Source organism: Rhinatrema bivittatum, chromosome 7 (genome assembly GCF_901001135.1).
Source record: "Rhinatrema bivittatum chromosome 7, aRhiBiv1.1, whole genome shotgun sequence".
Taxonomy (NCBI): Eukaryota; Metazoa; Chordata; class Amphibia; order Gymnophiona; family Rhinatrematidae; genus Rhinatrema; species Rhinatrema bivittatum.
Window position 1 is genome coordinate 301,782,541 of NC_042621.1, and position 144,179 is coordinate 301,926,719.

At 48.3% G+C, this 144,179-nt stretch overlaps 1 protein-coding gene across 1 annotated transcript; it reads left to right on the plus strand.

The window, feature by feature from the left end:
- The first annotated feature begins 69,795 nt into the window (after positions 1–69,795).
- KCNK18 (potassium two pore domain channel subfamily K member 18) lies at positions 69,796–118,308 on the plus strand. The gene is made up of 3 exons (XM_029610747.1): positions 69,796–70,039; positions 92,794–92,937; positions 117,485–118,308. The coding sequence occupies exons 1-3, from the start codon at positions 69,796–69,798 to the stop codon at positions 118,306–118,308; spliced, it is 1,212 nt and encodes a 403-aa protein (XP_029466607.1).
- The last annotated feature ends 25,871 nt before the right edge of the window (positions 118,309–144,179 follow it).

A 144,179-nucleotide genomic window follows, 5' to 3' on the forward strand; every position in this document is an offset into this window, starting at 1 on the left:
GAACTCCCAAGGTTCTCATCGCTCTCCCCTGGTTTTTATCCCAGTCGTCGTTGCGGGCAGCTGACGTCACAGGGGTGTGTGACAGGTCGCTCCTCACGGGCAAGTCCTTTTAGCTGTTACCAGTCTCCCGGCAATTCTTCTGACCGCTTCCCCTAACGAAAGGGGAGTCCCTCCAGTTGCACTCCCCGTATTGTGGGTTTCGTGGTTGTGTTGAGACTTTATGGTAGATAGGATGGTATCACTGTATTCTTTGAGTAATATTAGGTGGGAGTCTGTTGGTGTTGTTGGTTGAGAGTGTCTGAGTAGGCTCTATTGAAAAGGCAGGTTTTTAAGTCTTTTTTAAAGGTTTTGGTGTTTGGTTGAATTCTTAGATTGATTGGTAAAGAGTTCCATAGTGAAGGGCTGGCGATAGATATAGCTCTCTCATGGGTTGTTAATAGATGCATAGTTTTTACGTGGGGGATTTTGAGGAGGCCTTTATTCATTGAGCGAAGGTTCCTTTTTGGAGCATGTAGTTCGATGTGTTTGGTTAGACAGTAGTTTTGTTGACCAGTAATTATTTTGTGGAGATTTGTTAACACTTTGTAGTCTATTCTGTATTTTATTGGGAGCCAGTGTAATGAGATGAGGGTTGGAGTAATATGTTCTTGTTTCTTAGTTCCTGTTAGAATTCTGGCAGCTGCGTTTTGTAGTATTTGGAGTGGACGGATGGTAGCAAGAGGTAGGCCAAGGAGAAGGGTATTACAGTAGTCTAAGTTTGAAAATAAGAGTAGTTGTAAGACTGTTCTGAAATCATTCTGAGTGAGGAAAGGAAAGCCTTAAGATGTCTGAGTGTCAATAATTTGTGATAACCTTCTTTGATTTTATTTGTTAGGTGGGTTTTGAATGATAATTCTTTGTCTATGGTGATTCCTAGGTTTCTAGCATGGTGAACAGGAGAGATTATAGATTTTGGGTTTTCTGTTTTGAGTGGTCGTATGGGAGCGTCATTGACTTTATTGTCAAGGATGATTAATTCGGTTTTCTCAATGTTTATTATGAGTTTTAGGGTGGAAAGACATTGTTTGATTTCTGTGAGATAGATGGTTATTCTTTCGTAGGTTTCTTCAATTGAATTCTGTATTGGAACCAGTATTTGTATGTCATCTCCATATAGGAAATGAGTCAGACCTAGGCGATCCAGTGTGTGACATATTGGTAGGAGATATATGTTGAAAAGTGTAGCTGACAGGGCAGATCCTAGTGGGACTCCTGTATTTAAGATCACTTTATCTGATAGGTTGTTGTTAAATATTACTTGGAAACATCTTTGAGATAAATAGGAGGTAAGAACATAAGAACATAAGAAAATGCCATACTGGGTCAGACCAAAGGTCCATCAAGCCCAGCATCCTGTTTCCAACAGTGGCCAATCCAGGCCAAAAGAACCTGGCAAGTACCCAAAAACTAAGTCTATTTCATGTTACCATTGCTAATGGCAGTGGCTATTCTCTAAGAGAACTTAATAGCAGGTAATGTACTTCTCCTCCAAGAACTTATCCAATCCTTTTTTAAACACAGCTATACTAACTGCACTAACCACATCCTCTAGCAACAAATTCCAGAGTTTAATTGTGCGTTGAGTAAAAAAGAACTTTCTCCGATTAGTTTTAAATGTGCCCCATGCTAACTTCATGGAGTGCCCCCTAGTCTTTCTACTATCCGAAAGAGTAAATATCCAATTCACATCTACCCGTTCTAGACCTCTCATGATTTTAACACCTCTATCATATCCCCCCTCAGTCGTCTCTTCTCCAAGCTGAAAAGTCCTAACCTCTTTAGTCTTTCCTCATAGGGGAGTTGTTCCATTCCCCTTATCATTTTGGTAGCTCTTCTCTGTACCTTCTCCATCGCAATTATATCTTTTTTGAGATGCGGCGACCAGAATTGTACACAGAATTCAAGGTGCGGTCTCACCATGGAGCGATACAGAGGCATTATGACATTTTCCGTTTTATTCACCATTCCCTTTCTAATAATTCCCAACATTCTGTTTGCTTTTTTGACTGCCGCTGCACACTGAACCGACGATTTCAATGTGTTATCCACTATGACACCTAGATCTCTTTCTTGGGTTGTAGCACCTAATATGGAACCCAACATTGTGTAATTATAGCATGGGTTGTTTTTCCCTATATGCATCACCTTGCACTTATCCACATTAAATTTCATCTGCCATTTCGATGCCCAATTTTCCAGTCTCTCAAGGTCTTCCTGCAATTTATCACAATCTGCTTGTGATTTAACTACTCTGAACAATTTTGTGTCATTTGCAAATTTGATTATCTCACTCGTATTTCTTTCCAGATTGTTTATAAATATATTAAAAAGTAAGGGTCCCAATACAGATCCCTGAGGCACTCCACTGCCCACTCCCTTCCACTGAGAAAACTGTCCATTTAATCCTACTCTCTGTTTCCTGTCTTTTAGCCAGTTTGCAATCCACGAAAGGATATCACCACCTATCCCATGACTTTTTACTTTTCCTAGAAGCCTCTCATGAGGAACTTTGTCAAACGCCTTCTGAAAATCCAAGTATACTACTTGGATTTGACCTCCTTGACCGGTGCTTCAGATCTTCTATTTTAGAGTCTTGTACCGCCATTGTTTTTTCCAAAGTCGCCATCTTGACTTGCAGGGCTAAGGTATCGTCCTCCACGATGCTCACCCGTTCTTCCACAATGTCCATGTGAGAGTTGTAGTCCATGAGCGAACTTTTGACTTCAGATAGCTGCAACGAAATTTCGTTGAAATGAGAGTTCAACACTGCTACCACTATGGTGGTAATCACTGCTACCGTTGAGTCGTTCCAGGCCCCGTCCAGTGAAATTGGTTGTATGATGGCCATTTTGACTTCAGGTTTGCACAGCTTATCTTTTTCTTTTCTAGTTGGGCGTGTAGACATACCGTCTTTTAAACAGGTAAAATATTGCCCGATGCAACTCTTTATTCGTTCTTGCTTGAAATCATCATCATTCTTGCTTGATATCATCAGTGACATCATTGCAAAGCGCCTGCCCTTTTAAAAGAAAACCCGCGCTACCTAACAGACCTCCCGGCACAGCGACGCACCAGCAAACACCGGGCCCCTCAGCCCAGCGAGACGCATCGGATCAATCACTGGGCCCTGTCAGCGCATCTCAGTAACATCATTGCGAGGCGCCCACCCTTTTAAAAGAAAACCCGTGCTACCTAACGCACCTCCCGGCTCAGAGACGTGCCGGCACAAACACTGGGCCCTCAGCTCAACGAGACACGTCGGATCAATCACTGGGCCCTGTCAGCACATCTCAGTGACATCATCACAAGGTGCCTACCCTTCAAAAAACACATGATACTCAGGCGTCGCGCGCTGAAAGTGCGCGACAAAGGGGCACTCCCCTTTGTGCACCCCTTAGTGCAAACCTTAGTACTTGCACCAAACCAAAAATATTACCTTTGGTGGTGTAACTCTTGGGTTTACCAGAACCCAAGAGTTACACCACCAAACATGACTGCACTCCTCATCTCAACCAAAGAATGAACCAAAATGGAAACCACCAAGCTTCAACCTAAAAAAACATTGAATGAAGAATGCAGAAAACACAAGAAAAAAGTGAATACAACCGCTCAAACATAACATAGAGGAATATAAAGACATTTAACAAATGCATGTTCCTATCTTTCATTCTTATTAATGCACAATCCATAGTAAAAAAAAAAATGCCCATTCTCAATGACTTACTCATTGATACCAAACCAGATTTCATAACAATTACAGAAACCTGGATAAATGACTATGACAATGTGTTACTCAACCAAATAGAAGACCCATCATACAAATCATTCTCTATCCCCAGATCAAAGAAAAAAGGCGGAGGCCTAATGCTAATCATAAAAAAAAGCATGCAGATGAAACTTACCACAACGAAGATATGCTCCCCTTTTGAAATAGTACTTTTTGACTCCCCAAAGTTACAAATCTGTCTAATATACTGTCCTCCAGCAGCCTTAGAACAAAACTGCTCCCCAGTCATAGAATTCATGATCGCCAACCTATCTCTCAATAAGTCAATCATTATCCTGGGCGATTTTAACTTACACATGGACACACGTCCTCTATCATCCACATGCAAAACAATCACAGATGCACTCGCAACAATGGGCCTTATTTTCCAAGGCTATCGCAGGCTTGTGCTAATAGCGCAAGCCTGCGATAGCTTGCGAAGGTAGCACACGCCTGCACTACCTAAATCGGGGCGGAGTTGGCCCCGGAAGAGGAGGAGTCGGGGTGTCACTGGGACCAACTCTGCGAAGACACTGCGGATGGCAAAAGGTAAGGGCCTTTTCGCGTCCTACTTTGCGCCCAATAGCTACACCTATGGTGGCGCTATTGGGTGCGAAACTGGCAGCGATCGCACCGCGGTGGTGTGATCACTGCCGACTAGTGCAGGACCACTACCCCTGCTTCGACCCCCCCCCCCCCCGCCCCCCATTAGTGCAATTTTCTAAAGTATCGCAGGTCTGCGATACTTTAGAAAATGAGGCCCAATGGGAGCAGAACAAATAGTCAACGGACCAACATACAATTGAAAGCAGGACACACCCTTGACCTAGTTTTTATCAACACCGACACCTGGAACTCATACCACACAAAAATCACCGAAATCCCATAGTCAGACCACTCCCTCATCCATGCCACCCTGACTCACAACGATATACCCACCAGAATGAAATATAACATAAGAACCATTTCATACCGCCCTCCCTTTGATAGTGAAACTCTACAACAAAATCTCCAAGAAGAACTCATGATCATTGACTTCACAAACGCAGGATCAGCCACAACCTCATGGATCAACATTACCAAAGCCATAGCTGATAAAATCAACCCAATCATCATAAAAACAATAAAAAAATCCAAAACACCACAATCAATGGTATAATGACAGCATAAGATCAGCTAAACGAGAACTCAGGAAAAAGGAGAGATTCTGGCAAAAAACCAAAACTACCCCATTACTCAATGCATACCGATCGCAATTAACAAATTACAAAAAACTTATCCACAATGCAAAGAAAGAGTTCTACTCGACCAAAATAATTAAATACCAACAGAACCCCAGAATGCTTTTCAGCATCGTAAAAAACCTCACCAAATCACCTAATGAAACAAGAACACCCAGTACAAGCAAAAGCAACGACTTTGCTGAATACTTCATCGAAAAAAATCAGAAAATTAAAAAACAACTCCAACAACAGCAACATCACACACACCCAGACTCTAATATCATCTCTAGAAATAACAACAACTTGGCATGAATTCGACTCCGCATCCTCACTGCAAATCCAAAAAATAATCAAAAATATGAATCCAGCTAATCAACCCATTGACAGCATCCCTATACAAACTATCAAACTGCTCGACAACCCAGTAACTAAAACAATAACGGACATAGTTAACCTCTCCCTCACCAAAGGAAAATACCCTGAATGCCGAAAATCAGCAAACATTCAACTTTAATAAAAAAGAACAACCTAGACCCGGAAAACATTCAAAACTACAGACCCATATCAAACTTGCCTTTCATCGCAAAAATCATAGAAAAAATCGTTCACTCCCAACTCTCAGACTACTTAGAAATGAACAACATACTTCACCCCGCCCAATTTGGATTCAGGAAAAATGTAAGCACAGAAGCATTACTCCTGTCACTAAATGACACAATTCTTCGAGGATTCGACAAAGGACTAAGTTACATTTTATTACTCCTGGATTTATCAGCTGCCTTCGACACAGTCAACCATTCCATCTTACTTGACAGACTATCTGAAATAGGGACAACGGGCACTATACTAAAATGGACCCTTACTTTTCAATATATTTATAAATGATCTGGAAAGAAATACGACGAGTAAGATAATCAAATTTGCAGATGACACAAAATTGTTCAGAGTAGTTAAATCACAAGCAGATTGTGATAAATTGCAGGAAGACCTTGTGAGACTGGAAAATTAGGCGACGTCGGCCCGTATGACATAGTGAGGGCAAAGGTAGCGCCGGCGCCATTTTGAATATTGGCAATACGGCCCGCGTGCAGGAGGTCGCTCCCGGACCCCCGCTGGACTTTTGGCAAGTCTTGTGGAGGTCAGGAGGCCCCCCCAAGCTGGCCAAAAGTCCCTGGGGGTCCAGCGGGGGTCCGGGAGCGATCTCCTGCACTCGTGACGTCGGGTGCCAGGAACCAAAATGGCGCCGGTGCTACCTTTGCCCTGTCACATGGTAAGGGCAAAGGGCCACCGGCGCCATTTCTATTAAGGCAGCCGTGGCCCGAGAGCGGGAGATCACGCCGGGACCCCCCCCACTGGACCCCAGGTAATTTAAAACATTTTGGGGGGTTCGGGAGGGTGGGGGATTTGTTTTAAAGGGTCGGGGTGGGTTTTAGGGTTGTTTTGGTGTGCCGGTTTTCCCGCCCTCCCCCGATAAAATGATTTTTTAACAAAAAAACCCATGACGATCAGATTTCCCCCCCCCTCAGCCAAAATCGATCGTTAAGACGATCGATCACATGATTCACATCCCTACTTACTATGTCCTCTCCTCTGCTCTCTCTCCCAGTCTCTCCGATCTGCGGACCGTCTGAATTTCACACTCTTGCCCTGGAGGATTCAGGGGCAGGAGGCAACTTTATACTTCGACTCCTAGTGAAACATTTGAGGATTCCCCTCGTCACTTTGAAGGTTCCACTGCTCTTATCATCTATCCATGGAGAGCCTTTGCCGGGTGACATGACCAGTTGCACCGAACCAGTAACCCTTTGTACCGGAGCCCTCCATACTGAGTCAATCCCCTTCTTTGTGTTAGAGAAGGCCATGCACCCTATCGTTCTGGTGTTATCTTGGTTGCAGATGCAGCAGCCTCAATTTGACTGGTCCTCCTTGGAACTCTCCCGCTGGGGCCAAGGTTGTCATTGCAGATGCCTCAAGGAAGTCTCTCCTGTTCCCTGCATGCCTACAACTCCAGTGATGGCAGGACTGCCGCCTCAGTACGCATCATTCAGTGATGTGTTTTCCAAAGAAGCTGCTGACATCCTCCCTCCACACAGATCTTAAGACTGAGCCATTCGGCTGAAACCAAATACTGAGCCTCCTAAAGGACATGTCTATCCTCTCTCTGCAATAGAGAACAAGGTTATGTCCGAGTACATTGAGGAGAATTTACAGAAAGGTTTCATTAGACCTTCAAAGTCACCAGCCGACGCAGGATTCTTCTTTGTGGGGAAGAAGGACGGAACTTTATGTCCTCGTATCGATTATCGAGGTCTGAACGAGATTACAATTAAAGACCGAAATCCCCTGCCTCTAATCTCAGAGCTGTTTGACTGTCTTCAAGGGGCCAAGATATTTTCGAAACTTGACCTGAAGGGGGCCTACAACTTAGTCCGGATTCGCAGTGGCGATGAGTGGAAAATGGCTTTCAACACTCGAGATGGTCATTTTGAGTACTTAGTAATGCTCTTAGGCCATGTTCCAGAACATGATAAATGACATTCTGCGGGATTTGTTATACAAGAGTGTCATGGTGTACCTAGATGACATCCTGATATTTTCTCAGAATTTGTCTACGCATCTAGAAGACGTCAAGCAATTTCTACTAAGACTCCGAGAACATCGACTCTATGCCAAACCAAGTGCGAATTCCATAAAGACTCCGTGCCTTTTCTTGGCTACATTGTGTCTAAAGATGGCTTCCAGATGGATCCCCCAAAATTAGAAAGTATCAAGAATTGGTCCCAACCTACCAGCCTGAAGGCCCTGAGACGATTTCTGGGGTTCACCAACTATTATAGAAGCTTCATAAAGAACTACTCTTCTTTAACCGTGCCCTTGACTGCCATGACCCGGAAAGGGGCCAATGCTTCTAAATGGTCTGCGGAGGCCATTTCCGCGTTCGAAGATTTAAAGACTGCCTTTTCCACGGAACCATGCCTACGTCATCCAGACCCCCAACAAGCCATTCATCGTAGAAGTCGACACCTCTGACATCAGTGTGGGGGTTGTTCTGAGCCAGACTGGAGATTCAAAGTCTTTATGTCCCTGCTCTTTCTTCTCATGACGTTTCTCTCCAGCAGAGAAGAATTATGGGATCGGTGACAAAGAGCTCCTGGCTATTAAGTTGGCATTCGAGGAATGGTGGCCTTGGCTCGAAGGCGCTCAACATCAAATAAGAATCTAGAGTATCTCCGCCATGCGCACCGTCTTAATCACAGACAAGCTAGATGGTCCTTATTTTTCAACCGCTTTGACTTTGTGCTCAAATATCGCCCCGGAGACAAGAACACCAGTGCTGATGCCCTTTCACGTTCCTTTCTCTCGGAGGATATTCCAGAGGAGCCGCAGCACATAATCGACCCAAAGAAAGTCATCTTGGCGGCTACTCATTCTGTGCCCACTGGTAAAACTATCGTGCCAAAGCATCTCAGAAAGAAAGTGCTCCATTGGGCGCATGATTCCAAGCTGGTTGGCCATCCTGGTCAATGCCGTACCCTGCTAAAGCTACAGAAGTATTATTGGTGGCTAACTATTAAGGAAGACACTCTCTCCTATGTGGCATCATGTACCAACTGTGCCAAGCACAAACCTACTTCTGGCCAACCTTGGGGATTGCTGTAACCGCTTCCAGCTCCAGAACAGCCCTGGATGCATATCGCTACTGATTTTGTAGTTGATCTTCCCCTTTCTGGGGGTATGAATACCATCTGGGTCACAGTCGACCGCTTCAGCAAGATGGCCCACTTTGTGGCACTACCTAGCTTGCCCTCAGCCTTGGAACTTGCGAAGCTCTTCATAATTCATATCTTTTGACTCCACGGCCTACTGAAGCGCATAGTCTCGGATCGAGGATCACAGTTCACGGCAAGATTCTGGAAGGCCTTGTGCAAACTCTTCGATATCTCTCTAGATTATACATCTGCCTATCATCCTCAATCTAATGGCCAAACAGAATGGATGAATAGGACCCAGAAACAGTTTATTCGGGCCTATGTGAGTTGTCGTCAAAATAATTGGGCTGAACTGTTACCATGGGCTGAATTCGTCATTAACTGTCATCCAACAAAATCAACTGGATTAACGCCATTTGAAGTGGTATATGGATGTTCTCCCTCTCTGCCACGTCCACTGAAGCTCTCAGTGACGTCCCCAGCAGCTCAATCCACTGCTGAAGAAATCCATCAATTATGGACTCAGACGAAAGCAATGCTACTCAAAGCGAGTGATCGAGCCAAAAGGTTTTACGGCGCTCATCATTCCAAAGCGCCTGTCTTTCAACCTGGTGACAAAGTCTGGCTATCCACTAAGCACCTTAGACTGAAGTTACCCTCCTCTCGATTTGCTCCTCGCTACGTTGGACCATTCTTTCTTCTCCGACGTCTTGGCAATGTTACCTACAGTCTGAAGTTACCACCTGGATTGAACATCCATAACGCTTTTCATGTTTCACTTCTGAAACCACTCATCATCAGTGAATTCTCTTCCAAAACTCAGGAACCATCTCCTATTAATGCAGAAGATGACCTAGAATACAAGGTCGAAGCCTTTCTTGATGTCCGCAAACGAGGCAAAACCTGGAAATACCTTCTCTCTTGGGAAGGTTTCGGCCCCAAAGATAATTCTTGGGAGCCGCTGGCTAATATCCTTGACAAAGAGATGCTCCATCAGTTTCATCTCTTGCATCCTTGGAAACCAAAACCTGGTACCTGCAGAGGAGACCGCCCTTTGAAGGGGGGTACTGTTGGAACCGCCCCTTTCCAACGGCTTCACTCCACCTACCTCTCTTTGTTTGCTCCTCCTCATACTACGGATGGACGCCTAGCTACCGTGGCATCTGCCTGCCGTCCTCTCCGGCGTCCCTGGACCGGCTTGGGTGCTGTCTCCCACCATGCTCTGCTTGTACCATAGGGTGTACACGCTGCACAGCCCTTCTTCTTATTTCCTACTTGGCACGAACCTCCGTGGCGTCCCCCCATGATGACGTCATGATGCCCGGATATTTAAAGCCTACAATGTTTGCTAGCCTTTGAGTTAGCAAGGGGGTAATCCTACGGGAATCCTACGGATGGGATTCGCTCTCCGTACCCAGCTACTCTGCCCCTACAATCTCTATTGGACTCTCTAACGCTAAAGGGTACCTGCTCCTCGGAGGCCTCACTTGCTTTCCAGGTCGCTATCAGGAAACCGGTACTCGCTCCTCGAGGGCCCATGTTTCCTGACTCGCTGCCTACTCCTACCTTCTCTTCTGCCTGGAACGATTCGCTAATCTTCAACATCAGTGAGTACTACCATCTTCACCTCAGAGCTGTTCCCCGGAACCAGGCACTCGCTCCTCGAGGGCCTGCCTCCGTTCCAGCCCCAGTGTCATCTCCGTGGAACCGCTGCGTGAGTACATCATTTGCAAGCCTCCCGGTTCTCAGGGTTCAGATACTCGCTCCGCGAGGGTCTGCTCTTTGTGACTTAGCATTTTAATCACAGCAGGCTCTATACCTGGTATAGGCACTAAATTGCATGAATCCTTTTCCCACCTAAATAAAAGTTGATACCATTAAAGTTGATTAGCAGAATGAATAACTTTCCACCTTTTCCCTGTAACACAGAAACTCCAAATTACTAACAGTCCAAGGCATATCTTCATGGCTGGAGGCCATATTGTGAAGCAGGACCCCCAGTCCTACTGTCAATTTCCAAAGAAAGGGGATTCAACCTGTTATTCCTTATCAAATGTAATCCACCACTCTGTGCAATGGCCACTAACCATCCATGACATAGTTTAAAGAATAGACAGCCACCAATTAAATAGATGGACAATGATAAAAAAAAAAATGCATTAATTCAAAGCACACTCATTGCTAAGCTATGGAAGGGTTCTGCCACAATCCGGTTGTATCACGATATTCTCACCATCCTATGAAATAAATCAAATACACCGAGATATCACTCAGACGAATTACACCCAGACTAATTCACTTGGTAACCTGAACCAGGAAGCAGAGATCAGTAATTACTGCATGACAAAATCCATCTTCTCTCTTCAGAACTTCTCCACCTATAAATTCAATTCTCAGATACACAAGGTTATAGAATAGCTCCCATTGTGGCCATCAATAGAAATACTCCATTCCTGAAACATAAAAGAAAACCCACCACTTCTGTCTTGTAGGAGAAAGTCTATCTAAACACTGAGCACAAAGAATCTCATTTCACCCAGAAATACCTTTATGTTACTATGGTCAATAATTGCATGAACACACCAATGAATGAGGCATGAACAATAAAATATCACCATCAATATACTCTCTTTAATATACATCTCAGTTCCATAAACATTTCACCTCGCGGGACTATCAAACTCCTATACTCCAAATCTTCTCTGCATCCAAAAAAGGTCACAGTCTCCTTAATACACCTCTAGTTCCTAAAGAAAAAATGTAATAATTAAGTATAAATGTTAGAAAAATATTAATTAGTACTGGTTATAGTTGCATCCACTTATCCCATATATCTGAAATATATTAACAAGTTAACAGCATGTAAGTCAATAAGAAGCAGAGAAAATGGAGTGGAGGAGTAGCCAAGTGGTGAAAGCAGCATGCTACAAACCCAGGGAAACCAGTGTTTAAATCCCACTGTCATTCTGTGTGACCTTGGGTAAGTCACTTTACTCTCTGTTGTCTCAGGTACAAAATTTGATTATAAATCCACTGGGGGTAGGGAAATACCTATAGTACCTAAATGTAATCTGATTTAAAGTACCAAATGAAAAGAAAAATCATAGAAACCATTTTTCAAAGGTTTTATAAACTTTTATAGTAAGGGTTTTTTTTCTCTATTTTTTTTCCAAAAACACACCCCCAACAGCAAGCTCATACATCTTGCAATCAGTTCACCCCACCAAATATTTTTATTATTCTCCCCAATAAACATCATCATTAATAATCAAACTAAAATATAGAAAATTATTTTCCTTCCTGTCTGAAAATAGTAAACTAACGGCCGAATTTTAAAATGGCATCGCGCGTAAAAAAATGGGGGTTATGCACATGGCCGGGCCTTGCGCACCCTTGTTGTAAAATCAGCATGTCCATGTGTGCGCACCGGGAAGTGTGTGTACCTTTTAAAATCTACCCTTAATTGGAGAAATTACTTACCTGATCATTTCGTTTTTCTTAGTGTAGACAGATGGACTCAGGACCAATGGGTATAGTGTACGCCTGATAGCAGTTGGAGACGGATCAGATTTCAATCTGACGTCAGCCCTAGTACATAAACCCCTGCAGGAAGTGCAGCTCTTCAGTATTCTCCTCGAAAAGCATTGTGGATATATGTATGACTGAATAATTTGAATAACTTGATTAACTTTATAACTTGGATAACTTGATTCACTTTATAACTTGGTTAAATTGATTAACTTGAACTGGTTGAGTTGGCTATAGCTGGAGACCGCCAATGCCCTCAACCGAAAAACGTTGACACCTGGTAGGGTGGGTGTCCTAGATGAAGGAAAGCATGGCTTACCCATGAATCACTCGCTCCCAGGGATGTCCCCTGAGAATTCCATGAGTAATGGCAGCCAAGGGTGGGTTGCTGAGTCCATCTGTCTACACTAAGGAAAACAAAATTATCAGGTAAGTAATTTCTCCATTTCCTAGCATGTAGCAGATGGACTCAGGACCAATGAGATGTATAAAAGCTACTCCCGAACCAGGTGGGAGGCTGCCCGTGACCCACTTAGTACTGCCCTTGCAAATGCTGTGTCCTCCCGAACCTGAACATCCAGGCAGTAAAACTTGGAGAAGGTGTGGATGGAGGACCATGTCGCCGCCCTGCAGATCTCGGCGGGTGACAGCATCTTGGTTTCCACCCAGGACACTGTCTGGGCTCTAGTAGAATGGGCCTTGACTTGTAAAGGCGGTGGCTTGCCTGCTTCTACATAGGCTGCCTTGATGACTTTTTTGATCCAGCAGGCTATGGTTGCTCGCGAGGCCACTTCCCCTTACTTCTTCCCGCTGTGAAGGACGAATAGATGGTCCGTCTTTCGTATGGAATCCGACCTTTCCAGGTATCAGACTAGGAGCCTGCTGACATTGAGATGGTGTAGGCTTCGAGCCTCTTCCAAATTCTTATGCTCATCCGGCGATGGTAGCGAGATCGTTTGGTTGAGATGAAAGTGAGACACCACTTTGGGGAGGAACGATGGAACTGTGCGTAACTGGATGGTTCCCGGGGTGAGTCTGAGAAACGGCTCCCAGAAGGACAGTGCTTGTAGCTCGGATATACGATGGGCTGAACAGACTGCCAGCAGGAAGGCTGTCTTCAATTTAATAGTCGGAGAGACAGGCCATGGAGAGGTCTGAAGGAGGTTCCTGCTAGGAAATCTAGGACCAAGTTGAGGTTCCAAAGAGGCACCAGCCATTTTAGGAGTGGTTGGATGTGCTTGACTCCTTTCAGGAAGAGGGAGACATCCAGGTGAGAGGCTATGCTGCTGCTCTCGCTCTTGGTTCCGTAGCATGACAATGTGGCCACCTGTACCTTGATGGAGTTGAGGGACAATCCCTTCTGTAGGCCATTCTGTAGGAATTCCAAAATCGCAGGAATTTTGACTGAGTGTGGTATGATGTCATGGTCCTCGCACCAGGCTTCAAATACTCTCCAAATCCTTATGTATGTTAGGGATGTGGAGAACTTGCGTGCTTGGAGTAGGGTGTCAATTACTGCCCCCAAGTATCCTCTCCTCCTTAGGCGAGTCCTCTCAATGGCCAGACTGTAAGAAAGAATTGAGTTGGATCCTCGTGGAGGTTCGGTCCCTGTTGGAGTAGGTCTCTGTGTGGAGGTAGCGGCAGGGGGTTCCCTGACAGCAGACTTCGCATGTCTGTGTACCACGGTCTTCTTGGCCAGTCCGGGCCACTAGAAGTACTGGTCCCCTGTGGTGTTCTATCTTGTGGATGATCGCGCCCAAAAGGGGCCACGGCGGGAAGGCATATAACAGAGTCTCTTGTGGCCAGGTCTGTACCAGGGTATTGTTTCCCTGGGACTGGGGTTCCCGCCTGCGGCTGAAGAAACTGGGTACTTGGGCATTGGACCGGTTTGCCAGGAGGTCCATGGTTGGTGTTCCCCAACGGTTTACTATCAATTGGAATGCTGTGGTTGATAGTTTCCATTGTCCTGGATCCAGACTTTCTCTGCTGAGGTAGTCCGCAGCGACGTTGTCTTTCCTGACAATGTGGACGGCCGAGATCTCTTGAAGATTCACTTCCGCCCATGACATTAGGGGGTCTATTTCCAGAGACACCTGTTGGCTTCGGGTTCCTTCCTATTGGTTGATGTAGGCCACTGTTGTGACGCTGTCCGACATTACTCTGAGCACTTTGCCTCGGAGTCTGTGACCGAACTTTAGGCAGGCTAGTCTGACTGCCCTGGCTTCTAGGTGATTGATGTTCTATCCCGACTCCATTGCCCTTGGGCGGTTAGCTCCTGGCAGTGTGCTCCCCATCCTCGTAGGCTGGCATCCGTGGTGAGTAGGATCCAGATTGGGGAGGATAGTCTCGTTCCCTGGCTCAGATGGGCTTCTTGTAGCCACCATCGTAGTTGGGCCCGAACTCTGTCCGGGAGTTGAAGCCGTATGGTGTAGTTCTGGGACAATGGATTCCATCATAATAGTAGTGAGCGTTGTAGGGGTCTCTTGTGAGCTCATGCCCATGGGACTACTTCCAGTGTGGATGCCATGAGGCCGCGCACTTGAGGGTAATTCCATGCTGTGGGGCGAAGTTCGCTCAACAGGGTTTTTAACTGGGTCATCAGTTTTGATCTCCTTGTCGGTGTCAGGATGACCTTGTCTTGTTTGGTGTCGAACCGGACTCCCAAGTATTCTAGAGATTGGGAAGGCTGCAGGCAGCTCTTGTTTGTGTTGACCACCCACCTGAGGCTCTCTAGTAGAGTTTTGACTCTGTTGGTTGCCTGGTGGCTTTCCTCTGAGGATTTCGCTCTGATCAGCCAATCATCTAGATAAGGGTGCACTCGGATTCCTTCCTTCCTCAGTGTTGCTGCCACCATCACTATGATCTTGGTGAACTTCCAGGGTGCAGTGGCTAACCCGAAAGGTAGTGCCCGGAACTGGTAGTGACGGTCCAGGATTGAGAAGCATAGAAAACGCTGATGCTCTTGATAGATCGGAATATGTAGGTAGGCTTCCGACAGATCCAGAGAGGTAAGAAACTCTCCCGGTTGTATCGCCCTTATTACCGAGCGTAGGGTTTCCATGTGGAAGCGAGGAATCTTCAGGTGACGGTTGACTGCCTTGAGATCCAGGATAGGTCTGAACGTTCCTTCCTTCTTGGGAATGATAAAATAGATGGAATAATGGCCAGTATTTATTTGTTGTGGAGGCACCGGTGTTATAGCCTCTAAGGCTAGTAATCTGGTCAGTGTAGCTTCCACTGCCATTCTCTTGGAAGGGTCGTGGCAGGGAGATTCCACAAACTTGTCCGGAAGGAGGTGGTGGAAATCCAGGTAATATCCCTCTCGAATAATGGATAGGACTCACTTGTCCGAAGTTATTTCGACCCATCTTTGGTAGAATAGGGCCAGTCTGCCCCCTATGGCTTCTTCCTTTGGATGGGTCGGCTGATTTTCATTGTGGGGTGCGGCTGGGGCCTGGGCCCGAGCTGACTCCCCTTTTATTGTGCTTGTTCCGAAAGGACTGGTTCTGGCCTGCGGGGTGGGCCGCTTGATATGAGCTTCTATATGGGTTGAAGCGCTGTGATCCTCTGCCCCTGGAGGTCCTGGGGAAGGATCGCTGGCTTCTCTTATTCCTGTCCTCCGGTAGCCGTGGCAGTGGGGACTCGCCCCATTTGTTGGCTAGTTTCTCTAGTTCACTTCCGAACAAGAGTGTTCCCTTGAAAGGCATCCTTGTGAGTCTCGTTTTGGAGGATGCGTCGGCTGATCAGTTTCGGAGCCAGATTTATCTTCTGGCTGCCAGGGCAGATGAGACTCCTCTAGCTGCTTTGCGTACCAGATCAGAAGTGGCATCCGTGAGGAATGACACAACTGGTTCCAGGGCTTCCCCAGGAGTGTTATTCCTGGTCTGTGCCAAGCAGGCGCGTGTCACCAAGGCACAGCAGGCCGCGATCTGTAAAGACATAGCGGAGACGTCAAAGGACTGCTTGAGGATAGATTCCAGATGTCTGTCTTGAGCATCCTTGAGTGCTGCTCCTCCCTCCACCAGGATAGTAGTGCGCATCGAGACCACACAGACCATGGAATCCACTTTCGGACATGCCAGGAGATCTTTGGTGGCTGGGTCCAGAGGGTACATGGCTGCCAGAGTCCAGCCCCCTTTGAATATGGTTTCTGGGGCATCCCATTCCAGGTCAATTAGTTGCTGGACGGCTTGTAATAGTGGGAAATGGTGGGAGGTCTGACGGAGTCCCTCCAAAAGCAGGTTCGTCTTAGGTTCCCTCGAGGCACTTGTGCCCGGGATGGCAAGCTCTTTTAAGCTGTGTGTGACCAGGTCTGGAAGCTCGTCCTTGGTGAAGAAGCGTCTCATGGTTCGATGGGGTTCTGTCCCCAGAGGGAGTTCCCCTTCCTCCAGGGGTTCTGATTCCTCATCTGAGATGTCTGTCCCCGAAGATGGGGCTTCTGGGCGGTGGGATCACTTCCCTGGGCATAGAGGGTCCCGGCATGTTGAGGTCCTCTGGTGGAGCCTGAGGCCGCATTATAGGAGGCCCTGGTTGCATGTGGACGAAGGTATGCAGACCTTTGAAGAATTCCACCCAGGAGATAGATGCTGGGTCTAGGCTAGGGGGCGCCGTGTCCCTGGGGAGCCCCATTTGAGGGCGGGTCCTGCTGTGTAATGCTAGGTCCAGCGTACTGCTCGAGAGGCTGTGGTCCGGTACCTGCTAGGGAGGGCCATGAGTTGGGTCCCCTAGGGCCTCTTCGCACTGTATACACAGGGCCGTGGCCTCCTCATGCTGTGCAGCTCTAATGTGGCATGCTGGGCAAAGGCCCTGAGCTTTGAGTTTATTTTCCGGTGGTGACATGGCTTGTGCGCATACAATACAGTTGTGCGCTCTGGTGTGCGTCGAAGTTGCGCACTTAGGTTTGGTGCGCACGTGCAGGGAGATGAGCGCACTGTTGTGTGCACTAGGGGTGTGCATTCGTTTGCAATGTATTGGTAATCTGCAACGTATAGGGCCATATTCGTTGTATTTTTGGGGAAGCGAAACGTATCGCGATTCCCCACGAATACAACAAATCTTCACCAAATTATTCGGCCGTCTAAAGGAGCAAATTTAAACAAAACCCCCACCCTCCTGACCCCCGCAAGACTTACCAAAACTCCCTAGTGGTCCAGAGGGGGGTCTGGGCCCCATCTACTGCACTCACACCGTCGGCTGCCGGTATTCAAAATGGCGCCGATAGCCTTTGACCTTACTATGTCACAGGGGCTACCGGTGCCATTGGTCGGCCCCTGTCACATGGTAGGAGCAATGGATGGCCGGTGCCATCTTATGCTCCTACCATGTGACAGGGCTGACCAATGGCACCGGTAGCCCCTGTGACATAGCAAGGGCAAAGGCTATCGGTGCCATTTTGAATACCGGCAGCCGACGGCCCGAGTGCAGGAGGTCACTCCTGGACCCCCACTAGACCACCAGGGAGACTTACTATGTCACAGGGGCTACTGGTGCCATTGGTCAGCCCCTGTCACATGGTTGGAGCACAAGATGGCGCCGGTCGTCCATTGCTCCTAAGCAATGGACGGCTGGCGCCATGGCCGGCGCGTGGCTAAGCACGTCGCTTGTGCACCCAGTACTTGTGCGTGCGACGTTGTGCGCACAAGGTATTTGTGCGCACGGCTCACCTCTGTGCGCACGGATCGAAACGGCGGACAGGGCAGCAAACAGAGCCAAAATGGTGACAGCGACCATGCGGTTAATATGGCAACCACCTCGGAGGGTCTCCACGTGGGAGGGCCCTCAGATCTGACCGGGGTCTAGCCCTGCTAGGGCCGATCAACCCAGTGGCACTGGACCCAGCTGGCGACCTGTGCATCTCCTCGAGCTTCGGAGACCGGAGACTTTTAAATAGATTTCTACCTTACCTTGTCTTGGCGCTTCCCGGTTTCGTTCCGGGCGGTCTCCGGCTGCGGGGGGAGAGGGAAAATACCTTCACTGCCGCGCTCGAGGTTGCACCCGCTGCCTCTCAGCTTCACCCGATGTCGGGGGCTAGGTTCCCGCCGAGTGTCGGCCGCCGGACCGAGGCTCACCTCCGAGGGATCGCGGAAATCACCTTGGGAAATCTCACCTGAGGAAGGGACCCAACGGGTGTCATCGCAGGAGAGCGGGGCTCGTCTGTAGAGGTAAGATTTCTTCATAATTTGGTTTTCTTTGGTAAGATTACTCTAACGCTGTGCGAGCGTGCATTGAGTCCCTAACTGCTATGGAGACGGAAAATACTGAGGAGCTGCACTTCCTGCAGGGGTTTATGTACTAGGGCTGACGTCAGATTGAAATCTGATCAGTCTCCAACTGCTATCAGGAGCACACTATACCCATTGGTCCTGAGTCCATCTGCTGCAAGCTAGGAAAGTCCAGGTGTATGACAAGTCCCAGATTCTTGGTAACATTTTGACCAGTCCAGTAGTCAGTAGCATTACTGTCACTGTCCCCTTTATGCAGGATCTCTGAAACTTCTTGATCTTGAAATGGTCTCCCCTTTTGGGACCTGCAATAAAACAACTGAAAACCGACAAGCAAAACAGTAAACATGACATTATAAATTTGTTTGTTTAAAGTCCATTTCTTGTAAGGTAGGAACTTCTTAACTCATTATGTCCCACATTTTTTAAGAAGCTGTGCTCTAAATAGGACACTCAACGCCCAATTAAGCTCTAAAATTCATTGACAGAGGGTGTGGTTAGTGCAGTTAGTGTAGCTGGTTCAAAAAAGGTTTGGATAAGTTCTTGGAGGAGAAGTCCATTAATGGCTATTAATCAATTTTACTTAGGGAATAGCCACTGCTATTAATTGCATCAGTAGCATGGGATCTTCTTAGTGTTTGGTACTTGCCAGGTTCTTGTGGCCTGGTTTGGCCTCTGTTGGAAACAGGATGCTGGGCTTGATGGACCCTTGGTCTGACCCAGTATTTATTTATTTTAAAGCTTTTTTAGACCGGTATTCGTGGGTACATCATATCGGTTTACAGAGAACTTGAAACATTATACAAAGAACAGGGTGTGAAAAACTTGGAGGGGTAAAAACTTAATATATTACAATGCGTATATTTGAGGTAAAGGGTGAGGAAAGAAACTTGGAGAAACATGATTGATTACAATGCCATATGCAAGGGAGAGGATATACAAGGTGATGTGAGAGCAGATAAAGTAAATGAGTAGAGAACGGGACATTATAGGGGCTTAGGTTGGGGGTGGGGGGTGTTATTCTGGGAAGGCTTGTTTAAAAAGCCAAGTTTTTAGCTTTTTTTTGAATTTTTGGGAGGAGGGCTCTAGTCGAAGGTCTGCTGGCATGCTGTTCCAGAGGTTGGGTCTAGCAATCGAGAAGGCCCGTTCTTTTGTAGTGTTCAAGTGGACCGTTTTTGTGTGTGGGGGGGGTGTATATGGTTCCAGGATAAGCTGTCCTGGTGGGGCGGTTAGGAATGGAAAAGTGAAGGCTGTTGTCTAGCCATTGTATATTACTGTTGTGTAGAGTTTTGTGTATAATTGAGTGTTTTGTAAAGGATTCAGGAGGCCATAGGGAGCCAATGGAGTTCTTTGAGGACTGGGGTAATGTGTTCTGTTTTACGGGCGTTGGTTAGAATTCTAGCTGCGGTGTTTTGCAGAATTTGGAGGGGTTTAAGGGTTGATGCGGGGAGGCCTAGGAGTAGAGAATCACAGTAGTCGATTTTTGAGAAGATTGTGGCTTGAAGGACTGTGCGGAAATCATGGAGATGAAGGAGGGGTTTTAGTATGGCAATTTCTTATGTTCTTATATACATAGGGGTAGATTTTCAAAGGGCTACGCGCGTAACCCTGAAAACCTGCCCCTACGCGCGCAAGCCCCAGGATGCGGGTATGTCCCGGGGCTTTGAAAAAAGGGCAGGGTCATGGGCGTGGCGCCGATCCGGGGGGCGGTGCCGAGTCCTCCAGCCGGCTGGCTGCCGGCGCACGCAAGTTACGCCTGTCTTGGGCAGGCGTAACTTACAGAACAAAAGTGTGTGTGTGTGGGGGGGGGGGGGGGGAAATTAGGTAGGGCTGGGGGGTGGGTTAGATAGGGGAAGGTGGGGGTAGAAGAGAGGCGCGGACGCGCCCCTAGGAGGAGCAGGAAGCTGGCTGTGCAGGACCGTGGACAGCGGCCTGCACAGCGTCGACGTCAGAAGGAAGCAAGCTGGCCTGAGAAGAGGGCTCGAAGACGGCAGCAGCTGCAGCCACTGCAGGAGGCCCCGGCTGCAGCCGCTGCAGGAGGCCCTGGGGGCAGCTCCAGCCGCTATTTATTTATTTATTTATTTAACACTTTTCTATACCGACCTTCATGAAGAAATTCACATCAGATCGGTTTACATATTGAGCCTGGGGCTTGCAGCCTCCGTGCCGCGAGGAGGAGAAGACATCGGCGGCAGCTCCATGCCACAAAGATGGACAGGAAAGTCCGCGGCTCCGGCTGCGGTGAAGACTGCTGCCAGGGGCGGCCTCCGGGCCGTGGGAGGAACTTCAGTCCGCAGCTCCAGCCGCGTAGGCAGGCCCGACGTCGGCATCCATGCCGCGTCGGGTGAAGGCAGCGTGGGGTGAGTGCCTGCTCGCGGGGGAACCCGGGGGAAGGGTTTCATAACAATCATATCTTCCCTTTCCTCCAGAGTATACATGTTTAGATCTTTAAGTCTCTCCCCCTATGCTTTAGAAGGAAGACCACTGACCATTTCAGTAGCCCCCTCTGGAGCGACTCCATCCTGTTTCTATCCCTTTGAAGGTGGGGTCTCCAGAACTGTGCTCACCAGGGTCCTATACAGGGGCAATATCACCTCCCTATTTCTGCTGACCATTCCTCTCCCTGTGCATCCAAGTATCTTTCTGGCTTTTACCCTCGCTTTATCCACCTGTTTGACCACCGTAAGATCATCAGGTACAATCACCCCCAGATCCCGCTCTTTCTTTGTGCTTAGAAGAATTTCACCTCCAATACTGTACCTTTCCCTTGGGTTTTTGCATCCTAAATGCATTACTCTGCATTTTTAGTATTAAATCTTAGCTGCCAGACCTCTCTAACCATTCCTTGAGGTTCATTAGAGCCCTCCTCATGTTTTATTTATTTATTTGTATGTTTTCATATAACCGAAGTTTAGCCCTGGCCTTCACGCCGGTTTACGGGAATAACAACAGTTTGCATGAACAGTCAAACGGTTTACATTAAATAAGTGAGGGAGGCGGCACAGGCCATCACTCCGAAATACAATTATAACAACGGTTTCCATGAACAGTCAAACGGTTTACATTAATAACTGTAGGAGAGGGTATAACAAGAGTTTATATGAACAGTCTTACTATGTACATTAATACCGATGGGGGTATGGCTTAGTGATTATGTCAGCTAGTTTTAGGGGTTTCACAGCGAGGGGCTGCCTCGTATTGAGTATAGTTTCCAAGTGAGGAGAAGCAATTGGATACAATATGACCAACCGGTTAAGATGCTAGGTATAAAGGAAAGTATATCAGGTGATAAAGTGCTTAGCGGTGATTACTTTTCTCGGGTAGGGCAGGGTAACAGGTTTTCCACTCCTTCCTGGTTGTCCACTCTCCTACAGATGTTGGTATCATTGGCACTAAGACAAACCTTTCCCGACAACCCTTCTGTTATGTTGCTCACAAAAATGTTTAAAAAAATGGTTCAAGGTCCAATCCCTGAGGCACACTGCTAATAACACCCCACCTCCTCAGAGAAAACTCCATCACTTCCCTTTCTTGCCTCTCACTCAGCCAGTTTCTAAGCCAGTCAGTCAATCTAGGATCCATACCAAGGGCACACAATTTATTTATAAGTCTTCTGGGTGGAACCATGTCAAAGCTAGCATTACATAAGAACATAAGAAATTGCCATGCTGGGTCAGACCAAGGGTCCATCAAGTCCAGCATCCTGTTTCCAACAGAGGCCAAACCAGGCCACAAGAACCTGGCAATTATCCAAACACTAAGAAGATCCCACGCAACTGATGCAATTAATAGCAGCGGCTATTCCCTAAGTAAGCTTGATTAATAGCCGTTAATGGACTTCTCCTCCTGGAACTTATCCAAACTTTTTTGAACCCAGCTACACTAACTGCACTAACCACATCCTCTGGCAACAAATTCCAGCATTTTATTGTGCGTTGAGTGAAAAAGAATTTTCTCCGATTAGTCTTAAATGTGCTACTTGCTATCCTCACCAACCTTCAGCTTGCACTCAACACGAACAAAACGGAACTCCTCCACATCTCCTCGCATCCCCCCGACCTCCTGCCTAACGACCCTAAACTCAACCTCCTCACAGCCCAACCTTCTGTTAGGGACCTCGGAGTACTTCTTGATCCCAATCTTAGTATGAAACCTCACATCAATTCCATCCTAAAAACTGGCTTCTTCAAACTCAATGTACTAAAGAAACTCAGACCCCTGCTCTACACCCATGACCTCCGTACAGTGATTCAAGCCACTCTCACCTCCAAACTAGATTACTGTAATGCTCTCCTCTTAGGGCTCCCACTGTCTTCGATAAAACCCCTTCAACTACTGCAAAATGCTACAGCAAGACTCATTACCAACGCACGCAAACACGACCATATTACCCCCATCCTCAAGGACTTACATTGGCTCCCCATCCTGTCCGGTATACATTACAAAACCTTGACCATAATACACAAGTCCATCCACTCCCACAATTCCAACTGGCTCGACCTCCCTTTCACTGCCCCCCAGTCCACCCGAGCCACCAGATCTACCAACAAAGGCACCCTACATGTCCAATCCCTGAAAATGGCTCATCTCTCCTCTACCCGCGACCGTGCTATCTCTATTGCCGGTCCGGCTCTATGGAACTCTCTACCTGACCACATGCACATTGAACCGTGTGCAATTAAATTCAAAAAGAAACTAAAAACACTTCTGTTCAACCATGCTTACCCAGAATAACTCTTCCATCTCCCCGTAGTCCCCCCCCCCTCCAGGGGACTGCCCTCTCCTTATATTAAGGAGACTACCATTGTAAATTATAAATTGTATTCTCTGGTTATGACTTTCTTGTTTTATCCATCCTTCCTACTGCCTATTTATTTTACCCCCCCCGCCCAGTTACATTCTCCTTGTTGAAATGTATTTTCCAAGCTTTAAGTTATTATGTGAACCGGTATGATGTACCCACTAATGCCGGTATATAAAAGTTTCTAAATAAATAATGCCCTCTAGTCCTTCTATTATTCGAAAGTGTAAATAACCGAGTCACATCTACTCGTTCAAGACCTCTCATGATCTTAAAGACCTCTATCATATCCCTCCTCAGCTGTCTCTTCTCCAAGCTGAACAGCCTTAACCTCTTCAGCCTTTCCTCATAGGGGAGCTGTTCCATCCCCTTTATCATTTTGGTTGCCCTTCTCTGTACCTTCTCCATCGCAACTATATCTTTTTTGAGATGCGGCGACCAGAATTGTACACAGTATTCAAGGTGTGGTCTCACCATGGAGCGATATAGAGACATTATGACATTTTCCATTTTATTAACCATTCCCTTCCTAATAATTCCTAACATTCTGTTTGCTTTTTTGACTGCTGCAGCCCACTGAGCTGATGATTTTAAAGTATTATCCACTATGATGCCTAGATCTTTTTCCTGGGTGGTAGCTCCTAATATGGAACGTAACATCGTGTAACTACAGCAAGGGTTATTTTTCCCTATATGCAACTCCTTGCACTTGTCCACATTAAATTTCATCTGCCATTTGGATGCCCAATCTTCCAGTCTTGCAAGGTCCTCCTGTAATGTATCACAGTCTGTTTGTGATTTAACTACTCTGAATAATTTTGTATCATCTGCAAATTTGATAACCTCACTCGTCGTATTCCTTTCCAGATCATTTATAAATATATTGAAAAGCACCGGTCCAAGTACAGATCCCTGAGGCACTCCACTGTTTACCCTTTTCCACTGAGAAAATTGACCATTTAGTCCTACTCTCTGTTTCCTGTCTTTTAGCCAGTTTGTAATCCACGAAAGGACATCGCCACCTATCCCATGACTTTTTAGTTTTCGTAGAAGCCTCTCATGAGGGACTTTGTCAAACGCCTTCTGAAAATCCAAATACACTACATCTACCGGTTCACCTTTATCCACATGTTTATTAACCCCTTCAAAAAAATGAAGCAGATTTGTTAGGCAAGACTTCCTTTGGATAAATCCATGTTGACTGTGTTCCATTAAATCATGTCTTTCTATATGCTCTACAATTTTGATCTTGAGAATAGTTTCCACTATTTTTCCCGGTACTGAAGTTAGGCTCACCTATTTTGACTCTGATACTGTCACATCCTGTGAAAGACGCATCAGTGAATAGAAGATGTCCAATATAATAACCCCGATATACAAAAAGAGCTCCAGACGTAATCTGGTAAACTACAGACAGGTGAGCCTGACTTCAGCGCCGAGAAAAATTATGGAGACTGTTATAAAGAATAAACTCACAGAACATATAAATAGACATGAATTAATGGGACACAGCCAGCATGGATTTACGCAATGGAAGTCTTGCCTTGGAAATCTGCTTAATATTTTTGAAAGGGTCAATAAAATGTGATTAAAGGTGAACCAGAAGATGAAAATTTAATGTGGATAAGTGCAAGGTGATGCATATAGGGAAAAATAACCCATGCTATAATTACACAATGTTGGGTTCCATATTAGGTGCTACAACCCAAGAAAGAGATCTAGGTGTCATAGTGGATAACACATTGAAATCGTCGGCTCAGTGTGCTGCGGCAGTCAAAGAAGCAAACAGAATGTTGGGAATTATTAGGAAGGGAATGGTGAATAAAACGGAAAATGTCATAATGCCTCTGTATCGCTCCATGGTGAGACCGCACCTTGAATACTGTGTACAATTCTGGTCGCCGCATCTCAAAAAAGATATAGTTGTGATGGAGAAGGTACAGAGAAGGGCAACCAAAATGATAAAGGGGATGGAACAGCTCCCCTATGAGGAAAGGCTGAAGAGGTTAGGGCTGTTCAGCTTGGAGAAGAGACGGCTGAGGGGGATATGATAGAGGTGTTTAAAATCATGAGATGTCTAGAACGGGTAAATGTGAATCGGTTATTTACTCTTTCGGATAATAGAAAGACTAGGGGGCACTCCATGAAGTTAGCATGGGGCACATTTAAAACTAATCGGAGAAAGTTCTTTTTTACTCAACGCACAATTAAACTCTGGAATTTGTTGCCAGAGGATGTGGTTAGTGCAGTTAGTGTAACTGGGTTAAAAAAAGGATTGGATAAGTTCTTGGAGAAGAAGTCCATTACCTGCTATTAATCAAGTTTACTTAGGGAATAGCCACTGCTATTAATTGCATCAGTAGCATGGGATCTTCTTAGTGTTTGGGTAATTGCCAGGTTCTTATGACCTGGATTGGCCACTGTTGGAAACAGGATGCTGGGCTTGATGGACCCTTGCTCTGACCCCAGCATGGCAATTTCTTATGTTCTTATCCCTGAAATTAAAATATGAACTGAAAAATACATCTCAGGATTTCAAACCCCATTCTAGGAGTCCAAAGGTTTCACTGTAATTAGCCGGGGGCAGGGAATCTCCCATTGTTTGTTTGTTTAATTCCCAATGAATTGCAAGTGCTGGAGCGGTTTCCCTCCTCCTCACGGGGCGGCTTCTCTGGGAAAGTGCACATTTTCCGTGGCTGTGGTTCACCTGGGATGAAGAGAGAGCAGGTTAGGCCCCCGGGAGCCCCTCCGCCTTCGGGCAGGTGGAGAGGGTCCTTAGCCTGTGCAGTGCCCGGGGGAATGAGGAGGGAGGGAGCTGGAGCGGCCCGAAAGGGTTAATCTGCCGGGAGATTGCTGCCTTTCACTCACCTCTCAAGAGCTGGAAAAGGCACCGTCTGTGCATTCAGCGGAAATTAGATGTCAGCTCCCTTTAGCACAATCATTACCTTGGAGCTTTACAATGAAGGCGCCTATAACGAGGCCTTATTGATGGTCTGAAATTACATAAGAGTTGTTTATAAGTGTTGTATTGTTTGCTTTCCAGAAAACAATTTTAAAGTCTGAATAACCTGAAAGGGAGGGGGGGGGGAGCAATCTGCGGCGCTTCCCCCTCCGAGCAGGGACTGGCAGCGTCTTTCTCTGGCCCATTGGGAAGGATTTCAGGAGGGGGAGGCTGGGCCCAGGGCGGAGGAGAAACAAATGATCCCGGCTGAGCAAGCTCCCCGGGCAGGAAGGGAACGGCTCTGTGCCGGCCCTAGGCGAGGGCTTTTCCACGGAAGGCGCTTTTCCCGGCCAGGGATCTGGGGATGAGTCGGTGCCAAGGTGTTTTCTGCTCCGGCTCCCCCCCTGTTCCGCTTATAAGCACAGAGGAGGGGGGCCCCCATTCCCCCCCAGAGCTGCAGGGATGGGGCTCCTTCCCGGCCAGGGATTTGGGAATGACGCCCGGGTCTCCCTGACTCGGGATGAGTTTTCTGCTCCGGCTCCCTCCCCGGGCTCCTTCCGCTTGTAAGCACAGTGGGGGGGGGGGGGGGGGGCTCCCATTTCCCCCCAGAGCTGCAGGGATGGGGCTCCTTCCCGGCCAGGGATTTGGGAATGACGCCCGGGTCTCCCTGACTCGGGATGAGTTTTCTGCTCCGGCTCCCTCCCCGGGCTCCTTCCGCTTGTAAGCACAGTGGGGGGGGGGCTCTCATTCCCCCCCAGAGCTGCAGGGATGGGGCTCCTTCCCGGCCAGGGATTTGGGAATGACGCCCGGGTCTCCCTGACTCGGGATGAGTTTTCTGCTCCGGCTCCCTCCCCGGGCTCCTTCCGCTTGTAAGCACAGTGGGGGGGGGGGGGGGGGCTCCCATTTCCCCCCAGAGCTGGCTAAGCTCCGTGGTCTCCGGGATCCTTCCTGATGCCCAGGGCCGAGCGGTCTCTGAAAGATGCATCACCCGCTCCATCCTGGCAGGCGTCTGCTTCAGCAGTCCTGGCAGGGCCCGGCTCCGTGCAATGCCAGGAACTCTGCTTCCAGCTCTGCCCTGCTTCCTGCACCGCCCCGGCGCCTCTGCTGTCTACCCCCATGGCTGCAGGTTTGCAAGATTTCCCTCTATCAGGTCCCTTCTGCGCGGAGTCCCCGAGGCACAGGTTTACAAGAAGATATTTCAGGGCTGGGGAGGGAATGAATTCGGCCCCCCCCATTCTTGGCTTTGTGTTGCCACAGTAGAAGGGTTGAGGGAAATATTGCAAACTGCTGATAACTCAAGGTCCAGCTTAGGGAAAGGGTCTCGGGGTTCAGGTCATGCATTTTACTGGTGAAGGAGCCGCAGCTCTCCCCCCCCCCCCCCCCCCCCCGCTCCATTCCTGGTCCCTGAGCAGGGCTGTGGCTGGACAGGTCTGGAAGATTAGGGCACAGCTTTCCCTGGGTGGACTCTGTGCGCTCTGACCGGGGAGGGGGATGCGGTCCCAGGACCGAGTCGGGTTTGAGGCCACTCCTGAGAGAAGCAGCCTCCCCCGGGGTGGGATTCTTCCCTTAGAAATCTCACACGGGCCGCCTGCTGCTCAAAATTAACCCTAATTACACCTTGGGGCCCGACTCCTCTTCCCAGCACAGCGGGGCCTGCCAGAAGCAAAAAACTTCCTCAAACTCCTGCAAACTCCCCCTCCCTAATTATAACTTCGGGAAGCAAAGGAAGCTTTCCGGCTTTGAGAGAAGAGGCTGGGCTTCGGGGCAGCTGAGGAGGGCTGGGGGTGACCTGCTTCCTACCCCGCCCTGGCGCTTCCGTGGGTCACCAGGATTCCCCCTGCACTCCCGGCAGATGTGATCCGGGGGGGGGGGCTCTGTGCAGAAAGCAATTATTTTACATGCCTGCTACTTGGGAGAAATAATCCGTCTTTAACAGAGGCAGAAATCAGGAGCTGAGAACTGCGACCTCTGGGTAAGAAACAATCCTCCCCCAGTCTCCCCCCATCCTTAGGGCCACTTCTAACTGCCAATTGAATTATTTCTTTCAACCTGGAGTTTGTGTCCTTTTGTGTGTTCAGCGCCGTCCTTGTAGCCTTCTGATCAGGATGAGCTGCTCGCCAGGCCAGGCCTCCACTGAGAACGATTGGCAGTTCAGAACCAGCCTCCAAGCTTGGCCTCCACTCCAGGCCAGGCCTCCACTGAGAACGATTGGCAGTTCAGAACCAGCCTCCAAGCTTGGCCTCCACTCCAGGCCAGGCCTCCACTGAGAACGATTGGCAGTTCAGAACCAGCCTCCAAGCTTGGCCTCCACTCCAGGCCAGGCCTCCACTGAGAATGATTTCCAGTTCAGACTCAGCCTCAGGTGAGGATGACTGGGACTCCAAGCCTGGCCTCCACTGAGAATGATTGGCAGTTCAGACTCAGCCTCAGGTGAGGATGACTCGCACTCCAGGCCTGGCCTCCACTGAGAATGATTGCCAGTTCAGACTCAGCCTCAGGTGAGGATGACTCGCACTGCAGGCCTGGCCTCCACTGAGAATGATTGCCAGTTCAGACTCAGCCTCAGGTGAGGATGACTCGCACTCCAGGCCTGGCCTCCACTGAGAATGATTGGCAGTTCAGACTCAGCCTCAGGTGAGGATGACTCGCACTGCAGGCCTGGCCTCCACTGAGAATGATTGGCAGTTCAGACTCAGGCTCAGGTGAGGATGACTCGCACTCCAGGCCTGGCCTCCACTCAGAATGATTGGCAGTTCAGACTCAGCCTCAGGTGAGGATGACTCGCACTCCAGGCCTGGCCTCCACTGAGAATGATTGCCAGTTCAGACTCAGCCTCAGGTGAGGATGACTCGCACTCCAGGCCTGGCCTCCACTGAGAATGATTGCCAGTTCAGACTCAGCCTCAGGTGAGGATGACTCGCACTCCAGGCCTGGCCTCCACTGAGAATGATTGGCAGTTCAGACTCAGCCTCAGGTGAGGATGACTCGCACTCCAGGCCTGGCCTCCACTGAGAATGATTGGCAGTTCAGTCTCAGCCTCAGGTGAGGATGACTCGCACTCCAGGCCTGGCCTCCACTGAGAATGATTGGCAGTTCAGACTCAGCCTCAGGTGAGGATGACTCGCACTCCAAGCCTGGCCTCCACTGAGAATGATTGCCAGTTCAGACTCAGCCTCAGGTGAGGATGACTCGCACTCCAGGCCTGGCCTCCACTGAGAATGATTGGCAGTTCAGTCTCAGCCTCAGGTGAGGATGACTCGCACTCCAGGCCTGGCCTCCACTGAGAATGATTGGCAGTTCAGACTCAGCCTCAGGTGAGGATGACTCGCACTCCAAGCCTGGCCTCCACTGAGAATGATTGCCAGTTCAGACTCAGCCTCAGGTGAGGATGACTCGCACTCCAGGCCTGGCCTCCACTGAGAATGATTGGCAGTTCAGTCTCAGCCTCAGGTGAGGATGACTCGCACTCCAGGCCTGGCCTCCACTGAGAATGATTGGCAGTTCAGTCTCAGCCTCAGGTGAGGATGACTCGCACTCCAAGCCTGGCCTCCACTGAGAATGATTGGCAGTTCAGACTCAGCCTCAGGTGAGGATGACTCGCACTCCAGGCCAGGCCCCCACTGAGAATGATTGGCAGTTCAGACTCAGCCTCAGGTGAGGATGACTCGCACTCCAAGCCTGGCCCCCACTGAGAATGATTGGCAGTTCAGACTCAGCCTCATGTGAGGATGACTCGCACTCCAAGCCTGGCCCCCACTGAGAATGATTGGCAGTTCAGACTCAGCCTCATGTGAGGATGACTCGCACTCCAAGCCTGGCCTCCACTGAGAATGATTGGCAGTTCAGTCTCAGCCTCAGGTGAGGATGACTCGCACTCCAGGCCTGGCCTCCACTGAGAATGATTGCCAGTTCAGACTCAGCCTCAGGTGAGGATGACTCGCACTCCAAGCCTGGCCTCCACTGAGAATGATTGCCAGTTCAGACTCAGCCTCAGGTGAGGATGACTCGCACTACAGGCCTGGCCTCCACTGAGAATGATTGCCAGTTCAGACTCAGCCTCAGGTGAGGATGACTCGCACTCCAGGCCTGGCCTCCACTGAGAATGATTGCCAGTTCAGACTCAGCCTCAGGTGAGGATGACTCGCACTCCAGGCCTGGCCTCCACTGAGAATGATTTCCAGTTCAGACTCAGCCTCAGGTGAGGATGACTCGCACTCCAAGCCTGGCCTCCACTGAGAATGATTGCCAGTTCAGACTCAGCCTCAGGTGAGGATGACTCGCACTCCAGGCCAGGCCCCCACTGAGAATGATTGGCAGTTCAGACTCAGCCTCAGGTGAGGATGACTCGCACTCCAAGCCTGGCCTCCACTGAGAATGATTGCCAGTTCAGACTCAGCCTCAGGTGAGGATGACTCGCACTCCAGGCCTGGCCTCCACTGAGAATGATTGCCAGTTCAGACTCAGCCTCAGGTGAGGATGACTCGCACTCCAGGCCTGGCCTCCACTGAGAATGATTGCCAGTTCAGACTCAGCCTCAGGTGAGGATGACTCGCACTCCAGGCCTGGCCTCCACTGAGAATGATTGCCAGTTCAGACTCAGCCTCATGTGAGGATGACTGGCACTCCAGGCCTGGCCTCCACTGAGGATGATTGGCAGTTCAGACTCAGCCTCAGGTGAGGATGACTCGCACTCCAAGCCTGGCCTCCACTGAGAATGATTGGCAGTTCAGACTCAGCCTCATGTGAGGATGACTCGCACTCCAAGCCTGGCCTCCACTGAGGATGATTGCCAGTTCAGACTCAGCCTCAGGTGAGGATGACTCGCACTCCAGGCCTGGCCTCCACTGAGAATGATTGTCAGTTCAGTCTCAGCCTCAGGTGAGGATGACTCGCACTCCAGGCCTGGCCTCCACTGAGAATGATTGGCAGTTCAGTCTCAGCCTCAGGTGAGGATGACTCGCACTCCAGGCCTGGCCTCCACTGAGAATGATTGGCAGTTCAGACTCAGCCTCAGGTGAGGATGACTCGCACTCCAGGCCTGGCCTCCACTGAGAATGATTGCCAGTTCAGTCTCAGCCTCAGGTGAGGATGACTCGCACTCCAGGCCTGGCCCCCACTGAGAATGATTGCCATTTCAGACTCAGCCTCATGTGAGGATGACTCGCACTCCAAGCCTGGCCTCCACTGAGAATGATTGGCAGTTCAGACTCAGCCTCAGGTGAGGATGACTCGCACTCCAGGCCTGGCCTCCACTGAGAATGATTGCCAGTTCAGACTCAGCCTCATGTGAGGATGACTCGCACTCCAAGCCTGGCCTCCACTGAGAATGATTGGCAGTTCAGACTCAGCCTCATGTGAGGATGACTCGCACTCCAGGCCTGGCCTCCACTGAGAATGATTGGCAGTTCAGACTCAGCCTCAGGTGAGGATGACTGGGACTCCAAGCCTGGCCTCCACTGAGAATGATTGCCAGTTCAGACTCAGCCTCAGGTGAGGATGACTCGCACTCCAAGCCTGGCCTCCACTGAGAATGATTGGCAGTTCAGACTCAGCCTCAGGTGAGGATGACTCGCACTCCAGCCCTGGCCTCCACTGAGGATGATTGGCAGTTCAGACTCAGCCTCAGGTGAGGATGACTCGCACTCCAAGCCTGGCCTCCACTGAGAATGATTGCCAGTTCAGACTCAGCCTCAGGTGAGGATGACTCGCACTCCAAGCCTGGCCTCCACTGAGAATGATTGGCAGTTCAGACTCAGCCTCAGGTGAGGATGACTCGCACTCCAAGCCTGGCCTCCACTGAGAATGATTGCCAGTTCAGACTCAGCCTCAGGTGAGGATGACTCGCACTCCAGGCCTGGCCTCCACTGAGAATGATTGGCAGTTCAGACTCAGCCTCAGGTGAGGATGACTCGCACTCCAGGCCTGGCCTCCACTGAGAATGATTGCCAGTTCAGACTCAGCCTCAGGTGAGGATGACTCGCACTCCAGGCCTGGCCTCCACTGAGAATGATTGGCAGATCAGTCTCAGCCTCAGGTGAGGATGACTCGCACTCCAGGCCTGGCCTCCACTGAGAATGATTGGCAGTTCAGACTCAGCCTCAGGTGAGGATGACTCGCACTCCAGGCCTGGCCTCCACTGAGAATGATTGGCAGTTCAGAACCAGCCTCAGGTGAGGATGACTCGCACTCCAGGCCTGGCCTCCACTGAGAATGATTGGCAGTTCAGACTCAGCCTCAGGTGAGGATGACTCGCACTCCAGGCCTGGCCTCCACTGAGAATGATTGCCAGTTCAGACTCAGCCTCAGGTGAGGATGACTCGCACTCCAGGCCTGGCCTCCACTGAGAATGATTGCCAGTTCAGACTCAGCCTCAGGTGAGGATGACTCGCACTCCAAGCCTGGCCTCCACTGAGAATGATTGGCAGTTCAGACTCAGCCTCAGGTGAGGATGACTCGCACTCCAGGCCTGGCCTCCACTGAGAACGATTGCCAGTTCAGACTCAGCCTCAGGTGAGGATGACTCGCACTCCAGGCCTGGCCTCCACTGAGAATGATTGGCAGTTCAGAACCAGCCTTTAAGCTTTGCCTCCACTCCAGGCCTGGCCTTTAGAGAGGATGACTGGGACTCCAGGCCTGGCTCTGGAGAGGAGGACTGCACTTCTTGGGTGGTTGAACAAGTGAGGGTGGCTTCACCTGAGCCAGTAATAATCCCCACATATGGCCCACAATCTTGCATTTCTTAATTATATGAGAGAGCCGAGGTCTTACTGTGAGGGCCTTTGAAAGGGCAGATTTTGGCTGCTGGCTAGAGATCCATTCATCCTGGTCTCATGCTGAGAGATTTTACTTTGCCAAATAATTGCTTCTGTGCAGCCGTGCACCCTTTTATAGAGTATGAGCGGTGAAATTAGCACTTATCTATTGACCTCTGACTCACAGCATTTCTTTCTGTCCTGTTCCATTTTACACCTTAAAATATGAAAAAATCTTTTGGGTGGATCTGTGCAAATGAAATCTACTACAAACCGGGCAAAAAAAAGCCTTTCCAAGATAAAGCCCTGTGTGGATGATGTCTACAAAGAAATACCCCTGGCAAAGAATCCATCCCACTCCAGCAGAATATATGCACCCACCTGCACTTAAAAACATTCCCCCACCCCCCTATAACAACAAAGAATCCTGCATTCTCCAACAGGACTCTGCGCTGCACATACACACATAGTCACACACAGGAAACATCTCCCCTCCTCATACACACATGCATGCAGCAAAGAATCCTGCATTCTCCAACAGGACTCTGCGCTGCACATACACACATAGTCACACACAGGAAACATTTCCCCTCCTCATACACACACTCACAACATGCAGCCAGCAAAGAATCCTGCATCCTCCAACAGGACTCTGACTGCACATACACACATAGCCACAAACAGGAAACATCTCCCCTCCTCATACACACATGCAGCCAGCAAAGGATCCTGCATTCTCCAACAGGACTCTGCGCTGCACATACACACATAGCCACACACAGGAAACATCTCCCCTCCTCATACACACACTCACAACATGCAGCCAGCAAAGAATCCTGCATCCTCCAACAGGACTCTGACTGCACATACACACATAGTCACACACAGGAAACATCTCCCCTCCTCATAGACACATGCAGCCAGCAAAGAATCCTGCATCCTCCAACAGGACTCTGACTGCACATACACACATAGCCACACACAGGAAACATCTCCCCTCCTCATACACACATGCAGCCAGCAAAGGATCCTGCATTCTCCAACAGGACTCTGCGCTGCACATACACACATAGCCACACACAGGAAACATCTCCCCTGCTCATACACACATGCAGCCAGCAAAGAATCCTGCATTCTCCAACAGGACTCTGCGCTGCACATACACACATAGTCACACACAGGAAACATCTCCCCTCCTCATAAACACATGCAGCCAGCAAAGGATCCTGCATTCTCCAACAGGACTCTGCGCTGCACATAAACACATAGCCACACACAGGAAACATCTCCCCTCCTCATACACACACTCACAACATGCAGCCAGCAAAGGATCCTGCATTCTCCAACAGGACTCTGCGCTGCACATACACACATAGCCACACACAGGAAACATCTCCCCTCCTCATACACACATGCAGCCAGCAAAGAATCCTGCATCCTCCAACAGGACTCTGACTGCACATACACACATAGTCACACACAGGAAACATCTCCCCTCCTCATACAGACATGCAGCCAGCAAAGAATCCTGCATCCTCCAACAGGACTCTGACTGCACATACACACATAGTCACACACAGGAAACATCTCCCCTCCTCATACACACATGCATGCAACAAAGAATCCAGTGTTCTCCAACAGGACTCTGCACTGCACATACACACATAGCCACACACAGGAAACATCTCCCCTCCTCATACACACACTCACAACATGCAGCCAGCAAAGAATCCTGCATCCTCCAACAGGACTCTGACTGCACATACACACATAGTCACACACAGGAAACATCTCCCCTCCTCATACACACATGCAGCCAGCAAAGAATCCTGCATCCAAGGACATAATCCATTAACCTTGCCATTTGTACATAGTATTTAACTTAATTTGTATATTGTCTAACCATTTATTCTTTCCTTTCTCTTCCTTCTTCTCCAAGTTCTGCGACCCTTGTTAATTGTAACTATCTCCTTCGGTCACCACAGTTTTGAGTTTGATGTTTATTAATGCACCCCCGTTTCATGTAAACCAGCAAGATATGTGCTCATGATTGCCGGTATATAAAAACCTTAAATAAATAAAATAAAATAAAATCCTCCAACAGGACTCTGACTGCACATACACACATAGTCACACACAGGAAACATCTCCCCTCCTCACACACACATGCATGCAGCAAAGAATCCTGCATTCTCCAACAGGACTCTGCGCTGCACATACACACATAGCCACACACAGGAAACATCTCCCCTCCTCACACACACATGCATGCAGCAAAGAATCCTGCATCCTCCAACAGGACTCTGCACTGCCCATACACACATAGTCACACACAGGAAACATCTCCCCTCCTCATACACACATGCATGCAGCAAAGAATCCTGCATTCTCCAACAGGACTCTGCGCTGCACATACACACATAGCCACACACAGGAAACATCTCCCCTCCTCATACACACATGCATGCAGCAAAGAATCCTGCATTCTCCAACAGGACTCTGCGCTGCACATACACACATAGCCACACACAGGAAACATCTCCCCTCCTCATACACACACTCACAACATGCAGCCAGCAAAGAATCCTGCATTCTCCAACAGGACTCTGCACTGCACATACACACATAGCCACACACAGGAAACATCTCCCCATCTCACACACACATGCAGCCAGCAAAGAATCCTGCATTCTCCAACAGGACTCTGTCTGCACATACACACATAGTCACACACAGGAAACATCTCCCCTCCTCATACACACACTCACAACATGCAGCCAGCAAAGAATCCTGCATTCTCCAACAGGACTCTGACTGCACATACACACATAGTCACACACAGGAAACATCTCCCCTCCTCATACACACATGCAGCCAGCAAAGGATCCTGCATTCTCCAACAGGACTCTGACTGCACATACACACATAGCCACACACAGGAAACATCTCCCCTCCTCATACACACACTCACAACATGCAGCCAGCAAAGGATCCTGCATTCTCCAACAGGACTCTGACTGCACATACACACATAGTCACACACAGGAAACATCTCCCCTCCTCATACACACATGCAGCCAGCAAAGAATCCTGCATTCTCCAACAGGACTCTGTCTGCACATACACACATAGCCACACACAGGAAACATCTCCCCTCCTCATACACACACTCACAACATGCAGCCAGCAAAGAATCCTGCATTCTCCAACAGGACTCTGCGCTGCACATACACACATAGTCACACACAGGAAACATCTCCCCTCCTCATACACACATGCAGCCAGCAAAGGATCCTGCATTCTCCAACAGGACTCTGACTGCACATACACACATAGCCACACACAGGAAACATCTCCCCATCTCACACACACATGCATGCAGCAAAGAATCCTGCATTCTCCAACAGGACTCTGCACTGCCCATACACACATAGCCACACACAGGAAACATCTCCCCATCTCACACACACATGCATGCAGCAAAGAATCCTGCATTCTCCAACAGGACTCTGACTGCACATACACATATAGTCGCACACAGGACTATGAATTAGGGGGTGGATTAGTGCCTATTTAACCCACGTCCGACTGCGGGTGTTAAACAGTTAGCTCCTTACAATAAGTGGCAGAAAGCAGAGAGAGCACAGGCTGAGGGAACGGCTTCGCTAAAGACGGCTCAGTTGGGCAGGGAAGGGTAAGGCTCCCTCTACGTCAGTGCCCGCAGACGAACTGTCTGACGTTTGTCAGCCTGCACCCTGATTGGATGGCTGAATGGCTCGAAGCCTGTCCACCAGACACAAATCCCATTGCATGATGGTTAGGGAATGGTTTTAGCACTAAAGAAAGCGACGGGAGCTCACGGGAAACTTTCCAGCCAATGGAGAACCTTTCCTAGTGCCCCTGCCGACAAGAACCAGGTTTTCTGGGGCCGATTTACTGAAGTTGTTCTGTGTCTACAGGGAAAGGCCTTGATGAATCAGGCCCAAAGCAACAGAGTAGATGATGGCAGACAAGGCCTAATGGGCCCTTCCAGTCTGCCCAGTTGCCTTCCTCTCTGGTTCTCTACGGCTTTGGGTGGATGAGCTCTCAATGTTTTTCACCTGGGCCTCGTTACCCTGCTCTACCACTGGGCCTCCACCTCCCCCACTAGGGGGCACTTCCAGGCCTTGGCGTCTTCCGTTTTGGTTCTTACAAGAGCCAGAATTAGTCCAACTCCCAGGCCCTCTCCCATGCTTCAAGCTTTGCAATAATTCCCACAGCCACCAAAAAAAGCGAGGCTGTGATCTAAATGTCTCACAGATGTTAAAGAGCCAGCAAAACGGTATCCAAAGGAATAGAGCGCCCTCATGTGGCGATCGCTCGTGCAACAGGGCTCTTGGAAAGTTATCCTCAAGGGTCCCATTTAAAGGAATTCAGCATAAACCTTGACAGCAAATCTGTTAGTTCAATAAAATCCTTATCAGCTTGATTTGAAAAGAATTCAGAGGTTGTGTAGAGAAAATCTCCCACGCAGGAGAAGAACCTCAACAGGATGGAGGCCAACAAACCCCAAACAGCTTCGGAAGTTTGCAGCCTGGAGTCCAGAAAGGATGAAAGCGCTCCAAGCATGCGCGTATAGAGCTAGGAGTTCAACCCACACCCCGAGCGGCCGCGTTCCGGGACACGAGTGCGGGCGCGGTCCACCCAGATGTGTAGAACCCACCAGGGTCAGAAAGATATCTGTTTCCTAGAAAGGTCTCATTGGCTACCGTTCACTGGGAAATGCACGCCAAGCCTTCACCGAACACAAGGGTCAACCCAAAATGCGGCCTCCTTCTTCACTCGTCAGGCCTCTCAGCACTCCAAGGCACCCCGCAGATGTTGGATGTTTGAGCGAGAGAGAAGCACGGGCTACGGCAGTGCTGAGTGCAGGAAGCCCTCTCCCCCCCAGGAGGTGGGCGTAGGGAGGAGGGCGAGGCATTCAGCACCAGCTGCAGTAAAGGGGGCACCGAAGCCAGTCTCAGGCAGGCACCCCGACTTACTTCTAGTGCAGAGCTCCCTCCTACCGGTGGCAGTGGCTCCGGCACAGCGCTCCCTCCTACCGGTGGCAGTGGCTCCGGCACAGCGCTCCCTCCTACCGGCGGCAGTGACTCCGGTACAGCGCTCCCTCCTACCGGTGACAGTGGCTCCGGCACAGAGCTCCCTCCTACCGGTGGCAGTGGCTCCGGCACAGTGCTCCCTCCTACCGGTGGCAGTGGCTCCGGCACAGCGCTCCCTCCTACCGGCGGCAGTGACTCCGGTACAGCGCTCCCTCCTACCGGTGGCGGTGGCTCCGGCACAGCGCTCCCTCCTACCGGTGGCGGTGGCTCCAGCACAGCACTCCCTCCTACCAGCGGCAGTGACCAGCACAGTGCTCCCTCCTACCGGTGGCAGTGGCTCCAGCACAGCGCTCCCTCCTACCGGTGGCAGTGGCTCCGGCACAGCGCTCCCTCCTACCGGTTGGCAGTGGCTCCGGCACAGTGCTCCCTCTTAGCGGCAGCAGTGGCTCCGGCACAGCGCTCCCTCCTACCGGTGGCGGTGGCTCCGGCACACAGCTCCCTCCTACCGGCGGCAGTGGCTCCGGCACAGCGCTCCCTCCTACCGGCGGCAGTGGCTCCGGCACAAGAGCTCCCTCCTACCGGCGGCAGTGGCTCCGGCACAGAGCTCCCTCCTACCGGCAGCAGTGGCTCCGGCACAGAGCTGCCTTCTACCGGTGGCAGTGGCTCCGGCACAGCGCACCCTCCTACCGGCGGCAGTGACTCCAGTACAGCGCACCCTCCTACCGGTGGCGCACCCTCCTACCGGCGGCAGTGGCTCCGGCACAGAGCTCCCTCCTACCGGCGGCAGTGGCTCCGGCACAGAGCTCCCTCCTACCGGCGGCAGTGGCTCCGGCACAGAGCTCCCTTCTACCGGTGGCAGTGGCTCTGGCACAGCGCTCCCTCCTACCGGCGGCAGTGACTCCAGTACAGCGCACCCTCCTACCGGTGGCGCACCCTCCTACCGGTGGCAGTGGCTCTGGCACAGCGCTCCCTCCTACCGGTGGCAGTGGCTCCAGTTTGCCACCCCCATATCTTTGGCGCTCTAGGCAAGCACCTAGTTTGCCTAATGGAAGCACCGGCCCAAGTCCCGGAACCCGCATGGAACCCGAAGGGCGTGGAACCCAGCCGCCCCCACCCTCGTGGCTCTCGTGGGAGCCAGAGATTGAAGGAGCGTGGCTCAGGCGGCATCACCCTACCCTCTGGGAAACGAAGAGCGTTCCAGAGTGCCGGCCGTAGCAGCTTCTTCCCTCCCTCTGGGGGAACATTTTTATCAAAGCCCCAGGAACCGTCCCTTCCCGAGGGGGCTGAAACCTTTCACTCATAGGTAAGCCAACAGCACTTGGGTATTAAAACGATGGTTAACTACCCTCCAAGACGTGGAGAAAGATCGATGCTGTAGGTTTCCAGCAGGCCTCTGCGAGTCACCCTCCCGACCACGCCTGCCTGAAATATTCCTTTCCAAGCCCCTTCAGGAGCCCCTCACCCAGGAAAACAGCCTGGCTGGCAACCTGCCCTTCTTGTACATGGGGATCCCAGTGCATGCTGGGGGATGTAGTCCCCGTTGCTCCCCAGTCACCCCATTTTTGTCTGGAAGAGCCGTGGTTTCTAACCTAAGCCTTTCAGTTTGGATGGGGCGTTTGCCCTAGAATTTTCCTTTGGCCGTTTCCTGTAACCCTGCCGTGTTTCCTATATTCGTATTATCATTTTTGCACCTTCACACTTCTGAAAAGAAAAATTGTTGTCTTGTATTTTTTTTTCCTGTTTCATAAAATTTGTTGTAATTCCTAGAGGGTGGAATTGTTTACAGGCCCCAGCAGGAGAGAACAGCAGGGGCTGCCCTGCCGCTCATAGCACCCGGTGGAAGCTTATCAAGAAGCATTTCCCCCCTTCTTAGCACTGAGATCCTTTAGGGCTGCTTCTCTCGTATTTCCCACGGAAGATCTGGGGGTGGTTATGATCCAGAACTATTTAAAAACAAGCGCAGGATGCCCTGGCAGCTTGGAGTGTGTTTAACGTTTCCCTGGTGGTTTGGGGGTGGGGGGTGTGTATGCAGTACAGTGGTGTGGGGGACATGAGGGGGGCTGTGTGTGTGTGTGTGTGTGTGGGGGTTCCCTCACCTCTTCTCTGCCTTTCCCCCTTCCACCTCCTCCCTTTCTCTCCCCCGGGCAGACGGCCGAAGGCGTGACACAGGAGCAGCTTGGTGCAGTCTGGGTCTGCGGGGCCGCGGGGGTGGCTCGGCAGGATGAGTTCAGCGGGGGCTGATCCACCGTCGCTCTTCAGTGGCCCCGGCAGCGTGGGTCTGCGGGGGCCCCTGCTGCAGTGGTCCTGGGCCCTCACCCCCTGAACGCTTCCCTGCCTGTGATGTCAGCGTCCTACAGGGCAGGACGGACGAGCAGAAAACAGAAACAACTGTTCAGGAAACCCTGCCAAAAAAAAAGGAGGCAGAAAATCCTTTTCTCGTTCGCCTGTTGCCAAACCGCACACGGCTGTATCCCATCAGGAATGTTCTTTGCAATATTGTTAGATCAGCCTCCTCTTTGTGCAGGGAAATAAGCAAATACAATAACAGATGTCCTTCTCTCTGTCTGAAAGCATGGGGTGGGAGTCTTGGGGAAGTGGGAAACGGGTTGGGATAGGGGGAAGGGGTCGTGGTGTTGCTGCTGCCGCCGCTGTACAGCAATGAAAAGTCTTTTTTTTTTTTTTCCTTTATTGCTGAGGGCAATAAAATGTGCAATAAAGCAATGTTGCCTTTTTTTTTTTTTTCTTTGACCTTCGACGCTGACCCCATAGAAAGTCTGTGGTCTTTTAGCGACATCTAGTGGTGAATGCCACAAGGTGCGGTTTCAAAAGGCTGGGAGGTGAATTCTAGCCAGAGGCCCCTTTCTTCCGAAGGCGTTGAATGGGCAGCGCTTCCTTTTTGGAAAACAGCCCTTGCTTCCTGGCATCAACGTTCTGAAGGGAAATAAAGAATCTATCATTTTTATTGAAAAAAAAAACCCCAACAATTCTGCACCAAAGATGCTTTAGAATGGGTCTTTTTTTTTCTTTTTGTACACAGGTGGATTGGACATTTGACAACTCCTTAAGAGGAAGTTTCCATTTATTTGGCTTTATTTTAAAAGATATCTCACATTCTACAATGGTCAAAGTGGATTACAATAAAAAAAAAAAAACATAAGAGATGGGATGAATGGGAGGGACGTGGTAATTCCATCTGGCTGAGGTGCGTTGGTGTCCTTGTGCTTGTAGGAGTGAAATGGCGTGAAATGGGGAGCTTGCAGCACCCGGTCAGAGCGGCTGTCGCTCCCGCCATCCGAGAGAGAGAGAGACAGACAGACGGACAGACACACAAGAGCAACAAAAACTCTGCCTACCACCAGGCACTCCCTGGAGAAGGCAGACAGGAGAGCTAAGATTCAGAGTTTGACAAGTAACCTGAGCAAAGCAGAACAGACAAAAGCGAAGATCAAATGATAGTCTCCAAAACCACGACTTAACCCAGAGCAAACAGATTCAAATGGGGGGAATGGCGCATTCGTAACCAGCAAAGTGCCGGAGTCCCATGAAACACCAGACAAGTTCATCTGATTCGATACCTGTATTGAGAACGTCGGTATATAAAAAAAAAAAAAAAAAATCCGAAATAAATAAATAAATAAATAAATTTTATATTCCACAATTTCCTATATTCAGTGCCGATCACAGCGTTTAAAAACATATCAACATAAAATACAGCATAAACCTTATACAAAATAAAACAACCATAAAAATACAATTACAATAACAATGAAATAAAATATCAGCCTATAATAAACTCTCTGCACTATTACAAATCAAGCACTTTAACGAAAGGTTACACCCGCTAGTTTATAAACGCCTGGGTAACAAGAAAGGCCTTCGCTTTCTTTCTAGAACATGAATAATCCTGCTCCTACTGCCCATGTAACGGTCAAGAATGTACATAGCTGGAACAGGCAAGGAGAAAGCTCGGTGAGCGGTGCTTTGCAGACAAAAAGCAGTCGCTGAGGGAAGAGCAAGAAAACTCTGAGCTTGCTGAGCGTGCGGCAGGTCACGCATATGGGGCATGAAACGTAAATCTACTAAAAAGGCGGCGTTCTTCCGATGGAAGGGCCCGATTCTCTGAGGAATTTCTCGCATTCTGTGCCTATGGGAAAATGCCTTGATGAATCAGGCCGAAAGAGCCTTATCTGCCGCGGGTAAAAGTCGGACTGAATTCTTTCAGTCATGGGCAAGCAATGCAGCTCCTTCCTACGTATAAAGATGCCAGACGAGTTCCCCCTGGTGAGCTGCAGATCGTGCGAACGGCGGCAGCCTGCACCCAATCTGAGAGCTCCCACAATCCCAAATAAAGGGAATTCCGGGGATCCAAATGACTCCCCCGCAGGGGCCCTTACCGGAGCGTTCGGAAGCCTTCAGCAGACGACAGCTGCCGCGGTGCTAGTCTGAGCTTTGAAAGGCAAATTTGAATCTAGCACGACCCCCCCAAACGGCGTGCACTGCTACTCAACCCCACCGCACGATCGCCCGGACGAAAATCAGCAGATAGTGAAGGTGCTGCACGTGTACCCAACCACAGAATTGTTTTTTGTTTTTCTTAATTACGATTTGAAAGTAATCCAGAAGCACTCGCCCAGTGCAAATCGTTTCCCCATCATTTGTCACAGGCAAGAATTACTGGAGCTTTGCGCTGCCGGTTCATGGGGAACCAGGACTGGGATCTGCCTCCTTCCGCCTTCCTTCGCAGCCACCCGGGGGGGGGGGGGGGGACTTTTCACCTGCTTCCTATCCTCCTACCCCCATGGGGGTCTGATCAGGGGCAGTGACGGTCCTGCGCGGGGACCACGCACCTGGAACCCTTCAGTCGGGGGGGGGGGCCTGAATCCACCCCTGCGCAATGACCACGACTCCACACCTCAGGGGCTGTGAGTGCTGCCTCTGCAGCAGCCCCGGCCAGCCTGCGGAGCAGAAAGCCTGAGCCACTGGACCAGTTTGAGGTTCTTTGCAATATTTGTTGTGAACCTGCCGCTCATCACCAACTTCATATTGATTTAAACTCTGCAAAAACCACACTCAGCACCCGTGAGGCAACCTGCCTTACAGAAGCCACTGAGAAAGGAAACGCCAGACGTCCCACGAAGGAAGGGGCGAGGAAGATGCCACGTAATCCTGGAGGAAAGAGGAGGAACAGCGGCTAGAGCAGCCAAAAGTGGGCATGGACCTTTGGCATTTTTTTAGTTTCTATTTAATTTTTCCTGGGAATTTCAATATTATAACAAAAAAAAAAAATCAGTGGAAAAGTGACCTTTCCACCAATTTTTCTCCTGTGTCTTATAACTGGGGACCTTCGCTTTCAGTTTTGATTTTATTTTGCCTGGGACTTTCAATGTTAGAACAAAAAAGAAATCAGTGGAAAGCTGACTTTTTCGATGATTTTTCTCTTGTGTTATATCAAAGTCATTTTTTCCACTGGTTTATTTTTTGCTCTAACATTGAAATTCCCAGGTAAAAAAATAAAATAAAAACTGATAACGAAGGTCCCTAAATCTGAGGTATCCTGCCACCAGGCCAGAAATGTAATCCAACCAGGGACAATACGGGGGGACCAGCACCAGAACCTGGGAATGGACCGTGCTATTGTCCTTTTTGTGCCCTGGAATTTTATCTTACTATTGTTTCACTATTATGCATGGATCTTTTTTAGTTGCCTTTTCTTTTCTCAATCACTTTGACAATGCATGTGCAAAGTGTCAAGCCACTACAGTAATCTGAGTCAGAATCTGAGAATTGGGGAGAGGGAACGGGGAGAGAGAGGGAAGGAGAGACAGAGAGAGAGAGAGAGAGAGGCGTTGTTGCGCACGAGGTTCTTTCTGACTGGCAGGGGCAGATACGGTTTTACCTCTATGTGGGGAGGAGGAATGGTCTCAAAGCTGATTACAGTGGAATTAGTGAAGAATTATAGGTTCATTGGTAATAACGTTAGTTGCAGGGTGGGGAGCAGTCATCGATGAATCAGTGTCTAGGCGCAGAGGATGTTGGTTCTTTGCTAATGAAAGGCTGGGGGGAGGCCGGAAAGGGAGGTGAAGGGGTAGTGGTGTCTCGGCTCCAGATTATGGGTGCGTAGCAGTTGAAAGCGCGCAGTCTTAGGCAGGCTGGTTTCACGGGGTCCAGGGAGGGCCTTTTCGAGTTCTCTTGTGCGGGTCTCGGAGGCAAAAGGAAGGGGCAGGTACTCTGGGGCCTGTTTATTTACATTGAAAGATGAAGCAGAGGGTTTTGAATTTTATCCTGGATTCTACTGGGATCCCGTGCCATTTGAGTAGAATGGGCTTTAATATTAATGGTTGTTGCTTTGGCCCCTGCCAGGATTACTGCTGCACAATTAGAACATAAGAACATAAGAAATTGCCATGCTGGGTCAGACCAAGGGTCCATCAAGCCCAGCATCCTGTTTCCAACAGAGGCCAAACCAGGCCACAAGAACCTGGCAGTTACCCAAACACTAAGAAGATCCCATGCTACTGATGCAATTAATAGCAGTGGCTATTCCCTAAGTAAACTTGATTAATAGCTGTTAATGGACTTCTCCTCCAAGAACTTATCCAAACCTTTTTTGAACCCATATACACTAACTGCACTAACCACATCCTCTGGCAACAAATTCCAGAGCTTTATTGTACGTTGAGTGAAAAAGAATTTTCTCCGATTAGTCTTAAATGTGTTACTTGTTAACTTCATGGAATGCCCCCTAGTCCTTCTATTATTCGAAAGTGAAAATAACCGAGTCACATCAACTCGTTCAAGACCTCTCATGATCTTAAAGACCTCTATCATATCCTCCCTCAGCCATCTCTTCTCCAAGCTGAACAGCCCTAACCTCTTCAGCCTTTCCTCATAGGGAAGCTGTTCCATCCCCTTTATCATACCAATTTTGCAAGAGTTGGAGGCATTTCATGCTATGCTGAGAGATGCCATTAGCAGTGAGTTACAGAAGTCAATTTGTCTGGTGATTAGTATATGAATTATGGTGGCTAGGTTGTGTTGGTCAAGGTAGTTGCATAACTGGTGAGTCTTGTATAAGTACATAAAGTAGGCTCTTACTACATTTGAAGTGTGAGATTCCATCATGAGATTTTGGTCAAGTTGAACACAGAGGCTTTGTAGCGAGTCCTTGAGATGAAGGGGGTGCCTAACATAGTGGGGAATGACCTTAGCGGCTTAGTCAAAGGAGTTCTGATTTAGAAGGGTTCAGTTTGAGTTCGCGGTTACTGAGCCAATGGGCTACTGCAGTAACACAGCTACTGAGATTAACAATGGAAGAGACTTGATTGCATCCTACTTTGATGAAAAGTTGGAGCCATCCAGGAATAGGTGATATTCAATGTTGAAGGACTGAATAAGACTGCAGATTGAACAAATGTAAATACTGGAGAGTCTAGGGGAGGGAAAAGAGCCCTTTGGCATATCACAAGTGATGTCCTTAGGGCTGGATGATTTATTGGCCCACATTGGCCCTTCTGGTATAGAAAAGATTCAGACCATTTAATGGCAGTGCTTTCAATGCCAATCTTTCCTAAGTGCAGAATCAGGAGTTGGTGATCGATATGTAAAAGGCAGCAGAGAGCCCTAATAGGACTAGGATGGAGTCTCCCCTTTGATATGCATTTAAGTTAGTACTGTTCATCATGATTAAGAGGATTCAGTTCCACGGCATTTCCTGAAGCTGGACTGATGTGGATGCAAAATGTAGTCTTCTTCAAAGAGGAAGAGGAGTTGGAACTAGACTAAAGGGATGTGCATTTCTTTGAAACGAATGGGTCAACTACAAATAATGAAACCATTTTCATTTCATTTTTGGACCCTCAAAATGAATAGAAGGTGTCCATGAATGAAATGGACATTTTAATTTCATTTGTTTATGTTTCTATTCAAGCCTATGCCCATTAAGACTAGTAAATATAGCAACAAGTATGGCAGTGAGACTGGTAAGTATAGCAACCAAGAAATTCCTAAGTAAGGATAGAACTGAGGTGGGGAAAGAGGGCAAGTAGATAGAACGGAGGAGCATAAGAACATAAGAACATAAGAACCTGCCATACTGGGTCAGACCAAGGGTCCATCAAGCCCAGCATCCTGTTTCCAACAGTGACCAATCCAGGCCATAAGAACCTGGCAAGTACCCTTGCCAGGTTCTTTTCTGATCTCTTATTATATACTCTAGTCTGAGACCTTTCCCTTTGGTTCACCTATTTACCCCCATACATCTATTTTGAGTACCGACATGGGCTCACCACTGGTTAGTCTGTCAATCATAATCACATGACCACCTTCCCGTGCATGTTTGTCCTGAAGCCAGCCCTTTTAAACGCTCAATCTTCCGTCGGTATCTCTTCTCGGGACATCGCGATAACGCTTTCTATGAGTAAGTTGGTTCTATAGAATTCCCTAGTAGGTCGTTCCTTTAGCCTTTTTAGCATTTGTGTTTCCACCGCTTCTTATGGTTTCTGATTTTTTCTACTTTACAGCTCTCCAATATGTCGGGTCTAGGCATGTAAAAATTCTCCGTGATCGCCTATTGCCAACCGCATACTCACCTTGAAAAGCTACAAGGTAACTTTCTGTCCTTTGACCGTTTTTTTAAATCTTATATCATCATCTGTGGATACCGAATTTGTTTAGCTACATCCTCGCTCGATTTTTTATTTGCCTCTTCTTTTTCTTCTTTTTTTCAGTTTACAGTATTAGAGACCTTCGGGTCCGGCTCCTGCATTTGTTTGCCCTTCCTTCGCGATAGTCCTGGGGGTTGAAACCCATTCTCTTTATGCTCTGTCAAACACGTAAGAGAGTCCGTTCAGGATTCCTTGTCTTGAAGATATTCCTTGTCTGTTTGTTAAGGTTGTTCTTAGTAGCTTTGATACTTTGGTATATGCGTTTTTCTAATTTTTCTAATTTTCTAATACTCTGGTGTTCGTTTCTAGCTTCACTGTCATACAATTAAGGTTTCGCCGCGACTTGAGCTGCAGATTTAGTCTTCACTAAGATATTACCCGGGCTTTTGGGTCTTTGAGACTTGTCGGCTTTTCAGGCAATCTTTTTATTTTCTTTCTTTTTTTCATTCCTTACTATCCCTCGCTTCAGCAACTTAGCCCAGGTATATAAGCTTGCTGGGCAGACTAGATGGGCCATTTGGTCTTCTTCTGCCGTCATTTCTATGTTTCTATGTTTCTATGTTTCTATGTATTGTTTCTAACGCCTCCCACTCCTTCTCTCCTCCACCTTTCCCAACCTTCCCCCTTCCTCCCCTTCGCCCCCTCTTCCCTTGTCCCCCTTCCCCCCTTTTGCTTCTCCTCCCCCTCCCTCCCCTTTTGTCTCCACCCTTCCTCCCTCCCTTCCCCCTTCCCACCTCCTTCTTTTCCCTCCTTCCCCCCTATCTCCCCCCTCCCCCTCCCTCCCCCCTACCTACCCCCACCCCCCTCCCCTTCCCCCAACCGTTTTAACCCCACCACCACCCCCATCCCTCAAACCCCCCCCCTTTCCCTTCCCAGGATTTACAGGTTTAATCCCTTACCGGATGAATGAATTTTTTACTGTATTTCCACAGAATTAGACTGTCCCGTGTGTCCTTGTATTCTTGTGTCTCCTGCTTTGTTGTCACATCTACTCTACCAGTGCTGCCCTGGTTCCTCTCGATCTCATGTTGTTAAAAAACTGTTCCTTGTGTCCGCCGCCCTGTACAATAACTGTTTGTATCTTGTCTTTTAGAAATTTTTGGAACTGGTCCCCCTGACGCGAAACCCGGCCGTGTCGGGGCTCTGTGTGATTAGTCATTATTACTCTTTGGTGGAAACCTTTGTGCACAATTGTTGTGAGCACATGTTAAATTAAAATACCAGTGTTTTGGTTAAAGAGGTATTGTCCAGTTTAATTTATTGCCGCACATTATTCTGCCGATGTTAAGTACCCAAAGACTAACAGGCTGATACAGTACAGTGCGCTCTGACAGAGCGCACTGTTAACCGGCATTTGGACGCGCATTTTTGAGGCACTAGCTTTACCCCTTATTCAGTAAGGGGTAATAGTGCGTCCAAAATGCGCGTCCAACCCCCCCGAACCTAATAGCACCCGCAACATGCAAATTTATTTTATTTATTTATTTAACATTTTTCTATACCGACATTCGCACGAGACATCACATCGGTTTCCAGACAACAGCAAATTCAGCCAACAGGGCTTTACATTGTAACTGACGATATAACTGGGGGAGGAGGGGAGGGAAGGGGCAGGGATATGCATGCTGATGGCCCTATTAGGTATTCCCGCGCGATTCAGAAAGGAAAATGTGCAGCCAAGCCGCACATTTTAGTTTCAGAAATTAGCGCCTACCCAAAGGTAGGCGTTAATTTCTGCCGGCACCAGGAAAGTGTTCAGAAAAGCAGTAAAAACTGCTTTTCTGTGCACCCTCCGACTTAATATCATGGCGATATTAAGTCGGAGGTCCCAAAAGTAAAAAAAAAAGTAAAAAAAAAAAAAAAAAATTTTAAATGGGCCTGCGGCTCGCGGGTTGAAAACCAGACGCTCAATTTTGCCGGCGTCCGGTTTCCGAACCCGTGGCTGTCAGCGGGCTCGAGAACCGATGCCGGCAAAATTGAGTGTCGGCTGTCAAACCCGCTGACAGCCGCCACTCCTGTCAAAAAAGAGGCGTTAGGGACGCGCTAGTGTTCCTAACGCCTCTTTTTCCCGCCGGGCCTAATTTAAATAAATTCATTTACTGTAGCGCGCGCACAGGAGAGTGGGCGCTCGCCCGCGATTTTTACTGTATCGGCCTGTATGTGAGCAATTAGGTGAAGCTGCCCTGCTCCTGACAATACATCTTGGGGGTCTTGCTGCCATACCCCCGATTCTACACATTTGATGCCTCCCTACCTTGTTGCTATACCTGGGGGGGGGGAGGGGGGTCTTTCTGACACTCGGCCGTGAAGTCACACCACAGGTTTTACACTTTGGGAGTCTTTCTAGCTCTCTGACTTGCTGCCACTCCCCAGACTCTAAACCTTGGCGTGTTCTTGCCACCTTGGGTGGCTGCTTTGCACCTTTCATGGTGCTTTGGGGTCTTCATGCCACTTTTTTGTGTTACTTTGTCCCTTTCTCAGTGTCTGGGGGTTTTTTTCTGCACCTTTGCTGCTTTGTTCATTAAAGCCTTTCAGGTATCTGAAGGTCTGTACCATATCCCCCCTGCACCTCCTCTCCCCCAGGGGGTCCATATTCAGGTCCTTCAGCCTCTCCTCATAAGTCATTTGATGGAGACCCCCCATCTTTTTGGTCGCCCTTCTCTGGACCGCCTCCATCCTGTCTCTGTCCCTTTTGAGATTCGGTCTCCAGAACTGAACACAATACTCCAGGTGAGGCCTCACTAAGGACCTGTACAAGGGCATCATCACCTCCTTTCTCTTACTGGTTCTTCCTCTCTCTGTGCAGCCCAGCATCCTTCTGGCTTTAGCTATCGCCTTGTCACATTGCTTCACCATCTTCAGATCGCTTTTTATTTATTTAAAAGATTTTATATACCGTCATTCATAGTTACATCATAACGGTGTACAATATGTTTACATCTAAAAAAGATATTCACATACTCAAATATACAATAAAATATAAAACAACCTTAAAACATCTACAAATACAAATCACATAGCATACAACTTTAAATCATATTGAAAAAACTATTCTACGGGCTGGCTGCACTATCACCCCAAGCCCTCTCTCTTGCTCCGTGCACATCAGTCTTTCACCCCCCATCACATACAGCTCTTTTGGATTACCGCACCCCAGATGCAGGACTCTGACCTTCTTGGCATTGAATCCCAGCTTCAACCAAAAAATACACACCTCAAAAATATAATTTCCCTCTTCTTGAACAAACAACAAACAAAATACAGGGAAAATGCAAATCCTTATGGGTAGATTTTAATTGCATTCAGAAGAATTTATGTATTTTTTAGAATATTTCTTTTTCATATGTCATGGCCTTATTTTGTTTACTGATGTATTGAGCACTTGAATGACAATCCATTCGTACCTGAAAGAGAACTACAGCACAACCTCTCCAGCACAAGTTGGACCTTAAAGGGAACTGCAACACAATTTCTCTGGTGTAAGTACCTGAAAGAGAACTACAACACAACTTATCCAGTGCAAGTTGGACCTAAAAGAGAACTGCAACCCAATTTCTCTGGCATAAGTTGGACGTGATAGGAAACTTCCTTGCTTAAAAGCTAGGAGAGTTTGCCTCTCAGTCAAAGGCGAGACTTTGGCCCTACCAAAATCCATTGCTCCTTTAGGAGCAATGGATTTCCATTTTACCCCTAAGCCCAGAATAAGAGCCTCCTGACTGCTCTGTTTATTCTAATAATTTCTCCGCTATCTCTAGCCTTTCCTTCCTTCCAGCAGTCTATGCCTCCAAGTTTAATTTCCCTGTTAAATGTAACTTTGCTTTTTCATGTTCAACCTTTTGTTTTTGGTTACTGTTCTTGGTTCAGTTCCCCTATTCGATGTGAACCGACCTGATATGGTCTCCACCATGAAGGTCGGTATAGAAAAGTGTTAAATAAATAAATAAATACCAGGGTTTTCATTGGTCCAGGGTCTTTTTTAATGCACAGGAGGATAATATGGCTGCCATCTGGCAAGAAGCAGTGGTGTCCATGTTCTGGCTTGAATCCACAGTAAGTTTATACTACTATATGGGCTAGAGACTTTATTGTCATCATTATAATTTAAAACTTATTTTCCTATTCTCTTTTTCACACATATACACATACACACTCTCTCTCACATACATAAGCTCTCTCTTGCCCCCTCACAAATACATGCACACAGGCTGTCATGCACACCTTCTCTTTTACTCACACATATGCAGGCTCTCACACAAACTCTGACACACACACTCATACAGGCTCTCTCGCATACACACACATAGGCTCTCAAGCACACCCTGGAGAAATGGGAGCTGGGTGAATGGTGGGGAGTCTGTGCGTGGCGCACTCTCTCCAGTTTGGTGCATGGGTATTAAGCACCCTAGATATTTAACCTTGTGCCCCCTCCCTTCCAGCCCTCACCAAACACAATTAAAAACTATGCATTTAAAATAACATATTTTACATGAAAAAGGACATCCCTAGTCTTCTGAAATAAAAATAGCGCAACACAATCCTATCTATGGAAAGGCAACACTGTAAATATTACACCAGGCCCTAAAACACCAATACTCCTCCTATTAGGAAAGCAGATCAAGCCAGGCTGCTATAAATTCCTACACAGAAACTATAGACTAGCAGAATACCTCACCTCAGTTACACATGCAGAACATTCTAACTGTTATTATTGTATGTTTTTAAATGAATTTGATTTTCATGTATTGAACTGCTTATTGTGAATGTTGTATTGTTACCCGCTGAGATTTGTAGATCAGCGGGCTAAGTTTGTTTTAAATACATACAACAAAACACAGATGGATCCTCAAATACAGAATAAAGACACCATAAAGTATAAATAGACACATGCAGACATAAACTGAACTGGAAACTGCAATGAGCCAGACTCTGTATGCAGTGCATCAATTAAAAAACAGAAACACCATCATTCCTCATAAAACAATAACAAAATTAAGAAATATAACACATCAATCATAATAGTAAAGCTATGCTAATAGAAAGAATAAATATTTTAGAACAGATGACGAACAGAACATCATTCGATAATTAAACTCAAACATTTTTAAAAGTTCTTAAAAAACAATAACATATTTCAAAACAACATACACAAACACCCAACAATTAAAACTAAGAATAAAAAAAATTCCTCGTTCTACATACCTGGGATCTTTTGATTTTCCAGTCAACTTTAGACGTTGTAGATTGGGAGAGAGGGACTGTATAAACTATTCTCTTTTTCACACATATACACATACACACTCTCTCTCACATACATAAGCTCTCTCTTGCCCCCTCACAAATACATGCACACAGGCTGTCATGCACACCTTCTCTTTTACTCACACATATGCAGGCTCTCACACAAACTCTGTCACACACACTCATACAGGCTCTCTCGCATACACACACATAGGCTCTCAAGCACACCCTTTCTCTCTCATACAGACACACACACACATGCATAAAGGCTCTCTCACACACAAACATGTACCCATATTTTCATACAGGCTCTCTCTCACACACACATTCACATATTCATACAGGCTCTCTCACACACCTTCTCTTCCACACACACATACTTACACATGTATACAGACTCTCTCACATGCACTCAATCACATCCTCTTTCTCTCTCTCACACACACACACACGCATACATACACGCACATGCACACAGGTTCTCGCTCACATCCTCTCTCTCATGCATACACACACACACACACACACATACACACAGGCTCTCACCATCTTTCTTATACATACAAAACTCACACAAGCATTCAAGATCTCATATAAATACACATAGGCTCTCTTACTTACAGAGTCTTATTTAACTTACACATATACACACAGGCTGTCTCTTTCTCTCATACACAAGTACACACTCAAGATCTCTCACCCCCTCCCCTCTTCTCTCTTGGGACATGGCCACCCCGCTCTTCAGACCCTGCAAGGCCTCTCTTCTGCCTCACACCCCTTTCCTTTCCTTTCCTCCCCTCCCACTTTCCCTCCTTTCTCATTCTGCCCCTTTCTCTTCTCTCTCTTCTACTCTCCTCTCACTCATGCCCCTCCCCCAATGCACCACCTCCCTCCACTCTCTCCTCTCCTCCCCTTATGCTTCTCCCTCTCCTCATCCCTTCTCTTCTTTCTCTCTCACCCCTCCTTCTCATCCCTTGACTCCATCGCACTCACCTCCCCTTTTCCTTCACTCACGCCGCCTTGCCTTGCTCACATAACTCCCCTTCCTCTTTTCTTCCTGCCGGTGGGGTGTAGAAACTCCACCGGTGCAAGGCCATCGTTCTTCTGCCCGGCGGGCGCGTCATTTCCTGGCACTGGTGCCGCAGAGGTTCCAGCCCGCGGGGAACGGGAACGCCATGGGCGCATCTCTCTCTGGCGCCACTGCCGCGGGGCCCTGCTGTCACTTTCCCGTGCCGCCGCGGCTCTTTCATCCCTCTCCGCTCGTCTGGTGGCAGGGTGAGAGGCGGCCGCCGCAGGAGTATGTTGGAGGGGTACTTTTTTGCTGCCTCACTGTAGAACTGCCCCTGCCCCTCTCCCCCCATCGGAAGCAGACGTCCGGCGGGAGCCTCCTCCTTCAGCCCCCGTGGCAGATGGGACTCTTCCTTTTAATTCGGGCCGCAGGGGCTGATGCTGCACTGTTTCCTGCACTGGGGGGGGGGGATGGGGCACTGTTGCTGCTGCTGCTGCTGCTGCTGCTCCTCCTGAGCTCTTAATACCGTGGGGGCCCGGGGCAGATGCTGCCTCTTTCTACGAAGGCCCGGGGGTAGGTGCTGTTTTTTTTTTCTGTTTCTGGCCGTGACTGCATGGCCTTTCCTTATTCCTTTCTACTCCGTGTCGCGAGGGTGGGAAGGAGAGGCCGTGCCATCGCTGCCCCCCCAGACCGCCTAGTCCCGATGCACATGTATGAGGTCCTGAGAATGGACTTGCCAGTTTGGGTCTAGTGCCCCCTACTGCTTGCTGCAGGTCACGCTAAGGTCGGGTGATCTTTGCCCCTGAGACTTTTCACGACGCTCAGGCTAAGCTTTGAGACCGGGCTCCTGGCCGATCTCATCCTTGCCTAAGCCCGAGCAAGCCGAGCCCCGTTCCGCGTCTGTAAATCCTGGGTCTGCTCTCGTCTGCCCGCCCTCTGTGCTCAGGCAGGACCCTGATTCTCCAGAAGCACCGCCGAGGGCAGTGGAGCCAGCGTAAGATGACCGGCTGAATTACTACTTTAAAGTTTAAGAGGCAATGTGTTTGAGAAGTGCAAGTTGGCTTTGAGCTATACACAGGGGTTTTCATAATCTTTGTAACAAGAGTGATTTACTCTCTTAAACCACAAACTTAAAAACAATATCTACTGTATCTATTGTAAAACCATTGTGCTGCTGTAATAAACTCTTTATTATCAATCCTCAAGAAAGACGTAAGCGTTCTGCTCTCTTTATATGAACATGGACCTAATTTTATCTGATTTAAAATGTCAGATAAGCCAAATAAGTGTTATGTTTGCCGCCAGCACACTCGCCCCAGGACCATGCCGACACCGAACGCCACCACCATGGCACGCACCTATTCTTAAAGGCCCCACAGCGGGAACCTTCGCTACCCACTCTCAGAGATGACGTCACGAACAGACGCTTCAGCAGCGGGTCACCTGCATCGTGTGTGTAGTGTGAGTGGCTGCTTCTTCCTGCTTCCTGTTCCTGTGCCTGCCTCATTTCTCCAATCCAGCCTGTCCTGTCTTATCCAGCCCTTGCCTTCCTTCCTGTGCTGGTCCTTCTCCTCGTCTCCTCCGCCTGCTCTCGGACTGACTTCTGGATCTGAACTTCACCTGGACTTCGACCATTCTTGCCCGTCGCCCACCACTGACCCTCGAGTGCACACTGACCCTTGCAGTCTGCTGCCTTCCTCTGACCCTAGCCTGATACTGGACCTTCGCTCTTGCCGCCTCCTTAGAGAGTTTCGCCTAAGATCTGCCGGCCCCCGGAACCCAAGGGCTCAACCTGAGAGGAAAGGAGCAGGTATAGGTGAAGCTCCTGATCCGTCTCTCCCCAGCGAAGGTCCACCAGCTGTCGGAGAGGAGAAACGAGGCCTCCCCTGTAGGTTGAGCCAACCGTACCACAGCACCAGGTCCACGAATCTTACAATAAGACTATTCCTTACAAGCCCCTCCTACACAAAGCACAGCCAGGGGCTTTGCATGCAGATCCTTGTCTCCAGATGAACAGAGATATGTGCAGGTTAATAAAGAGTCTCTAGTAATTGCATTTGCTTGTGAGAAATTTGACCAATACATCCGAGAACAAAAATGCAGCCATGTACAGACTGATTACAAACCTCCTGAGGTCATTAAAAAAACAAAAAAACAACAACTACTACTGTCAGCTGCAAAATGTTTGCGCCTGTGGCTGCAGCACTACCCTCTAGATGTTGCCCACAAAAGGGGAACAGAAATGTGTAGTGTGGCCTTCTTATCCAGTGACACACTGGAACCGGACCAGACTATGATGTCCTCATCCTGCTGGAGCAAAATACAGCATGAACAGCTGATTATGCTCCCGTCTAAAAGCAAGCACTGCAGAGAGTCTGAGAGCAGGCGCTACAAATCTTGACACCTGTGGTCTTGCACGGATGGCCGGACATCTGTGAGAAGGCCCCTGGGGGGTCATAGGATGAGCTTAGTGTGCAGGACAGCATTATATTCAAGGGCAACTGAACCATCACACCTGAAGCCATGGGGAGCGAGGCCTTACTTAATTCTTTATTTATTAACATTAATAATCCTTATCATGGATAAGGGAGAGAAGCTTTCTTATGAAAAATGAGGGCTGCGATATGCTGGCCAAATATGAATAATAAGATGAAAGACCTCACCAGGAGCTGTGAGGCGTGCGCAGAGGCTCAAACAAGGCTAAGGTAGGACATTTTGAAAATACACAATCTCCCCAACAGTCCTTGGAGCAAGACAGGAATTGATCTTTTTGTCATAAATAATATTTACTCCCTTATCAGAGCCTTCTGAGAGAAGGACAAGCTCTCAGAGCCAGTAATACGGAAACTAATGCAGCACTTCAGCAGGTAATAGGACCACGGCTCACAAACAAGAAGCTGCACAGCTGGGAGCTTTGCCACATCCAAGCATCGCCATGCAACATTCAGCCGATAACATGGCAAACCCAAAGAACAAAACAAAAAACAGGCGAGCAAGCCATCCTGGAATGGAGAAATAGTCCTGCTCATGGCATAGCATGTCCACTCCGGCGTTTGGTGTCCAGGCGCACATGCACCACTCGGCTACCAAAACCAGGATTGAAAGAGCCACACACCAGATAGACCAGAAGCGTAAAACGTGCTGTGCCACTAGCAATAATCCCTTAGAGAAGTTCCTGGAGGAGAATCTCTTAACCTCTGCTGTGAGTTTTGGGGAACTTGGTGGTGACGGGATTTGAAGGGTTCCTCTGGGGACAGCAGGACAGCTTAGTGTTTGCTGGGCTGTTCCAGTAGCTCTCCTTTAAGATCAGCCAAGCATTTCAAAGCACCCAAGAGTGATATCGCGAGTGTGGGAATGGGAGTTGTGCTTTTCTTTGTGTAAACTTTTTTATTTATTGGATTTTAAGTTCCAAAAACAAGCATCAAAGAAAAATGACTCATTTTGTAAAAAAAAAAGCAAAAAGCAAAAAGCAAAAACCTCTGACTACAAATAAATGCTATAAATATTACAGAAGGCAAAAAAAAAAAAAGTATAATAGCAAAGAAAAAGTTTAAAAGAAATCTATTCCAAGAGAAGCTACCCTGACCCCTGCCGAAATATATACAGATGAGCGGTACCCCAAACCCACCTTCCTCCCACAACCGAAAACAAGAGTCCCAGCATTCCTGGCTTTCTTAGACTCTATGAAAAGTGGGTTCGAAAAATATGAATAAACATTTACACGGAGAACAGAGCAGAAAACTTGCGTCAACTGCTTTGGCGCATAGCCAGACATTTTTGTCTACAGTCCTGTAGACCTACACAAGTCCAGAAATATCCGTATTTTATGTCCCATAAATGAAGATGCAGAGCCTTCCAGAAATAAAAACACAGGATTGAACCCCGATCTTGTGAGAACACAAAAATCACAAGAACAGTAGCCCTATGGGATTCATCCACCACCGATGTCTCGAGCACCCCAGAGAAATCTAGACCGTCTATGGACTGGCTGGCCTGGTCTTTCCCATCTCCCAGCCCCCATGGCCTCTTGTCCCCTTCCCAGAGTGGAGAAGGAAGGCCCTTGCTAATTGGGGATATCACTTCTTGCAAAATTTAAACATTTTGCACATTGTAATGTCTTGAAAAGCTCAACTGGAGAAAACAATGATATCTTAGGAAAATTTAGTACACGCAAGTTCAAGTGTCTCACAGTATTTTCTAGATTCTCATCTACTTTGAATAGCCACCTTATTTTGAACAAAAGCCAACTGTACTGAATAGTATGCCATTACAGGTTTCCTATCTTCTCTTTCTGTACAGATAAAGTAGCCTCCTGCATATGAGTCTGGCTATGAGTAACAGTTGTAATGGCTACCAAGAGAGAACAGATTGTTCCAGGGTAGTCAGGACAGTCCAAATGCTTTTCAACATGATAGGGGAGGGCTTAGATACAGGGGGACCTGCTAGTCAGAGACTCCATAGCAGCAGAATCTTTCAGGCGAGGGACCAACGTTATCCTCAAGAGGGAGAAAATCAACTTGACCACTCACCAATCCCTTCCTTGAAGTTCTGGCCCCCCTTTACCTTTGTTCTCCACAAACTGTGCACTCTGCTCCTTCTCCGGTGACAATCCCTCATAGCTAGAAAGACTAGACACCAATGGGCCCCTTACACCCTCAGCCTCATCTCCAGATAGACACCCCCCCCCCTGCTCAAAACCGGCACTGCCGCTGCAGATAATGGAGAAGGAAGAATGATGAGGCTTAACGAAATTCCCACATCTGTGTCCACCTTTTCAGCCATTCCCTCAACATCGGCAGAAACGGACCACTCCATCTACTGAATAACAGGGGTTGGCTGAAAGATCGAACACTGAAACAATGTGGGCATCCCCAGGTGAGTAAGGGAATATTCCAGCATCTCACCCTTCTGTTTAACCATAATCCAAGAAAGCACCACCCACATTCCCCACCCCATGTCCTCTCGTTAGATCATCATCTTGGTGTTCCTGCTTCTCTTTCATGAAGGGTCTCCAGTTCTACTTGGATTGTATTGCTCGTATTGGTCTCTCAGATCGGCAGCAATGGTTTCCAGTCTGGTGATGTCCCAGGTTTTAGCGAGCTAGATCAGTGGTATTGAGCCTTCTTTTGTATTTTGGGTTTTTTAGATATTGATATTCCGGCTGCCAGCTTGGGGGTGATTGTTTAGGGCAGGGGTTCTCATCCCAGTCCTTGAGGCACCAGTCAAGTTTTCAGGATTTCCATAATGAATATGTATGAGATAGATTTGCATACAAGGGAGGCAGTGCATGTAACTCTATCTCAAGCATATTCATCCTGAAAACCCAACTGGCAGGGTGTGCCCCAAGGATTGGGTTGACAACCACTGGTCTAGGGTTACACTTGCGCTGGTCTAGCCTAATGGGAACAGTTTGGCTTCTAATTCCAGGGTTAGGCCTGTGACCCCCGCCCCCCCCTATTGATCCAGCTTCTTACCCTCTCCCAGCAGGTTTGGATTACTAGGGTACTCTCACCACATGTTATATAATAAAAAGGAAAATAAAAATAATAGGAATACTCCGTGTCCCAGGTCCACTTTCCAGAGGCAGTAGAGGGTGATATTCAGTCACTGGCCAATCCATCAGACTTTGGCAGGATAGTCAGCAGCACAGCCACACCACTAGATATACCTGACTATCTTACAGTTAATTTATTTTATTTATAAAATTCAAATACCACATAATCTGTAAAAACAATAAAAGTGGGTATGCAATAATACATTCATAAATAAAACATAACGACAAAAACAAACCTTTAAAAAACATCAACATCACTACCCCTTTTATCTAAAAAAATATGTCAGAGATCCAACCCACGCTCCCAAGATCTTACTCCCAGGCCAGACATGTTATCTGGCTAAATTAAGACCTGCCCTTGGACGCCCCCAGAAAAACAATATGTTATTTGGCAGAATCTTAACTGGATAATGGGTTATCCGGCTTAGCCAGATAAGTGGTGAGAATATTCCAGAGTTGGAATTTTGCCAGATACCAGAAGTTATCCAGCTAAATCCTGCTGAGTACAGCCGAATAAAGCACACACACAAAGGCAGGCACTCATATAATAAGAAGGTTTTATTACATAGGACAGAAGCTTGTTACAAGCCTGTAGGTTACAGAAAGTGGAGAGAGGGATAGAGAGAGGATGTGTGTGTGTGTGTGTGTGTGTCTCTTCACACCTGTGACTTCCTGGTGTGCGCAGGGCATTTTGCTGGTGTGAGCCCTTATAACTGAGGGGTGTGAATTTGTTTTTATTCAGTTCGGCCCAGGGCTTCACTGAGCCATTGGTTCCACTTCTGGGCATGGCCAGGGGTTTTGTTATTGTAGCAGTCTGATAGGACATGATACGGCCCTGCGCTAGGCCTTTATATCAGGGGGATGGGAAGAGCGCTGCCTCCCATCCCCGCTAAGGAATTCACGAATGCTGGAGGCAGGGCTCTTCCCATCCTAGCACTAGGCGAGGGCGCGCCCAGCCCAAACGCGGGATCCATTTGAAGGTTCGGGGGGGGGGGGGGGGGGAGGATGACAGCCGGCACCCTAATTTTAGTATTTTCTGGCTTCTGACCGGGGGAGGGTATGGGTATGGGCAGGTGGGGCCTGGACACAGTCACTTGGGGGGGGGGGGTGGCCTGTACCTGTTTTGGGTTTTTTTGGGGGGGGGGGGGTGGGAGGGGAGCTTGATGGTTTGACTTGGGGGCTGGGGATGGGCAGGAGGGCTGGACTGGGTAGTGTGGGGGGGGGGGGGGAGTTGCCGCAAGCCTTCATTGATTCTATTTTCTCACTCTGGGGGGGAGTCGGGGCTGCCTCGACTGGGGGCCCTGGGTTGAGATGGCTGTCAGCAGTGAGCCCGGCTCACCCTCCCCGTTTGCTGCAGTTTTGATTTTCCCGGGACAGCGGCCCTTTAAGGGAAGGGTGGTCCCTTGAGGTCGGGGGCTGCCATCGCGTTACAGGGGCCGCCTGCCGCGTTATTTTGTGCCGCGGTGTTTGGCTGTGACACAAAAGAACGCGCCATACAGCCGTGATGCTTTTTCGGGGGAGGGGCCCCTCTATCGCGGCGACACCCCCCCCCCCTCCCCCAGCAACAGTGGGACCCCCCTCCTGCGATAAAACATCGTGGATTAGTGCGTCCAGGGGTAAGACAGAAAAGTACCAGAGGGATGCCGGAGGCCCAATTACTCCCACAGTGATAGAACAGATCCTGAGCGACGTCTCCCAGAGAGGGGCACCGTGTCCGGACACAGCAGATGAAGAGGTGACGGGCAAGCCTTGGGTAGCTATGAGGGGAGGATAGAAAAGTGAATATTTTATGTTATGCATCACGTACGAATGTGCAGGGAAAAGTCATTCATTTTCATTCTTCGGTTCGTTTTCGGGCAGTTTCTTTCCCACGAATTTCGGTTCGTGGAACTTTTGATTTGTTTCACTTGTGTGGGGAAAAAAAAACCTGAATCAAATATTAACCCCCTCCAAAAATGGCCCATAAAACAACCACGGGGCCAGGAAAAATGCTGGGGCCCGGATGCCCCCCGGCCCCCCCTTAACCCGGTCCGGTAGGGGATCCGCCGGTGAGGCCCGGCCTGGCCATCGGATACTCGACGAATCAGGTAAGAGCTTATTCAGGGTTCGGGTCTTGGGCCGAGGCCCTGGCTTTGAGTCAGAGGAGCAGGCGGATGACGGTGAAGATCAGGACCTTGTAAATAATATCCTCTGCAGTGCCTCCACCCCTTCAGGTATTCCAGATAATCAGCGTCAGGCCGGCAGTCTCGGCTTTTCCCCGATCTCGATATCTCTGACAATTTGATTCTTTCTGTGGAGTTCCCCGGGTCTGTTTGGGACTTTGCTTCTTTCATTCTCCTCGTGCAAGGCTTGAGGTTGTTTTCCGACCCATCCTTTCGGCTTTCTGGATGATGACCAGTTTTGCATCCTCTCGTTTCCGACGACAGTGGAAGGAGGTCGATCTCCATGTCACACACTGCGAGCGTGGTGGTGGGGGGGGGGGGGGGGCACCGGGATGCTGGGGGGCTGTCGGCTCTGGATTTACCTCTGAGGGAGCCCGGCGGTCTTTTTTTGCTGGCCGCGGTCTGGTAGCCCCTTTTCATTTCGTCGTTTCGCGGGTCTCGGCGTGAGGAATCTCACGTTTGCGAGCGTTTCAGCTGGGGGGAGGCAGGGTGAGGGGGCAAACCCCGAAGCCCGTCTCGCCGCCATGTCGGGAAGCTCCCCGAGTCCGACTCGTTTTAAAGGAAAGAGTTTGCATAAGTTACTGAGAAAGAAATGATGTCACCAGGCATCGTTATCCATTATTACTAAGTGCCTCTCAGAGTTGTGCTGTTTGCATCAGCGCATCCAGTAATGGCCTTGGGGATGCTCTCTGATCGCTGACCCTTTCATTCTTTAAACGGCATCTGGAAGGCAGAGAAACTTATCGCCGAGCTCCTGGCCTAGCCCGGCAGGAAGCCTGAAGAGGGAGGGTACGGCGGAGGGCGGGTGAAGGGTGGGAAGGCGAGAGGGGCTCAGTGACATTCACCCATCCCCAGGGCTCCGTCCCCTGCCGTACGAAGCTCCTCTCGTTTCACTAAAAAAGCGCTTCGTCTCCGAGTGAAGGAGATGGCGAGGAGAAAGCACCGGAGGTAAAAAAAAAAAAAGAGTACACCGACCGCGCCCGCAGGTTCCGAGGCGGCCGGTCAGCTGCGGCGCCCCCTCCGGGAGGTTTAACGTACAGGGAGACGGCTTTACCCGCGCCCGTGTGTCCACTAACCCCGGCACGCTGGCTGCTCGAAGACTGCGCCACTCCCAGCAGGCCGAGAAAGCGCGCGGAGATCAACAGCGCTCACGCTCGCGGCCGGCTGCAAAGCTGGTGGGTTCGGCGGGGGGGGGGAATAGCGTGCTCGGATTTCATTTTCAAACCCGTGCACGCTATTTCCAAAGGGGCCCATTTTCCAAGGAAAAGGATGCCCTACTTTCCCTTTGAAAATTGGGGGCAGATTTGAAAATCGCCACCTAATAATGGTGCTGGGGATTTGGGGACCCTCCCATCACAGAAGGGAAACGCCCTCTCATCTGGTCCTTATCTTTTTTTTTTTTTTTTTGCGCTTCCCGTTTCCATGAGTGGGGGGGGGGGGGGGACGGTCATCATCACTAGCTCCGTCTTCTCGCTGCACGCTTGGTGGGGAAGCTGGGGGAGGGAGGGAGGGAAAGCAGCGGTGCCTGCATTTATCCTTTGGCAATGGCGCATGCCGAAGATTTCAAAGGGGCAAGGGGTAAACACTGAGGATCCCTAAAGACTACTAGAGGATGGAAGTGAAGAGAAGAGGGCATGGGGGTAACTTGCTGGTGTGGCCGTTACTTCCCTTAACCAAGAAGCCTTCATAGTGTTGATGCAACTCCATCGTTGATCTCTGCTTCAACAGCAAGGGGTGACGGGGAATGGACTCAGCCAGCAACCAACAAGGCCCCTGCCTTTGACGTCGTGGGAAGCTGCCGGTAAGTATAGGGGGTGGGTGACCCGCCCGGCGCGGCAGACTGCATGGACCGTTTGGTCCTTTCCTGCCGTCATTTTCCGCGTTTCTATGTCCCTGCTGGGCTCGGAGTGATGCGCACGGTGGGATGCGTCGGCCACACCGGCCTGGAACGGAGGATGACGCCATCCTGCCAGTGAGGGGGGGGGTGTCGGCTCCGCCTAACAGGGCAAAGAAAAGATCAAAAGCAGGCACCGCCCAGAATGGTAGCCACAATATTTCCATGGGAGCGCGGCAGATGTTAGCAGATGTTTTCCCCGGCCTTAGGGTTTCATCTCCCAGGCTTCTCTCTCCCCCCGGTATCCTCCCGTTTCTACCCTCTCTGTCCTGAGCATTCCCCCCTCGCCTCAGCTTCCCTCCCCGCCTCCAGTACAAACTTCCTGATCTCACCTTGCTTTTCCCACTCTCTTCTCCTCCAAAGCTTTCAGGTGCCGGCACCTCTGATCGATGTGATCTCCCGTCCCTCCCGCCGGGCCTCGTGGTCCTTACCCTGTGACGTCCGTTGCTCTGCCGCCATTATCATAGGTTAAGTGCCTTTGGGTTTCTCCACTCCAGCTGAGAAAGCCACGGCACAGCATCTTCCTGCTGCTAATTTATCGGTGATTGCCTGCTTACCGGATGTGGCCACTTACTCCGACCTCTGCCTCCTTGCTGTGACGGATGAGCTCCCCCGTGGCTGGATTCTGCCGCAGAGACACGTGGCCAGCTCTCGCCGTCGCCGAGCGAGGGCAGGAGCCACCTGCAGCCGGCTGGGTTTATTTCCCTGCTTCCCGTCCCGTCCCGGCGGAAGGGAGCTCGGGATCTTTGTGCAACAGGGCTGTCACCGGCTGCCGCCATGGACATTGCTGCTGGAGGGCAGAGGGGCTTCCCAAACCTATCCTGGTAGGGGTTGCCACCTACGCGCCCCCCCCCCCCCGCTCCTCCCTCAACCCGCTCCCCTTACCCCTCCCCCCTCTATAACCAAAAACTGCCGTCCCAAACAGGATCCATCATCCCCAGAGCCCCTCCCCCCCCTAAACAAGGGTAGTGAAACAGGGTGACAGGGTAGTGGCTAGAGCCAGAGGGATGCTAGGATGCATAAGGAGAGGCCTAACCAGCGAGAAAATCAAGGGATCAGGCCACTGTACAGGTCCCCAATTTAACAACTCAATATATCTATACGAAAACCAGGAGAGACCTCAAAAGGGGAATCGCATCCTGAATCCCTTACACTCATTCACTCTCTCTCTCTCTCTCACACACTCACACATCTCACACTCACACATACACACATCTCACACACACACTCACACATACACACATCTCACACTCATAAACATGCCCCCCCCCATTTTCCCCCTCCCACATAGCTGCCTCCCCACACCCTCTCTCATCCCTAGCCGATCCCCCCGCGTCTCCCAGCTCCTTGCGGCAGTGTCCTGCACGGTTCAACATGCCGGCTGAGCCCGGAGACGCAGGGAAGGATGCATTCGAGAAAGATGAGAAGGGCCACACTGCGTCAGACCAAAGTCCATCGAACCTCCAGCAGTGGCCACCCCAGATCACAAGAACCCGGCAGAGACTCCAAAAAGCAGTTAAGCCCGAGGCACTGCCGCTTCCTTTTCTTTTGCCGCCCCCCCAGACTGGTGAGAGAAGAGATATTGGCAGGGGACTGGGGAGAACAACTGCTCTCAGGATTTCCTATCCAGTAGGACCACAGCGGAATTAAGGAGGTCACCCCTCCTCTGCAATCTAGGGCTGGCAACTGGCTTCACGTTCACCCAACAGACTTATCCCCTACAGGTCCCTACATGGGGTAAATCCAGGCTTGGACCAGCCCTATAGGGTGAATCTGGTGTCAACTGGCAATCCTACTCCAATGCTAGTTGGTCATCAACCTCCCCCCCCCCCCGCCCCCCAGCTGTATTTATCTTCCAGCATCTCTCATCCTAGACCTCCGGGGAAAGGGGAGGGCCCATAGCAATCAATGGAGGACACTCTTTTCTTCCACTTTAGCAGCTTGCTCTTATTTGGACTGATGAGAGGGTGAGGTGGGGTGGGCCGAACCAACACCAGCAGCCCGGACCTGCTCTCCTCCTCGTGAGGGACCTGATTGACTTGTGGCTGTGTTGCCCTGGTGGTGGTGGGGCTATTTGTCCTGCCTGTGCTTCTGACAGAGCCTCTGAGAGGGGCTGGTGGAGCAGTCTGACCCATTCAACTGTTCTCTCCTCTGGCTGGGGGGTGGGCGGGGGAATGGTCAGTGGGCTGGGCAGCTGCTCTCTCTTGTGGCCCAGGATCAGCCTGCATATCTCGCTCTCCTCCTCTGGTGTCTGGGGCTGAATTGACACGCCCCAGTTACTGCCGCGGGACCTGGCCTACTCTGCCCCTACACTTCTCTTCTCTCCTCGTGGGCCTGTTTTTGTGGGGTGGTCTACGAGATCACAGCAGAGCCTGCTGTCTGCTATGGCCCTGGAGGAAGGGATGGCGGCAGAATCAACTCGCTCTTTTCTCCCCTCTGGCAGTGGCGGGGGGGCAAAATGAAGCACTTACGGCTCCACTGGGGCAGGTCCGGATGACGGTTGGGCTTGCAAGGAGCACCTTTGGGGGAGCACGCCTGCAGCTGAATCACCTTCTGAAAAGCACGTTGGGACAAGCAAGGTCAGCGTGCTCTCCTCTTCCTGGCCCGCATCTCGCCAAGAGTGGGTCTGGAAGAGGAGCTGGGTCTGGAAGAGGAGCATGTGCTGACTCCATCTTATCCCTGCACGACTTCAGGAGCTGATTGTGCTGTGGACTGAAGGCTCCACTGCTGCAATCGGGTTCAGAGTGACCCTGAAATAGAAATAAGGTCTGGGCAGAGGAGAGAAAGCAGAAACCTAGCACTTACATTCACCAGTTTTCTGGTCTCCTTTTAAAAGAAATGGCCAGACTTAGCTGAATCTGGCCAGTTGGCAACCCTTTGTCCTGGTGACCCTAGAGTAGGTCGGGTTTTCAAGATATCAGACTTTGGTTTACCTGGGCCCATTTCTTCCATCGTGAACACCTTCTTATCATCAGGAGTCTTCCCAGAGCAACTTAAAATTGCCAGGGTTCAACCACTATTTAAGAAAGATTCTCTAGACCCAAATATTTCATCCCTTCTAGAACTATCTCCAACCGCTCTGTCACTTCTAAAATCATTGAGTGTGTAGTGTTTGACCAGCTCAAGGACTTCATCAGGAAGACCAATGTACTAGACCATTGCCAGTCTGGATTCCGCAGGGGCCACAGGACTCCTTGTGCTGACGAATGACTTCAAACGCCACGCGGATGAAGTGGAGACGCTCTTGCTGAGCTCCGCCTTCGATACCGCCTACCATTCCCTGCTTCTCAAACAAGTTAGGGGAATGGGTCTGGCTGGCGGGGGCTTGACCTGGTTCAGGTCCTATCTCTTGGGTTAGTCCGGGACGATGCCTCTCAGTTGCCACTCCTATGCCTTTCGGTGTTCCAGAAGGCTCCGTTCTTGCTCCTGTTTTATTTACCATCTTCCAAGATGGTAAATAAAAGTCCGGATCACCACCTTTATCCATCCCAAAGACTAAGTCAAATCTTACTAGTCTGAGTAATTGTCTTGACGAAGAGTCAAAAGGGTCTTCTACATTTCCCACCACCTTCAGTTATCCAACCCCTGCCCTCTGGAATTCTCTTCCCTCAGGTATCTGTGCCGAATCAAATTTTCTGAAATTTAGGAAGGTGCTTTAAACTTGGTCTTTCAATCAAACTTTTAACTCTTAGACCTCACTGCTCATAGTTTAGCTGCCAATGCCTACCTTCCCTACTGATGCCTTGCATGCTACTCTCTGGCTGCACTGCCAGTTTATTTATGTGACTGTGCATTTATCTGAGAAGAGGAAATGGAACATCTCTTTATATTGATGTAATGTACAGACCTCCATCACAGACAGAGGAGATGGAGAGAGATTTAATGGAGGGTATTCTCAAAACTGGTTTGAAAGGGGAGGTGCTATTAAGGGATTTCAATCTGCCGGATATTGATTGGGACATCCCAGCTGCGGCGTCTCCTAGAAGCAGGGAAATCCTGGATCCTCTGCAGGGAGGACGGCGCTGTCAACTGGTAACTGAGCCCACATGGGAGGGGGCGATACCGGGCCTGGTGCTCACCAGCGGGGACATTATCTCTGATGATGTAATGGACGATCATCTGGGAACCAGTGACCAGCGGATGGCGTGGTTCAGTATTAGGGCAAATTCTAAGGCGAGGGTCCCAGGCTTCAGGAAAACGAACTTTCTCAGGGAGTCGTTAGCTGGATGGGGGAAATCTAGGGGAAGTAGAAGGGCCGTGGGCAAAACTAAAAGGAGATATCATGAGGGCAACTCATCTTTTTGTTAGGAAAGTAAATAAAGGGAAGAGGAAAGAGACCGTTGGGGTTTTCTAAAGAAGCAGCTGAAAAGATCAGGGCGAAGACGTTAGCGTTCATAAAGTACAAGAGATCGCAGAAAGAGGAAGGCAGGTGACGATGTCTGGGAAAGCTAAGAAAAGCTGGGAAAGTGGTCAGGAATGCAAAAATTCAAATAGAAGAAAAAAGGCAAATATGGTAAAACAAGGTGACAAGACTTGTTTAGATCTGTTAGTGACAGAAGGAAGTGCAAAAGTCTCATTGTGAGACACGGAGGTGAAGGGGAGGAATATGCAGAGGCTGAGGAGGAAAAAGCAGGATTGCTTAACAAATATTTCTGTTCGGTGTTCACTGTGGAAGGGCCTGGAGCAGGACCACATGAAACAAACACAAATAAGACTGGAAGTGAGGTAAACCTCAATCAGTTTTCACAACAGTGTTTTCCTGAGGAGCTAAATTAGATAAGGCGATGGGGCCGGATGGGATACTCTCGAGGGTACTAAGGGAACTTAGAGAAGCCCTGGCAGCACCGCTGGTGACCTTTTCAGTGCTTCCTTAGAGTCTGGAGTAGGCCCGGAGGACTGGAGAGGGGCGGATGTGGTTCCTGTACATAAAAGTAGAAGTAAGGAGGAGCCAGTTAGTCTGACCTCTGTGGTGAGGAAACTAATGGAATCGCTGCTGAAACAGAGGATAGCATGGTTTCTGGACCCCAATGGATTGCAAGATCTGAGGAAATCTTGTAGGACGAATCTGATCAACTTCTTTGACTGGGTGAGCAGAGAGTTGGCTGGAGGAGCGCGCTAGACGTCGTGCACTTGGATTTCAGCAAGGCCTTTGACACGGTTCCACACAGGAGATGTATAGATATATGGGCAGCGGTTTGCCTTTCTGGTTGGGGGACTCAGACCAACTAAACCATCTCTGCCCTTCCCTCCCCCTCCCCATTTACCAAATTAGTAAAACGTTGCTCGCGGTACAAAGCCCACGTACACAATTATATGGGCCGCACGGGAGCGACGCGAATTTATGCCCGCACGAGTAAAATAAAAAGGGCGGGACTGGGGGCGGGGCCTGTCCATTCCGGGGCGGGGCCAACAGTAACACGCCTAATGCCGTATTTTAAGACGAGAGGCGGCGGCGGCGCGCGGCGGCACGCGAGCCGCGTATATTTCCTGACGAGGAGTAAGTCTGCAGAAATCGCGTTTTAGGGCTTACACGACAGGGCGAGGAGGGTGAGGGCAGGACGAAGAACCAGAGGGGTTTGCATGACCTTGAGGTAGACTGGGCAAACTGGTGAAGTAAATGGAAAAACCGGGACCGACCCTCACGCGAGCAATGTTTCAAAATCCGCCGACGTGCGCGCATTAAAGCCGACGATCGCCGAAGGGAAAGGCGCAAAGTACGTTTCCTCGGCTAACGGCTTAAATGCAGGGCACGCGTAGAAGCGCGCTGGGCGTATTTTAAGCCTTATCTTCACTCGCATGCCCGTACGGGCGCCTGCACGCTTGTATTAAGAGTAGCCTGTAACATTTTTCTGCGCGACACTTCCTAGAAGAATAATGCCAGGGGGTTACAGCAGCCCCAAGCTAACGTGAAACCCCCCCCCTGCAAAAACGCAGCAGCCCCCCCCCGCCCCCGGAAAATGACAAGGCCTCTCTTCTCTCCCCCTCAGCCCTCTCCTCTTTCCCTCCTGCCCCCCAGTCCCTCCTCTGCTCCCAACCCTCTCCCCTCCCCCCCCCCCCCCCACCGTTTTCTCTTTTCAGCCCCCAAAGCCACTGCAGTGACATTTCCTAAAAAGAAGCAGGAAACCGGAGGTCAGGTCAGCAGCGCAAGGCCCGATTCCCCTTCCGCTTGCGGCAGTGCGGGCCCAGCTCCATCTCCCGGCGCGGCCCCCCTCACTTCTCCACCGCTCTGGGGTTTGCCCCACGCTTGAATCCTCTTATCCTAGGCCTGGGGGGGGCAAGCTTGCAGGCTGCCTTGGTGAGAGACCCCCCCGAAAGGGTCGCTGCGGCGGCTCCCTTGACCCCCCCGAGGTCCCGCGAGGCAGGCCTGGCGCACAGAGTCTGCCACGCGGGGAGAAAGATGCGCTGCTCTCAGCTTCCCGCCTGCAACCTGGCTCTCCCCCCCCCCCCCCCCCAGCACTTTGCAAATTATAATCGCACCAAGAGGCCATGGCTGGAGCGAGTGCTTCACTTACCAGAGGGCACCAGGTGGCACGAAAGCTGTGAACGCGCAATTAATAATCATCTGGGAGGCAGAATACTTTGTAGGGAAAGGAAAAGTAGTGCAATCTCCTCCTCCACACGCACACACATAGCTGTAGCCTTAAGCTAATGGGCTTCTAGGAGGAAGTTCTTCCTGCTGTCCTGGGGGAATGACCATTAGAAGCTGCTGCAGCCCTTTTTCCGATGGGTTAGGAGTGTCCTTTCAATTGCTCGGGATGCCCTGGCGCCTACACAAGAGCAACGCCGTAGCCTTCCCCCCCTGGCCACTGCTAGAAGCAGAGCGCACACAGAGTGGTAGGGATTTTAAAAGCCCGGCTGCCTGGGCTGGAGAGTGGCAGTGTGGGGGTCGGGGGTCGGGGGTGGGGGTCGGCTCTGAGCGCCGCCGCGCCGCCGGCCGAGGAACGCAGGAGCCCTCCCGGTCCACCAAACCCGCCGCCGGAGTCTCTTCTGGAACCTTCTGGGGTCAGGCAAGGCATGGTCCTTCTCTCGCCTGCAGTGACCCCTCCCCCGCTCCGCAGTGGGATAAGAGCGCGTGTCCTGCCGCGGCTCGCTGCTCCCCGACGGCCCTGCCGCCCCCTCCGTGCTGATCCCTGCGGTTTGGCTCCTCGCCAGCCCATGCAGGCTCCTGCCGCCCAGTGAGTGCCCCCCCGAGTCTGAGGGCCAGGCACTCAGGACGATGGTGAAGCCAGGTCGGCAGCGGCAGCCTCCTCCTCCTGGGAAGAAGACGATGTGGACTTGCCGGAGCGTCTTCTGGCTCGCCTTCCCTCACGTCTGCCTCATCCTCTCTCTGGTGCTCTACAGCATTTTGGGGGCGCTGATGTTTTACTACCTGGAGGGCAGTGCGAAGGAGAGGGATGAGGGCATGCAGCTGCTCCTCCAGAAGCTGTGGAACAACTCCCAGAGTCTGTGCGACGCCGCAGGTAGGTGACTGGGGGAGGATCCAGCCCCCCCCTGAGCCCGATCGCTCGCCCAAAGCAGTGGCCCCGGTTTCACTTATTCATTACCACCCTTGGGTTTCTGTCACCTGTCCCTCCTCTCCCCTGCATTAAGTGCTCTCCTTCCTCCCACTGCTGGGACACTGCACAGGGTAACAGGCCTTCTGCACACCGGGTCTGCTGGGATTCGGGTCGGACTCATGCAAATTAACGTTGCAGTCAGGCAGAAAAGGATCCGAGGGGGGTGTCAGTAACCGTCTGCCAAGTCTCCTCATGGGCTTTGGCTCAGGAATATCTTTCGCAGCTTAATTCCTCAGCTTCAGCAATGGCTTATCCTATCTGCTTTTGCTCTTATTCGGCAAACCCCTTTTCTTTTCTGACCTAAAATACTTTATTTTGTAAATTCTTATACTTATTCATGGAAAACACAACTTTCATAATGGTCCCATTTTTAAAAAAAAATCTCCTTGCTGAGACAACTCTTCAGCTGTCCGTGCTGTATTCATGCTTTACGTGTATCAGGATGATGCCTGCATGGGGCTCTGATGAAGCTCCGATCTTCAGCTGTCTGTGCTGTACTCATGCTTTACATATATCAGTGTGACACCTGCAAGGGGGCTCTGATGAAGCTCCAATTTTCAGCTGTCCATGCTGTATTCACGCCTACAAGGGAGTTCTGATGAAGCTCCGCTGTCTGTGCTCTTCTCATGCTTTACATCTATCAGTGCTGTGCTTGCAAGGGGCTCTGATCTTCAGCTGTCCGTGCTGTACTCATGCTTTACACGTATCAGTGCTATGCTTGCATGGGGTTCTGATCTTCAGCTGTCCGTGCTGTACTCATGCTTTACCTGTATCAGTGTGACACCTGCACCTGCAGGGGGGCTCTTATGAAGCTCTGTTTTTCAGCTGTCTGTGCTGTATTCATGCTTTATGTGTATTAGTGTGATGCCTACATGGGGCTCTGATGAAGCTCCGATCTTCAGCTGTCTGTGCTGTATTCATGCTTTACGTGTATTAGTGTGATGCCCACATGGGGCTCTGATGAAGCTCCGATCTTCAGCTGTCTGTGCTGTACTCATGCTTTACATGTATCAGTGTGACACCTGCAGGGGGGCTCTGATGAAGCTCCGATCTTCAGCTGTCCGTGCTGTACGCATGTTTTACATGTATCAGTGTGATGCTTGCATGGGGCTCTGATGAAAAGCAGCACAGCAACACCCCCATGGCCTTACATTTATATTGGTAGGAGCGGGGAAGTTGAAGGAGCTTTGAAAAGCTTTCAGTGCTCAAACCTCCTTAGGAAGGAAGATCTTGTAAATCAGAAAGCCGAGGGGGCGAGGAACGATGTAGTGCACCTGCTCCCTGCATCATTCTGTCAGTCCTGCTCCATTAACTCCACTTACAACCTGTGAGCGTTCCTACGGAATCTGCCGTGTAATATTCTTGTGAAAGAGCAGACGATAAGTGTTTAATAAATGCAAATCGCAGTGCAGCGCTGCGCGCGGATTCCACGTTGTTCTGCGACTTTGAACTCCTTCGTCCCTTCTCCGAGAATGGCCGGCAGGAGACTTTTCCCTATCCCGGGCAGGGTTTTTCAGGTCTGGACTTGCCAATGGGCACCCAAGCTCTGTTTCCAGGGCTGCAAACGTTGGGGGGGTGCAGCAGGCCAGCTGTGCTGAATCTCACTCAGCCCTAGACCCAACCTCTGCTCCCTGCCGAGAACGGGAGCGGAGGGCGAGGCTGGAAGAGACAAAAACTGCTCTGCTCCCTAGGGCAGCCCCTCCTCTCCCAGAGCAGGAGGGCTGTGCCTCAGACCTCTTCCCGGACAGCGTCCTAACCCCAGCACTGTGAGCTCGCTCCTAGGAGAGCCCAGCCCGGCCTGCTCTCTGCAGTCTTAGGCGAATGCCATCATTTCCAGCCGCAGCCCCGGTCCCCTCAGCCCTCTGCCGCGGGGTCAGGGGCGGCCTCCGGGCCCCCCCCCCCCCCGAGTCCTGCAGCAGCAACCTAAGCTCCCCGAAAGAAAACGGAAGCGGAGACAGGCTCGGCGCTTTGCATTAGTTGGGCCGTAAACTTTCTTTGGCTTTTTAAAGCTCCTGCTTGTCTGAGCTTTCTGTTCCGCGCCGGCGCGCAGCCGCTTGCGCGCTACGGTTAGGCGGGCGCGGAGTCTCGCTTTTCCAGGGTTTGCGCTCTCCTTTGTCCTCTCTCGGGCCGGAGCCGCGCGCGTTTGGGTTTTCCCATTGATTATCTCGCTCTGAGGTTCCCGTCCCTGTGAAGAGGGGTGAGATTCCCCCTCTATAATTATTCATTGCCAGTCCCCAGCCGCCAGGCGTGGTAAAGTAGAGGCTGCACACTGAAAACGGTACTAATATATCCAGGCAGGAGAAAAAAAATAGACAGAACTCTACGTTGGATAACGCGAGAATTTCTCTTATTCCCTTGTCTTGCCTTCCAATCTGCTTCCAGGGAGGTTTCCACATCAACTCCTCCCAAGGCAGCTTCTCCTGCTAAGTGTCCCTGTGGGCATGTGGCATGTAGGGGACTGGCACTGCCCAAAAAAGAAGATCTGAGGTTTACAGTTATGGAGCAAAAGACTCCTTTTAGCGCATGATTTTTGCCTACCAAGCAGCCACTCCTCCTATTGCCTCCACAGTAACAGTGTTTGCCTGGTAGCCACCAGATGGCCACACTAAGTCTAGCTGGTCACATTTTTAGCAAAAAAATAGTGAGAGGCCTGTAGTTTGCTCAAAACCATGAATCCAATATCATGCAGGTTTTACTCTCAGGGTACCTTAGATCTGTTAGGGTAATAATCTCCTCCCGGGTGGCTCACTTGCCAGCACGGCCACAAGCCGGACCATACTGAGGAGGAAGCCGTCCCAAACCTGTTCTTCTCCTGAAAATCAAATTAGAAGGAATAGGCTGCATGCTGGACCTTATTAATGCACTATTAAAAAGACTGAGCAATTATCTCATTATCCTTAATTGCCCGCTTTACTGATGGAAGAAAAAATATTTTCTGCACTGCAGATTTCTGAGAGAGCCTTTAATCTGAAGAACAATTAATAGACAGTAATAATATCTTCTTCATACAAGATATATTTCAAATGAAGGTTAGGCTTCTAAAAAGTGCTTCACAACTCCAGAAAATGAAATTATTAGCAAAAAAACCATCTGCAACAGCAATGTAAGCTTCACATACACAATGCCCCCACCACAGAACATGTACAGCGCAGGCAGCAGCAGTGCAAGCTTCCCTCACACACACACACTGCCCCACCACAGAACAGGTACAGCACGGGCAGCAGCAGTGCAAGCTTCCCTCACACACACACACTGCCCCACCTCAGGACAGGTACAGCACGGGCAGCAGCAGTGCAAGCTTCCCTCACACACACACACTGCCCCACCTCAGGACAGGTACAGCACGGGCAGCAGCAGTGCAAGCTTCCCTCACACACACACACTGCCCCACCTCAGGACAGGTACAGCACGGGCAGCAGCAGTGCAAGCTTCCCTCACACACACACTGCCCCACTACAGAACAGGTACAGTACAGGCAGCAGCAGTGCAAGCTTCCCTCACACACTGCCCCACCACAGGACAGGTAGAGCACGGGCAGCAGCAGTGCAAGCTTCCCTCACACACTACCCCACTACAGGACAGGTAGAGCACGGGCAGCAGCAGTGCAAGCTTCCCTCACACACACACTGCCCCACCACAGAACAGGTACAGCACAGGCAGCAGCAGTGCAAGCTTCCCTCACACACTGTCCCACCACAGAACAGGTACAGCACAGGCAGCAGCAGTGCAAGCTTCCCTCACACACACACTGCCCCACCACAGAACAGGTACCGCACAGGCAGCAGCAGTGCAAGCTTCCCTCACACACACACTGCCCCACCACAGAACAGGTACAGCACAGGCAGCAGCAGTGCAAGCTTCCCTCACACACACTGCCCCACCACAGAACAGGTACAGCACAGGCAGCAGCAGTGCCAGCTTCCCTCACACTCACACTGCCCCAACACAGAACAGGTACAGCACAGGCAGCAGCAGTGCAAGCTTCCCTCACTCACACTGCCTCACCACAGAACAGGTACGGCACGGGCAGCAGCAGTGCAAGCTTCCCTCACACACACACTGCCTCACCACAGAACAGGTACAGCACAGGCAGCAGCAGTGCAAGCTTCCCTCACACACACACACTGCCCCACCACAGAACAGGTACAGCACAGGCAGCAGCAGTGCAAGCTTCCCTCACACGCACACAAACCCCACAGAGCAGAAACAGCACAGGCAGCAGCAGTGCAAGCTTCCCTCACACTCACACTGCCCCACTACAGAACAGGTACGGCACAGGCAGCAGCAGTGCAAGCTTCCCTCACATACACATATACTGGGCCCTGTGCAAACGATTATTGTGCTACCCCCTCGCCTTGGCTCCACAATGGATTCAAACAGATCCCTTTCCATGCTTCTCTATTTCGCAGCATTAATTTCATAGGGTGTGTCTGAACAGCGAACAGCGTGTGCAGGTGCGCTGTGGTCATCTGGGACTCTACTTCCCCGAGGTGCCAGGAGGTTATTGTAATCTTCTCTCACTCTGCATGAAAACCCCCATTCTGTAAATTCTATTACCACAAAGCGTTTCAAACCCATCTCAGGGTGGTGGGTGTGTCCCCCCCATGGAAGAAACGTAATGGTGCAGCTTCATCAGTCGGCTGCGGGTTCTGGGTCCCAGGGCATCTGACCCCGATCCGTTATTAATGTGCAACTTGTGGGGTCCCTGGCTCGCTTCTCTGACGCTGCCTCTGTTCTCTGCTTCCTTCTCTCTTTCTGGCTCCTCCTGCTTTCTTCTTTCCTTTTTCAGTTCTCCCTCCCTTCAATATGTTCTCCCTCTTCCTTCTCTCTTTCTCCTCTCCTCTCCTCTCCTCCATTATTCCAGTCCTCATTCCTCATCTTTCTGCCTGCTCACCTTCCTCCATTTCTCCTCCTGTCCTGAGCTCTCTCCTCCATTCCTCATCCCACATCCTCCTGGATCTCCCGCTCAGATGCACACACATACAGGGTCCCCACTTTCTCACCCTCCACCCCATCTTCTCCCCTCTCCCTCTCTCCTCATTCTTTTCTCCCTCACTCTTCCTCCTGTTCAGGCTGCCCTCTCTCCCCTCTCCCTGTTCCTCATCCCCAGTCCTCTTTCTCTCTTCCTCTTCCTGCACCCTTCCCTCCCATTCCCCTTCATCCCCTGCTCCCCCTCTATCCCCCATGCCAGGTTTGATCTTCCCATCCCTCAAGACCCAGAAAGCTCCTGCCCCATCCAGCACCCACACCTGGAACGCTCTCCCTGCATCCTCTTCCACATAGAGCTTTTCCCACCTCCCTTCTCCTCCCCAGGAGGCTCTTCCCACACACCCCTCCCCTCCTACTCTTGGAAGGCTGTCTGCATCTCTCCCCCACTGTGACCCCTCACCCATTCAGTGCATGCAAGAATAGCTTGGGATCTACAAGTCCCTGTGCATGCACATGCAGCAGAATAACAGCCCTGGGACCCTCAGCACGAGCAGACAGCAGGAGAAAAATGCCTCTTCTGGCTCTTCTCTTTCTTTGGAGGAGGACTCAATGTTGTGGCCGCTGATAGCCCACGCCTGCTGCTCTGGCTCAGCCTCTCCATTGGCTGTGCAGCAGTGAGCTGGGAAGCCACGGCACAAGAGAAGTCATGCTCTGCTACTATTCTCCCTTCCAATTTTAGGTGGCGTCAAAGGAAGGACATCGCTGCTCTCTTCTGCTAACCCAATTTTCATCACAGTCACGTCTGAATTGTTATGGTTTCGAGGTGTTTGGGTGGATTCTCGGGTACTGTGGCAGATGACCACGCCCAGGGGGAGGAGCCCCGTGGGGAGCCACGGTACTGGGATAGACTCAGGACGCACAAACACTGAGTTTTGTCTTTTATTGTGCAGCTGATGTGTTCCACCAGAGGTGGCAGTGGTGAGGTGATCCAGAGGTAGCAGTCCAGGGACCCTCGGCAGAGGGAACCCATCTCACCAAGATGATACAGGGAGATCCAGGTGAAGGTTTCCCAGCACGGCAGAGCTGTAGATGAGACAGACAGAGAGTTAGGTTACTCACTAGATGGCAGCTGTAAGGTTGACGATTCCACCAGGCAGAAGCAGATGGTAACAGGCACCGAGGCAGGGAGAGCGGGCCCTCGAGGAGCGAGTACCTGATCCCAGTAAGGCACCTGAAATAAAGCAGAGGGTCCCTGAGGAGTGGGTACCCAGGTTAGAGAATACCCCGAAGGGCAGAGAGAGAGCTTCCAGCGGCAGCACAGAGGCAGCAGAGTAGCTTAGACTGGACAAGTCCAATCCTTGCTAACTCAACGAGCTAGCAAACAAGCGTAGGCTAAATACCCGGATGGCGTGACGTCACTTGAGGAGGACGCCCCCGAGGTTCCCGCCATGACCTTAGGAGAAACATGGCGTGAGGCTTTGCCATAGCCGTTCCGGGGACGCCGGAGAATGCGGCTTGCAGACGCGGCGGTAGCCATCTTCCCAAGGCTGGCAGGGAGAGCAGAGAAAAAGGTGAGGCACAAGGGTGGAAGCCGTCTGAGACCGAGAGACGCAACATGAATATAGGGCCCCCCTGACTATCTGTTCAATTCAATCTCTGTCCACGTCCTGTGCCGTGATTGCCCCCTTCCTCACAGCTTTAAGTAGGACAGGCTGTAGATGGGATGCACAGTGAGGGAGCTTTTCCCCAGGCCTCTGCATGGTAGTTTTGAAGTGGATAAAGCAATCCTCTTTGTCTTCTGTACTACCATAGATGCCTTCTAAAATGTCCAAGCAATCCTGGGCAGTAGCATCAGGCTTGGAACGGGTCAGAGACATTACTGGGTCAAGGCCAGGGGCACGCAAACTCTCTACCACCCTCACCTTTTTCTCCAACTCAGTGCATTGCCATCCTTGTAGCATCTGAAGGGCCGAGACCATCCCGTGGTCAAGTTCCTCCTCTCCTGCTGGGGTGGGCTCAACTCCTGGGAACACTCTCAACCTCTTGTCTGGGCTGGTATCATGATGGGGCTGCAGGCACTTCTCTAGCACCTTCCCCGTGGCACCAATCAGTGTCTCGGGGGGATAGCCTGGCTGTCCCGCCTGCGGCAGAATCCCTGCTGCATCCTGCAGAGCTTTTCCTTCACTTCTTAATAGGGCTCGTCATTTTTCTTACCAATCACCAGGAGGCTGGGACAGAACATCCACCCTCCCACTGTGGCTAAGGGGAACAGACACGTTACTCCTCATAGTGACTAAGGGGACAGATACCCCTTCACCCAGCAAAACTGTAAGGGGCGATTTGTTAGGATCTAAATCCACAGAGCGAGTGCAGAAAACTTTCACCTTCCCCTGTGCATCATCATAAATCTCCCCCTAACCTTTACCTGCCCCAACACCTGGAGATCTACTAGGGTCTGCTCAATAGCAGCTGACCCCATGTCCTCAGGGACACCATTCACTGATATGGCCCATGACACGTTAACCCCTTCACCTCTACACCAATTTTTCAACACAAGTAGATCCTTAGCATCCATTTTCCCCCAATCTGCCAGTCCTGGTCAAAGTAAGAAAAATAAAAATTAATCAAGTTGATCCCAGCAGTTGCCTCCAAAAATGTATGTCATGCCCCCTTGACCACTTACCTCACTGTGCATTCCTGAGTCCGGGACTGACCTGGCGGGAGCCACCCTAGAGCAGACTCCGTCGGTCCTCGCGTTCTTCGCGCCTGGTGCCTCCACCTGGGGACGAAGGTGTTAGTGGGTGAGATTTCCCTCCCTTCATCCCAGGAAAACAAATGGGACTGTGAGCGAGGCTGGCAGTATGTACAGATATATACAGGTTTATTAGTCTATACATGGGACTGTGAGGGAGGCTGGCAGTATGTACAGATATATACAGGTTTATTAGTCTATACATGGGACTGTGAGGGAGGCTGGCAGTATGTACAGATATATACAGGGTTATTAGTCTATACATGGGACTGTGAGGGAGGCTGGCAGTATGTACAGATATATACAGGTTTATTAGTCTATACATGGGACTGTGAGCGAGGCTGGCAGTATGTACAGATATATACAGGGTTATTAGTCTATACATGGGACTGTGAGGGAGGCTGGCAGTATGTACAGATATATACAGGGTTATTAGTCTATACATGGGACTGTGAGCGAGGCTGGCAGTATGTACACATATATACAGGTTTATTAGTCTATACATGGGACTGTGAGGGAGGCTGGCAGTATGTACAGATATATACAGGTTTATTAGACTATACATGGGACTGTGAGCGAGGCTGGCAGTATGTACAGATATATACAGGGTTATTAGTCTATACATGGGACTGTGAGGGAGGCTGGCAGTATGTACAGATATATACAGGTTTATTAGTCTATACATGGGACTGTGAGGGAGGCTGGCAGTATGTACACATATATACAGGTTTATTAGTCTATACATGGGACTGTGAGCGAGGCTGGCAGTATGTACAGATATATAGAGGTTTATTAGTCTATACATGGGACTGTGAGCGAGGCTGGCAGTATGTACAAATATATACAGATTTATTAGTCTATACATGGGACTGTGAGCGAGGCTGGCAGTATGTACAGATATATACAGGTTTATTAGACTATACATGGGACTGTCAGCGAGGCTGGCAGTATGTACAGATATATACAGGTTTATTAGACTATACATGGGACTGTGAGCGAGGCTGGCAGTATGTACAGATATATACAGGTTTATTAGATTATACATGGGACTGTGAGCGAGGCTGGCAGTATGTACAGATATATACAGGTTTATTAGACCAGTGGTTCTCAACCGGTGTGTCGCGACACACCAGTGTGTCGCCAAGCTCCGGCAGGTGTGTCGCGGCTCCCGGTGTTCCACTGCCCCGCTTGTGCTTCCCTTCTCCCTAGGGGCGGGGCCGAAGAATGAAGAGACGCTGCGCGCCAACGCCAGCGCGGCCGAAGAATGAAGAGACGCTGAGCGCCGACGTCAGCGGGGCCGAAGAAGGAAGAGACGCTGCGCGCCGACGCCAGCGGGGCCGAAGAAGGAAGAGACGCTGCGCACCGACGCCAGCGGGGCCGAAGAACGAAAAGACCTGCGCGCCGACGCCAGCGGGGCGAAGAACGAAGAGACACTGCGCGCCGACGCCAGCGGGGCCGAAGAAGGAAGAGACGCTGCGCGCCGACGCCAGCGGGGCCGAAGAAGGAAGAGATGCTGTGCACCGCTGCCGGCGGCTGAAGAGCGAAGAGACCCTGCACATTGCGGGAGGCGGCTGGAGAGACGTTGCGTACCGCGGGAGGTCAGGCCAGAGGTGGCTGAGAAGTGGAGGCCAAACAATGAGAAGAGGCTCCATGTGAGCTTGTGTGCTTGTGGTAGAATGGGTGTCTGTGTGCATGAGTGAGAGCTTGTGTGCGTGTGTGTGTGTGGTAGAATGGGTGCCTGTGTGCATGAGTGAGAGCTTGTGTGCGTGTGTGGTAGAATGGGTGCCTGGGTGCATGAGTGAGAGCTTGTGTGTGTGTGGTAGAATGGGTGCCTGGGTGCATGAGTAAGAGCTTGTGTGTGTGGTAGAATGGGTGCCTGGGTGCATGAGGGAGAGCTTGTGTGCCTGTGGTAGAATGGGTGCCTGGGTGCGTGAGTGAGAGCTTGTGTGTGTGTGGTAGAATGGGTGCCTGGGTGCATGAGTGACAGCTTGTGTGCCTGTTGTAGAATGGGTGCATGAGTGAGAGCTTGTGTGCCTGTTGTAGAATGGGTGCATGAGTGAGAGCTTGTGTGTGTGTGGTAGAATGGGTGCCTGGGTGCATGAGTAAGAGCTTGTGTGTGTGTGGTAGAATGGGTGCCTGGGTAAGAGCTTGTGTGTGTGTGGTAGAATGAGTGCCTGGGTGCATGAGTGAGAGCTTGTGTGTGTGGTAGAATGGGTGCCTGGGTGCATGAGTGAGAGCTTGTGTGTGTGTGTGTGGTAGAATGGGTGCCTGGGTGCATGAGTGAGAGCTTGTGTGCCTGTTGTAGAATGGGTGCATGAGTGAGAGCTTGTGTGCCTGTTGTAGAATGGGTGCATGAGTGAGAGCTTGTGTGTGTGTGGTAGAATGGGTGCCTGGGTGCATGAGTGAGAGCTTGTGTGCCTGTGGTAGAATGGGTGCCTGGGTGTTTGAGTGGGAGCTTTGTGTGTGTGTGTTAGAATGCATGCCTGGGTGCGTGAGTGGCAGCTTTATGTATGTGTGTGTTGGAATGCATGCCTGGGTGCGTGAGTGGCAGCTTTGTGTGTGTGTGTTAGAATGCATGCCTGATTGCATGAGTGAGAGCTTGTGTGCCTGAGGTAGAATGGGTGCATGGGTGGTGAGTGGCAGCTTTGTGTGTGTGTGTGTGTTGGAATGCATGCCTGGGTGCGTGAGTGGCAGCTTTGTGTGTGTGTTAGAATGCATGCCTGGTTGCATGAGTGGCAGTGTGTGTGTGTATGTGGTAGAATGGGTGCATGAGTGAGAGCTTGTGTGTGTGGTACAATGGGTGCATAAGTGGCAGTGTGTGTGGTTGTAAGTGACAGAGTATGTGTGAGCTTGTATGTAAGTGACAGCATGTGTGTGATTGAGAGAGACTGGTCAGGGAGGTGACTGGTGTGTGCGTGAGGAAGAGATACTAGTTAGGGAAGTTACTGGTCTGTGTGAGACAGAGACTGGTTGTGACTGGTTGTGGGCCCTAAGGAAGAGGACTGTGAGGACATAGTTTCAGCAGCCACTGCTGCTTCTGGTGAGTGCTATTGGTCTGCAAGGGAAAGGAGTAGGAGAGTTGCTAGAGAGGGTAAGTAAAGGTGGCTTTTTAAGTTTATTTTTCTTGATTGATTGCCATTTTAATTATTGGGTGTTATGTGATGTGTCTGCTGTTTTGAAATATTTTGATATTTAGACAATTTTTAATAATTTTTATGAGTTTTTAATTGTTGGATGTTATTCTGTTCATCAGCTGTTTTGTAACATTTATTAGTATAGTTTTACAATTATTTCTAAGTGGGTATCTATAGCAGCTTGGCTTGCTCTGTTTTCCCAATAGGAGGTGTATTAGTGTTTAGGGCCTGGTTAATTACTGTCTTTTCATAAGGAGGGGTATTGTGCTTGCCAGTAAAGAGAGTTTGCTTTGCTTTTACTGAGATGTCATCAGATCCAGAATATCTTTTTTTTGTATGGTGAGCCGTACGGGTAATGCCCTAGTTCTGCTCTGCACCCATTTTTGGGGGTTGACGTGGTTCCTGAGGATGCAGAATGTATATTTACATTTTGTCCCGTGATGGTCACATGTTCAGTGTGTCACGCATGTGAGAACCATCTGTCAGGTGTGTCCCGGCCGAAAAAAGGTTGAGAACCACTGTATTAGACTATACATGGGACTGTGAGCGAGGCTGGCAGTATGTACAGATATATACAGGTTTATTAGATTATACATGGGACTGTGAGCGAGGCTGGCAGTATGTACAGATATATACAGGTTTATTAGATTATACATGGGACTGTGAGCGAGGCTGGCAGTATGTACAGATATATACAGGTTTATTAGACTATACATGGGACTGTGAGTGAGGCTGGCAGTATGTACAGATATATACAGGTTTATTAGTCTATACATGGGACTGTGAGGGAGGCTGGCAGTATGTACACATATATACAGGTTTATTAGTCTACACATGGGACTGTGAGCGAGGCTGGCAGTATGTATAGATATATATATGGAATATATATATATATATATATATATATATATATAGATATATAGATATATATATATATATATATATATAGATATATATATGGAATAGCCAGAGTCTTCATCTAATTCTACAGAGAAAGTTCACTAATTTGATTCTATAAAAGAAAAGTTTTATTTACATTCACCCAGCTTTTTCTTCTATCTGCATTCTACCTGGATTGTCCAGCTTTCTTTTAATTTACAACATCCCCAGCTTCTAATCTCTACAACCAATCTCATGCATACCTATAATATCCCAATCATTCAATACCAAAGGAGAAGCTCCATAATTATCTCCACCCACAACATACAAAAAAGAATTATTCCAATCATGACCTCACCTCTAAATCAACTACTAGGCCTCACACTACTTTCAGTAACCCTTTTCAATGCTCAATCCTTAACAAAAAAATCACACATCCTCAACGATTATCTCCAAGATTCAAATCCAGATATCTGTGCTATTACAGAGACCTGGCTAAAAGATACTGATACTGCTCTAATCAATCAACTTCCTACTCATAGCTATGACATCTTCTCCTTCTACAGACACAAAAAAAGAGGAGGTGGCCTTCTCTTAGCCACCAAAAAAGAACTCAAACTATCCACTCATTCCATCAAGTCTGAGTCTAAATTAGAATTGGGACTAGTCAAATCAAAACATCTACAAATTCTACTAGTCTACGCTCCTCCTGGAGTTTTAGAAATGAACCCTTCATCACTTATAGAATCCATTGTGAAACATTTCAATTTAGACCTCCCATCTATTATCTTAGGCGACTTCAATCTTCATACTGATGTTATACCTCGCTCCTCAAACTGCGAAGCGCTCCTCACCTCTCTCAGTGCTATGGGATTCACGCAGATCATTAATAGCCCTACGCATAAAGCAGGTCACACTCTGGACTTAATTTTCATTAATTCTAATTTCTCCTGCACTTCAGTACCATCTTGTACACCAATCCCCTGGTCAGACCATTTCTTGATAGAATCCTCCTTTTCCATAGATAAAAAGATTCACACTTCTCATCTCCTTTCTACTATTCAATTCAGGAAACCTTGCCCTTCGGAAATACTTAGTGATCAGCTGTCTAAGGAACTCACCAACCTAGACCTTTCGAATCCTGACTCAGCCCTAACTTCCTGGCACAAGATCACTGAGACGGTTGCTAACAAATGGTGTCCAACAGTCTCTAAAACAATCAATCCTACAAAAAAAGGTAATCAACCCTGGTTTACCACTAAACTAAAACAGATGAAACAGGAGCTTCGCCACAGAGAAAATATTTGGCGAAAAACACCCAACTCAACTACCTTATCTAAGTACAAAGGCTTTCTACATCATTACAGGACCTCTATTCTTCTAACAAAAAGAGAATTCTACGCCAATAAAATTCATCATTTTCAATACGATGCCCAAGCCCTGTTCGCATACGTCACTCAAATCACAAAATCAAATCCTCCTTCCATTCCAGATGATCAAGCTCTATCTAAGGCTAATGAACTTGCTTTATTCTTTCAACAAAAGATCCTGAATACGCTCGCCCTTCTTCCACCAAATACTCTACCTCTTACCTCAGACAAGAATCTTCAATCAAGCAAGGGAGCCAAACTAGAAAGCTTCGAATCAATTTCTATTAAAGAGACTGAATCCCTTCTAAAAAGACAAAAACCATCTAGCCATCCTGCAGATAATATTCCTTCAAAGCTCCTACTTCTCATTCCAAACACGATCGCAAAACCTTTAACAAGTATCATAAATTGCTTTTTAACCCAAGGAAGTTACCCTGACAGCCTAAAAACTGCCTCACTCAAACCCCTTCTCAAGAAACACAATCTTGACCCTAATTTACCTGCCAATTTTAGACCCATCTCTAATTTGCCATTTTTAGCCAAAATAACAGAAAAGCTGGTAAACACCCAGCTTTCAGAATACCTGGAAGATCAAAATATTCTACACCCCTCACAATATGGCTTCCGCAAAGCACGCAGCACGGAGACCCTCCTTATCTCACTTACAGATCATATTATAATGGGTCTTGACAAAGGCTACTCCTTTTTATTAATCCTGTTAGACATCTCCGCGGCGTTTGACACAGTCAACCATTCCATTCTTCTGGATCGCCTAACAGACATTGGTATCTCAGGATCTGCCCATAATTGGTTCAAATCGTTCCTTTATAATAGATCCTTCAAAGTTAAAATCAACAACAAAGAATCGCCATTAACAAAATCCAATCTAGGAGTACCTCAAGGATCTTCCCTTTCCCCAACCCTTTTTAATATTTACCTCCTACCCCTTTGCCAATTGCTATCCGACCTTAATTTAATTCATTATCTGTATGCAGACGATGTACAGATTCTTATTCCTATTACAGAATCTATTTCAAAAGCACTTTCCCATTGGAATAACTGCCTTACATCTATCACTAACCTCCTCAATAGATTAAATCTGGTCTTTAACTCTTCAAAGACGGAGCTCTTCCTCATCTCTGCAAATGAAGAAAATACTCCCATACCATACCCTCACAACGCATTCATCACTCATAAGCAGGTGAGAGATCTAGGAGTAATTCTGGATAATAGACTAAACCTTAAAAAAATGGTCAATACCACATCCAAAGACTGTTTTTACAGACTCCAGGTTTTGAAACGACTCAAGCCACTTCTTTTTTTCAAAGATTTCAGAACAGTACTCCAGGCGTTGTTATTCTCTAAGATAGACTATTGCAGTGCTCTTCTCCTTGGCCTACCCAAAGCGACCACTAAGCCACTTCAGATGATTCAAAACGCTGCAGCAAGATTACTGACTAACACCAGCCGAGGAAATCACATCTCACCCATCCTCAGAAACCTACATTGGCTACCAGTAAATTTTAGAATCCTTTATAAAGCAATCACCTTAATACATAAGTCCATCCATCATCAACTCCAACTCGACCTTGAAATCCCCTTCAAAATTCATTCCTCCAATAGGCCTATTAGAGACAATCATAAAGGTACTTTGAATTACCCCCCAACCAAAGCCTCACGACTTTCCTCGACCAAAGACCGAGCTTTTTCTATAGCAGGTCCATCTATTTGGAACAACATTCCTTCAAGCCTCCGACTGGAACCCTGTCTCATTACGTTCAGAAAAAAACTTAAGACGTGGCTATTCCACCAAGCCTTTGATGAGCCTCCAGACAACCCTTAGTCTTCTTTTTCCTCACTTGGATTTTTAGAAGATGAAAGCCCTACAACCTTTCAGACGAAGAACTCTGGCACTCACCGATTAAAGCATCTTTTTGCTCTATTCCAAATTCCTTTGGATAATGCTTCTTCAATTATTTTTGACCTTTAACTTCCTTCCAGCTCTTAAGCTTCCCAAGTTTTTACTCCTTGTTAAATGTAACTTTTATCTTATTCTCTTCTCTTGTTAATTACTTTTATTTATTGCTTCTGTTATACCCTTGTTTTATGTAAACCGATCCGATATGGTTTAATTTACTATGAAGGTCGGTATAAAAAACTGTTAAATAAATAAATAAAAAAATATACAGGTTTATTAGATTATACATGGGACTGTGAGCGAGGCTGGCAGTATGTACACATATATACAGGTTTATTAGACTATACATGGGACTGTGAGCGAGGCTGGCAGTATGTACAGATATATACAGGTTTATTAGACTATACATGGGACTGTGAGGGAGGCTGGCAGTATGTACAGATATATACAGGTTTATTAGACTATACATGGGACTGTGAGCGAGGCTGGCAGTATGTACAGATATATACAGGTTTATTAGACTATACATGGGACTGTGAGCGAGGCTGGCAGTATGTACAAATATATACAGGTTTATTAGACTATACATAGAACTGTGAGCGAGGCTGGCAGTATGTACACATATATACAGGTTTATTAGTCTATACATGGGACTGTGAGGGAGGCTGGCAGTATGTACAGATATATACAGGTTTATTAGACTATACATGGGACTGTGAGCGAGGCTGGCAGTATGTACACATATATACAGGTTTATTAGACTATACATGGGACTGTGAGCGAGGCTGGCAGTATGTACACATATATACAGGTTTATTAGACTATACATGGGACTGTGAGCGATGCTGGCAGTATGTACAAATATATACAGGTTTATTAGACTATACATGGGACTGTGAGGGAGGCTGGCAGTATGTACAGATATATACAGGTTTATTAGATTATACATGGGACTGTGAGCGAGGCTGGCAGTATGTACAGATATATACAGGTTTATTAGACTATACATGGGACTGTGAGCGAGGCTGGCAGTATGTACACATATATACAGGTTTATTAGACTATACATGGGACTGTGAGCGAGGCTGGCAGTATGTACAGATATATACAGGTTTATTAGACTATACATGGGACTGTGAGCGAGGCTGGCAGTATGTACAGATATATACAGGTTTATTAGACTATACATGGGACTGTGAGGGAGGCTAGCAGTATGTACAGATATATACAGGTTTATTAGACTATACATGGGACTGTGAGCGAGGCTGGCAGTATGTACAGATATATACAGGTTTATTAGACTATACATGGGACTGTGAGCGAGGCTGGCAGTATGTACAGATATATACAGGTTTATTAGACTATACATGGGACTGTGAGCGAGGCTGGCAGTATGTACAGATATATACAGGTTTATTAGATTATACATGGACTGTGAGCGAGGCTGGCAGTATGTACAGATATATACAGGTTTATTAGACTATACATGGACTGTGAGCGAGGCTGGCAGTATGTACAGATATATACAGGTTTATTAGACTATACATGGGACTGTGAGCGAGGCTGGCAGTATGTATAGATATATACAGGTTTATTAGTCTATACATGGGACTGTGAGCGAGGCTGGCAGTATGTACAGATATATACAGGTTTATTAGTCTATACATGGGACTGTGAGCGAGGCTGGCAGTATGTACAGATATATACAGGTTTATTAGTCTATACATGGGACTGTGAGCGAGGCTGGCAGTATGTACAGATATATACAGGTTTATTAGACTATACATGGGACTGTGAGCGAGGCTGGCAGTATGTACAGATATATACAGGTTTATTAGACTATACATGGGACTGTGAGCGAGGCTGGCAGTATGTACAAATATATACAGGTTTATTAGACTATACATGGGACTGTGAGCGAGGCTGGCAGTATGTACAGATATATACAGTTTTATTAGACTATACATGGGACTGTGTGCGAGGCTGCCAGTATGTACAAATATATACAGGTTTATTAAACTATACATGGGACTGTGAGCGAGGCTGTCAGTATGTACAAATATATACAGGTTTATTAGACTATACATGGGACTGTGAGCGAGGCTGTCAGTATGTACAAATATATACAGGTTTATTAGACTATACATGGGAGTGTGAGCGAGGCTGGCAGTATGTACAGATATATACAGGTTTATTAGATTATACATGGGACTGTGAGGGAGGCTGGCAGTATGTACAGATATATACAGGTTTATTAGATTATACATGGGACTGTGAGCGAGGATGGCAGTATGTACAGATATATACAGGTTTATTAGATTATACATGGGACTGTGAGCAAGGCTGGCAGTATGTACAAATATATACAGGTTTATTAGACTATACATGGGACTGTGAGCGAGGCTGGCAGTATGTACAGATATATACAGTTTTATTAGACTATACATGGGACTGTGTGCGAGGCTGCCAGTATGTACAAATATATACAGGTTTATTAAACTATACATGGGACTGTGAGCGAGGCTGTCAGTATGTACAAATATATACAGGTTTATTAGACTATACATGGGACTGTGAGCGAGGCTGGCAGTATGTACAAATATATACAGGTTTATTAGACTATACATGGGAGTGTGAGCGAGGCTGGCAGTATGTACAGATATATACAGGTTTATTAGATTATACATGGGACTGTGAGGGAGGCTGGCAGTATGTACAGATATATACAGGTTTATTAGATTATACATGGGACTGTGAGCGAGGATGGCAGTATGTACAGATATATACAGGTTTATTAGATTATACATGGGACTGTGAGCGAGGCTGGCAGTATGTACAAATATATACAGGTTTATTAGATTATACATGGGACTGTGAGGGAGGCTGGCAGTATGTACAGATATATACAGGTTTATTAGATTATACATGGGACTGTGAGGGAGGCTGGCAGTATGTACAGATATATACAGGTTTATTAGATTATACATGGGACTGTGAGGGAGGCTGGCAGTATGTACACATATATATAGAAACATAGAAATGATGGCAGAAGAAGACCAAACGGCCCATCCAGTCTGCCCAGCAAGCTTCACACACTTTTTTGTCTCATACTTATCTGTTTCTCTTAGCTCTTGGTTCTATTTCCCTTCCACCCCCACCTTTAATGTAGAAAGCAGTGATGGAGCTGCATCCAAGTGAAATATCTAGCTTGATAAGTTAGGGGTAGTAGCGGTAGTAACCGCCGCAATAAGCAAGCTACACCCATGCTTATTTGTTTTACTCAGACTATGTTATACAGCCCTTATTGGTTGTTTTTCTTCTCCCCTGCCGTTGAAGCAGGGAGCTATGCTGGATATGCGTGAGGTATCAGTCTTTCTCCCATGCTGTTGAAGCAGAGAGCCATGCTGGATGTGCATCGAAAGTGAAGTATCAGGCACATTTGGTTTGGGGTAGTAACCGCCGTAACAAGCCAGCTACTCCCCGCTTTGTGAGTGCGACCCTTTTTTCTTCTCAAAGTGAGTGAGGCTGGCAGTATGTACAAATATATAAAGGTTTATTAGATTATACATGGGACTGTGAGGGAGGCTGGCAGTATGTACAGATATATACAGGTTTATTAGACTATACATGGGACTGTGAGGGAGGCTGGCAGTATGTACAGATATATACAGGTTTATTAGACTATACATGGGACTGTGAGCGAGGCTGGCAGTATGTACAGATATATACAGGTTTATTAGACTATACATGGGACTGTGAGGGAGGCTGGCAGTATGTACAGATATATACAGGTTTATTAGACTATACATGGGACTGTGAGGGAGGCTGGCAGTATGTACAGATATATACAGGTTTATTAGTCTATACATGGGACTGTGAGCGAGGCTGTCAGTATGTACAAATATATACAGGTTTATTAGTCTATACATGGGACTGTGAGCGAGGCTGGCAGTATGTATACATATATACAAGTTTATTAGATTATACATGGGACTGTGAGGGAGGCTGGCAGTATGTACAAATATATACAGGTTTATTAGACTATACATGGGACTGTGAGCGAGGCTGGCAGTATGTACAGATATATACAGGTTTATTAGTCTATACATGGGACTGTGAGCAAGGCTGGCAGTATGTACAGATATATACAGGTTTATTAGTCTATACATGGGACTGTGAGTGAGGCTGGCAGTATGTACAAATATATACAGGTTTATTAGTCTATACATGGGACTGTGAGTGAGGCTGGCAGTATGTACAAATATATACAGGTTTATTAGACTATATAAGTATGAGCATTTCTACATGAATATGTGCATTGCTAATAGGATGTTAAGCAGGACACTTATATATTTGTGCTTAGCAGTTTCGGTCTACACAATTATATCCATTTCTACAAGGTAGCAAGAACACGTAATATTTGGCAATTTGGGTTTGTTGGGCCCCCCCAGTATACCACCATATAGACTAGAAGGGACTTCTTATGTTCCTGCTTAAGCAAGTGTTATTATTATTATCCTCCCCATTTTTCCCCCAAGTCTCACCCATGTGAAAAGATGCAACTGGGCTGGTGGGCAGTGTTGGCCTGGGGGGGTCCATTATATTTAAACTGTCTCCTTCCGCTCTGCTGAAAGGTCCATGCCAACACTGAGGTTCACACCCTCCTGGGGGATCCAACTATGCCTCCTGGATTGTGCTGGGGTCTACTCCCTCCTGGGGGACCCAATTCCACCTCCTGGTTTGCTGCTGCAGTCCACACTTTCCTGGGTGACTCAACTCTGTCACCTGAACTGCAGCAGTGGGCCACACCCTCCTGGGGGACCCGACTCTGCCTCTTGGTCTGCCACTGGGGTCTACACCCTCCTGGGGTACCTGACTGCCTCCTGGACTGCTGCTGTGGTCCATGCCCTGCTGGGGTACCTGACACCCAGTTCTAGGCCTGCCGCTGGGATCCCCTTGCTCTAGGGGGACCACTTGATCTCTGAATCTGCTGCTGTCCTTCAGTTCTCCTGCCTTGGTAGGAGGATTTTCCCAGGCTTGGGTTTTACAGCTCCACTGGGCTCATGGCTCATGAAAAAGGCCCTCCACAGTCTCAGCTTCACTAAGCTCATGGCCATCATTTGCTGTTGCCCAGCTTGGATAAGTCACCCTCGCTCATAAGAACATGAGAAATTGCCATTCTAGGTCAGACCAAGGGTCCATCAAGCCCAGCATCCTGTTTCCAACAGTGGCCAATCCAGGCCATAAGAACCTGGCAAGTACCCAAAAACTAAGTCTATTCCATGTAACCATTGCTAATGGCAGTGGCTATTCTCTAAGTGAACTTAATAGCAGGTAATGGACTTCTCCTGCAAGAACTTATCCAATCCTTTTTTAAACCCAGCTGCACTAACTGCACTGACCACATCCCCTGGCAACAAATTCCAGAGTTTAATTGTGCGTTGAGTGAAAAAGAATTTTCTCTGATTAGTTTTAAATGTGCCACATGCTAACTTCATGGAATGCCCCGTAGTCCTTCTATTATCTGAAAGTAAATAACTGATTCACATTTAGCCATTCTAGACTTCTCATGATCTTAAAGACCTCTATCACCCTGAGCCGTCTCTTCTCCAAGCTGAACAGCCCTAACCTCTTTAGTCTTTCCTCATAGGGGAGCTGTTCCATTCCCCTTATCATTTTGTTTGCCCTTCTCTGTACCTTCTCCATCACAATTATATCTTTTTTGAGATGCGGCGACCAGAATTGTACACAGTATTCAAGGTGCGGTCTCACCATGGAGCGATACAGAGGCATTATGACATTTTCCGTTTTATTAACCATTCCCTTTCTAATAATTCCTAACATTCTGTATGCTTTTTTGACTGCTGCAGCACACTGAACCGACGATTTTAAAGTATTATCCACTATGATGCCTAGATCTTTTTCCTGGGTGGTAGCTCCTAATATGGAACCTAACATTGTGTAACAATAGCATGGGTTATTTTTCCCTATATGCATCACCTTGCACTTATCCACATTAAATTTCATCTGCCATTTGGATGCCCAATTTTCCAGTCTCACAAGTTCCTCCTGCAATTTATCACAATCTGCTTGTGATTTAACTACTCTGAATACTTTTGTATCATCTGCATATTGGATTTCTTTCCAGATCATTTATATATATATATTGAAAAGCACCGGTCCAAGTACAGATCCCTGAGGTACTCCACTGTTTACCCTTTTCCAATGAGAAAATTGACCATTTAATCCTACTCTCTGTTTCCTGTCTTTTAACCAGTTTGTAATCCACAAAAGGACATCGCCTCCTATCCCATGACTTTTTACTTTTCTTAGAAGCCTCTCATGAGGAACTTTGTCAAACGCCTTCTGAAAATCCAAATACACCACATCTATTGGTTCACCTTTATCCACATGTTTATTAACCCTTTCAAAAAAGTGAAGCAGATTTGTGAGGCAAGACTTGCCCTGGGTAAAGCCATGCTGACTTTGTTCCATTAAACCATGTCTTTCTATATGTTCTACGATTTTGATCTTTAGAACATTTTCCACTATTTTTCCCAGCACTGAAATCAGGCTGGAGGCCTTTTTAAATATTGGGGTTACATTAGCCACCCTCCATTCTTCAGGTACAATGGATGATTTTAATGATAAGTTACAAATTTTAACTAATGGATCTGAAATTCCATTTTTTATTTCCTTCAGAACCCTGGGGTGTATACCATCCGGTCCAGGTGATTTGCTACTCTTTAGTTTGTCAATCAGGCCTACTATGTCTTCCAGGTTTACTGTGATTTGTTTCCGTTCATCTGAATCATTATCCGGAACAGGTATCTCCCCAACATCCTCTTCAGTAAACACAGAAGCAAAGAAATTGTTTAATCTTTCCACGATGGTCGTATCTTCTCTAAGTGCCCCTTTAACCCCTCGATCATCTAATGGTCCAACTGACTCCCTCTCAGGCTTTCTGCTTTGGATATATTTTTTAAAGTTTTTACTGTATTTGCCTCTACAGCCAGCTTCTTTTCAAATTCTCTCTTAGCCTCTCTTACCCAAAAGGCCAAGACCCAGGCAAGACCACAGAAAGAGACCATGTACATGTCCCACCATCCTGCCTGGCTATCTTCAATGTTGTCTGGGAACTGGGTATCCAGGTGACTGAATACCCTTGTTAGTCAGCGTGAGAATCTGTTTGCTTCCTAGGACTGTTTTCCAGTACATTTCTCTCATAAATCCCTTTCCCAGTCATAGTTCTGTAATTTAGGAGTTTGACTCCTTTGATTTTTAGTGATATTTCATTGCAAAATTACTAGCAATAGTCCAGGGGGCTGTGAAATGCAAATCCCTTACCTGAATCTCTCTAATCTATTCAATGGTCATTTAAGCACCTTCACAGTAAAGGGTCTGGTAATCTTTTCAGTTTCCTGGGCTGGCCGCTCAAGTTACATAGTTGCATTCTCCTCTCTTTTTGTTTTTCTGCTACAGTTCACTTAAATGGTAGCATGCTGAAACCTCTGTCTCTTGTAGTGTGAATGGATTTGGGGCAGGCTCTTATTGGACTGGAAGTAAAGCAGTAGGAGAAGACAGCTTGATGCACAGCCTGGAGTAGGCTGGCTGCTGCTCTGCCAGAGTCTGCTGTGGTGATTCATGCTCACTCTGCTTTCTTTGCCATTTGACAGGAAACTCCAGTTATGAAGACTTCATGAACAAAACCGAAGTACTGATCAGAAACGAAGCTAGAAGGGAATGGCTTCAGACAACGGAAAATCAGTGGACCTTCATGGGATCCCTCTTCTTCTGCTGCACGGTCTTTACTACCGTGGGTAAGTGCTAAACATCCCGGACCGGCACCACCAGAGGGGAAAAGTCATCCCTTGATGGGGCACATAGAATGTACGAGGTTACTGAAGTCTGTTTTGGGGTGTAGCGTCAGGCTTTCTGTGGGTTCACTCAAGATTTGGTCAAATGGATGGTACAGTGCAGGCCTGGGTTTGTCAATAGGCAGACTAGGCCCATGCCTAGGGTGATAAAACTCTGGGAGGGAGCGGGCCAGCTGAAGATTTGCTGCCTCTCAGCTGTGCTGAATCTCACTAAGCAAAGAAAAGGAGGGGAGGGGGTGAGGCTGGAAGGGACAGAGCAAAGATAAACCACTCTATTCCCTATTCCAGCCCCTCCCATCCTATCTTCTGCAGGGAACTGGAGAAGGGGTGAGGTGAAAGCACACTGCAGGAAGCAAAATTAAAAAAAAAAAATCCAGTCTGTTCCCTATTTCAGCCCCTCTCCTCCTGTCATTCAGGGACATGAGGGGAGGAAGTGAGCTTGGAACAGATAGAGCAGAGCAGACAAGGCTGTGCCTTAGACCTTCTGCTCCGTTGTCGGCGGGGAGGGGACGACAGCACCAACAGTGCCCAGGACTGGTAAAATCCTAAATCCATCACTGGTGCAGTGGCAAGGGCAATCTTCACCAAGCTGGAAAAGGAAACCCAGAGTGCACCTGTTTTCCCTCTGTGACTCCCTCTGACTGCTCCCCACCTTTCTTCAATTCTGATACCAGCTACTGAATGAACCCTCACCTTGAGATAAAGGGGAGTCGTATACACCAAGGTATCACGTACAGCCAGAAGGTTTATTTCTGGGGTAAACAAAATACCATGGGATATTAAAAGATGCCGATTTATCCAGGGTTCACAGCAAGGCTGCAGCATTGGCAACAACACATTATCATGAAGAAAACGTTTTTCTTTCAACTATGAACTCCATCCCTTCTTTTTAAGAGAATTACCCTCAACTCTTCACTCCAATGGACTACATTACCCATAGTCATGTCAAAATCTCAACTTCACTTAGATTAGTGTCACTCATTGGACACACACTGTGACCCTTCTCATCACACCAGGTGACTCTGTTTCCTTCCCATACTGACTCCAGACGTCTCCTTCAGGCATTTCCAAGGGATTCCCTGGCTTCCCAAGCTGACACCATTCCAACCCCTTTGGCCTTTCAGGCCATTCACGGTATGTGGGACCTCAGCTTCCTCCTCCATCTTCAGGACCAAGGTCTATTCCCTGTATCTCCAGGGATTAGTACCCAAGAGGCAAGGGTTAGGACGTTCATTATAGTGGGGGATTTGCTCTTTAGAAATGTAGATAGCTGGGTGGCTGATGGACATGAGGATCACTTCGTAACTTGCCTGCCTGGTGCAAAGTTGGTGGACCTCACATGCACCTAGTTAAATTTTAGAGAATGTTGGGGAGGAACCGGCTGTTGTGGTACATGTGGGTACCAATGACATAAAAAGGTGCACGAGGGAGGATCTGAGGCTAAATTTAGGTTTTTAGGTACATCCAGAACCTCCATGGTTACATTCTCAGAAATGCTCCCCATTTCACGTGCAGGACCTCAGAGGTAGGATGAGCTCCAGAGTCTCAATGTGTGGATGAGATGATGGTGCAGGGAACAGAGTTTTAAATTTGTTAAGAATTGGGGAACATTCTGGGGAAGGGGGAGCCTATTCGATGAGATGGGTTCCACCTTAACCAACGTGGAATCGGGCTGCTAGTGCTAACATTTAAAAAGGAGATAGTGCAGCTTTTCATGGTGTTACCATGGGGTAACACCAACAGTTGCTCAGAGGCTCATAGCTCAGAGGGATTTATCTTCCAAAGATTGTTGTAAAACAAGGAAGTTAGAAAATCCCAGTAGAGTGTTTCTATTTAAGAATGAAGTAGCCCAGACAGACATAGACAAAGAACATCCAGATGTGAATGACTCTAAACAGCCTGTACCATTTGCTAACAAGAAATGAATGCCATACATTCTAACTCACCATACATTATTATTGGGAATTTCAGAGATGTGGTGGAAGGAGGATAACCAATTGGTTACTGTAATGCCTTGTTATTGACATAACAGGGCAAATAAAATTGGTGTCGGGATGGCACTATATGTTAAGAGTAGCATAGAGTAAGCAGGATAAAAATTTTGAAGGAAACAAACTGCACTCTGGAATCCTTATGGATAGAAAATCTAAGGGTAAAAGGAAAGAATATAGTAGTGGGGATATATTATCGCCTACTTGGGCAGGATGAGGAAACAGACAGCAAAATGCTAACAGAGATTAGACTGGCTAGTAAAATGGGCAACAGAATAATACTGGGGGACTTCAATTACCCGAGAATTAATGTCTCATCAGGATATCGAAGGGAGGTAAAGTTCCTAGATACCATCAATGACTGCTTCATGCAGCAATTGGCCATAGAACCAACGAGAGAGGGAACTATATTAGATCTAGTTTTCAGTAGCACACGGGAGATAAAGGGGGTGGACACGCTTGGCAACAATTATCATAATGTAAAAGATTTTGATATAATCACTGGAGGGCAAATACTAAGGAAAACTACCTGCATTTAACTAGAAAAACAGAGATTATGATAAAACGAGGAAATGTGTTAGAAACTGAACAGAGCAAGCCACAAGATTAAAAACTTGCAAGAGACATAGACTCTCTTTAAAATTACCTTACTTGAGACCCAAACAAAGTGTATTCTGTGCATTAAAAAAGGTTGAAGGAAAACTAAAAGATTACCGGCATGGTTTAATAGTGAGGTGAAAGAGTAATTAAAGCCAAAAGAGCATTAGTCAAAGAATGAAAAGTAGATCCAAATGATGAAAGTAGAGAAGAGCATTAACAGTGGCAAATTAAATTGAAAATAGTAATTAAGCAGGCTAAGAGAGAATTTGAAAAGAAGCTTGCCATAGAGATAAAAGCAAGCAATACAAACGTTTTCACATACATTCCAAGTAGAAAGCCTGTGAGGGAGACACATTTGGGCTGCTAGATGACTGAGGGAAAAAAAAGGGAAGACAAGGTCAGGGAAGACAAGGAAAAAGTTGGAAAACTACATGAATTTTAGTCTCTGTCTTTACTGAAGAGGATGTTGGGGGTCACAACTACACAGAAACATTTTTTGATGGTGATGAGTGGGAGACTAGATCAAGGATGGCCATCTTTGGTCCTTGAGAGTCACAAACAGGCCTGGTTTTAAGGAAATCCACAATGAATATTCATGAGTTAAATTTGCATATGATGGACACAATGCATGCAAATCTATCTCATGCATATTCATTGTGGAAATCCTTGAAACCTGGCTTGCTTGTGGCTCTTGAGAACAAGATTTGGCCACCCTTGAACTAGATGGAATCACTGTGAAACTGGAGAATGTAATAATTCAGATTGACAAACTAAAGATTAACAAATCACCGGAACCAGATGGTATTCACCCCAGAGTTTGGAAGGAACTACAAAATGAAACTGCAGATCTGTTTCTGGTGATTTGCAACCTATCATTTAAAACAGCCATGGTACCAGAAGACTGGAGGATTACCAATATGACACCAGTTTTTAAAAAGAGTTACGGGGTGATCTGGGCAATTATAGACCAGTGAGCCTGACTTTGGTGCCAGGCAAAATGACTGAAACTATTCTTAAAAACAAAATTACAAATCACATAAATATAGACAGGGCTTGATATTTAGCTGTATCCAGTTAAGTAACTTATCCGGAAATAACATATCCGGCTAAGTTACAAGGGATATTCCATGGCATGGTTATGGTGCTGAATATCTGTGCAGAAATCGCTGCTTAGCCGGATAAGTTTTATCCTCACCACACTTCTTAAAGAAACCCTGTAACAACTCCATCCAAAACCTTCCCATTAGCGAACATACAGAAGGCTCTTTGTGAAGAATGAGAAATTACCACTTCCCTGATAAGTTCCTTTTCTCTAGTGAAGACAGGTTAATCCACGACCAGTGGATTATGCACCTCTACCAGCAGATGGAGACAAAGCAAATCTGACATCACAGTATAGATATCTCTGCACTGACACCAGCCCACCAGTATTCTTTGCAAAAGCCAACTGTGGACAAACTAACAACATTTGATTATAACTTTTAATAGACAATTACTCAAGTACTCAGTCAATGGGAAACACTGAGCTCAGACAGAGGGTAACATCACTAATCTAGGGACTAAAACTGACACTTAGCAGTTATCTTCAGACACACAGCCACTCAGGAGGACCATAGAACCACAAACCGGCAGCCAACGGCAGGAAGGTGGATTAACCTGTCCTCATTAAAAAAAAGGAAATTATCAGGTGAGTGTTAATTTCTCATTTCTCAGCATTCAGACAGGTTAATCCTCAACCAATGGGATGTACCAAAGCTACTCCCAAACAGGGCGAGAGGCTGTCTGCAGTCCAACCAACCCAGCACACACACAGGCTGCATCCTCCCGGTCCTGCAAATCCAGGTGGTAATACCTGGAAAAAGTGTGTAAGGAGGAGCACGTCACAGCTAAGCAAATCTCGACGGGAGACAATAATCGAAGCTCCTCCCATAGCACTGCCTGAGCTTTAGTGGAATGAGACTTAACCTGTTTCGGCAATGGCTACTCAGCATCCATATACACAGCCGAGATAACCTCCTTAATTCAACGAGCTAACACAACCCGCGACGCTGACTTATCCTGTTTACCTCCACCATGGAGTATAAACAAACGGTCAGTCTTCCTGAGAAGTTTTAATGACCTCTAGTACCTCATCAGATGCCTTTTGACTTCCAAGGTCAGCAACAGATGATATTCATCCACATCTTTCTCCCTGTCCAGCATTGGCAGGGAAATCCATTGGTTCAAAATGAAAATCTGAGGCCACTTTCAACAAATAAAAAGGACAAAACAGTCCAAAGCTGGACCATCCACAGAGACACCCACAGGAACGGTTCCTGGCAAGAAAGAGCTCGCAGCTCAGACCCAACGCGCAGAACAATTCACCATGAGAATACCATCTTCAAGAATTTAACCTCAAGAAGAGGCTATGCAGAGGCCGAAAAATGAAATTTGCCAAACTTCTAGAATCAGATTAAGGGTCCATGAGGGCATCAGCAACTGCAAGGGAGGATGAAGAAGCTTCACCCACTACAAAACTAGGGCCACATCCAGATGGGCCGACAAGGGTCCACCATTCACCTGACCCTTGAAAATAGGCAAAGATTGCCAACTGCACCTTCAAGAACTTAAGGGTCAAGCCCTTAAGTAACCCATCCTGTAAGAATCCAAAATGAGCAGGATCTTAACCGAATGAAGAAGCACACATTGTTCCTCACATCAAGACTCAAACACTCTCCAAACCCAAAAGTAAGCTAAAGAGGGGGAGAACATTTGCACTCAAAGCAAGGTTGAATTCACAGCAGTGGACTATCCATGCTTCAGCAGCCGAATCCTTTCAAGAACCATACACTCTGACGCCTAGATCTCTAGATATCTTTCCTGGGTGGTAGCTCCAAATATGGAACTTAACATTGTGCAATTATAGCAAGGGTTATTTTTCCCTATATGCATCACCTTGCACTTATCCACATTAAATTTCATCTGCCATTTGGATGCCCAATTTTCCAGTCTCACAAGGTCTTCCTGCAATTTATCACAATCCGCTTGTGACTTAACTACTCTGAATAATTTTGTATCATCTGCAAATCTGATTACCTCACTCGTTGTAAGGGTCCCAATACAGATCCCTGAGGCACTCCACTGCCCACTCCCTTCCACTGAGGAAATTGACCATTTAATCCTACTCTCTGTTTCTTATCTTTTAACCAGTTTGTAATCCATGAAAGGACATCGCCACCTATCCCATGACTTTTTACTTTTCCTAGAAGCCTCCCATGAGGAACTTTATCAAACGCCTTCTGAAAATCAAACGCCTTCTGAAAATCCAAGCTTCTGTGATTATTTACTGCCTGTGTTTTAACTTCTTTCTAGTCTGTTTCATTTTGTGTAGAAGCTTGTGTAGAAAGCTTCTGTTGATTATTTCCTGTCTGCAAAGCTATCAGCTTTTAAACTGGGAAAATCTCTCTAGTTTGGGGTTAGCTGGCACAACTAAAAAACTGGGGCATAAAGACTGTTTTTTTAAAAAAAAGAATTGACCAAAAGGCAAAGACAACAGTCCAGTAGTGCCCTGCTTTACCCAGCTTGTCCCAGGCTAAACTGTTTGACTCCCTCCCACCCACCCCTGGGGCTTGTTTCTAATAAAGACTGCCTAGATTACCATTGGCAGCAAGATAAATTAGTACATTGGTTACAGTCAAGGAAATAAAGCCACAAATTACCAAGATGAGGACTATCCAATGTAACTGCTGTGGAGCCTTTATTCTGAGGGAAAGCATCTGGAAACTTAGAGCTTGCCCAATTTGTGCACAACTCTCGTCCTTGAAAATGGAGCTGACTGTGATTAAAGATCAATTAGCTTCAATTAAAAGAATTACACCCACATTGCATTACTCAGAAAATAATTCCCCAATACCACAAACAAACCAGGAGTCAAGAAAAGGAGATCCATTAGGCTCAGGTAGGACCCACAGTCACCCATTCTTGACAGAAGAGCAGCCAACAGGTACACCCCCCCACTCAAACAGGTCATCAGGAAATTCTTTAAAAACCAGGAATACAGTTGGCTCTGGTAGAATTAGACCTGTGATGAGGAGACACACAATGTACCAAATGCAAAAAGAACAACAAGCCTTCTCTAAAATAAAAACTGAAGAAGTTCTTGAGAAAAGCATTGCAGTATTACCAGAAAAGAGAGAGAAAACACAATGCATGCAGTATTTAAAGATCCATAAGCAAAAAAAAAAATCTAATTGAGATGGAAAACTCTGTCAACAGTGGCACTACCGCAAAAAGAAATAGTGAAGTGAATAACAAATCTCAACAAATATCTCACAAGGAGTCCAGGAAATGCAATAACCATAAAGAGAGTACCTGGAAGGCTATGACCACAAATGCTCATAGTTTGGGAAATAAAATCCCAGATCTGCAGGCCCTAATGGCTGAGGCAGAATTGGACATTGTTGCTATCACAGAAACATGGTTCACAGAATCTCATGAATGGGATACAACAATACCAGGCTACAACTTGTTAAGGAAGGACAGAGAGGATAGAAAAGGGGGAGGTGTGGCTCTTTATGTCAGAAACAACATCCAAGCAACTGAGCTACAAGGAAGTTGGGGTATTGAAGAAGCTCTATGGGTCGACCTAAAAAACGATGACGGAGCATCCATTTATATTGGAGTGGTTTACAGGCCTCCAAACCAAAAGGAAGAGCTGGACAGAGATCTAGTTAAAGACATCCATAAGATAGGTAAGAAGGGAGAAGTGGTGATCGTGGGTGACTTTAATATGCCAGATGTAGACTGGAAAATCCCATCTGCAGAACTAAAAATAGTAGAGCGATAGTGGATGCCATGCAAGTATCTTTGTTCAAACAAATGGTGTTGGAACCCACGAGAGAAGGAGCTATACTCGACTTAGTGCTCACTAATGCAGATAATGTCTCAGATGTCCAGGTGGGCGCCCACCTCAGCAGCAGTGATCATCAAACGGTATGGTTTAATATCACTAAAATAATAGGGAAAAGAACCACAAAGACCCGAGTTTTACAGTTCAAAAACACAGACTTTGAGGAAATGGGGAACTACCTGGAGGAAGAACTTAAAGGATGGGAGAACGAGAGAGATGTGGATCAGCAGTGGACCAATCTAAAAGGAGCAATCACCAAGGCAACTGCTCTATATGTTAGAAATGTAAAGAAAAGCAAAAGAAAACTGAAACCTATCTGGTTCTCAATGGAGGTGGCTGACAAAATTAAAGCTAAAAGAACAGCATTCAAGAAATATAAAGGATCCCAAAGGGAGGAGCACAAAGAAGAATATTTGTATCAACTGAGGGAGACAAAGAAATTAATCAAGTTGGCAAAGAGTCAAGCGGAAGAGAGGATTGCCAAGGAGATAAAAAATGGTGACAAAAACATTTTTCAGATACATCAGCGAAAAGAGAAAGGTCCAAAGTGGTATAGTGAAATTGAAAGGTGGTAATGATCAATGTGTAGAGAGAGACGAAGAAATGGCAGAAATATTAAACGAATACTTCAGCTCTGTGTTCACTAAAGAAGACCCTGGAGAAGGACCATCTCTACACAACAAGAAACTGGAGGGAAGTGGAATAGATGAAAATCCTTTTACAGTAGAAAATGTGTGAGAAGAACTAAAGAACCTGAAAGTGGACAAAGCCATGGGGCCTGATGGGATTCATCCAAGGATATTGAGGGAGCTCAGAGATGTTCTGGCGGGTCCGCTGTGTGACCTGTTCAATAGATCCCTAGAAACGGGAGTGGTGCCGAGTGATTGGAGAAGAGCGGTGGTGGTCCCGCTTCACAAGAGTGGGAACAGGGAAGAGGCAGGCAACTACAGACCGGTTAGCCTCACTTCGGTGGTGGGAAAAGTAATGGAGTCACTGCTGAAAGAGAGAATAGTCAACTATCTACAGTCTGGAGAATTGATGGACCAGAGGCAGCATGGATTCACCAGGGGAAGATCCTGTCAGACAAATTTGATTGACTTTTTTGACTGGGTAACCAAGGAATTGGATCAAGGAAGAGCACTAGATGTCATCTACTTGGATTTCAGCAAAGCTTTTGATACGGTTCCGCACAGGAGACTGGTGAATAAAACGAGAAGTTTGGGAGTGAGTGCCGATGTGGTGACCTGGATTGCAAATTGGTTGACGGACAGAAAACAATGTGTGATGGTAAATGGAGCCTTCTCTGAAGAGAGAGCGGTTTTAAGTGGTGTGCCGCAAGGATCGGTGTTGGGACCAGTCCTGTTCAATATCTTTGTGAGCGACATTGCAGACGGGATAGAAGGTAAGGTTTGTCTTTTTGCGGATGACACTAAGATCTGCAACAGAGTGGACACGCCGGAAGGAGTGGAGAGAATGAGACGGGATCTAAGGAAACTGGAAGAGTGGTCGAAGATATGGCAGCTGAGATTCAATGCCAAGAAGTGTAAAGTCATGCATATGGGGAGTGGAAATCCGAATGAACTGTACTCGATGGGGGGGGGAAAGGCTGATGTGCACGGAGCAGGAGAGGGACCTTGGGGTGATAGTGTCTAATGATGTGAAGACAGCGAAACAATGCGACAAGGCGATAGCAAAAGCCAGAAGAATGCTGGGCTGCATAGAGAGAGGAATATCAAGTAAGAAAAGGGAAGTGATTATTCCCTTGTACAGGTCCTTGGTGAGGCCTCACCTGGAGTACTGTGTTCAGTTCTGGAGACCGTATCTACAAAAAGACAAAGACAAGATGGAAGCAGTACAGAGAAGGGCGACCAGGAAGGTGGAGGATCTTCATAGGATGACGTACGAGGAGAGATTGAAGAATCTAAATATGTACACCCTGGAGGAGAGGAGGAGCAGAGGTGATATGATACAGACTTTCAGATACTTGAAAGGTTTTAATGATCCAAAAACAACGACAAACCTCTTCCGTAGGAAAATAATCAGCAGAACCAGGGGTCACGATTTGAGGCTCCAGGGAGGAAGATTCAGAACCAATGTCAGGAAGTATTTCTTCACGGAGAGGGGTGGTGGATGCCTGGAATGCCCTTCCGGAGGAAGTGGTGAAGACCAGAACTGTGAAAGACTTCAAAGGGGCGTGGGATAAACACTGCGGATCCATAAAGTCAAGAGGCCACCAATGAAGAGTGGGTGACTCGCCAGAATGATGGCTATTGACACAATACCCTTATTAAATAAACATACACATGCTTACTGTGACTCCTACATCGCTCTAAGCTTCAACAGCAAGAGGTAATGGAAAAAAGGATTTGCACTCATAAAGAGGGGAGTAGCTGGCTTGTTACGGCGGTTACTACCCCAAACCAAATATGCCTGATACTTCACTTTCAATGCATATACAGCATAGCTCTCTGCTTCAATGACAGGGGAGAAGAATAACTGATACTTCACACATCCAGCAGAGCTCTCTGCTACAACGGCAAAGGAGAAGAAAAAGGGTTCGCACTCAAAACGCGGGGAGTAGCTGGCTTGTTACGGCAGTTACTACCCCAAACCAAATGTGCCTGATACTTCACTTTCCATGCATATCCAGCATGGTTCTCTGCTGCATCGGCATGGGAGAAAGACTGATACATCACGCATTTCCAGCATAGCTCTCTGCTTCAACGGCAGGGGAAAAAAAAAAAAACAAAAACAAAAAACTGATGCTTCACGCATATCCTGCATAGCTTCAACGACAGGGGTGAAGAAAAAAAAGGATTCGCAATCACAAAGCGAGGAGTAGCTGGCTTGTTACGGCGGTTACTACCCCAACCAAATGCGCCTGATACTTCACTTTCAATGCATATCCAGCATGGCTCTCTGCTTCTACAGCAGGGGAGAAGAAAAAAAAAAACCAACAAGAGCTGTACAACATAGTCTAGGTAAAACAAATAAGCATGGGTGTAGCTTGCTTATCGCGGCGGTTACTGCCCCTACTACCCCTAACTAATCAAGCTAGATATTTCACTTGCATGCAGCTCCATCACTGCTCTCTACATTAATGGTGGGGGTGGAAGGGGAATAGAACAAGGAGCTAAGAGTAACAGATAAGAATGAGAGAAAAAATGTGTGAGGCTTGCTGGGCAGACTGGATGGGCCATTCGGTCTTCTTCTGCCGTCATTTCTATGTTTCTATGTTTCTATGTTACATCTACCTGTTCACCTTTATCCACATGTTTATTAACTCCTTCAAAAAAATGAAGCAGATTTGTTAGGCAAGACTTTCCTTGGGTAAATCCATGTTGACTTTGTTCCATTAAACCATGTCTTTCTATATGCTCTGTGATTTTGATCTCTATAACAGTAGGAGATTTGTGATGTAAGACATTTGTGAAGTAGAATAGCAGTGGGCTAAACTGTAAGAGTCCGATGTTCAAAAAATGCTGAGCTCCAAGATTTACTGTAGAAGGTAGATCTCTACATTAAGCACCTCCTTTTAGCCAAATGTAGCTTTAGGGTGCTAAGTTTTCAGTGGAAAATTCACTTAAAGTTAGGGCTGCTATTCACTTTTCTAGATTTAGGCTCATAAGAGCATGAGGATACCTGGGAATTCTCTGCCTTTTGCCTGGACGCTCGCTGGGTCTGCAGGGAAGGATGAAGAAGTTGTGAGGCCTGATGCAGTGCGAGGGTCAAGACGTGCTTTGTAGTTGCTCCGGAGGCCTCCCTTCTCCAGAAAAAAAACAAAAACCCTCCTTTACTGCCTATGCTTTGAAAGCAATTTCCTGTTACCTTTTACCTATTTTACTTCTTTTGCTCATCCAGATGCTGACTAAATCTGCAGAGATAAACAAGGAGAAGGGCAAGGCTGCAGCTCTCACACAGGTCAGCGAGGTCACTGAGGCAGTGATGGCCACCCTGGAAGGGAAATTTGATAAGCGATACCAACAATTTTTTTTTGTACATCTTTATTCTAAATGTTTCCATCAATTCAGAAAAACAGAAGAATATCTGAACCTAACATCAGATTTATAATCCCTCACTTTTCCTACACTTTCCTTCTCCCTTCTGATGTCTTATTATGCCCTTGACAGCTAGAACCTTTATCCTCCGTTCTTCATATTACACTCCACTGGATATTAAATTTAATCATTTAACATGACAATATTAGATGACATCCCCATCCCTTAAACCGTGTCCTCTAATTTCTACTTATTCATGTTAATGAAAGCAAAACACTACGTGCATTAGAGTTCAAGGAGAAGATCTATGTCTGCCAGATATCCAAAAATATCTGGCAAATCATTTTTCTTCGAAGAATGTCTTGCCGATAATTGCTCATAAACAAACAGAAGAATATAAGATATTCCATACTGGGTCAGACCAAGGATCCATCAAGCTCAGTATCCTGTTTTTAACAGTGGCCAATCCAAGTCACAAGTACCTGGCAAGTACCCAAACATTAAATAGATCACAAGTTACTATTGCTTATTAATTACTGAAATAGCAGTTTAAGGCTTTTTTCCTCTAGGAACTTATCCAAACCTTTTTTAAACCCAGTTACACTAACTGCTGTAACCACATCCTCTGGCAATGAATTCCAGACCTTAACTATGTGCTGAGTGAAAAAGAATTTTCTTCGATTTGTTTTAAATGAGCTTCTTGCTAACTTCATGGAATGCTCCCTGGTCCTTCTATTATCTGAGAGAGTAAATAACCAATTTACATTAACTTGTTCAAGCCCTTTCATTATTTTATAGACCTCTATCATATCCCTCCTCAGTCGTCTCTTCTCCAAACTGAACAGCTCTAACTTACTTAGCCTTTCCTCATAGGGGAGCCGTTCCATGCCCTTTATCATTTTGGTTGCCCTTCTCTGTATCTTCTCCATCACAACTATATCTTTTTTGAGATGCGGCGACCAGAATTGTACACAGTATTCAAGGTGCGGTCTCACCATGGAGCGATACAGAGGCATTATGACTTCCATCCCTTTATTTGCTATTCCCTTCCTAATAATTCCTAACATTCTGTTTGCATCTCAAGCAGATTGTGATGAATTGCACTAGGACCTTGCGAGACTGGAAGATTGGACTTCCAAATGGCAGATGAAATTTAATGTGGATAAGAGCAAGGTGTTGCATATAGGGAAAAATAACACTTGCTGTGGTTATACACTGTTAGGTTCTATTTTAGGAGTTACCGCCCAGGAAAGAGCTCTAGGCGTCATAGTGGGTAATACATTGAAATTGTCGGCTCAGTGTGCATCCTCCATTTCCATTCTAGAAAAGAAGGTTTCTCCACTTTTATCCATTGTTCCAGAGTCGATTTCTTGGCAAATCAGAAAAGCTTTCTGTAAGAATATCTTCTGTGTCTTTTTGGCTGTAGTGTGAATATCTGCCATGTTGTCGAACAGACATAATTTTGAGGATATCGGAATAGGAAAGCATAAATGTCTTTCCAGATAGAGTAAAACCGTCTTCCAAAATGATTGTATCTCTTTACATTCCCAGAAGCAATGAAATAGAGCTCCTTTAGCTTCCAGATATTTCAAACGTCTGTCAGCGACATCTTGTCTTTAAATGCCCAAGAGCGTGAAACATACATACGCCAAATAAATCTAAATTGTGTCTCGCAAAGCAACTTGTTTTCTGAGATCAAATCGGAATTCTCTAAGAATTTCTATGGCTCCTTATGGGAAAATGGGATGTCTAATTCCTGGTTCCAGCGCAATCCCAAATCCTGTAAGTTTTCTTTTACTTCAATAGTCCTGATTGCCTCAATCAAGGAGGCACATAGTGTTCTGTGACCTTTTTTTTTTTTTTTTTTTTACCAGGAACAACTTGTCATACACTCAAAGCTCAAAGATTTAGATCTTTTATAGAGATCATGCTCAATAAAAATGTCTGGTCTGTAAATACGCATGAAAACTCTTTATTAGGTAAATCAAAGGTAGCTTGCAGCTCAGCAATGTTATGAATTGTAGGTGTTTGAACCCTGGGCCGAGGCGAGAGGTGGTACCGCCCACAAGGAGGAGCCCTGTGAGCCTCACCGTCGGGAGGCGCGGTCTCAGCAGTTGTCAGACACAGCTGTGGAACAGAGTCTTCATTAGGAAGAAGGAAAGCCACAGCCCACGGAGCAGGAGTGCAGTAAAGTAAAGTTCTGAGCAGAGGGGTATATCCAGAGGGAATCCCTCAGACATGTAGATCCGGTAGTGGCCCGCAGAGCGGGGTACGCTGAAGACGTCTTTCTGTAGTGGTGATGCGGTAGTGGCCTGCAGCGCAGGGTACCCCGAGGGATTCCTCACACAGAGATGGTGGTCCGAGGTACTGGAACATGGTAAGGGTCCTGTAGTGTTGGTGCGGTAATGGCTTGCAGCGCAGGGTACACCAGAGTGGTTCCCACAATGAGGCTTGGCACAGTGGAAGTCCGTAGAGTTAGGGTACTCACAAGAGGTAGCTCCAGGAAGGGTTCCAAAGAACAGGAACAGACAGCAGTCCAAGGCAAAAGGCCCTCCGAGGAATGGATAGCCAGAGGCGAGGAAGGGCCCCCGAGGAACGGGTACCCAGAGCGTCTCACGCCAAAGTGCAGTCAATGGAACAGGAAGTCCAAAAGGATGAAGCAGATTCAGCAACGAGGGAACTCCTTCGAACTCGTCAATAGGCCGGGCCAGCCAGCTTAAGTTCAGCAGAGAGATGACATCATCCGGAGGGGACACCCCCGAGGTTCAAGCCATGACATGTACAAGACTGGCCCGTGCGCGCGTGTGCCTAGGTGATCTCAGAGGCAAGATGACGGTTGGCAGCTGTCCTGGGAACGCCAGGCAGGTCAGCGGTGGTTGGCGGAGGCTGCCATTCTCCCCAATAATGACAAGGCAGCAAAGAAAGAGGTAAGCATTAGTGGTTGCAGCCATCTGCGACCGACGGGCGTAGCAAGCAAAAGAGCAGATAATTCCACTTTCTTTTTGCACAAAGTATTGTAAACTATGTAAACCTTTTTGTTCCCATTTTTTGAAAACCGAGTTCTCCAGAGATTGAAAGGAATGGTAACACTTCCCAGCATATCATCTTCCAAGCTTGTCGGCAGGAAGTTATGATTGGATTATTTTGGATATAATCTAGCACGTCCTGTCCTTGCAATAAATTCCCCAGATTGAGTGATCTACACCATTCCTGCAAAAACCTTGTAAGGGAATACATAACTGTCCCATACAACCAATTTTTCACATGGCTTAATAAGCAGGCAATATTATAATTCTGCATATTTGGGTACCCCATTCCGCCTTTACCGAAGGGGAGCATCATCTTGTGTAAAACTAAGCGAACCCCTTTGTTTCTGTTAGGCTTGGCTCCTCAAGAAGGGAGGAGCTAGCACTCTGTTGTGGATTAGACTGCAGAGTTAGCAATCTGTTGTAGATCTGCTCCTCCAGAGAGGAGGAGTTAGCAATCTATTATAATTCTGCTGCTTGGAGTTAGCTATCTATTATCGAGCTCCTCCTGTAGGGGGAGGAGTTAGCAGTCTGATATGGATCTCCTCCTGGAGAGAGAGGAGTTAACAATCTGTTATCAGTCCCTGCTGCTATGGATAGCAATCTGTTATAAGTCCGCCAGGGAGTTAGCAATCGATTATGAATCACCCTGCCAAGGGGAAGAGCTAACAATTGTAATACTCCGTAGGCGGAGTTAATGATCTATAGTGGGTTGGCTTCCCACAGAGTGGCAGTTGTATAATACCACTCTAGTAGTGTAAGGAATGAACAAGTGAGGTAAACTGGTGAATCCCTGGGCCGATGGCAGATGACAGCGCCCCCAGGAGGATATCCTGAGAGGGACCACCGGCTAGGCTGGAGTATGGAGACAAACACAAATAGTTCTTTTATTTAGACAGGAAGTAGAACCACCAGAGGTGGCAGTAGTGAGCTGATGTGCCCAGCAGGGCTGAAGTCCCTCAGATACTGGAATTGCAGTCTCTGGGTTGCTGAGCTGTAGAGAGAGACTATAGGTAGTGAGTAGACAGGGTATGCTGGATACATAGCCAGTAGTTGATGATACACTCACAATAGTAGAGATCTGTAATGGCTTCTCTGCAACAGAGTCTTCAGTATAATCAGGAACAGGAGCCGTAGGTGAGTGCTGGTTCCTACAAGCAGTCTGAAATGAGAACTCACAATATCTGTGTATGAGATGGCTTATAGAAGAGAAGAGAGTCTTTGGAGAGTTTTAGGAACATAGGCCCTCGTGGAGCGAGTACCGGTTCCTATCTGCAATCTATAATAGTAATGCACAAGATATAGGTATATAATAGTAGCTTCTGAAATAGAAGAGAGTTGAGAAGGGATTTAGGAACATGGGCCCTCGTGGAGCGAGTACCGGTTCCTATCTGCAATCCACAATAATTACTCATGTTCTCCGTACCTGCGATAACGTCTTAGACTGAAGGGAGTCTTGGAGATTAGGAACATAGGCCCTCGTGGAGCAAGTACCGGTTCCTATCTGTAGTAGAACTCACTGTGTTCACGTCTGCGATCGCTTCCAGGTAGTAAGGCGTCTTCTGAGCATTCAGGGACGTAGGCCCCAAGGAGTGAGTACCGGATCCCGTCTTAGCAATCTGAAATCAAGAAGAGAGAGCAGGGTCCCCGAGGAGTGGGTACCTTGGTAAGATGGTGGAGGCAGAGCAGCGGAGAAGAATTCCCCTTGCTAACTCGATTCGTAGTTGCAAGCAAAGACCTTTTAAAGTGGAAGCGGATGACATCACTACGGGGGAACGCCCCCGAGGTTCGCGCCCTTGCTGATACAAACTCTGGAGCGCGCGCGCCTTTACATCATCAGGAATATGGCGGATCCGCAGATTCAGGCCAGCCCGGGGATTCCAGGAAGTACGGCGAGGAGAAGCCGCGGCAGCATCTGTCCGTCAGACCCAAAGGGAGTTGCCACTAAGGTAGAGAGGGTGGTGCGAGGGCGAGAACAGGCACGAATGCAACAGTACCCCTCTTCAAAGGGCAGTCTCTTCTTTGGGTACCAGGTTAAGTACCAAGGATGCGCGAGATGGGGTTGATGAAGCATCTCTATATCCAATAGGTCTGAGGCTCCCAAAGATGGTTTCTGGGCCGAAGCCCTTTCAGGCAAACAAAACTCAGCCTCTGTTCAACATCCAGGATCTCTAAATTCTTGAGTTCATTTCATGAAAGCAGATGAAGTTGAGATTTGAAGAATCTTGCAAAGTGTATAATGAAGTCAGCAGCAATGAAAGGGCTGCCGTGGATGTCACTGAGGTTTCAGTGGAAGTGGTGATGTAGAAACTTGTCCAAAATCCACTTCTGATTGGCTCTTCCACAGGATGCTGGAAGAGAGATGATGGCAATACCAGCAAAACAATCAGGCTGATGAATGGAGATATCTTCATCCCCGGAATCAAACAGTGCTGTAAACCTCCAGCACGACTTCCGAGTAAACCAAACGTAAAGTTGATAGTCAGAGATATCTTCTTCGTCTTCGGAATCAACAGTGCCATGGGTAGAAGGGCACGACTTCCGAAAGGACCAATTACGAAAGCTGGTAGTTAGAAATGTCTTCTTCATTGGAACTGATGGTAGCACCAGCAGACAGCCAGGCTGGTAATTAGAGATTCATTTTTCATTTCATTTAATAACATTTATTAATCGCCTAACACTAAAAGGCCTAGGCGATATACATAATATACATACATACATAATGATAAAAACAAAAACACAAATAACACAAACAAATGTGTAAGGTTTCATAGAAACCATATCAAGTTATCAAAAATCTAACATTTAGAGACTTATCCCAACAAGGAGATTCACTGAGTAACATTCCTTATGGTAGATCTAACAGGGAGATTCAACAAACAACACTCCATGAGTTCACTTTAACATATTAAAGACATTCACATTGTATTATACAATATTAAATGCGCGAGTAAGCAAATAACTCTTAAATGCCATCTTAAATTTTTTAACATCTTTCAATGCACGGATTTCAAAAGGGATGAGGTTCCATTGGACTGGAGCCGCTATAGAAAAGGAAGTTTCTCTAGTATTAAAGAGTCGTACCTGTCGAACTGAGGGGATCTCCAATAAGTTCAATTAAGAAACATAAGAAACATAAGAAGAAAATGCCATACTGGGTCAGACCAAGGGTCCATCAAGCCCAGCATCCTGTTTCCAACAGTGGCCAATCCAGGCCATAAGAACCTGACAAGTACCCAAAAACTAATTGTGAGGATCTTAGGGATCTAACAGGATTATAGATTCGTAAGAGCGCATTAAACCAGACAGTTGAATCAGAGGCACGCAGTTTAAACACTATCATACCTATCTTGAATATTATGCGCTCATGAACAGGTAGCCAATTGAGTCTACATAGCACAGGAGAAATCCTATCAAAGCACGCTGTAGTCCTTCAGCGTGCTGTAGTCCTTCAGCACAACTTCCGAGTGGGTAGATCGTAACGGATATCTCAAATTTGTAATCCAGGAAGACATTAAAGATGTAGAGTGCCACCTAGCTATGGCGCGCATAGCAACCGCTATGAAAACAGCAGAAAAAGAAAAAACTGCTGGTGATGTTGATAAGATCCTCAAAAGAAGTGGTGGTAAAAACAATTGTCCAAGGCCCACTTCAAATTGTAATACAATAGTGGATCTTTAAATTTGCTGAATGGACTCCTCAGATTTTCCATAAAATGTCTGAGATTAAAGTTGCCAGGAAACTTGGCAGGAGCAGGAGATGAGGAGTTCAGGAGAAGAACTACCGTGTTTCCCCGATAGTAAGACACCCCTGATAGTAAGACGTAGTGGGAATTTTAGGGGGGTCGGCTAATGTAACACATCCCCCGAAAGTAAGACGTACCTGTCATTTCAAAAAAAAATTATTTTTAAATACCTGTCGGAGGGCCGCGTGGGTCCAGGCGGCTGGCGGCGGGAGCCGGGTGGTCGCGTGTTAAATCTAGGCCGCGGGCGGGTGGGCGCTTGTTCTAGGCGGTGGCGGCGGGGGGAGGGGGGGGGGGGCGGGTGGACGCGCGTTAGTTCGAGACGGCCGGCGGGCGGCGGGTGGTCGCATGTTAAATCTAGGCCGGGTCGCACAGGCGCGCATTCATTCACTGCCGGTGGGGGCTGCCTCGGCAGCCCCCACCGGCAGTGAATGAATGCGCGCACAGGCCCACAGCGCCTGTGCAACCCCTGCGATTCGGCGCTGGGGGCTGCCGGTGGGGGCTGCGGCAGTGAATGAATTCATTCATCCAGGCGGAGGAGCCGGCTGCTTTCGGCTGCCGCTGCCGGCTGCTTTCGGCGCTCAAGGCAGTCACATGCTGTGACGTCACGGCATGTGACTGCCTTGAGCGCCGAAAGCAGCCGGCTCCTCCGCCTGGATGAATGAATTCATTCACTGCTGCAGCCCCCACCGGCAGCCCCCAGCGCCGAATCGCAGGGGTTGCACAGGCGCTGTGGGCCTGTGCTCTCATTCATTCACTGCCGGTGGGGGCTGCCGAGGCAGCCCCCACCGGCAGTGAATGAATGCGCGCCTGTGCGACCCGGCCTAGATTTAACACGCGACCACCCGCCGCCCGCCGGCCGTCTCGAACTAACGCGCGTCCACCCGCCCCCCCCCCCCCCCGCCGCCGCCGCCGCCGCCTGGAACAAGCGCCCACCCGCCCGCGGCCTAGATTTAACACGCGACCACCCGGCTCCCGCCGCCAGCCGCCTGGACCCACGCGGCCCTCCGACAGGTATTTAAAAATAATTTTTTTTTGAACACTCAGGTTTTTTTTTCCAATATAAGACATACCCTGACAGTAAGACATAGTGGGATTTTTGGGGGTAAAAAGAAAGTAAGACGCTGTCTTATATTCGGGGAAACACGGTAGCTCCTTGCGAAGGTGAAGTTGGAAGAGCAACTAAGCTCTTAAATAGGGCTGATGATGAGAAACACCCAGGTGATGTCACAGGCAGCCACTCCTTCACTGGCCCTTTAAAAGGCTGAAGAAGACAGGCCTCGCCCCCTAGGAAGGTAGCAGGAACAGGAAGTACAGGACTGCGGACAGCAGCCCTGCTGCAAATGCTGGAGCAGGAGGAACAGGCTGCAGGCAGGCCCCAATGAGGGAGGCAGCTTCCTTCCGTGAAGAGGAGCTCCGGAGGTGGCTCCAGCTGCCAGGTGGTGGTCTCCAGGCCACGAAGAGGAGCTCCAGAGCGGCCCACTGGCCACAAGAAGAGGAGGCAGATGACATCAGTGGCTTCATGCCGCAGCCGAGCCGGAGGCCCCTCCCCCTGGTAGAGTCAGGAAGCGTCGGCGGACATCAGGCCGCATGGAGGAACTCTTGGGCGGTTCCTGCCGCGAAGAAGAACCCTGACACAGCTCCTGCCGCGCCGGCAAGATGGCGGCCATTGGGCCGTGGAGGTAAGAGGCTGCTCATAGCTGCGGCTATGGGCAGCATCACAACAGGTGGGTGAGCTGCGAGACATTTCTCCATTGAGAGGGGGTATATTATTTTTATTCCTGTACATTTAGAATTCCTTGCATGAGCCTGTTTTGGGTTTTTTTTTGCCTTTTCATGGGCTCCCACATTACATTTAAAGGGCCATGCAAAGCAACAAAAAATTTGCTATGACTAAAAAAAAGGTTGAGCGGGAATCAGGGCTGACAGTGAAAGCGAACCCAACTCCTCCTGGAACAGAAGGATCCTGGAACGAGATTTGGAACAAGACTGGAGCAAGAAACAAATGCGACAACCTAGCATACAAGCCAACTCGATTGCCAAGGCAAGGAAGTGCAGGCAATGACTTCCTTATAACAGGGGATCAATCAGGGCATGCCGCGGAGCTAGGACCCACTCCTGGCCGGGCGGTCCGCGCGCGCGCAGGGACGTGGCCGATACAGCCGAGGACGCCGAGCACCAGCGTGAGGCAGGTGCGCAGCGGAAGGCTCGGCGACTGCCACTGTGGGACGCCGGGGCCTGGAGGTACTTGCAGCTGCCGCTAGGGAGGGCGACCCGGAACCTGCCGTGGAACCATGAACGTGAGCAGGCCTGTGCGCGGGCCGGGCGCAGGCGGGACGCATAACAATTGCCTTCCTGGTACAGTTCAAAAAGACTGCTCATCTCTAATCGAATTATTCACTAAAGCATTTCCATCACCGGACTCTACAATAAAGGTAGGAGACTTTAACCTACATGTGGATAGAACACCAAGAACTACAGCATGTGAAAACCTTTTCAGATACAATGAAAGCAATGGGATGGTCACAATTTGTAACCAACCCCACTCATAAAGCAGGACATATCCTAGATCTAACATTTGTCAACCTCAATCATTGTTTAAGCAATACTTCCCATAATATATTGCCCTGGTCTGATCACCAACTAATAAACACGGAAATAACCATCCTCAACACAAAGCCAACAAATGTAAATAATAATCAAACTTTCATCTTCAGAAAAAAGATAAAACCAGATATTCTTAAAGAATTAAGAAAAAATAAGCTAATTGAATTCAACCAAGCTAATGTCTCCTCAACTTTTAACTCCTGGGATAAAATCGTCAATGATACAATGATACACACAAAAATGTTCCAAAAATGAACGGAATACCCCTATCAAAGGAAACCATGGTACAATGAAGAGCTGAGACAAACTAAACAAACACTGAGAAAATCTGAGAAGCAATGGCAGAAACACCAATCTGCAGAATCCCAAGGAAAATACAAATCCCTTCTAACAAAATACCGTGAACAAATCAACAAATCAAAAAAAAAGACTGCATGCTAAACAGATTCACAGGGTAATATTTAATTCCAAATTACTCTTCAAAACCATCAAACACAAATCAAGGATCCATCTTCCTCCATCTTGAATACAAACAACTTCTCAAAGAATGCTTGCAATGTCTATGCCAACCGCTTCTTGGATAAAATCAATAGGTTAAAAACACAATTCCCGTTTGCTCAGCAACAAAAGAACCCAAAGAAAAAATGGGATGCCTAAATGGAACACATTTGACATGGTAATTAAACTTTGCTGAAGACTTGGACATGGTTTTTGAAGCACCTTCATCTCCATCGTGCACACTCTGCCTTTTTATCTTTGGTGGGCAATCGAGATTTTCCTACTGGATTATGCCAGGGAGTATTTCATGAGTGGCAACAGACAAGTCTTCTAACAGAGCTCCAACTTATGGACACTCAAGGTAAAGAAGATTTGCAAAGGTCTTTCACCTTAGACCAACGAGATTGGTATAGTTATCTGTAAACGAGACACTACGTTCAAACTTTGGATGCTTCCTCTCTCACTGTACAAAGATGTCCCAAGTCTTTACAGAGAATCAGAGTGCCCGCCTCTTTTTGTCATTAATAAATGAAGATTATCAGGTAGATTTTCCATTTCTATTAAGTAAATGGAAACAAGATTTACATTTGCTATTAATGATTAAACACTTTTCCCTTTGCTTTAATGACCATTAATGTGATACCCAGTAAAATAGTGCTGAAACCGATTCAGGATAAATTCTTAGTCCATGTCCTTATTTCATAGCATAGAGCTTTTTGAGCTAAATTAACTCATTCCGAGACCTGCGTAACATGCCCGGCAGCAGTGGGGACTTTGGGCCATGCATTTGGGTGGCCCTGGCATAATATACTATCATATATGCCACAAATTGTGGGCTTCTATGTACCTCGTAATGCTGTGATTGATTCGTTTGCTGATCTTTCTTGGGGTTGCAAAAAGATTTATAAATTGGAACAAAGGACCATTCTGCACTTTTGGAGAGATTCTCATACTCCCAGTTTCACGTACTGGAGGAATGCACCTGCATCAGCTCATCACTATGGAGAAATTGGGCACTTAAGTGAACCCTTTCAAGAAAAAGAATGACTCTGTACAAATCTGTGCTCTGCATTTGGACTCCCTACCTCATAGAATGAGAAGCCAGATCTTGAATGCTCTTTAACTGATTTGGGTTTTAGCAATGTTTTACCATCTGTTGCATTGTCGATACTATTGTGCTGGTGAAGCATGAAGATGTAACCGCAAAGGTAACAATACGGTGAAGGTACATACAGTTCCCAGAGGGTACAAAGTATGCACTGATCTTGTTGCATAGATTGTATTAGTGCAAACTTTCACATTCTTATACTCACGGACAGTTGTATAACTTTGATTTTATTGTATAAGTGTTTGTAGGAATGAAAGGTGTGTGTGTGTGTGTGTGTGTGTGTGTGAGATACGTGAGGTATATGATTTTTACTTTACATATCTGTTGCATAAATAATTTTTGGGCGGGGAGGGTTCTGGTATTCATTAAGATTGTGTTAGACAACTGACTGGTGCTATATATTGATACGAAGGTGAATTATACTTAATGAAGAACATTTCAAAGCGTTAGATTTAGTGATTCCCTTCTACTTTTGCTTGGAAGCGTGAAGATGAACCCATGGGGGTTCCTTGCACGCTGGACGTAGGAGGTGGGGCAGCAATAGTAGGTAAGGATGGGAATTATTAAATAATGCCCGAGAACCATTGTTCTGTTCTTGACAGGTGAATAAAGAAACAAAAACATTACTGGGTCGAGTTTATGGTGGTTGAAATAACAATAAAAAGCTTTGGGGCCTCTCCAGCATCCCCCCCCCCCCCCCCCAGGAAGCCTGCAGGAAACAGGAGTGTGGGGGGGGGGGGAGCTGGATCGCCCACATTGCAGGCAGTACATGGGGAGTACGTGGGAAAGGAACTGCAACCCACAGAGCTCAGCCTGGAGCAGTGATCCCAGGGCTTGAGGAAGGGGGCACAAAGGGGGGGTGGGAGCAAAGAGAGGGCTGGGGGTCTGGCCTGGAGGGAGGAAAAGTGGAAGTGTGGATGGGCAGAGCAGAGAAAGCTGATACTCGGGTTTTCCTTTCTCCCCTCCCTCCCTCAGGGTGACCACAGCTCAGAGGTTCTCAGGTATGAACATCGGGTGGCTCAGCTCTCCTGCATTTGGAGGACTTGCTCCACATGTTGATTATAAACAGCCTCCTCCTGCTCAGTCACCCTGTTCAACGTCACTTTAAGACGTGGCCCTCATCCCCATCACCAGCTTCCAAAACGTTCTACAAATAGTTCTTGAAAGCTGGGTCTCCCATTGCTTGGGAAAGGAATGGCGTCGACGTTTCTAGAGCGTCTCGGGAGCCTGCCTTCCCAAGGCTTCACAGGAGCAAAGCTCTGCAGGACGGAGAGAGAAATGTCTTCTGAACCTTGACCTGGCGGAGGGGGGGATGGAGAGGGAGAAGAGCACGGATTAAGACCTGGGACAGCACGGCACACATGAGCAGACTGGGGGGGGAACAAATGCTTCTTTACTGCTGTCATCCCGTATGAAACATCTTTGTATCATGAGTTAAAAATGCTGCAGGTGAAATATTTAGAGATATTTGACCACTTACTGATCTTAGCAGATACGCAGAACACAGGCCTCTGAGCCGATCCAAGCTCATGTATCTGCTGTGTTACGGTTAGCATTTGTTTTTATATAAACGAATATCTGGGCTCAGATCGAGCCTTAAGGTTTTCTCCCGTATTTTGCCTATTGGAAAAATAAAAATTGATGAGATCCCAAATTATTTTATAGCCAGTGCATGACAGAACTAGTGTCACTCACTCTCTCTCTCTTTCTCTAGTTGGAGTGAGAGGGTTCAAGACCCTGGTGAAATCTCGATGGTTGCAGAGTTACCTCTCACTCAAGTTCCTGTGTGATCCTATTAGGAGTTCAGGGAAGAACCAGCCAGGTGCCATTTGATCCAAAGTTCCCAAACCACCTCACAGCCAGGCATAGGATGTTAGAACACTAGACCTTAATGTTGTGTGTTTCTCTTAAAATGTCCTGGCATGCATGACCATACTGCAAATCTCCAGCCACAGCACACGCTGAGGCCACATCTGTCTATTGTATTACAACGTCAATCAGAACTTCTCTTCTGTCTTGCTTTGTTTTCCAGGATACGGCCACATCTCTCCCGAAACAGACGTTGGGAAATTTGCTTGTATTTGTTACGCAGCTGTGGGCATCCCTTTAATGCTCTTGGTGCTGGCAGACCTGGGAGACATCCTCGCGTGCACCTTGACATGGATTTACAACAGTGCCAGAAGGGCTGGCACCAGGATTCCATCCACCCTGTCCAGAAGATTTTCCATCTTCAGGACCAAACCGAAGAATGACGACTTTGATTCACGAGTGCTGAAAATGAAGGAGCCGTTGAGCATCACCGAGGTGCTGAAGAGCCAGTCTGCAGTAAAGAAGAAATCGTTGCAGATGCGGAACACGAAGATCTTTGAGATGATTATTGCCAAACAGAATCTGCAAAACTGGCCACTTCGATTGAACAAATCTGATAGGTCTATGTCTTGCCCGGAGCTGAAGGCCATATCACAGTCCCAACTTGTGTTGTCCAACTTTGATAAAATTGGGGAAGAGCTCGGCAAGCTTAATGTTCCCATCATACTCATTGTCTTAATCATGTTTGCGTACATTTTGTGTGGTGCTTTCATCCTTCCCATATGGGAAGAGGACTGGAGCTATGTTGATTCATTTTACTTTTGCTTTATTACCTTGACGACTATTGGATTTGGAGACATCGTCCCTCAGCACCGCAATTACTTCTTGCTCCTGTCACTGTATCTTATTACAGGCATGGCAATCATGTGTATGGCTTTTAAACTGGGCCAGAATAGGTTGGTAAGTTGCTACAAACAGTGCATCTCATGCATTAGTGGGGGCAAGGCAAAAACTGAGCACATTAGCTCAGATCTCCTGGAAATCTAAGGGGGTTTGTTGTCACGTTGACTGAAAATGAAGACATTTACTCAAGAAGTGGCCTTCACCATCCTCTTGTAAAGCATGCTCATACAGGGTCACGAGTCATTGTGGAAAACTGGTCTATCTTAACCGATGCACAAGGGTAGGGGAGAGAGAGAGAGATGAATGAGTTATTACATTTTCATCCCCATAGCTGACCTGTGTCAGCCAATCGGATTTCTAGACCACTGATCCTCGTAAGCAGAGGGAAGGCGCTGGATAGCTATTCTTCAGTCCCAGTTTTTAATCCTTCAGTCAGACAGGAGATGCTTTGTCACAGATCTGTAGCATTCATTACTTATATTATCTATGCACAAAGAATTTGTCTCAAAATGTAAGAAAGATGGGAAATTTCAAAAGAACATAAGAACATGCCATACTGGGTCAGACCAAGGGTCCATCAAGCCCAGCATCCTGTTTCCAACAGTGGCCCATCCAGGCCACAAGAACCTGGCAAGTACCCAAACACTAAGTCTATTCCATGTTACCGTTGCTAGTAATAGCAGTGTCTATTTTCTAAGTCAACAATTAATAGCAGGTAATGGACTTCTCTTCCAAGAATGTATACAAACCTTTTTTTAAACCCAGCTACACTAACTGCACTAACCACATCCTCTGGCAACATATTCCAGATTTAATTGTGCATTGAGTGAAAAAGAACTTTCTCCGATTAGTTTTAAATGTGCTACATGCTAACTTCATAGAGTGCCCCCTAGTCTTTCTTTTATCCGAAAGAGTGAATAACTGATTCACATTCACTCAATCTAGACCTCTCATGATTTTATACACCTCTATCATATCCCCCCTCAGCTGTCTCTTCTCTAAGCTGAACAGTCCTAACCTCTTTAGTCTTTCCTCATAGGGGAGCTGTTCCATCCCTTTTATCATTTTGGTAAGTGACCTTACTGGAGGAAATCTAGGGTGATTTTTCCTAAAAAAAAAATTAAAAAATCAGGACAATAACTCTATGCAGGCAATGGGGTGAAAACAGGACTGTTTTAACTTGTTCCTTTTGACATGGTGCTCTATGATCAGCAAAGGGAGTAAATCACGGAAAGTGGGATGGCAGCATGGGGAATTCAGAGCACCTGGTGAGGGGATAAGTCACATTGAGGGCTGAATGTCAATGTCTGGCATTGGGAGTCTCAGTTTGGTGGAGGTCACATAGAGTGCTAGATGACAGTGACTCATTGAGGGGGTATCACAGGGAACATTGGATGGTAGTGTGTGGTACTGGGGTTTCAGTGAGAGGGTAGCTCACACTAAGTGCTGGATAGCAGCATGTGGTATTGGGAGGGGGGTGTCCACAGTATAGGGAAAGTCACATTGAATGTTGAATGGCATAAGAAGTGCCATACTGGGTCAGACCAAAGGTCTATAAAGCCCACTATCCCATCTCCAAAGGTGGCCAATACAGAGAAGTAGATTTGATTTCTTGCTGCTCACTCTCGTTGACAAGGGGTGACTCTCTTTGAGTCATTTGGTCAATAATGATTTATGGACTTCTTCCAGGAACTTGTCCAAGCTCTTCTTAAACCTTGAGCACATTGTCAACAAATTCCACAACTTGATTGTGCGCTGAGTGAAAAAAGTACTTTCTCCAATTTGTTTTAAATTTTCAACCTATTAGTTTCAAGGAATGTCCCCTAGTTCTTGTACTAATTAGAAGAGTAAATAACCACTTATTTATTTATTTACAATTATTTATCAATTGCTTGATAGAATTTTCCTAGGCAATGGGCAAGATGAGAAATAACCTATTCAATAACGTAGTCTAAACAATATTCATTGATTAAAATTAAAATGGCAGTTCATAAAATCCAAAGAGATTGAATTAGACGTTACTTACCAAGTTAAGTTTCCCATCAACCGTGTTTTTAACAATTTGCAGAACTTTGAGAGATCCGTTTCTTCTCTTATATCTAATGGGAGGTCATTCCACAATTTCGGAACAGATAAGGAAAATGATCTCTTCCACAAACACACATGGCGAATGCTCTTAACTGCTGGAACTTGCAACAGATGTTTATTTGCCGAATGCAGGCTTCTCTTTGAAACATATTCATGAACACGGATCTCAAGCTGTTTTGCCCCAATACCTTGAATGTTCTTAAATGCCACTGTCAGAATCTTAAACTTGCATTTCTCGGCCACTGGGAGCCAGTGAAGCTTTAAGGACGGTGGTCCAGCCGGACTTCTCCTTGGTTATCTGTTATTAATCGAGCTGTCGTATTTTGAATCACTTGCAACTTTCGTGAGGATTTACCAGGAAGCCCCAGAAGCAATGCATTGCAATAAGTAAGATGTGAGAGTACCACATCTTACTTAAAGATTTTAGAGCCTCAAGATTTAAAAATGCACTGATAGATCTCAGGCATCTTCGATCTACAATGCAAATTTACTTGCTACCTGTGAAACCCGTTTCTCCATAGTCCGTGTAAAATCGAGCAATACTCCCAACGACCTTAAGGGCGAATTTTAAAAGCCCCGCACACGGCAAATCCGGGAGATGTGCGTGCGACAGGGACGCACACGTGCCACGCAGATTTTAGGAGGGCCCACAACCACTCGCGTTATCTGCCAGTGCGCGGATATAAAAGGTGTGGCGAAAAAGGGGTGGGATGGGGCGGGTCCGGGGGGGGGGCGTAGGCAGTGCATGGGTGAGCCAGGACTGCACCCATGAACTCAGTTATGCCCACTAGCGCGCACCAGGATCCCACAACCGCGTAATTTGCTTCTGCTATGGACAGCGTGTAAGGAGATACATTTTACTAAAAAAAAAAAAAAAGGGTAGTCAGAGATGTTTTAGGGGTCGGGGAAAGTAGGGTAAAAGGCAGGTAGGTTAGGTAGGGGGGGTTTAGGAATTCTGTTCCTTTACGGGAGCGAACTGGGAAATAGACCTATAGCGTTGCCACGCGGACATCATCAGCATAGATTAAGGAATAAAACCTTAACACCAAATAATCATCCCCATCACACTTAAAAAGATGTAAAAAAGAAAAGGCGCGAGAGATGAACCCTGAGCAACTCCATACTTAATCACGTACTGTTCTGGTAAAGTTCCCTGAAACGAAACTGTTTTCTTTCTCGTAAAAAACTTTCTAACCATTTTAAAACCATTCCCTTCAATCCTGAATCTCACATCTCTTTAGCAACAAATTGTGCTCTACAAGGTGAAATGCACTAACTAGATAAAAAGAAGCATTTAAAAATTAAAAGAATGCAGGCAAAATGCCCACCCAGCTCCCACTCCTTGCAGGACTGAACCTGCATCCTGCAACCTGCTCCTGGAGGGAGCAGGGGATGGGCGCAGGGATACAGAGCCTGTCACCTCTAGGACTGGAGGACTCGGGGGATGGATACAGGGATACAGAGCCTGTCACCTCTAGGACTGGAGGGATCAGGGGATGGGAGCAGGGATACAGAGCCTGTCACCTCTAGGACTGGAGGGATCAGGGGATGGGCGCAGGGATACAGAGCCTGTCACCTCTAGGACTGGAGGGATCAGGGGATGGGCGCAGGGATACAGAGCCTGTCACCTCTAGGACTGGAGGGATCAGGGGATGGGAGCAGGGATACAGAGCCTGTCACCTCTAGGACTGGAGGGCTCAGGGGATGGGAGCAGGGATACAGAGCCTGTCACCTCTAGGACTGGAGGGATCAGGGGATGGGTGCAGGGATCCAGAGCCTGTCACCTCTAGGACTGGAGGGATCAGGGGAGGGGTGCAGGGATACAGAGCCTGTCACCTCTAGGACTGGAGGACTCGGGGGATGGATACAGGGATACAGAGCCTGTCACCTCTAGGACTGGAGGGATCAGGGGATGGGAGCAGGGATACAGAGCCTGTCACCTCTAGGACTGGAGGGATCAGGGGATGGGCGCAGGGATACAGAGCCTGTCACCTCTAGGACTGGAGGACTCGGGGGATGGATACAGGGATACAGAGCCTGTCACCTCTAGGACTGGAGGGATCAGGGGATGGGAGCAGGGATACAGAGCCTGTCGCCTCTAGGACTGGAGGGATCAGGGGATGGGCGCAGGGATACAGAGCCTGTCACCTCTAGGACTGGAGGGATCAGGGGATGGGCGCAGGGATACAGAGCCTGTCACCTCTAGGACTGGAGGGATCAGGGGATGGGCGCAGGGATACAGAGCCTGTCACCTCTAGGACTGGAGGGCTCAGGGGATGGGAGCAGGGATACAGAGCCTGTCACCTCTAGGACTGGAGGGATCAGGGGATGGGAGCAGGGATACAGAGCCTGTCACCTCTAGGACTGGAGGGCTCAGGGGATGGAAGCAGGGATACAGAGCCTGTCACCTCTAGGACTGGAGGGATCAGGGGATGGGTGCAGGGATCCAGAGCCTGTCACCTCTAGGACTGGAGGGATCAGGGGAGGGGTGCAGGGATACAGAGCCTGTCACCTCTAGGACTGGAGGACTCAGGGGATGGATACAGGGATACAGAGCCTGTCACCTGTAGGACTGGAGGGATCAGGGGATGGGAGCAGGGATACAGAGCCTGTCACCTCTAGGGCTGGAGGGATCAGGGGATGGGCGCAGGGATACAGAGCCTGTCACCTCTAGGACTGGAGGGATCAGAGGATGGGCGCAGGGATACAGAGCCTGTCACCTCTAGGACTGGAGGGATCAGGGGATGGGCGCAGGGATACAGAGCCTGTCACCTCTAGGGCTGGAGGGATCAGGGGATGGGTGCAGGGATACAGAGCCTGTCACCTCTAGGACTGGAGGGATCAGGGGATGGGAGCAGGGATACAGAGCCTGTCACCTCTGGGGCTGGAGGGATCAGGGGATGGGTGCAGGGATACAGAGCCTGTCACCTCTAGGACTGGAGGGATCAGGGGATGGGAGCAGGGATACAGAGCCTGTCACCTGTAGGACTGGAGGGATCAGGGGATGGGTGCAGGGATACAGAGCCTGTCACCTCTAGGATTGGAGGGATCAGAGGATGGGAGCAGGGATACAGAGCCTGTCACCTCTAGGACTGGAGGGATCAGAGGATGGGAGCAGGGATACAGAGCCTGTCACCTCTAGGACTGGAGGGATCAGAGGATGGGAGCAGGGATACAGAGCCTGTCACCTCTAGGACTGGAGGGATCAGGGGATGGGAGCAGGGATACAGAGCCTGTCACCTCTAGGACTGGAGGGATCAGGGGATGGGCGCAGGGATACAGAGCCTGTCACCTCTAGGACTGGAGGGATCAGGGGATGGGAGCAGGGATACAGAGCCTGTCACCTCTAGGACTGGAGGGATCAGGGGATGGGAGCAGGGATACAGAGCCTGTCACCTCTAGGACCGGAGGAATCAGGGGATGGGAGCAGGGATACAGAGCCTGTCACCTCTAGGACCGGAGGGATCAGAGGATGGGAGCAGGGATACAGAGCCTGTCACCTCTAGGACTGGAGGGATCAGGGGATGGGAGCAGGGATACAGAGCCTGTCACCTCTAGGACTGGAGGGATCAGAGGATGGGAGCAGGGATACAGAGCCTGTCACCTCTAGGACCGGAGGGATCAGAGGATGGGAGCAGGGATACAGAGCCTGTCACCTCTAGGACCGGAGGGATCAGGGGATGGGAGCAGGGATACAGAGCCTGTCACCTCTAGGACTGGAGGGATCAGGGGATGGGAGCAGGGATACAGAGCCTGTCACCTCTAGGACTGGAGGGATCAGGGGATGGGAGCAGGGATACAGAGCCTGTCACCTCTAGGACTGGAGGGCTCGGGATGGGTGCAGGGATACAGAGCCTGTCACCTCTAGGACTGGAGGGCTCAGGGGATGGGAGCAGGGATACAGAGCCTGTCACCTCTAGGACTGGAAGGATCAGAGCCTGGGTTTAGTATTTGGGAGCCTGTGCTACTACCCGTGGTCTGTGGTGGGGCAGTGGGAGTGTGTTAGTAACCTGCACTGCTGCTCCTGCCCATGTTGTAGCTGTTCTGTACTGGGGTGATAGAGAACTTTCATTTTTAGTGCTCTTAATCTGGCATTTTTTTTACAACTGCTAAATTTACTAGAAAGCATGTTAAAAAAAAAAAGAATATTCAGTCTTGTCTGCCTCCTATTGGGGGAGTTTTATGTACTAGAAATATTACAAAACATCAATTGGTTATTGTCTGTTAGCATTGTAAACCAAGGTCCCCTCCCCCCCCCCCCCCCCCCCACCTAAATTACAATAGAAAGAAAATGAGAAATGAATTAGCATAAACATGAATAAGTTATCAGAGGAGGCTGGAAACCGGAAATAAGGACGGTGCCAGGTACCCTCAGCCGAAGCTCCCGTGCCCTGCCTTGTGTGCCCTGGTGAGTGGGGACGGAGACGGCATGGAGCCGGGGGGAGGGGTGTAAAGGTGGTGAGAGGGGCAGGAAGGAAGGAGTGCAGGGCCCCAGCTTCTCCGATGCCTTTCCCCAGGGAGGGCACTGCTGCTCCTGCGCCTGGCACTGCTGCCTGCTCCCAGAGCCTGTAATTCCCTGCCCCCATGTCCCGGATTAAGGACTCAGCGGCAGCCTTAGCATGACCGGGACGTCCGCTGCCTGCCTGAAACCTTTAAGCCATCACTTTCCCGTCGGCTGCTTTAATAAAGGGGCTGGCTCGCTCTTACACCGCACGAAGCATGAGGAGGAGATCAGCGGGGCAGGAGTTTCTCTAGCGTTGCTCACCAAGGCGTTAAAATCTGGCCCTGCCTGCCCGACGCTGGGCACCTGCACAAGGAGGGCAAACTGTAGGCCTCCTGTGCTTCCGGGTGGTGCGAAACGCACTCCTGCGGGGAGCGGGGGAGGCCTCTCGGCTTGCACCCAGCTCCTGACTCCGGCACGCGCAGATGCGTTTAAATCTGCCAAGCAAAGCCAAGGTCAGTCTGCGGCCTGCTACGGCCAGGTGCGTCCGCTTTCCGCACTCTGTGTGTCCCCAGCAAAACCACGCAGACGGTGACCCAAGAGGGCCGCAATTGTAAAAGTGTGCGCTAGACCTACAGGCCTGCAATCTCATCTGCAAATAGAAACCCCCTGTGGAGGTTTCCTCTGAAAATTCACGGCTGGCGGGGGGGGGGGGGGGGGCATCACAGGTAAAGAAATACCCGTGGACTTTGCACCTGCTCTACCACAGGTGCAAAGTTTGTGCGGCAAAATCCGTGCAGGGATTCCAAAATAAAATCCCTACGCATGCTTTGCCTCCCCCGCCATGTAACAGAGCAGGTGCTTAAATATTCCAGTCGCACAATGCTCCTGAAGAGACAGGCTTTGGTCGCCCCCGGGTCCTGAATTTACATCCCAATGCACTGCAGCAGGACTGGGGGGCGGCCATCTTGCCTGCCCAGGAGCTGAAGCTCCCATGATGCACTGCAGCAGGACTGGAGGGCGGCCATCTTGCCTGCCCAGGAGCTGAAGCTCCCATGATGCACTGCAGCAGGACTGGAGGGCGGCCATCTTGCCTGCCCAGGAGCTGAAGCTCCCATGATGCACTGCGGGCGGTGCTGGCCCATTGCATGTTGCTGAGGCTCTGGCAGGCACATCTGAAGTACAGGCAGGGGGAGAGGGAGTACTGGGGAGGGGAATTAGTTTTGGTGTGGCAAATGAGATGGAAATGCTTGAACTCTTACCCAGGGCAGCCTATCAGTGTCTGCTTAGCAAGAAATTGAGGTGAGAAACGCTGGGCCATTATAAAAAGTGAGAGGCACCATTGTTAGGTGTTTTTGGACTTGGGTAGACGATCAGGGAGGGCTGGTGCTCCACCTGAATCAGAGGCTGGAATAACTTCTGAGACAAGCAAATCTACTTAGGAGAGAGAAGGGGAAGGGAAATTTGGATTCTTCGCCCACCTTTTCCAAGTAAAGCTGAAGGTGGCTTACAGCATTTTGGAAGAATTCAGGTACAATAATTCCCTGCAGTCTCCGTGGGTACCGGAGGCGACGGGGGACAAGATGACTTGCCCAATGTTGCAGGACCATGGCTGGGGGACGTAGCATTTGATCCCTGGCTCTTAGCCTGTAAACATCGTAAATGCCAGGAAAGAGACACGCACAAAAAACGCAGAGTCACTTTAGACATGCCCCAAGGTACGGGCAATCTTGTATCTGTTCCTGAGATGTTCTCTTAAGGCACTTTGGCATGTTTACCGCACCGCATGCTTCTTTAAAGATCCGCGTATGTGTATGTTTGTATGATGCATTCGAATTTTACATGAATAAATGTCTCGAATACAAAATGTTTTGATCTGGTCTATAAGAAGTCAGAAGCAGGGAGCAGCCTGCGAAAAAATCCAGCTCCTATTCCTGTCTAAAAGAAGGCAGTCTCCTTCCAAAAGGCGACACGGCCGATGTAATCAACTGCAGGACAGGGAGGGGGTCACATTTTGAAATGCACGACATTGTTGTAAAGAAGAACATGGACACTTTTGACATGTCTACTTCCTGCTAAGCTTCAAAGGGAAAGCACCCGGCTACTCTACCCCTGCTCTTTCCTGCGGGTGGCCAAGGAGGGTATAATCTCGTGTGTGCACGCTCTCTTCCTCACACAGCTCTGGGAACATCTCCATGCAGCCTGGCAAACAGCGCGCTCGGGCCACACACACTTTTAGCAAGGGAGAGGAGGAGAGATGAGGTGTGTCAATCCTCTTACGTGCAGGCAGGTGGCTCTGAAACCTGGGCTTCTTACCGAAGATGACCCCTGTTACCCTGGCACCAGGGGGTGCTGCCCGTCTTACCCTGCTCCTTCCAGGTTCTCCATGCAGTGACAGCCACTGACTTGCCTGGTTCACTTCTCCTTCCAGGGGAGGCTCATCCCACCTTGGATTTTTCTCTGGATTTTCGCATCGGCTGGAGCTCGGCTTGGATGTAAATCCCATGCACTGTTTACTTTAAAGGCAGCTCTGATTTTACCCCCTTCAAACCCTTTAAGCAAGTTGACTCATGTTTTTCCTCCTTTCCCATGCAGGTTCTTGGGAGAGGGATAGGTAATATTTGGACAGGATGATGTCCCATTATGAGTGGTCTCGGGTTCACCTTCTGCCCCGGAGGGCAGGGTGGAGGCTCAATTAGACAGGAAGGTTTCCCATTTTCTGGGCAGCCCTCCCCCCTTGAGCCACCCTATGGCAGCTGGATGTCGGGGGGTGGGAGGGGTAGCAACGACGTCCTGTGCAAAATAATCTTTGGTTCTCCATTCACCAACCTCCATCAGGCACCAGCGGCTGCCGCTTTTCCACTCTTTAGTAGAAACGAGGGTCAGCGAGCAAGTTGTAGGAGAAATCTTTTTATTGGACTAACGACGCATTTGTGAAGAGCTTTCAAGGGTTTCATCAGGTCGCTGCAGCGACGCGAGCAGATCTCTCTAAAGCTGGTCTGAAATCAAAAGAGGTCACCTGCAACTTGCTTGATAATTTTTATTTCTCAGTATCCAAGCAGACTAACAGGACAATCTCATAACAAAACAGAATTTCTACACTTAGAACGGAAAAATATTGAAATCATCCAAACTCCAATAATCCTCAAAGACAACCAGAAAATTGAATTAGCTGAAAAAGTACAAAACTTTGGAATAATAATGGACCCAGAAATCAATCTAAAACAGCACATATCACTAAAAGTAAAAGAAGGCCTTGCAAAACTCATGATCCTCAGAAAACTAAAACCACTACTTACACCAACTGATTTCAGAACAGTACTTCAGGTGCTGGTTTTCTCCAGTACTGACTACTGTAATGCACTTTTACTAGGACTCCTGGATACAACATTAAGGCCACTTCAAATACTTCAAAACACAGCAGCTAGAATACCAACCGGAAAAAGGAGGAGGGACCATATAACCGAAACCCTGGCAGAGTTACATTGGCTACCTTTTGAGCACAGAATTAGATACAAAACCCTATGTACCATTCACAAACTAATTTACGATGATAAATCAGACTGGTTGAACAGAGCACTACGAGTACACGGCCCTCACAGGAACCTCCGATCAGCAAATAAAGCCCTCCTAACCATTCCTTCAATAAAGAGTGCAAGACTGACCCAAGTGAGAGAAAGGGCCTTATCTTTAGCAGGCCCCACACTTTGGAACACAAAGCCTCCAGAGATCAGACTACAAAGCGATCTCAAAACCTTTAAGAAAAGTTTAAAAACATGGCTTTTTAAACAAGCATTTTATAAAGAGACAGGAGAATAGAAAATATACAGGAATAGGCAGAAGAGCACCAACACACAGCACTACTCTAAGAATGTGCATTATAACAGTCTACGGACTCTATATCACTATAAACATAATTGTAACACTATGAATATGAATTTTATCCGTGAACAGTACCTTATAGGTACACCTGGTCATGACCTACTTCACTAAACAATTGATTGTCTTTAACGATATATTGTAAGTGAACCTTTGGTGGCACCTGTTAGAATGTACTATAGTGCGCATCCACCTACATTAAATATGTGCCTACATGTAAACCGTTGCGATGGTATTTAACTTAGCGACGGTATAGAAAAGACTTTAAATACATAAATAAATAAATAAATAGCCGTGAGCTTTTGTGTGAGAAGAAGATACAGCAATGTGAGGGGGATTTTCTACACATTCTGTAATCTGATTGTTGATGGGACAGATATTAAAGGGGTTTAGAGGAATACAGTGCAGGTTTAGGGGTGAGAGGTCTGTACCCTGGTTAGAATGCTGAGAGGTTTCAGGGCTCAGATGGTTTTTCCAGTTTTTTTGGAGTCAGGGAGAGGGACCAATTGTAAAAACATTATAGAAAACTGAAAAGTAACATGCTCAGCCTGCAGCTGCCACGTACTAATATTGGAACGATTGACGAACACAATACTCTAAATGCTTTTTATAGTAAGAGATCATCCTTGCAGCCAGACCGAAGTTATCCTCTAGAGGTGTATATACTGCACGATGGCCCGAGAGGAGAAAGCTTTACAGTCTCCATAGCAGTGGCATTTCTTAAAGGAGTCACTATGAGTTCTTGTGGGTTAAGGAACTATAGCACTATTAGCTCGGCTAGGGAACCCCCACGGGAACAGTCCAGGACTCCAGGGGCAGGCTAGACTAGGGGATCTTCTGCCTGTACCAGCCACCTTCCCCGCAGGTTGAGCCCTTGGGTTCTGGTGGCCGGCAGGGCTTGAACAAGGAAGAGACCTAATGCTAAAGCTGGACTGGAATCGGGAGTGAAGGCAGAAGTCAGGCAGGAATGAAGAGACAGGCTGCAGGGCTGATGCTGGACAGGACTGGAGACAGGAGCCTGAGGAGACCTGGGATGCAGGCTGCAGGGTTGGAGGCTGATGTCTGGTGGGTCTGAAGCTCAGGCAGGAACCAAGGTCTGGGATGGAACACTGGAACAAGACAGGAGTTAATGATACTGGCAAGCTTGAGACAGGAGGCCTGGAGCCAGGGAACAAGGCTTGAGACAGGAGGCCTGGGAACCAGGGAGCAAGGCCGGAGACAGGAGGCCTGGGAGCCAGGGAACAAGGCTAGAGACAGGAGGCCTGGGAACCAGGGAGCAAGGCTAGAGACAGGAGGCTTAGGGAAGCCAGGGAGCAAGGCTAGAGACAGGAGGCTTAGAGAAGTCATATGGCAGAAGGCTGTAGAGAGCCACAAGGAGCACAAGGCAAGAAGGCCGCGGAAAGCCAAAGACACGAGGGGCCAAGAAAGGAGCCGAGCAGACTCAGCCTCAATGACAAGGCACTGAGTGTAGACTGAGGCAGGGCTAAATAGGCAGAGATCTGCCAAGTCATGAGGTCACCAAGACTAGAGCTTGAAAGAAGGCAGAGGCAACTCCCGGAGGACCTCTGGTGGTTGGGAGGCTGCATGACAAGCAGAATCACAACAGCAGAGCACCGGATGTTAAGGTAGAGAAAATGCACAAAGATATTCTAGGGCAGGTAAGGAATAAGTTAGAGCAGTTTCTATCAGGGTGGGAAGAGAGAAGGCCAGAGACAATTGGCCCCCCATGTGCTTAGCATTTATTCTCTGAGGACAAGCAGGATGATAGTCCTCACCCATGGATGGAGCCCAGCATAGAAAACCTATGTCAAAGTTACTAGAACTCTGACTGAGCCTCACTGAGCATGCTCAGCATGCATTTTACCATGCGTCCACGCAGGGTCCCCTTCAGTCTCTTCTTTTCCACACAGCCTGACATCTTGCAATCAGTTGAGAGCCTCACTTTTCTAATTTTTTGGCCTACTTTTGAAAAACTTCTTTTTCTTGATTTTTCTTTTGCTGCCTTGAGCGGTCAATGCTGGGACTCCCGGTTCTCTCGTTAGTGTCCTAGGTACTTTTTTGATCTTTATTGGTTAATTTCTTTATGTGATCAATGCCCCCAGGCTGGAGGTGCGTTCAGTGCCCACTGGACATTGACGGCTGCCATCAATTTTGATCTCATGTCCCTTTTATTTTGTGACAACATGTCCACCTCGGGTTTTAAGCGATGCCCCGGATACACAAGGATCATGTCTATCACAGACCCCCATGATAGTTGTATCCTTAGCCTTTGTGCATTGCATGACACCAGCGGTTGCAGCAAGTGTGCCAGGATGACCCTGAAGGAATGTAAGATCAGGCTCGACAAGATGGAACACATCTTCGGGCCAGAGAAGACCGATCCATCGGCATCAGAGGCATCGCTTTTGAGAGACCTCAGAGCCATGCTGAGCCATCGACATCAGCGATGCCATCCGTGCCATCGAGCTTGTCAGCTGAAAGGGATGGCAGAGACTGGCCATCATCAGGCTTCTCCAGGTTGAGGATGTCGAGTTCCTCGTCATCGATCTCGGCACTGGAAAGGACCGTGTATTGAGGGAAACCAAAGAAGCATTGGCATCAGTCTCTGTCAATGCACGGTGCCGGGCATGGGAATGCACCAGCTTCTGCTGTGATGCCCCCGAAGCAACCCCGCAGCAAGGACAGCTAGTCCACCATCGATGTTGGGGGTATGCTATGGACTCCATCGGTCCCAATGCCAGCCACTGATCCTCCACTTCTTTCCGAAGAGGATTTACTTACATCTCCTCTGTCCCAGTGTTATGGTTTTGAGGTGTTGGAGTGGATTCTTGGGTACTGCGGTGATGGTCATGCCCACAGGGAGGAGCCCCATGAGGAGCCGCAGTACTAGGCTTAACTCTATACACGCAAACTCAGAGAATTTGTATTTATTATACAGCTCGGTGGTACTGCCCAGGAGGGGCAGCAGTGAGGTAACTTAGTTGAAGCAGTCCAGGGGTCCTCAGCAGAGGAGCCAGTCCCACACTTGAGTAGATGGTAGGCAGCGCAGGGTAGTAGAGGAAAGTCCCGGATGCAGACTCTGAGCGCTGAAGATGGAGGTGAGACAGACTGATAAGGTTAGTTATTCACTGAAGTAGATAGCTGAAGATCCTGGCAGGCAGAAGTAGATGAAGATCCTGGCAGGCAGAAGTAGATCAGTAAGGCACCAGCGTAGGAAGAACAGGCCCTCGAAGAGCGAGTACCCGATATCCCAGATAGGTAGTTGTAAGAGAGCATAAGGGCTCCCGAGGAGCGGGTACCCAGGTTAACAATGAATTACCCCGAAGGGCAGAGAGAAGGCTTCATGCGGCAGCAAGGAAGCGGAAGAACAGCTTAGACCGGAGGCATTCCAATCCAATCCTTGCTAACTCAGTTTGTTAGTAAACGAAGGGCAGGCTAAATACCCGGATGTCGTGACGTCACTCAGAGGGAAGGCCCCGAGGTTCCGCCATGACGTGGATAAAGATGTGGGTAGCGTGTGCGCTCGCACCCTAGGAGGCCCTCAGGAAATCCTTGGCGAACACCATCGCCGTTGCCATTCCGGGGACGTCGGAGAGAGCGGCATGAAGATGCGGCAGCAGCCATCTTCCCAAGGCTTGAGGAGAGAGAAGGAAGAAAGGTGAGGCACAGAGGTTGAAGCCGTCTGAGACCGATGGACGCAACACCTAGCCTGTGTTGACATCGGCGATGCTCAAGGAGGACCTGGAGAGGTGTGTGCAGCAGGCCATCAATAAGGTGACATGTGTGGCCTTGGCGTTGTGGTACTGATGGCACTGACACCGGCACAGTCTGTATTTGAGCTCCTGCGAGAATCCCTGCATCAGTGTGTTACTGACCCAGCCAGCATCGGTTCCCGGGGTGGCACTAATAGCCTATGGGGCACCACCACCACCTCCTGCCAATCTGATTGTCATTGCTGGGTCCTCGAAGGAGGAAGCTCTCCCTAGACCAGCAAAGGCACTGGGCCTGTGGCCCCCACGTCCACTTCCATCAGTGCCTGTTGGGCGATGGCTGTATTCCCAGGGCCCCATCTCCAGTCGATGACAGTGAGAATGATGGCACGTATGACCCCTGGGGGGATGACTCATCTATGTCTTCTGATGGTCTCCCCTTAGATCCATCTCCTCCAGAGGAGTGAAGGAGGTCCCTGCCAAAGGATCTTTCCTTCACAGGGTTTGTCTTGTTGATAGCAGAAGCCATCCCCTTTTAGTTAATGACCGAAGAGGATACCAGGCACAAGAAACTGGATATCCTCCAGTTCATGGAGCTTCCCAAGGAGATTGTGACAGTCCCAGTGTATGAGATCCTTGTGGAGTTACTGTTGAGTGTCTCCCGTGAACAGTAAGGCGGATGCGGTTTATCTCATCCAGAAGGCTCTCAGATTCAACATGCATCAACTGCCTCACCGATTGGTGGTAGTCAAATCTGCTCTCAAGAAGGCCACGCATTCTCGGACCCATTCCTTGGCGCTCCCAGGGAAGGATCACAGTGTGATGGATGCTGTTAGGAGAAAGGTGTTCCAGTGAGCTATGCTTATTGCCCGTATAGATGCCTACCAGCTCTACATGAGCTAAAATATGCAGGATATCTGGAAGCGGGTGCAGGATGTTCCCGAGCAACCATCTCAGCAGCAGCAAGATACACTCCTGTTGCTGGTGGATAAGGGCCTGGAGTGCAGAAAACACAATGTCCGCTTGACCTACAATGTTTTTCAAATGGCATCGAGGTCTCTGCAGTGGAAATCAGTGCCCGCAGACTTGCATGGCTGCGGGGCTCAGATCTCAAACCAGAGGTGCAGAAGTGACTCGCTGACGTGCCATGCACTGGAGAGAATCTCTATGGAGATGAGTTCAAGGACATAGTGGACCAAATCCGGGACTATCATGCGACCCCTCAGAAACTCTCTGCCAGCACTGTAGACCCATCCTCCTCATCCAGGAGGTCATTGAGATATGAGCCAAGGAAATCTTTCTTCCACCTGAGGAAGTACTATCCTCCGCCACCTTGGTCCTGTCAGTCTCATCAGGGTTTCCGTGGCTGCCCCAGGCAACAAAGAACTCCAAAGACCTAGCCAATGTCTTTGTCAACTCTAGGGACAGGGTTTTGACTGAATCATAGGGAATATAGCCCAGTATTCCGTTCCTGGGCAGTAGATCTGCCAGTCGGTGGAAGGCTACTGTTCTTTGCGAACCGGTGGCCCAGTGTAACCTCAGACCAGTGGAGTTTATCCATCATCTGCCAAAGGTACCAATTGAACTTATTGGATGCTCCACCAAATTGCCCCCCCCAAGCCCATTCTGGGGCCCGGTAGTGCACCAGGAGGTACTAGTAGTGGAGCTCTCCTCCCTCTTAATGGCCAGAGGGGTCAAACCTCTTCCAATAGGGCACAGAGAGCAGGGATTTTACTCCTGGTACTTGCTAATACCAAAGACAACAGGGAAATTCTGTCTCATCCTAGACCTAAGGGCCTTGAACAAGTTCATCAAAAAAGGAAAGTTCAAGATGGTTTCCCTGGGCACCCTGATCTTTTTCTTGCAAAAAGGGGACTGGCTATGCTCCCTGGATCTACATCCGGAGATCTTTCCAAGTCACCGGAAGTATATCCGATTCATGGTGGGAAAACAGCACGTCCCCAGTATCGTGTGCTGCCATTTGAGCTTGCGTCAGGGCCACGTGTCTTTACGAAATGCCTGGCCGTGGTGGCAGCAAACCTTTGCAGACTGGGAATTCATGTTTTCCCATATCTGGACCATTGGCTGGTCAAGAGCACCTCTCGGGCGGGGGCTGACGAGTCCATGCACTCGATCTTCTGGGTGTGGGAGATGCTAGGCTTCATCATTAACTGCCCAAAGTCTCATATGAGTCCGTCACCTCAGTTGGACTTTATTGGAGCTCTGCTAGACATGGCTCAGGCCAAGGCCTTCTTGCCTCGACCATCATGGCAGGGATTCAAATGAGCCAGCAGGTGTCAGCTTGGCACATGATGAGGCTGTTGGGGCATATGGCCATGTCAGTTCATGACACTCCCTTGGCACGTTTACACTTGAAAAAGGCCCAATGGACCCTGAGGTTGCAGTGGCATCAGTCACGGCAGAACCTCCAGGACCACATCCGAGTCACCTCGTCTCTTCAGGACTTTTTGTCCTGGTGGTGAGTAATTTCAAATCTGGACTGGGGAATTTCCTTTCAAAGTCTTCCTACCCAAATTGTCTTCACCACAGATGTGTCCACCCCGGGTTGGGGAGCTCATGTAGTTGGGCTCAGCACTCAGGGTCTATGGTCTGCCCAGGAACTTCTTTATCAAATCAGTTTCCTGGAGCTCTGGGCAATCAGGTATGCGCTATGGGCTTTCAGAGATTGGATGACCAACAAAATTGCCCTGATTCAAACCGATAACCAGGTAGCAATGTGTATCCTCCAGTTCCACTGGTAGTGAAAACTCTCTTGAAGCTTATAGTTATAGTTATATTCCATAGCATCTACCCATTGATGCCTGTTATATGTAAGGGCTCCTCCCAAAAATTATTGATATGTTGCCTAGTTCATCATATTATATTATGTTAGCTGTTATATGTTATATGTACGGGCACTGCCCAATGGTTTTTTGTTCACTGTGAACCGATACGATGTGCGAACGGATATCGGTATAAAAGAAATGTTAAATAAATAAATAATAAATAAAGACAAAGGGACTATGATCCTCAAAGCCCCTCATTGGCAGAGACAGGTCTGGGTTCTCCTCCTCAGGGAGATGTCCATTCGGAAACTGATCAGACTGGGGACTTCCCCAGATCTCATCACGCAGGACTGAGGCAGGTTGTGACATCCCAACCTCCAGGCCCTGTCGTTCATAGCCTGGAGGATGTTGAGAGGTTAATATTGTAACCACTTGATCTTTCGGAATATGTGCCTCAGGACCTGGTGGCTTCCAGAAAACCTTCCACTAAGGACTGAAGAGGAGGAGCAGGAAGTCCTAGATCTGTTTTCCTGCTCCCCACAAAAACTGCTTGATTACCTTCTACACCTATCGGAGGCTGGCTTGATGACCAACTCCATTAGGGTTCATCTGGTGCATACCACCGTGGTGTGGATGGTAAACCCATCTCTGTACAGTCTATACTCGTAAGTTTCATGTGGGGCCTACTTCAGTTGAAGCCTCTCTTAAGGCCTCCCACTGTGTCTTGGGACCTCAATGTGGTGTTAGCGCAGCTGATGAAAGCTCCCTCTGAGCTGCTGCACTCCTGTGACTTGAAGTATCTGACCAGGAAGCAGGGGCGGCTCAAAGCAATGTGCCGCCTGAGGAGGGGACCATATGCCACCACCCCCTTAAATCTAAATAAAATAACCCCCCAAGACTCACGAAAACCCCTGGTGGTCCAGCGGGAGTGATCTGCCGCTCCCGGGCCATCAGCTGCCACTAACCAAGATGGCGCCAGTGGTTAATGGCAGCTGACGGCCTGGGAGCGGCAGATCGATCCTGGGCCCCCCGCTGGACAACCAGGGGTTTTCATGAGTCTTGGGGCGGGGTCGGAAGGTTGTGCAACGGGGGGGGGGGGGGGCAGGAGGCAGGGTGAGGTGGGGGCTGGGTAGAATTTTGAAGGGCCGCCTCACTCTGCCTCATGATAGAAACCGCCCCTGCCTGGAAGGTCATTGCTTTGGTGGCAGTCCCTTACACTAAGCTTTTCCATGATAGGGTGGTCTTGCGTACGCACCCTCAGTTCCTGCCTAAGGTGTAACCAACCAGTCCATCGTCCTGCTAGCATTCTTTCCCGGGCCCCATTCGCACCAAGGCGAACAAGCACTGCACAGTTTGGTCTGCAAAAGGGCCTTAGCCTTCTATCTGGAGCGGACAGAAGCTCCTCCGATGATGTCACCCATGGGCGAGGACTAACGTCCTGCTGTCCTCGGAGAACCCGTGCTACAGGTAAGCAGCTCTGCCTTCTCCTTGATTAAAACCGCCGCCAGTGACAAAGACAAGAGGGGTAACCCTCAGTGCAACAATGAATGACTTGGGTTAACCCTAGCCTTTCCAGATCCTTCTGTAATGAAAGCTTTCCCTTTCCATGCGCTCGTTCGTTTATGCGACTGTCCTCTCAACTTAATGAAGCTATGTCCTGAAGCAGCAGTGAGAGTCAGAGAGAGGACTCACCCTCCCCCCTATCCTGGAGTAAGACGGAGCACTGCAGAAACTTCCTCTCTAGCACAAAATCTCTGCACGCCATCTTGAGGTCTGAAGGGCAGAGTCTTGCTGAGTACCTTGTGGTGACCTCATTGAGTAACATTCTAGAGCAGATTTTGGCAAGGCGACCGCTACTAATTTAAGTATTAAACAGAAATGCCAACCCAGGCTGGCTTCATATTGCCCAGGATAAACACGTGCCCACCCTCAGCTTGAGCGCTAGGGTTAATGTTGCTGGTAGCAATAGTGACGAAGCTTCGGGTGACGACAACGCCCTTGGTGCAGCAGTAGGGCCACGGTGACCCTGTTCATGGACTCCACTTCTTCAGAAGGCAAACCACAACCGCTGATGAAAAATGAAAGAGGACTCAGTACCGTCAAGTAAACCCCCGAATATAAAAAAGTGAGAAAATACTGCAGTTATTACGCAATGAACTCTGCATTTAAAACCAATGCAGGAATTAAGAAGAGCACTAACAGTAAATGTGAGAGACTGGGATCATACCCTGGTTTAAAAGTGAGGTTCATTCCCATCATGGTACATGCAAAACGAGCTGAGATGGAGCAAATCCTATCTAACACAAGTACCCTGTAGGTAGGGTTGCCAACTGTCCAGTTTGGACTGGACAGCCTGGTTTTCATGCATTCTGTACAATGTCCAGTCAGAGGTACCGACCATATGCTAAATGTCCGATTTACAAGTGGATCCTCCTTTTACCCACAGCTAGAGGAAGAGAAAGGCAGGGCGGAGCCTATGGGAGGAGGGCTGTGCTGTAACCCCGCCTCCTTTCCCCGTGCTGTGATTGGACAGCACAGCCCTCAGCTCCCAGTGGTTCTGCAGATACACAGATACACGGTTCAGGCAGTTCATTGGCAGGATCTAAAATGTATGCAAATGAGGGGGAACCATTCCCCCACCCCTCCCCCGGTCCTCAAGTGTCCAGTCCTGGTCTATGGAAAAGTTAGGAACTCTACCTGTAGGCCACAACAAATCTTGACCCTGTAGCACAAGGGTCAGGAACCTATGACTCGCGAGCCAGATGTGGCTCTTTTGATGGCTGCATCTGGCTCGCAGACAAATCTTTAATAAAAAAAGTAAAAATCTAACAAAACCCCCCACCCTCCTGACCCCCCCAAGACCTGCCAAAAGTCCCTGGTGGTCCAGCCGGGGTCCGGGAGAGATCTCCTGGACGTGGGCCGTCGGCTGCCGGTAGTCAAAATGGCGCCGACGGCCCTTTGCCCTCACTATGTCACTGGGGTTGACCAATGGCGGCGGTAGCCCCTGTGGCATAGTAAGGGCATAGGGCCGTCGATGCCATTTTGATTACTGGCAGCCGACGGCCCACGTCCAGGAGATCTCTCCCGGACCCCCGCTGGACCACCAGGGACTTTTGGCAGGTCTTGGGGGGGTCAGGAGGGTGGGGGGGGGGGCTTGTAGTAAATTAATTTTGGAGGTCTTGGGGGGCATCAGGAGGGTGGGGGGTTGTAGTAAATTAATTTTGGAGATCTTGGGGGGCGTCAGGAGAGTAGGGGGTTGTAGTTAGTATGGCTCTCACGGAATTACATTTTAAAATAGGTGGCATTCATGGCTCTCTCAGCCAAAAAGGTTCCCGACCCCTGCTGTAGCAGTAACTGGAGTGCAGCCTTTGCTTTGTAGCATCTGCCCATTGCCCCTAGTCGGGTGACCAGCACATGAGGAGAGGTGATTGCCCTGGCAGTGTACACTCGGCTCCTGGGTGGGGAACGTAGAGGAGCGAACCGTGCAAAGAAGGTAAGTTATTATGGCTTGCACAACTGACCCCAGTGGGTGACTTTTATTAAAACCCCAAAACAGTCACATACATATTAGGAGACCTGGGAGGAAGACCGACAAGGGCAGCATCATGTCTGGGAACAGGCATTGCTGGCTCTCTTTACATTTAATCCTACACACTGAAAAAAAACATCACCAGAGTCCCAACAGCACCACCACCACCTCATCAGGAGCAAATCAGCAGCCTAGCAGGCCTGAGACTGGGGATCGGGCTTTCTGCCGATGTAAGTTGTGGGAAAATACTGTTTTCAAAGTTTACCGAAGAATATAAAGTGCATCGATGTCACGCACTGGCGGAAACCACGCAGCATCCATTCTGCTCCGGGTTTAACGTTGTGCTGCTGCAGAGTGGCCAGCAGGTGGCGCTCACCGGCCTCATAACTTGGCAATAAAAAGCACCGCCAGGTGGCGCGGTTACGCCGGAAAGCCGAGTTAATGGCCGGAGATTCGGAGTCACGCCAGAAACTCCCTCCGGAGTGCGAAAGGGCAAGGAGCCGCCGAAACTGAACCGAGCAGAACGAATCCTCTGTGCAGTGGCCGATCGAGTCGGTGCTTCCGAGGTCTGCGCTCCCGGAGAAAACGGAAAGGACGCCCCTCTCTCTGGCTTTTGAAATCTCTTTTCTTTAGAATTGCTTTCAGCCTTTAGACCTGGCCCTTTCCTCCTCGTCTTCCAGCTCAGTCGGAACCAGGGCTAGGATCTGGCACCTGAGTTTTCATTCAGCCTCCCCCCCCCCCAAACACTATTTTATACCCCCTTCCACCTTATCGCCTTATTTTAGTCCAGTGACGATTCTCAGGCACCGGGCTCCTTCCTGCAGTCCTGAAGTCTTGGGCAGTAGACCCAGGAAATAGGCATTGCCATTGTGCGATGGCTCCCAGCCCATCCCCCACTTCACAGAGTCCTGGACCCAGCACTGAACCCTGTGCCTATCTGGTCTCATCCCGAAGGCCTGGCCTCTCCTTCACGCGTGGCAGCTGGTGGTGGAGACGGGCATCGGGGGCGGCGGTGGTGCTGTGCCAGCAGTGAGTGGCAGCGGTGGATCAGTTGCATGGGCGAGCTCGGGGAGGGGGGAGAGAGGCTGCAGCACGGCTTCTTCCTTGTGGCTACCAGAGGCAGAAAGAAACGAAGCCACATCCCGACTGGACAAGCTTTCTGCCAACAGCCGATCGCGAAGCACACGTTATCCGGTAGGACTCCAGCTCTGGATTGGGGTGTAGGGCACCTTACCATCTTTCTTTGTGGCTTAGCAGTGGACAGGAGCAGAGTTTCCAGGCTTCCCTCTGATTTCATAGATGCTGTTATCACTTTTTCTAGCCTGAAAATTTTCCTGATTGCAGTGTACAGCAATGGAAGATTTAAGAAATAAGAACAGGCCATACTGGGTCAGACCAAGGGTCCATCAAGCCCTGCATCCTGTTTCCAACAGTGGCCAGTCCAGGCCATAAGAACCTGGCAAGTACCCAAACACTAAGAAGATCCCATGCTACTGATGCAATTAATAGCAGAGGCCATTCCCTAAGTAAACTTAATTAATAGCAGGTAATGGACTTCTCCTCCAAGAACTTATCCAATCCTTTTTTAAACACAGCTACACTAACTGCACTAACCACATCCTCTGGCAACAAATTCCAGAGCTTTATTGTGCGTTGAGTGAAAAAGAACTTTCTCCGATTAGTTTTAAATGTGCCCCATGCTAACTTCATGGAGTGCCCCCTAGTCTTTCTATTACCTGAAAGAGTAAATAACCGATTCACATCTCCCGTTTTAGACCTCTCATGATTTTAAACACCTCTATCATATCCCCCCTCAGCCATCTCTTCTCCAAGCTGAACAGCCCTAACCTCTTTAGCCTTTCCTCATAGGGGAGCTGTTCCATTCCCCTTATCATTTTGATTGCCCTTCTCTGTACCTTCCCCATCGCAATTATATCTTTTCTGAGATGTGGTAACCAGAATTGTACACAGTATTCAAGGTGCAGTCTCACCATGGAGCGATACAGAGGCATTATGACATTTTCCGTTCTATTAACCATTCCCTTCCTAATAATTCCTAACATTCTGTTAAAACCACTTCTAAAGCGATGCCAAGATAGTGCTTTATTCACGAAGGAGCTTTTCCCCATTCTGTGCTTATAGCAAATATCTTTACTGACTTAGGCTCATTACGTCCTTCAGGGACAAAGTTATCCAGCAGGAGATCCGGTGCCCCCTCTGCTCCTCTGTCACCACCTCCTCTCCTCTCCTCTTCCCTTGCCACCCTCCACCCGCCAGCTCTGATCAGCTTCCCCTTGCCCGGTCCCCTTGGTGTCTCTGAGGCATTTAGGGGCTGGTGGAAGGTGGCAAGCGGCCATTGCGCGATGTGGCCTCTGTAGCCGCCACGGGACTCGCCGGCGGCACTAGAAAGAAGCAGGCCTGGATTCCCTGCCTGGAGCCAGCGTTCACGCCTGCTCTGGCGTCGTCCTGCGCCTGGAGCCAGGAACGGAGCAGGCGGGCAGGAGAGGAATGGCAGGATCTTGCCCGCCTCGGCGGGTTCCCCGGCGCAGCGGCAGGAAAACGATGCCGGAGCAGCTGGGGAACACGTGCGACCGCCGTGGCCGTAGCCCTGCTGAAAGTTGGTCAGGCCCGTGCCAGTCCCTGTGAGAGTCCTCGTGTGTCCCCGCTGACGTGCCCTGCCAGTCTGGGGTGAACAGGCCAGCGAGGCACAGACGTTATTTATCAGGGGTCGCGTACGCACGCATGGATCTCATCGGCCGCCTTCTCCTTTGGAAACGAGGCTAACAGAATTAACGGAGGGGCCAGTTCGGTGAAGGAGAGCTCTGGGGCAGGGTGTCGCGGGCTGGCTAACGGGCACACGCCCTAGAGAACGCAGACGCTATTGCAGGATAGCAGGCGCGGTGCTTCTGCGTTCTGGTGCATGCTGACCGGGCTCGCGTGCCAGGAAGGCTATAATTGCACAGGAGGCGACCTTGCTTACAAAGCTGCACCTGCTCGCTTTTATTTCTGTGAAGTTTTACCATCGTGCTGTGTAACTGGGACGTTGCCCTGAGATGAGGGCTGCACGTATGATTTGTGCGTTTTGACGTGCACGTGTACCTAGAGCCAGGCTGGGATTTAACCAATGAACTAACCTGATTTGTGTGATAAAGTTCTGTTTTTCACAGATTCAAGATGATGTGCATTTCGTATGATTCCTGTGCACCCCCCACTTCGCCTCCCCCTCCCCCTTTCCACCCCCAACCAAACTGAATGCAAAAAAGGGGGCAGGGGAGAGAGGAAATAATGTTTGCAGGGCGCTGATGCTGTTGCATTTCCTATTGGTGCCCCTGCTCATCATGGTCAACGGGAAATTTAACAATTTTCTGCTAAGTTTTTGAGGTCCAGAGTTCACATTGCTGCATGCCTTCCCACGGGGAGCAGATTAGCTTGCCCTGTAAGTCTTCCAGTCCATGTAATAAGGGCTCAAATGCTTTATTTTAAAAGCACTTAGCAGAGTTTCAGATAAGGATTCGCTGAAAAATTAGACATTAGGTTTTCTAGGGCTGCTTTGGGCTTTTATGAGTGTGCTGTTTTTTTGTGAATAATTTGTTGTCCGTTTAATTGGTGGCTGGGAAGTCCTTCACTCTGTGATGGCTTTTATGCATCTGTAAATCTGCATTATGAAGCACAAGCAATACAAAAATAATAGAAAGAGAGGGAACTGTTTATGAACAGCACAGCAGCCTTCAGAGGTTCTGCCAGATACTTTATGTTCTCTCTTGCTCTTGACCTTCTTAGCCAGTGAGCAGGGTCTGAAGAATGAACATTGGCTGCCCAGAAAGTAGCTGTGCATGTAGGTAAGGGCCGCGGAAGTGAAGTTATTAGGGAGGGGGTTTCTGTGGGATGGCTGTACCAAGGTTATTTTGATAGTGAAACGAGGCAGCATCCAATGCTATTAATCAAAGAGAAATGTTATAGTTTTGCAAGAAGGGAGCTCTCTTTTGCTGGAATTCCAGAGAAATTGGTTGTCGCTCGGAGCTGAGCTCTGATAATTCAGGCAGAAGTTCATCTCATTTATATCTACGAAGCATTTTCCCCATGGACTCAGAACGGCAGTAAATCAGGCCTGAAGTCTGAACCTCAGGCAACGGAGGCTAAAGATCAGGAGAAGCAGTGGTGGGATTTGAACCCTGGCTTCCCGGGCCGCTCTGACCACAGGGCCGCTCCTCCAGGTTAGCAGGCCAGGCAGGGCTGAGGGTCCTCCGTGTGCATTTAAGGTTCTGTAACTCCTCCACGTCACCGGAAATGATCCTGAGAGCAGCCAAGGAGAGTGTGCTTGGTCCGTTCTGTGCTCCCTGCTTTGACGTTAGGATGTTTGCTCTCCAGGTGCCAGGGAGCACATTTCTACCTCAAGCAATGAAGATGTGACGGATTCTTTTTACTTCAGTTCTGGATGAGTATCAGTGAATCCTGCTTTATCTCTTCACAGTTTCCTTTTCTGTTTGTCAAAGAAACAGTACAGAGCACCCTATAAATCATCAGCCGGACCGTTTTATGGTTACAGTCGTTATTGATAGATTACTTAATTTTGCCCTGATAAATAATTGAAGGGATCAGACCCAGGAGTTAATAATGCTACAGTAACATTCAGGTTATCATTTTTTCTTTTATCTTTTGGCCATCACAGGAGGGATGTGCAGGGCAGGAACGTTCATTTGATTCGTTTTTGGGTGAAAGGAAACATGTCCCACATGCATGCTGAAATGCCCCTTCATTCCTTTCGTAAATGCTGTTTTTACACACAGAAAACTGAATTTTATCTGCAACCATGTATAACAGTCCACACCTCATAGGATCCCGCAGAAAGCTGTAATGAAGAAGCAAGGTGAACTGATCGCTTGTTATGAGGGTAACTTTCGAAACTGCTCACGTCCGCCCGTTTTCACGTGTGTAAGGGTACACGCAAAGTTGCTACTGTTTTTTATAGCCAGCATGGAAAGGTTATAAAATACGAGTACATCTGCTAACGTATGTAAGAACCACGAGTCATGCAGATAAATGCCGATTTATCCGGCTGTGTAGCGGCACGTAGCCAGATAACTCCGAAAAGAGCTATTTAGACGGACAAGTAACACTTTTTCAGACTTATCCGGCTATGCAGGCCTGCTGCTGCTTAGCCGGATAAATCACAGTATAGCTGGATAAGGGCCGCTGCTTATCCGAATAAGTTCAAATTTGTCCATTTAAGTAGTGGGAATGGCGCTACTTAGATGAATAAGCTGGAAGTTAGCAACTCAAATATCCATGTATTTGTACTGCCAGCTTTACAAGGAAACGCGTAGATTTTTATCGCATTAATTTGACGCTTTTACATGCGTAAATCAGGGGAGTTTATAACCTGCATGCGGAAATAAAATAAACCGGTTTACCGTGTAGTCTTCCAGCTTGCCTGGTCCATCTGCAGCTCGTGAAACGCCTCCTGGCTCTTCATTCCCACTGCACCCAGACTCCGTCATTTTTCATTTTAACGATGTTTACGATCCCTCACACCCGATATTGAGCAGAAGTACATATACGCAAGGAAAAGGCTTTCCTGCGGC

Excerpts from the sequence above, each read along its gene's own strand:
- KCNK18 (XM_029610747.1), top strand. The coding sequence starts at position 69,796 with ATGGTGAAGCCAGGTCGGCAGCGGCAGCCTCCTCCTCCTGGGAAGAAG. Across the intron at positions 70,040-92,793 it reads GAGTCTGTGCGACGCCGCAG|GAAACTCCAGTTATGAAGAC; the intron begins GTAGGTGACTGG and ends GCCATTTGACAG. Across the intron at positions 92,938-117,484 it reads CACGGTCTTTACTACCGTGG|GATACGGCCACATCTCTCCC; the intron begins GTAAGTGCTAAA and ends TTTGTTTTCCAG.